This window comes from Jaculus jaculus, chromosome 2 (genome assembly GCF_020740685.1).
Source record: "Jaculus jaculus isolate mJacJac1 chromosome 2, mJacJac1.mat.Y.cur, whole genome shotgun sequence".
Classification (NCBI taxonomy): Eukaryota; Metazoa; Chordata; class Mammalia; order Rodentia; family Dipodidae; genus Jaculus; species Jaculus jaculus.
This window is the reverse complement of record NC_059103.1, coordinates 34,690,084-34,834,262: the sequence shown is the minus strand read 5'-3', so window position 1 is coordinate 34,834,262 and position 144,179 is coordinate 34,690,084. Positions and strand designations below refer to the sequence as shown.

General features: G+C 40.3%; 2 protein-coding genes across 4 annotated transcripts; one reads left to right on the top strand and one right to left on the bottom strand.

Moving 5' to 3' along the window:
- The first annotated feature begins 4,760 nt into the window (after positions 1-4,760).
- Positions 4,761-31,977, top strand: LOC101611716 (vomeronasal type-2 receptor 116-like). Its single transcript, XM_012950916.2, has 5 exons — positions 4,761-5,030; positions 5,373-6,176; positions 7,185-7,412; positions 7,879-8,002; positions 31,073-31,977. Exons 1-5 carry the CDS (start codon positions 4,788-4,790, stop codon positions 31,975-31,977), a joined length of 2,304 nt encoding a protein of 767 aa, XP_012806370.2. The 5' UTR covers positions 4,761-4,787.
- Positions 31,978-54,886: 22,909 nt separating this feature from the next.
- On the bottom strand, positions 54,887-127,058 carry LOC101611428 (zinc finger protein 25-like). Of its 3 annotated transcripts, none has more exons than XM_045142894.1 (10): positions 126,924-127,058; positions 101,246-101,533; positions 95,968-96,094; positions 80,980-81,072; positions 77,334-77,443; positions 73,235-73,297; positions 72,953-73,079; positions 65,440-65,532; positions 59,166-59,275; positions 54,887-58,443 (listed from the first exon to the last, which is right to left on the bottom strand). In XM_045142894.1, the coding sequence occupies exons 2-10, from the start codon at positions 101,264-101,266 to the stop codon at positions 56,944-56,946; spliced, it is 2,244 nt and encodes a 747-aa protein (XP_044998829.1). In that variant the 5' UTR covers positions 101,267-101,533; positions 126,924-127,058; the 3' UTR covers positions 54,887-56,943. The 3 variants fall into 3 exon arrangements, with proteins under 3 accessions (XP_044998829.1, XP_044998830.1, XP_044998831.1); XM_045142895.1 differs by having other exon boundaries at positions 101,246-101,510; XM_045142896.1 differs by lacking the exon at positions 73,235-73,297.
- Between the last annotated feature and the right edge of the window lie 17,121 nt (positions 127,059-144,179).

Below are 144,179 nucleotides of genomic sequence, written 5' to 3'. Positions count from 1 at the left end.
TCCATTTCAAGCAGGTACCATTTTGTCTGAGTTGGGGCAGCTAAGGGGATACCACAAAAGAACATTAGAGAGGTCTGTTGTAGCACCAAAGATTCAATTTCTTGCACCAAGTGTTTCCTCAAAAGAGAAATGTTGGGGACAGCAGTATGAATGGGAGGCACTACCCCATGTGGTTTTCTATAGTCTACAGATATTTTCCATGAGCCAAATCTACTTCCTTGCCCTGTGCGGTGTCCTTAGGGCTGGGTTGTATCTTTCTACCCCCATGTAACAGGTTAATCTTTACCCCCCACCCATGGACTTATCTTTTATGCCTTCTGAGAACTGTATTTCAGGCTTTGAAGTCTTCCAGAAGACACCAAGTGACTTCCAGATCAGCCTGAGCTAGAGTAAGATCATGCTTCAAATATATATATCCCAAGCTACTATTTTAATGGGGTCATAGGAATTTAGACTACCAAAGTTTATAAGGCAGAGGATTTATCAAACCTTACAATACATTCCTAAAATATATGCCTTCATATACATACACAAATGCATTCTAGAACAGCACAGAGGTCTAAAAAGTATATAAATGAACTGGCCATAAATTTTGTTAATCAGTTATTCAGGTATCCCCCATAAACTTAGGTGTTCTAAATACTAGGTCCCCAGCAGATGGAGATTGGGGAATTAACGCCTCCTGGAGGCAGTGTATTGTTGGGGGCAGGCTTATGGGTCTTATACCCCGTTTCCCCTTGCCAGTGTTTGGCACACTTTCTTGTTGCTATTGTCCAACTTATGCTGGCCAGGATTTCCACCCTTTGTTCATGCCATCATTTTCCCCTGCCATCATGGAGCTTCCCCTTTGGTCTATAAGCCAAAATAAAACCTTTTTTTTCCACAAGCTGCTATTGGTCAGGTGATTTCTGCCAGCAATGCAAACGTGACCTCAACAGTAAAGTTAGTATGATGAGTGGCATTGCTGATAGACACCTGACTGAGTGGCCTTGGCTCTTTGGAGCTGATTTTCAAGAGGAATGTGGAAGGATTTCAAATCTTGGCCTAAGAAATGCCCTGCAGTGCTGTAAGTACAGCTTGATAGACTATTCTGGTCAGAGTTGAAAGACCTGAATGCACTAAGAACTATGGACTGTGAGGTTTGGCTTATGAGGATGAAAAAGAGCTTTGCTTGGATGGAGCTAGTTGTAGTTTGTGTGAGATTCTTGCTGTTATGGCCAAGTCCAGAGAATTTGTGCAGGATTGCATTGTGTAGAAATGGTCTGATGTGAGCAGAGGGATGTAGCACAGAAATGAAATCTTTGGGTCAGAAGTGTTGCCCATTCAGCTGCAATTGAGAGATTGCAACCTTTGAGATTGGGCCAGCTGATCTGCACCGGGGTAACAGGAAGAATGTAGACTCTTTTGAAAGGGCCTGAGCGTTAAAGGAGTGTCCTAATCTTCAAAGTCTGCTTTATTCCACCCCCTGGATTAGGAAATTGGCACGCTACCTGGTTTTGTGGAGTATAAGAAATGCAGAAAAGAGAGGATTGTTGAGTTTGTAATATGGTCTGGTGTTTTGGAAACGGCCATTGACAGTGTGAAACAGGTTTGCTGGATGTTATGGAGCCCTGAAGATGAACTGTGAGTTGCAATGGAGAACTAGTGGAGATGCCAAGACCATGAGATGGCTGCCAAGGAGAGCTGCTGGCACTGAATGAAGTTTTCCAGGCATGTGAGTAGCCTAGCTAGAGGGGTGGAATGGGAGCTCCAGAGACTTGTGGCTGGATAGAATTATTGGTCTTAAAGACTTGTCACTAACTAGAGTTGTTGGTCTTAAAAGTACAGAATCTGATGTTTGCCCTGGTTGTTTTATATCTTGTGTTGGTTGAATATTTCCTTGCTTTGCCCAGTGCCATCTTTTGCAGTGTGAATGTTCATTCTGTACCATTATGGGTTTGAGGGGATATTTTTTGGTATTACTGCTGAATTAAATGACCTTGTATTATGGGAATGTTTGAACATCATTGGGATTAATAAAAACTATGGGGTCTTTTATGGTTGGACTGAATGTTTTGCATTTTACATCCTGTATGGTTATCAGTTTATGGGGGCCGGGGCAGAATGTGGTGATTTGAGTTAGGTGTCCCCCATAAACTTTGGTGTTCTGAATGCTAGGCCCCCAGCTGATAGAGATTTGGGGATTAACTCCTCCTGGAGGCAGTGTATTGTTGGGGGGTGGGCTTATGGGTATTGTAGTCAGTTTCCCCTTGCCAGTGTTTGGCACATTTTCCTGTTGCTCTTATTCACCTTATGTTGGCCAGGGAGGTGATGTCCACCCTCTACTTATGCCATTATTTTCTCCTGCCTCCATGGATCCTCCCCTTGGGTCTGTAAGCCACAGTAAACTGTTTTTCCCCAAAAGTGACTCTGGGTTGGGTGATTTCTGACAGCAATGTGAACCTGATTGCAACAAATACCCACTCAAAGAGTAGTAAGTGATGGCTAGGCAGAAGTAATCACACACACTGGTAACTGGCTCTGGTCTGGGAAACTCTTCCAGTGACAGTGGATTGTTTGTGGTACTGTGCATTTGGTTAACATACTAACAATGTCAAAAAGAAATAGAGCTGTCACTAACTGGTCATAAGAGACCCTTTACTCTTCAGGCAAATATGAGTGAGGAAATACAGACTTAGGTTTGCCCCAAATATCATGATCCAATATGGTAATCATTTCATGAAGATCTTATCATCACAGAGCAAAATAGTCATGAAGTTAGACACTTTTCAGATACACTGGTAGAAACATTAGGCAGTTGTATTAGAGTAAAGCAGAAAAAAAAAACCCTCATAGGCCACAGGTGCTTTGTGATGATATTCTTAGCTTTTGGTTGGTGTAACCTGGGAGTATTTGTACAAGGTGATTTTTTTGTTTGTTTTATTTATTTATTTGAGAGTGACAGACAGAGAGAGAAAGAGTCAGACAGAAAGAGAGAGAGAATGGGCGTGCCAGGGCTTCCAGCCACTGCAAACAAACTCCAGACACGTGTGCCCCCTTGTGCATCTGGCTAACGTGGGTCCTGGGGAATTGAGGCTTGAACTAGGGTCCTTAGGCTTCACAGGCAAGTGCTTAACCACTAAGCCATCTCTCCAGCCCCAAGATGATTTTGTAATAGTCATGAAGGTTTTGTCATACATGGATATGGACAATAAATGACTTTTTAAGGGGTAAGGGCACACAAGGTAATTTGGCTTCCACCCTGCCACATTCAAACTCCTTACTATCACTGAAATTCTAATCAGTCAGACATCCTGGTGGAATGTTGAGATAGCTGTGGCTTTCTTTAGGAACTTTGACACTGCAGTTCAATGTGCTCAAATACTAGAAAACCAAATTCAAAACTAAAGGCAGAAATAAAAACTTCAAAATTTCTTCTTTGAAAAATAACCCCTTAAAATTTGGGAATAGTGTTAATTTTAAGGTAATATAAACAGAAGTAAATATGGAAAGCTAAATTTCATTTCTGAAGGCAATAGATTCATTACATAATGGCAATGATCTCACTAACTCTAAATAAAATTTATGTTTTTAAATAATGAAGATCACTTAAGAAACTGTTTTAAAATATACTGAATAAATCAAAAAACTTCATTCAGGTAGGGGCAACTAAAAGTTACAAGTCCAATGAAAATTTTCAGCATTTGACACACCAGGTGACTTCAGAGTATTTGGTCTAAACTACTTGGTTTAGTAGAAGTTCAAAATACTACAACATTTATAGAAAAATGTATTTTAAATATAAAGGAAAATATCAAGGGGTGTTCACCCATAATAGTAACAAATACAATAGAACAAATTATCATTAATTAAGTACAGCAATATTATTAGAAAAACTTAAAAATTAGATATATATTATAAAAATGTACATATAAAATAATACTATATGGAAAACTCATTGTCAAGATATTACCAAAGAAAGAAATACATGTGAGTTACAAATCAACTGACATAATTCTATGTTCCATGTAATGCTATCAAATTGAGTAAACAAAATTTAACATGATTCTATCAATTAAAGACCTAGCTTAGATTGGAATATGACTCAACTCAACATACAGAAATAAAAAATATTGCCTAGAGCTAGAGAGTGAGTTCTAAGTGATACCCTAACTCAGGAAAAAAAAAAAATCTCAAAGAACACAAGAAGTAGAATAGGTAGCAGAATAAATATCTTGTTGGTTTTTTTGTTTGTTTTTGCAAAAGCAATAAATTAAAAGCTCTTATTCATCAAGAATTATATCATGGCTTTAACTAGGAGAGTACAATATCTAAACAAATGTTATAACATATGTGGTTGAAGAAAGCTATTTATGTCTTCCATTCCTAGAGAAAGAAGTTATTCTAAAATTGAGAAATAAACAGGTGGTTTGGATGGTAATGGTATACTATCTTGGCCATGGTTGTCATCCATTCTTTCCACTATGGCCTCATATGACCAGATGAACAAACTGTATAAATACTCCCAAAGGCATGAAGCACATGAGATGCACACTCATGAGCTTTTGAGAAATACCTTTACTGCCTCCAATAAAGCCTCATGTTCTAACCCATTAAGGGATATTATTTCACCATTGGAATATGGGAGCAGAAGAATTTGGGAGAAATCAATCTACTGTTCAATACATAAAACTCAACGCAATTGACTTGAAGGTGATCGTATTTGGAGCCTTAACCCTAACAAGCAATGTATGCTTTTCAGGTTGCCAACTGTAAATTACCAGTTCATTCTGGTAATTGCTTTTGCCATGAGGGAGATCAACAAGAACACTCACCTTTTACCCAATATGTCTCTTACATTTAAACCACAGTACATTTATGAAGATATGGAAAAAGTGAAAACTACCTTTAGTTTACTTCACAGTTCAGATTTGAATGTCCCTAATTACTTCTGCAACAAAATGGAATCACCATTAGCAGTGCTGACAGGACCAAACTGGGAAACTTCTGCCAGATTTGGAATATTTCTTCAGCTTTTCAGTTTTCCACAGGTGAGGTTGAGAGAGAGAGATTTTAATTGGTTGCCCATTCTGAGTTTATCACTATGTTGTTCTAAGTAGCACAAAATATCATGACTCAGAGACTGACTGCTTATTCACATTTCCTTGTTCATAATAGAAAAATGACAGGGAAAGTATGAAGAGAACCTTCGAGAACAACTAGACCACTCAGTAATTGTCTAGACTCTGTCAGAAAGTGGCATAGAACTAACCTGGGAAGAATAAAGTATCTTTCCTACTAATTCCAGCTAGTGATTAATATGGTTTAGGTCACACTTTTTGCTGATGCTGATATTCTACCTCATGACACTTTAATATTCTGTGTTTCCCTAGATTACCTTTGGTCCATTTCATCCTATCCTGAGTGACCAGGAACAGTTTCCTTATCTGTATCAGATGGCTCCCAAAGACACATTTCTGGCCCATGCCATGGTCTCCTTGATGTCTCATTTCAGCTGGACCTGGGTGGGGCTGGTCATCCTAGATGATGACCAAGGTATTCAGTTTCTCTCAGACATGAGAGAAGAGATGCAAAGACAACAAGTCTGTTCATCCTTTGTTAATATACTTCCAGTGAGCATGCATTTATTCCTCACAAGTGCTGAAGTATATGATAAGAGAATTGTGACATCCACGGCAAATGTTGTTATCATTTATGGTGACATGAACTCGACTCTAGGTTTGAGCTTTAAAAGATGGGAATATTTAGTTATGGGAAGAATCTGGGTCACCGTCTCACAATGGGATATTATGGGAAACCGTGATTTCACTCAAGACTTACCCCATCCGACCATCACTTTTTCACATCACCATCGTGACATTTCTGATTTTAAAGAATTTATTTGGACAGTTAACACTTCCAAACACATAGAAGATGTTTTAATGCCCAGATTTGGGTGGATGCATTATAACTGTGCTTCCTCAGCATCCCACTGTAAAACACTGAAGAACTGTTCATCCAATGGCTCTTTGGAATGGTTGCCATGGCATCATTTTGACATGGCTATGAGTAGCTGGAGTTACAACCTATACAATGCAGTGTACGCTGTGGCACAAACCCTCCATGAGATGCTAGTTCAGGAAGTAGAGATGCAGCAAGTTGTGTATTGGAGAGGAGTGACATTTTCCCACTTACAGGTAGTATGTTACCCATAGAATTGTGTGTAATGTCATCAAAGTGATTTTCTTACAGAGTCCTTCAGATGCTCAAACCAAGAATCTAGTAAACATTCTCCCAAATATGAGCATTTCAGTACTTCTCCACTTTCCAGAACATAAAGTGAGATCTCAGTATATAAAATTAATGGAATGACAGAGATTTTAAAAAGTAGGGTTTTGTTACACAGGAGCTCAATAATTTGATCCCATGTATTTTCAATATGAAATATGTAAATGACAAATCAATATTTTTATGATATACTTAGTTTATTATAAGAAGAGTAACTGCACTTTTCTTCTTTATTTGTGAATGTTTATGCATGCATATATGTGGGCACATGTGCCATGGCATACAAGTGGAAGTCAGAAGACAATATTTGGGTGTTTGAACTCTTCCTCCACCATCTTTCTGAAACTGGATCTCAGTGGTTCTTTTGCCATGATATTCACCAGTTTAGCTTGCTCACATGGTCCTGTAACCTCCTGAATTTGCCTTACATTGTCATAGGTGCATTGAGATTCCAGCCATGGACACCGTGTTATGCTAGATTTATGTAGGAGCTCAGGTCATTGCCTTTCAAGTAATTGCCTTCAACTGCTGGGCCAGTGCCTTGGATCCCAGATCTGTACTTCAAGGGACAAAGATGTTCAAGACAGTAAATATTTTCCCTAAATTGTAGCAAGTAATTCTGAAGCCACTTCACTTCAACACATATTTGAGCACTTTATTATTCTTGGTGATGCCTGCTCCCAGTAATGCAAGAAACCATGCGGAGATTTTTATACCACTATTATGTTGACGTATATGTACTTGAGAAGTTTCTCCTGTAAGACTTTAATTATTCTGACTTTATAAACTTTATTTTGGGGTATTTGGAGTAAAGATACATTTTAAAAGATGGAATAAAGAATATATCAGAGCCCCTCTTCAGGGTGTTGGTTACATTGTGTGGCACATTTGATTATAAGACAATGCATATCTTTCAGGTGCTAAAATTTATAAAACACACCCAATTTATTAACTCTGTTGGAGACCCAGTGAATATTAATCAGAAAGAAAAATCAGATGCAGAGTATGATATTTGCAGTACTTGGGAATTTCCACAAGGCATTGGAATTAAAGTAAAAATTGGGCAATTTTCCCCTCATTTTCCACATGGGCAACAATTATATATATATGAAGATATAATAGAGTGGGCTACAGGAAGAAAACAGGCATGTTGAGTCTAATTTCAATTCCTCTAACTAGATGTCAGTAACCAAAAACTTATGGTAGACTTTGCTTCCTCACATCTTAGTGAAACACAATGTATTGTCTTCCTAATCACCACTTGAAGCCTTCCTAGATTTTTTCATTCTTCTAGACACGTTGGAAAGTACCATGTCTTTATTCATTTTTTCACAATATCACACAATGTACAAAATAGAATGTGACATTTTAGTTGTTTGTAATAATACACAAAATACATTTCTTAGTTCCCCAATATTCTAAAATACCTTTGAAAATAACAAGAAAAGATGGTTTAAGATGTGTGTAGTTATATAAACATTTTAATGATATTTTCTGCACTACTGTTAATTCATTTAAATGTTTTATTAAAAGTTTTATTAATACTTTAAAAAAAAAGAAAATAACAAGAAAAACTCTAAACTATTGCTAACTCATATCTGATCCTGTTAGGTTCCCCTCTCTGTGTGCAGTGTTCCCTGCAGACCTGGATTCAGGAAATCCCCTCAGGATGGAAAGGCAGACTGCTGTTTTGACTGCACTCCCTGTGCAGAGAATGAGATTTCCAATGTGACATGTAAGTGTATTTGGGGAATATTTCTGACTTTCACTTCTATAAGCTATAAGACTGTGCTAGGGAGCAGAATGGGAATACAGATATAGATAAAAATTTCTTTCTTAATTTAATCATTTTGTTGATATGATCAATGATGTTGGCCCTTTGAAATGACGTGTTCCCTGTTTTTCAACCAAATTCTATGACTCAGCATTCTAGAAGCATTGCAAATAGTACTTGTCCACAAATGGTTCTTTACTGTCAAAAACGAATGAAATTTGTATATCTTACTGATACGTTGGCATGTACTATTATATTTCTCTACATGTCATCCTTTTTGAAATTACATAAATTCACTAGAAGTAAAAGTAAATACATGAGCTTGCCCATGGTTACCTTTCCAGGGCCAAACAACTTTCCTGAAACATGGCGTATCTAGATACATGCTTTATTATATACACATATACACAAGGCTCTCTCTCTCTCTCTCTCTCTCTCTCTCTCTCTCTCTCTCTCTCTCTCTCTCTGTGTGTGTGTGTGTGTGTGTGTGTGTGTGTGTATGTGTGTGTGTATTCAAATGTCTACAGTAGAGCATACTATCATTAATGGGCTGTACTTAATAATTAACTGTCCTCTAGATCACACTTGGATTAGGAAATAACACATACTCATTCAAGTTCAAGATGGTGATATAAATCACCAATAAATGTAAGCTAAGTTACTGTGTGATTAGATAGATGGTAACATCCACATTTTTTTAATAGCTCATGTATTTTTCAGATTGAAATTTCCTTAGTATATAAGATGGATGAATGATAAAAACAATTATTGGTGTTGCACAACCCTCCTCCCATGTCTCAGTACCTGTGAAGCTTTCTATCCAGGTCAGAAGCCAATGTTTCCCAACCATCTTGGGTCCTTCGTAGATTTCTCTCTGCAGGTTACAGGCCAAACCATCTTCACTCTCCAGACACGATAACCTACTATCTCAGGACCATACAGAGCACACATTTTGCTTCCCAGATCAGGAGCTACTGCCCACAACTCTACTCCCAAGATCTTAGCACCTGGTGAGGGAGAACTTCTAGTGAATTATTGCCCAGGAATGCTTTAATGCCCCCAAAATATTACAGCCCATGCTAAGGTTCTTGGTTGCCCATCAGAAGCAGAGGATAAAACCCTATTACTAAAGACTCCACATTCTCAGGCTGAAGGTCACTGAGAAATCAATCTGAAGCTGAGATGGAAACCTCCTGCCTATTGACTAGTAGTTAGAAAACTGGAAAGAGCTATGCTTCATGCAGATTTTGGGGAGAGAGAAGTTATTAACTGTGTTCAACAGCAATGGAATCTGCAAGCCTTAAGATTGGCAAACCAAGCAAAATGTGCCAACTGGTCCAATGGTGGCATATCTGGCATGTGGAGAATCAACTGTTCTCTAATTGGAATGTAGGCCCATTCCATAGTGGGGAATATATGCCTGGTACTGAAAACCTAAACAAAAGATTATAACAGGGGTGTCATGAATCTTATTAGAATAATGCCCTTTCTTGTCTAGCTAAATGCATATATTATATAAACCAAGCTGCCCTCAAAGCACTTTTTATGTTTACACCAATATATTAATGCTACTCTCACTTTTGGTTAGAGAAACCTCTTTTCAGGTACTGACAGCTGCTGGGGTAACTCAAAATTTACCATGGTATGGAGAAGTTAAGTAAAGCGTTCAGCACTGATATTTCTCTGTCACACACCCCCCCCCCAAGGCTCAGGGCCCATTTCAGCAGAAGTCATGGCAAGAATATAAGAGCCAACTGAAGCACAGGACTACTGACAAAGCCACTCCATGAGTGGCCACCAAAACCAAACTTCAATCATCACTCAGATGATCCAAAACCAGCCACAAACTTGGATTACAGACAGCAGAGACCTAAGCTTCCTCAGGACAAAGGTATATATAACACAAACCAACAAAGCCAAAAACCATGAATGGGCTCCATATGGGTTAGTCTCAACCTCAAAATATATTCAGCATGAAAAAAAAAGACAATATGCCTTGTTCGAATATCACAAATCCCATAGTAATTGTCACACTGAGAATACCTTAGATGAAATTCTAGATAAAGAATTCAAAAGAATAATTATAAATATGCTCAGGGGTTTAAAATGTGACAGGGATAAACTCTTGAGTGATGTCCAAAAGAATACAGAAGGGTGAATTAAATACAGGATACAATTCAGGATATGAAACTAGTGTTCATTAAGAAGATAATAATGCTGAAGAAAACCAAACCAAAATGAAGCTGAAAATGAAAGTCAGCAAGTCAAATAAAAAATTTCAGTGGTAAACTTCACTCGTGCACTCTACCATACAGAGTATGGAATAAAAAGGTTGATGGCAAGGCAGAATCGGATCATTCTCATAAAATGAATGACAAATTTAAAAAGTTGATTGCAGGGGTGGAGAGATTTCTTAGTGGTTAAAGTACTTGCCTACATAAACTAACCACCTGGGTTTGCTGGATTTGATACCCCAGTACCTATGTAAAATCAGATGCACAAAATGGCATATGCATCTGGAGTTTGTTAGCAGTGGCTAGAGGCCGGGGCATGCCTATTCTCTCCCTCTCTTGCCCTCTATGCTTGGAAGTAAGTAGTTTTTTTAACCTTTAAGGAAGAGCTTACACCATTGCTTCTTAAGCTTTTCCAGGAAATAGAAAAAGAAGGAATTCTACCAAACTCCTTCTATGAGGCCAGCATCACCCTGATACCAAAACCAGGCAAAGATAGAACAAAAAAAGAAAATTACAGACCAATCTCCCTCATGAACATAGATGCAAAAATTCTCAACAAAATATTGGCCAACAGAATACAAGAGTATATCAAAAAGATCATTCACCCTGACCAAATAGGCTTTATCCCAGAGATGCAGGGATGGTTCAATATATGCAAATCTATAAATGTAATACAATATATAAATGGGTTGAAGGACAGAAATCACATGATCATCTCACTAGATGCACAGAAAGCGTTTGACAAAATACAACATCCCTTCATGATAAAAGTCCTACAGAGACTTGGAATAGAAGGAACATATCTCAATATAATAACAGCTATTTATGACAAGCCTACAGCCAACATATTACTAAATGGGGAAAAACTGGAAGCTTTTCCACTAAAATCAGGAACAAGACAAGGGTGTCCACTGTCCCCACATTTATTTAATATAGTTTTGGAAGTCTTAGCCATAGCAATAAGGCAAGAGACACACATAAAAGGGATACAAATTGGAAAGGAAGGAATCAAGTTATCATTATTTGCAGATGACATGATTCTACACATAAAGGACCCTAAAAACTCTACTAGCAAACTGTTAGAGCTGATCAAAACGTACAGCAATGTAGCAGGATACAAAATAAATACACAGAAATCAGTAGCCTTCATATATGCTAACAACAAACACACAGAAGATGAAATCAGAGAATCACTCCCATTCACAATTGCATCCAAAAAAATGAAGTACCTTGGAATAAACCTAACCAAGGAAGTAAAGAATCTCTACAATGAGAACTTTAAAACACTCAAGCAAGAAATTGCAGAAGACACTAGAAAGTGGAGAAACATCCCCTGTTCCTGGATTAGAAGAATCAATATTGTGAAAATGACAATCTTACCAAAAGCAATCTACACATTTAAGGCAATCCCTATCAAAATTCCAAAAGCATTCTTCATGGAAATAGAAAAAAACAATTCAAAAATTCATTTGGAATCACAAAAAACCCTCGAATATCTAAAATAATACTGAGCAACAAAAATAAGGCTGGTGGTATCACCATACCTGATTTTAACCTATACTACAGAGCCATAGTAACAAAAACAGCATGGTACTGGCACAAAAACAGATATGTAGATCAGTGGAACAGAATAGAGGACCCAGATGTAAGCCCAAGTAGCTATAGCCACCTGATATTCGATAAAAATGCCAAAAATACTCATTGGAGAAGAGACAGCCTCTTCAGCAAATGGTGTTTTGAAAACTGGATATATATCTGCAGAAGGATGAAAATAGATTCTTCTCTCTCTCCATATACAAGAATTAAGTCCAAATAGATTAAAGACCTTAACATCAGACCTGAAACTCTGAAACTGCTAGAGGAAAAAGTAGGGGAAACCCTCCAACCTATTGGTCTTGGCAAAGACTTTCTGAATACAACCCCAATTGCTCAGGCAATAAAACCACAGATTAATCACTGGGACCTCATGAAATTACAAAGATTTTGCACTGCAAAGGACACAGTGAAAAAAAGCAAAGAGGCAACCTACAGAATGGGAAAAAATCTTTACCAGCTATATATCTGATAGAGGATTAATATCTAGGATATACAAAGAACTCAAAAAGTTAAATAATAATGAATCAAACAAGCCAATCAAAAAATGGGCTATGGAGCTAAATAGAGCATTCTCAAAGGAAGAAATACGAATGGCATATAAGCATCTAAAAAAAATGTTCTACGTCACTAGTCATTAGGGAAATGCAGATTAAAACTACATTGAGATTCCATCTCACTCCTGTCAGATTGGCCACCATCATGAAAACAAATGATCATAAATGTTGGTGGGGATGTGGAAAAAGAGGAACCCTTCTACACTGCTGGTGGGAATGCAATCTTGTCCAGCCATTGTGGAAATCAGTGTGGAGGTTCCTAAAACAGCTAAAGATTGATCTACCATATGACCCAGCTATAGCACTCCTAGGCATATATCCAAAGGACTCATCTCATTTCCTTAGAAGTACATGCTCAACCATGTTTATTGCTGCTCAATTTATAATAGCTGGGAAATGGAACCAGCCTAGATGTTCCTCAACTGATGAGTGGATAATGAAGATGTGGCATATTTATACAATGGAGTTCTACTCAGCATAAAGAAAAATGAAGTTATGAAATTTGCAGAAAAATGGATGGACCTGGAAAGGATTATACTAAGTCAGGTAACCCAGGCCCAGAAAGCCAAGTGCCACATGTTCTCTCTCATATGTGGATCCTAGCTACAGATGACTGGGCTTCTGCATGAGAATGAAAATGCTTAGTAGCAGAGGCCAGTAAGTTAAAAAGGAGACATTAAGGGAAGAGAAAGAAAGGGAGGAGGGAACTTAATAGGTTGATATTGTATATATGTAAGTACAACAATTGTTATGGGGAGGTAATATGATGGAGAATGGAATTTCAAAGGGGAAAGTGTGGGGGGAGAGGGAATTAACATGGGATATTTTTTTATAATCATGGAAAATGCTAATAAAAATTATATATATATATGGACTATGGCACAGCGAAAACAAAAAAAAAGTGCATTACAAAGCATGTAAAATCTACAAGACAACATGAAAAAAACAAATCTTTGAATGAAGGGCATAGAAGAAGGTGAACTTCGTGAAAAGACATAAAAAAATATTTTCAATGAAAATTCCCCAAATCTAGGGAATGAGAGGCCCAGCCAGGTACATGAGGCAAATTGAACAGCAAATATGAGTGGCAAGAAAAGCAGTTCCCTGTATCATACAACTAAAATGCTCAATGTACAGAATGAAGAATATCTATTAGAAGCTGCAAGAAAGAACCAAGTTTCCTATTAAGGAAGGTTCGATCAGAATAATAGCTGATTTTTCAATCAAAACTTCAAAATCCACAGAGATTGGAGCAATGTAATTTACACTGTGAAACACCAAAGAGGAAAATCCAGAATAGTATCCCCCAAAAAACTGTCTGTCAATATTGAAGGGAAAACTTTCCATAATAAAAGCAGGCTAAAGAAAATTTGGCTACTAAGCCAGTGTTACATAGGGTACTGGAAGATATATTGTATTGAAAGAGAAGAACAGGGCTGGAGAGATTGCTTAGTGGTTAAGCATTTGCCTGCGAAGCCCAAGGCCTCTGGTTCAAGGCTCGATTCTCCAGGACCCAGGTTAGCCAGATGCACAAGGGGGTGCATATGTCTGGAGTTCATTTGCAGTGGACAGAGGCCCTGGCATGCCCATTCTCTCTCTCTCCCTCTTTCTCTCTCTGTCTGTTGCTCTCAAATAAATAAATATTAAAAAAAAAGAAAGAGAAAAATAAACATATCCAAAGAGCTACAGAGAAAGTAATCAATTACAAACCAGTTATAATACCAAATATTACAAAGATATTCAACACGACAGGAATAAGCACCCACTTTTCTTTAGTATCTCTGAATATTAATGGTCTAAATTCCTCATTTGAATGACACAGACTAGCAGGTTGCATTAGAAAACAAAATCCATCTTTAAAGTCTCCAAGAACAATGCCTCACAATCAGACAGATACTAAATTACGGGGAAAGGATAGAAAAAAGTATTCCAAGGAAATGAGAACAAGGAAAAATTATGGTTTTCTTTTAATTAATTGTTAACTTTTGTATATGAACATATTACATATTGGTCATAGTACCATTGGGTTATGCTCTTATATTTCCTTTCCTCCATTCCACTGAATGTCCTTCTCAATGTGGTTATTGGTATTCACTATGGTTTCATGAGTACACCAGTCAGTCTTGGTGTGGGTAGACAATGCCTCAGCAATCTTTCTGCCTCCTCCTCAATAATCCCTGAGCTTTGGTTGATGTGATATAAGTCTCCTTTAGTGTTGCGCTCTCTCCATCCTCTGAATTTCAGCTCTGATGAGTTTTGACTCTCATTGTCTACTGCAGTCTCCATAGAGATGTTTCTCAGACCAGCAGCACTCTTGTTCAAATTACCATTCCTCTTAATATCTTGGGGGCCGTGCTAGAAGTGACAGAGATAACTTATCTCCTGATAGACAGTGGGCTTTCTTTTCCTGTCATTTTAACAGATATTGAGTCTCCCTAGTATTCACTGGAATCTGTAAAAGGCAGAGTCTCTAACCAAGAGTGAGATCATCACAGTCATTTATAAGACTTTTTGATGGGAGTAACCTCTCTTCTTAGCCGAAGAACAGTGAGAGCTTCCCTATAGAGTCTATGATCTTCCTATCTATTGGGTTCTGACTGGGATCTTAGTGTGTGGTATAAATTCCCTCCCACTGCGTGGGCCTTGTATCAAATCACAGAGCAGTTTATTACCTTCATAGCATGTGTACTGCTACGGCGCAGGAGTGTGCATCTTTGCCTGGCTGGTTGATTTTGCAGCTCTCAGGATGCCCTTCCTATTCACACTATTGTTGATCCTTGTCCCTTGAATGCTTGCATAACACTTTCTAGCTGTTATGAGGGCTAGCTATCAGGAAGCAGGATTCCTTCTCTATTCTCAATATTCTATGACCTCAGCCTGTGGTGTCATCAGTAATAGGGTCTTGCCATTTAACTGGTAGGAAGTCAAGTGCTTTGGTAATGGCTTGCATTACTTGGGGACCTTGTGGATATCCCTAACCAACGTACCACTGGTACCCAGTTCTGACACTAGGATTCACCAGCAGGAGCCTATGGTTTTAGGGTTAAGCTCTCTCTGCCCCCTACTTGGTACATCTGCCTAGACAATGCACTACCTTTTATTAAGAGATTAGATATCTTTTCTAACTGCATGGATATTTAATTATATCTTTTTAACTTTATTAACAGTTTCAATAAGTATAAAAACTAAAGCATTATTACCACCCTCATTCCCATTCTCTCCCTCTTAAGTCCACCCTCTATTGAATCCCTTCTTCTTTCCAATTAGTCTCTCCTCTACATTTTTGCTTTTTATTTAAAATAATTTATTCAGGGCTGGAGAGATGGTTTAGCAGTTAAGTGCTTGCCTGTGAAGCCTAAAGACCCCAGTTGGAGGCTCACTTCTCCGGGACCCACATTAGCCAGAAGCACAAGGGGGCGCATGCATCTGGAGTTCGTTTGCAGTGGCTGGAGGCCCTAGCGTGCCCATTCTCTCTCTCTCTCTCTCTATCTGCCTCTTTCTCTCACTCTGTTGCTTTCAAATAAATAAGTAAAAATAAAATAATAATAATAATAATAATTTATTCAGTTATGTGTGAGCAGAGAGAGAGAGAGATAGAAAGAAGAGACACAGAGAGAGTAGGCATGCCAAGATGTCCAGCCACTGCAAATGAATTCCAGATACCTGCACTACTTTGTGAACTTGGCTTTACATGGGTACTGGGGAATCCAACTTGACTCGTTAGCTTGCAGGCAAGTGGCTTAACCAGTGAGCAATCTCTCTAGCCCTCTCTTCTATTTTTGTGTCATCATCTTTCCCTCCTACTATGAAGGTCTTGGGTAGGTTGTGACAGGCACTGTGAGATCATGAATATCCAGGCCATTTTGTGTCTGGAAGATTGCCCTGTAAGCAGTCCTATGCTTCATTTGTCTCTTATATTCTTGCCATGACTTCTTCGACAATGGACCCTGAGCCTTGAGGGTGCAATAGACATATATCATCAGTGCTAGACACTTTACTGCAACTTCTTCTCAGTACTACGGTAACTTTTGAGTCAGCCCGGCGGTTGCCACCACTTAAAAATTGAAGTTTCTCTAGCTAAAAGTGAGAGCAGCATTAATATATGGATATAAACATAAAAACTGTTTTGAGGGCAATTTGGTTCACATAATATATGCATTTAGCTAGACAAGAGAAGGCCTTACTCCCCTAGGACTTAGGGAATCCCTGTCATAAGCTTTTGTTTAGGTTTTCAGTAGCAGGTATATATTCCCTGCTGTGGAGTGGGCCTCCATTTCAATCAGATAAAAGTTTGTTTTCCGCATACCAGACATGCCACTATTGCAGCAGTTGGCACTTTTTTTTTTTTTGGTTTTTCGAGGTAGGGTCTCACTCTAGTCCAGGCTGACCTGGGACTATGTAGTCTCAGGGTGGCCTTGAACTCACAGCAATCCTCCTACCTCTGCCTCCTGAGTGCTGGGATTAAAGGCGTGCGCCACCACACCCAGCTCAGTTGACACATTTTGCCTGTTTTGCCAATCTTATGGCTTACAGGTTTCATTGCTGTTGAACACAGATGATAACTTCTCTCTCCCCAAAAGCTGCATGCAGCATAGCTCTTTCCTGCTATTTTTGCTACTAGGACTCTGTAATATATCTTAAAATCAGGTGTGGTCATACTACCGCCCTGTATTTGTTGTGCAATAACGCTTTCACTAGTCAAGGGTTTTTGCACTTCCAAGTAAATTCCAAGCTTTTTTCTATTTCCAATAAGAATCCCACTGGAAATTTGGTGGGATTATATTAAATATGTAGATGCTTTTGGTGAGATTGACCATTTCAAAATATTGATTCTTCCATTCCAAGAACAGGAGATGTCTATCCATTTCCTTAGTGTCTTCTGCAATTTCTTTCATGAATATGTTAAACTTTTTCATTGTAGAGATCCTTCAGTTCCTTAGTTAGGTGTAGTCCAAGCTACTTTATTCATTTAATGTTAGGAGGCAAATATGGGAGTGCTTCCCTGATTTCATCATCAGCATATTTGCTGTTGGTATACAGGAAGGCTACTGATTTCTCTGTGTGAATTTTGTATCTTGCTATTTTACTGAAAATGTTTATCAGCTCTAATAGTTTTCTGGTATCATCTGATAATTTGCCTGTTGTTTTTCTAATTGTATCCCTTTCATTTGTGTCACTTGCCTTATTGCTATAGCTAAGACTTCCGGTACTATATTAAATAGAATGGGGACAGTGGACACCCTTGTTTTATTGCTGATTTTAGTGGATATGCTCTAAATTTTCCCCATTTAGTATAATGATGGCTATCAGTTTGTGATAAATAGCCTTTATTATGTTGAGATATGTTCCTTTTATCCCCTGTTTCTTTAGGATTTTTATCATAAAGGCAGGTTGGTTTATTTCAAATGCCTTTTTCTGAATCAGTGATCTTTACACATATTCTTTTTTGTGTTTGACATTTATTGATTTGTGTATGTTGGACCATCCCTGTGTCTCCAGGATAAAATCTACCTGGTCAAGGTGAAAGACCTTTTTGATATATTATACTTATATTCTGTTTGCCAGTATTTGGGGGGAATTTTTTTAATATTTTATTTTTATTTACTTATTTGAGAGAGGGAAAGAGGGAGAGAGAGAGAGAATGGGCACGCCAAGGCTGCCAGCCACTGCAAATGAACTCCAGATGGGTGCACCCCCCTGTGCATCTGGCCTACATGGGTACTGGAGAATTGAACTGAGGTCCTTTGGCTTTGCAGGCAAGCACCTTAACTGCTAAGCCATCCCTCCAGCCCAGAACTTTTTAATCTATGTTCATGAAGGAGATTGCTCTGTAATTTTTTTGTTGGGTCTCTCCTTAGTTTTGATATCAGGGTAATTCTGTCTCTACAAAAGCAGTTTGGGAGTATTGCTTCCTTTTATGTTTAAGGAAACATTATCGAAACATTGGTGTTAATTCTTTTGGCAAGGCCTGGTAGGATTTATCAGTGAATCTATCTGGACCTGGACATTTTTGGGGGATATTTTATTTTATAACTACTTTGATCTCAGTAAGTGTTATAAGTCTGTTTAAATGCCTTATCTCATCTTGCTTTAATTTTCATAGGTCATATGTATCTAGAAAATTATCCATTTCTTTCACATTTTCAAACTTAGTGGAGCATATGTTCTTAAGGTATATCCTTTTGATTTTCTGAATTTCATTGCTTGTAATGGTGCCTTTTTCATCTCTAATTTTACTAATTTGCATCTCGTTTCTCTTTCTTTTGGTCAGTGTTGCTAAGGGTATATCAATCTTGTTTATCTTTCAAAGAAGCAACTCTTCATATCATTGATTCTTTGACTTTTTTTTCTTGTTTCTATTTTATAAATTTCTATCTTGATCATTCTTGTTTCTTCATATCAACCAATTTTTTAGTTCACCTTGTCTTCTTTTTTCCAAAGCATTAATTTGTTTACTTGTAACTTCTTTAATTTCTTAATATAGGCACATAAAGCTATAAATTTGCCTATTGTTTCTCCTTGCATTTTGTATGTTTTTTCATTATCAATTGATTACTTAAAATGTTTTATTTACTGTGTAATTTCTTTCATGACCCATTCTGTAGTATACGGCTACTTTCCACTATGTTGTCTTTGTCCTATACTTTTTCTTGCTATTGATTTGTAGTTTAATACCAATGTGATCAATAGAATACAAGGAGTTATTTTAATTTTCCTATATTTGTTAAGATTCTCGTTATGCCCTAATATGTGGTCTATTTTAAAGAATGTCTCATGTGCTGCCTAAAATAATGTGTATTCTGCAGCATTCGTATGGAATATTCTGTAGCTATCTGTTATATCCATTTGTTCTATGATGACTTTTAATCCAGATGTTTCTCTGTTTATTTTTTGCCAGGATGACTTGAAAGTTGGTGAGAGTGGGGTCTCCCATTACAACTGTGCTTGGTGTTATCTGTGACCTTAACTCTAGTATTGTTTGATGAAATTTGGGGCAGCCATGCCTGATACATATGTTTAGAATCGCAATGTCCTCTCATAGGATTGTTATTTTCATGAATATAAAGTGACTTCTTTATCTTTCCTAACTAATGTTTTAAAGTATATCCTGTCAGATTTTAGAATAGCAACACCTCCTCATTTCCCATTTGCTTGAAATACCATTTTTTATTCTTTCACACTAAAGTAGTGACTGTCATTTATGGATAGGTGAGTTTTTGAGGCAACAAACAGAATAATCCTGCCTTTTTTGTGGTAAGTTTGAATTATAGCCCAGGCTGTCCTAGAACTCACTCTATAATCCAGGTTAGCCTCAAACTTAACAGCAATCCCCTTACCTCTGCCTCCAAAGTGCTGAAATTAAAGATGTGTGCCACCATGCCCACCTGAAACCTGCCGTTTAATCTAGTTTGCAAGTCTTTGTTTTTTGGTTGGGGCATTGGGGCCATTGATGTTAAGAGTTATTGCTGAAAGATGTGTATTTATTCTTGCCAGTCTTCTTAATTTCGTAATTTTTGCTCTGAAATATATGTATATAGAGAGGAGGGAGGGGGGAGAGAAAGAGAATGGGCACACTAGGGCCTTTAGCAACTGCAAACGAACTCCAAATGCATATACCACCTTGTGTATCTGGCTTATGTGGGCACTGGGGAATGGAACCTGGGTCCCTAGACTTTGTAGGTAAGCACCTTAAACATTAAGCCATCTCTCTAGCCCTTCTTTGATTTCTTTCAACATACTTATAACCATTCTTTTAAATTTCTGTCTGACCTTTCATCAAAATCAGTGTCATCAGTGGCCATTTCTGTTGGATTTATAAGTTTTGGAGGGAATATATTGTCTTGACTTTTTTGTGTTTCTTGTAATGTAGAGATTTTTCCATCTTGGTTTATTTAAGTGCTTGGTTTTCCAGTTATTCGCTGTATTCTTACACATGTATATAAGAAGTTATATCTTCAAGGTAAGAGCTGAAGGTTCCAGTGATATGAAAATACTATAGTATCAATTAACATTTATTATTTCAATAATAGTTGGTGGGTCAAACAACAATAGTGATAGAAATATACTAGGGTTTTGGTTCCTTGGAAGTTGAAACAGTATAAGGTGAATTAGTGTAAGGGTTTGTATTAGCTTTGAAAAGTGTTGGAGGTGGCCCAGATGTCTGGGAGAGGGCACTTCTGGTTTCCACAGATGTGAGAATTATTGAGCCTGTGGAATGTTGAAGTTATGGCGAATAAGGAGGGGAAAAGGAAGAAAGGGTATGGAAAAGAGGTTGGAAAGACACAGAAGGTAAACAATTTGTGAGGTAAGGAAAGGTGTAGAAAGATTCCAATAGTAGGCTGGATGAAGAAATATTCAGAACAATTCTGCAATCCTGCTGAGCAATATACACACACAAACAAAAACAGCATAGAATATGTATGTAGAGTAGGGATTTAAACAAATATGCAAACTAACAAAGCCAAATGCCTTAATCTGGCTAGGAATGTTGGCTCACACCCTTAATCTTGTCAACTGGAATATTGAGATTCCTGAGTAGAAATAGGTTCCAGGTTATCCTATGCCAGAGTGAGACCCTGTCCCAAAAAAAGACATAGTAAAAAGAAAAGGAAAAAAGGATGCTAAAAGAAATAACAAAAGCAACAAAAATCATCCCCAAAGCACAACTTAAGAATGGCAAAATTGACTAAAAGTACATCAACTAAATGTAACACATCAGTATGTTTGTCCTGCTGGGCTAGGTTTTGAATTGCTTTGTACTCTGGTATTATTTAGCAACCTTCTCTGACATGGCAGGTGCAATTTGCACTTCCAGTGAAAGCCTTTATACCTGGTTTGGGGATAGGCATTGCTCCCGGGTAAAACAGCACTTTTACCTTGGGGTGGGGGGCCGGGGGCCGTTCCTGTTTTGTCTATGCTGAGTGTGAGGCTGGTTCCTTATTTCTTGCACCGTGGGCTTGGCTAGGCTGGTTAGGTCAGGAGATTAGCTCTTCATATCAGCTGTGCTGAATATTATGTGGGTAAGAGGTTCTAGAGCTGCTCAGTTGGACCCAATTTTCTTAAACTTCAGGTGTTTTAATTTTTTTCAATGTCAGGGTTATTGAAGAGTCCCTTCACTGTAGTTCTGTTCTTGCCAGCTCAGGAAGGGTTGGAAAAGTAGCTTTTTCTAACATAACGGTGGCTGGAGCTGATTTATAGCAGGTTGTGTGGTTGCTAGAAGCTCTGGATCTAACGTGCTTCTCTGCTGGTGTTACTTACATGCCTTCATTTTTGGTAGAATGGGATATTGCATGTGTTGGGCCTTGAAAGGCCTGGGCATGAGGCCTAGTGGAACTTCCTGAGCCTAGCTAAAGTTTGGTGATCTGTCTCTGGCCAGCTATGACTCAGCAAGATGCCTAATGGCTTCTTGCCTGCTACTTCCATGGAGGAGTTGAAATTATCATTTTAATAGTCACAGATTACTATTGGCCCTTACCTCTCCCCCATCCTAGAATCTCTGCCTTCATTCTCAACGTTATATAGGCAACTGCCTGTAACAATAAAGCAAGTTCCTGCTTTGACAAGACTCCCGACTCAGTGTGGTTTTCCTCCGATGACTAGGAGAGGTTCTGAGTTGTCCAATGTTCACCCTTCTTCCTCAACCCCTTGGGAGGAACCAGCAGGCCTGGTCCCTCCTCAGCACTACCTACCTGCCTGGCATGCATGTTTTTCTTTTTTGCTTTACTTTTTTCTAATTCCAGTCTACTTTGACATGGCTACTACTTCACCATCTTAACCAGGAGCCAATATTTGTATGTTTCAATTAGATAACCAGTAGGAAGGTTTCTATGGTACTGATTCATGCCATCATTAGTTTTATGTGTTTGTATCCTATCTTCCCTTACCCCTATTACCCATGATACTTTCACACCCTCCATTCTTTCCTTCCACGTGTTTGTCAAGCATACTTCCCTGTCCCTACTCTCATCTAGCCCCATTGTATTCCACTGACAGTGCTGCTGGTACTTACTATAACTTACAGATGAATCAAGTTGTTGTATGTTAGGAACCGCATATGAGAGAGAACATGTTGCATTCATCTTTCTGAGCCTGTGCAACCACAATTGGTATAGTTTTTCTTCAAGTACACCCATTTTTCTGCAAATTTCATTATTTCTTATTATTCCTTACTACTGAGTAGAATTCCACTGTGTACATGCATAAAGTCTTCATTATTCATTCATCTGTTGATGGGCTTCTGGACTGATTCCAATTATTAGCTATTGTGAATAAATAAGCAACAAACATAACTAAGCAAGCAACTCTAGTATAGAGTAAAGCCCTCAGGTATGAACTTGCTTTTCTACAATCTGACAAATAGACTTCAAAAAAAATTCCAAATGGACCAAAGTTCTCAATATAAGGCGTAAAATTTTGAAATGTCTATGGAATAAAATAGGTAAAGTAAAAGATGTAGGGAAAGGTTTCCTGTTCTGCAAATGTCTAACTTTACCCCCAAATTCATGAGTTGAAATCTAACCTTGAATACTGTAAGGTGAAGATGTGCAACCTCGGGAATTTAAAATCTCAGGGCATGGCCTCCTCAAAAAAGATGTGTGTGTCCTTATAAAAGAGGCCATGTAGGCTCTCTCACCCTGCACAAATTTGTAAAACCTAAATCCATGAAACAACTAGAGAAAAAGTAGGGAGAACATTCCAAGACATACGAGGAAGGACTTTCTGAATAAGACCCAAGTAACCTAGAAAATAAGAGCACCACTCAACCATTGGGGTATCATGAAACTAAAATGGTCTTGTACAGCTAAAGAAAACATTAACAGAGTCAATAGACAACCTATAGAATGGAATTAAATGTTTGCCAGCTATACAACTTACAGAGGTTTAATATTCAACAACTTACAAAGGTTTGATATTTAAAATGTACAAAGAACTCAAAGAAACTAAGTAATAAAAGTAATCATCAACTTAGTCACAAAGTGGGGTGGAGAACTGAATAGAGCTTTCAAAGGATGAAATACAAATGGTCAATTGACTTCTTGGAAAATGTTCAATATCTGTAGCCATCAGGAAAATGCAAAATAAAAGTACTTTAAGATTCCGTCTCACTCCAGTCAGAAAGGCTATCATCAAAAAAAATCAAATGACCCAGTGATGTGGTGGCACACGCCTTTAAATCCCAGAACTCGGGAGGCAGAGGTAAAATGATTGCTGAGAGTTCCAGGACAACCTAAGACTACGTAGCTTTTGATGTTATCTGTGACCTTAAGTCTAATAGTGTTTGTCTGATGTAACTGAGAGTCCCTATGTTAGGTGCATATATGTTTAGGATTGTAATGTCCTCCTGCTTGAGTGTTCCTTTAATCAGTATAAAATGACCTTCTTTATCTTTCCTCACTAATGTTGGTTTGAAGTCTTTCCTGTCAGATATTAGGATAGCAACCCCTGCTTGTTTCCTTGGCCCATTTGCTTGAAATACCATTTTCCATCCTTTCACCCTAAGGCAGTGTCTATCTTTTATTGAGAGATGAGTTTTCTGGAGGCAACAAATGCAGAATCCTGCCTTTTAATCCAGTCTGCAAGCCTGTGTCTTTTGTTTTGTGCATTGAGGCCATTGATATTAAGAGTTATTATTGAAAGGTATGCATTTGTTTTGTGCATTGAGGCCATTGATATTAAGAGTTATTATTGAAAGGTATGCATCTATTCTCGCCATTCTTCTTATTTTGTAGTGTTTCCTATTTTCCCTTTGCTTGCTTGTTTTAACTGTTGAGTACAGCTTATATTTTCCTATTTCCTTCTATGTGTGTTTTACTTTCTATTCAGTGTGAAGAAGTCCTTAAAGTATTTTCTGTAGAGCTGGTTTCGTTGCCATAAATTTCTTTAGCCTGTTTTTATTGTGGAATGTCCTTATTTCTCCATCAATTTGGATAGATAGCTTTGCAGGATAAAGTAATCTTAGTTGACAGTTGTTATCTTTCATAACTTTCAATGCATCATTCCATGCCCTTCTGGCGTTTGGAGTTGGTGTTGAGTAATCTGCAGTTATTCTCATAAACTGCAGTTATTCTCATGGGCTTGCCTTTGTAGGTGACTTGCTTTTTCTCTCTAACTGTTTTTAATATATTTTCTTTTGTTTTTGTGTTTAGTAGTTTAATTATTACATGGCTAGGAGAGGTCCTTTCAAGGTTTTGCTTGTTTGGTGTTCTAAAAGCTTCTTGTATCTGCATTGGCATTTCTTTCCCAATTTGGGGAAAGTTTTCTTCTATGATTTTGTTGAAAACACCTACTAAGCCTCTGGATTGAAATTCTTTTTTTTTTTTTTTTTTGGTTTTTCATGGTAGACTCTCACTCTGGTCCAGGATGACCTGGAATTAACTCTGTCATCTCAGGGTGGCCTTGAACTCATGGCAATCCTTCTACCTCTGCCTCCCAAGTGCTGGGATTAAAGGCATGCACCACCATGCCCAGCTTTGGAATGAAATTCTCCTCCTTATATTATACCCTAAATTCTTGTTTGATCTTTTTTCATAGTGTCCTGAATATCTTGAAATTTCCATTCATACCTTCCTATTAGCTTGTGTTTCTCTTTGTTGGAGTGTAATAGGTCTTCTCCCACCTGGTCTTCTAGTTTAGGTATTCTGTTCTGTCCTTCATCCATTCTACTGGTGAGATTTTCCACTGAGTTTTTTATTTCACTGTGTTCTTCAGCGCTAGGATTTCAGCCTGTTTTTTTCTTCAGCATTTCTATTTCCTTGCTCATGTCTTGTAATGACCTCCTTGCTTCATTAAGCTAGTTTCCTGTGTTCTTTCAGGAGTTTGTTTTATTCTTTGATTCCTTTCATTTCTTCTTTGATTTCTTTGAGTATAGATATCATCATTTATTTGAAACCTTTGTCAGGCATTTCATCTAAAACAGTCTCATTGGTGATCATTTCTGATAAATTTATAATTTTTGGTGGGACTATATTATCATGATTCTTTGTGTTTCTTGTATTATAATGTAGTAACTTTTGCATCCTGAAATGATTTGATGCTTGGGTTTTCTACTTATCTGCAGTGTTCTTAGATCTGGCAATCCACCTTTATATACTTTCAGGATATGAGTTTAAGGTGCCAGGTGTAACTCTTGTACCCCAATCCAGCCGCAGAAGTAGTCATAGGTGTTGAGTTGCTTGATAAGCAGGTATCCTAGTGGACTGGGTGGAACAACTACTGAAAAATTCCAAACTTCAACTGAGCAATGTACACATTCAATAAAAATCAGCACAAAGTATGCAAAGTATGTGGGGATTAGAAGAAACAGATAGTCTTATAAAGCCAAAATCCCTAAGGGTGTGTGTTGTTCTACACCCTTAATATTGTCAGCTGGGAGGTAGAGATTTCTGTTCTGAATTGGGTTCCAGGTCAGCCTAGATCTGGATCAGACCCTGCCCCAATAATAACAGAAGCAAAAGACGAAGGCCCTATAAATATGAGAGCATCAAAGGCAACAATATTCAACCCCCAAATACAGCTTATTTGAAAATGGTAAAGCCAACCAAGATTATATAACCCATAACCTGCCCTGACATGGAAAGAGCGATTAGCTATTCCAATGCAGGCCTGTGTACCTGTTTTCTTTGTGTTGTTGTTGTTTGGGGTTTTTTTGTTTTGTTTTGTTTTGTTTTTTTGTGAGTCAGCCTTGTTACCTTTTGGGGTGGCTTCCAATCTCACCAATGCTGAGTGCCCACCTGAATCCTTCCATGTTGCACTGTGGAGCTGGAGCTCTGATCAGCTGTGCTGGCTGCACACACGGGGGTGCGGGGGGGGGGGGACTGGATGCCAGACGTCTGTGGTTCTAATGGCTGGGGGATGGGAGAAGGCAGACGCCTGGAGTTGCTTCTGTAGTTCTGCTTGTGTCCCTTTCAATAGCTCCTTAGTTGATCTTCAGATTTCTTAATTTTGCAAGAAGGCTGATGAAGTTGAAAACTCCCCTTGTTTGGTCTCTGCTGCTGATGCCACTTGGCGCACCTGGCGGATAGTGCCGGGCGGGTGTGCGGATCCAGTGGACTGGCAGGCCTCAAGCACCTCAGTGGGATTCTGGCTGTTTTCCTCATTTCTGGCAAATCTTGGTCTCTCTGGCTTCTCCATTGTGTCTAAGAATGATCTATCCTCCTTCACTTTTCAGAAGAAGAGTGTATTTTGCTGTGGTTTTGCTTAAGTCCCTCCCTAGGCTGGTCTGGCATGGCTCCTATGCCGCCATCTTACCTTCAAGTCTAAACACTAGTCTTACTAAGCTATGTATGTTGCTGCTTCTCTATGCACAATAGTTAGGAAATGGACCTAGATGCCCATCAAATGATGAATGGATAACAAAGATGTGGTACATATACACAATGGAGTTTTATTCAGATGTAAAAAAATTAAAATTGTGAAACTCACTGGATGGTAGTGAATACCCAGGAAACCCATGACTCATGATGACAAAAGAAAGGCCAATGTTTAGTACTGGATGAGTCATCTCTAAACATTTCAGAAGAAGTAGTGAAAAGAATGTAAATACTGCTAGCCAGGTGACAGTAGAAACTGAGCTGACTCAAGACTCATCAAAGCAGAAAACAAAAACCTATGAAGAGCTGAACACTAAACAAAGTATCTATCATGCCTTCTGAGGTTCAATGACCATTGCAGAAGAGGGGATGGAAAGAATGTAAGAGCCACCGTGTGAGCAGCAGTACTTTACAGCACTGTCCTTCTGACATGAACCAACAGGTGCTTTTCATGATCCCACAGTGGTTTCAAATACAACCACAAGACCTGTACTCTTCCCCTCTGTTCAAAATGCTCATCAACATGTTGACATGGAGGACAAAGATGGACATAATATGAGACAAAAAACACAAGAATCTAAAACGTGGGTTTTCTGAGTAAAATGGTTGCAAACAGAGGGTAACAAAAATGATAACTGGGGCAGGAGAGATGGCTTAGTGGTTAAGACACTTGCCTGAGAAGCCTAAGGACACCAGGTTTGATTCTCCAAGTGCCATGTAAGCCAGATGCACAAGCTGGCGCATGTGTCTGGAGTTTGTTTGCAGTGGCTGGAGGCTCTGGTGTGCCCATTCTCCCTCTTTTCCTCTTTCTTTCTCTCTCTGTCTCTAATGACTAATCAAAAATCAAAACTAAATGATAACTGGATGGGACTATTATGAAATTACAGTTGACTTCCTTAAAAAGTTCTCAATAAAGAAAATGGTACATGCTTGCAAACCTGCTCACTTGGTTCAGTTGCCTAGCCACCCATATAAAGCCAGACTGGCATTCATTTTCAGTAATAAATGCCCTGGTATGATCATATACAAACACATATGCAAATAAATAAATAAAAATAAAGTAATTTAAAAGATAGTAATTGCTGTAATTCCAGCATTTTTACTGATGTTTTATTTTAGTAAATCTTCTAAAGTTCCTTTACTCAGTCATTTGGAGTGAAACTGATGGATATTACAAACTCTTTTTAAGTATATACAATACGACTATGGATAGTGTACAATACCTGTATTTACAAGAGGTGTTTTTATTTTGTAAATAATAAATTTTCTGGGAGAAAAAAAAAAACATGATACTCATTCTGAAGTTCTCCCCTTTGGTAATTTATGGTAGCAGTTAACATTTTTAATAGCACTTATCAGTCATACTGCTTTGTAAGTGACCAGCACGTACCAGCATGCAGGTTCTCCTGACAATGGTCAGTGGAAATGAAGCAGGCTCGGGTTGGAGGGATCCCAGCAAGGCTGAGACAAGTTTATTTGCAGGGCTTCAGACTTTTATGCTTCTCAGAACAGAAAAGGAACTACTCTACCTTTGCAAGACCAGGAAAACAACTGCAGACAGTCATATCATTCTGTCAGAATCAGCAGAAGGAAAACAGGGAGCAACACAAGGACAGGTGAGGAAGGCTGCAGGGCCCAACGCTCAGCGCAGAACATGTAGCTCTGCCTTCCCAGGTCTCAAGTACACTTCTCGGAAGTTCGGCTTGACCCCAGGCCGCACGCCTTCAAGCCTGCGTGACTGCCACTCCCTGCTGACCCTGCGCTGCTTCATGCACTATCCCAGACTTTTCTATGTTGGTGCACCAAATATGAAAATCATATATTTTGCCACTTAAACTATTAACTCACTTAAATTTTTGCTTACCAGTTTATACATGTTGGGTATAACCCTTTTGGTTATATTTGTGCTGATAAATGTCTTCTTCCATATGGCCTATATGAATTATTAAATGGTGTTTATTAAAAAAAAACTAGTCTGACAACAGAAAAATATCTTATGATAAAAAGTCATTTGTGGCCGGGTGTTGTGGCACATGCCTTTAGTACCATCACTTAGGAGGCAGAGGTAGGAGGATTGTTGTGAGTCTGAGGCAGCCTGGGACTACAGAGTGAATTCAAGGGCTGGAGTGTTATGACCCTACCTCAAAAAAAGCCGTATGGGTGCCTGGGAAGTTTGCTCATTGGTTAAAGGTAATTGTTGCTAAGCCTGGCAGGCAGGTCCAATCCCCAAGCAACCCACAAAAACCAAACACTGAAAGTAGTGCAAGCATTTGATGCTTCTTTGCCACACCAAGAGGACCCAGGTGTGTGTGAGAGAGAGTGTGTGTGCATGCGTGTGTGTGCACAAAGAGAGAGTGAACAGGAAAGAGAGAGTAATGGAGAGAGAGAATTTTTAAAAATTAAATTAGCGGTGGAGAGAAAGCTTTGTGGTTAAGGTATTTGCCTGCAAAGCCAAACGACCCAGGTTTGATCCCCCAGTACCCATGTGAAGCCAGATAGGTGCACAAGAGGGCACATGTGTCTGTAGTTCATTTGCAGTGGCTAGAGGCCCTGACACTTGCATTCTCTTTCTCTATCTGCCTCTGTCTTAAATAAATTAAATAAACAGATAAAATATATTTTAAAACTTTTTAGGACTACAGAGACGGCTTAGCAATTAAAGCCCTTGCCTGCAAAGCCAAAGGACCCAAAGGACCCAAATTTGATTTTCCTGAACCCATGTAAAACCAAGTTCACAAGGTGGTGTATGCATATAGAGTTCATTTGCATTGGCTAGAGGCCCTGATGCGCCCATTCTCTCTCACACACACACAAATAAATAAATAAATTGTAATTTTTTTAACTTTAAAAAATTAAATTAAAAATCCCAATACATAATTGATATGTATCAAGATACTAATAAAATATTCATTACTTTACATACTTTATATAGACATGTTGTCATAGAAAAACCAAGATAAGTAGTTTCATCACTTTCATAAATCTTTATTTTCATCTTTTATACTGGATTTTGGCATTTACTGTCCTTCACACATCTCTAAGCATCCACTTCTTACTTTAAATTGAGTTTATTTGTAGAATTTTGTAGAAATATAATTTGTTTCCTAGTATTTATATGGAATATATTTCATATGTTATCAAACTTTAATGAAAATTACATATGAACTATTACAGAATATTCTGTGAATCAATAGTGTAACAGTCATTCCTGTTTTGCCAAGCTATTTTCCATAGCGTTATGTTGAATTTCATCTTATCTGTGTTATCTGTATTGCCATTCACTGAGTAGTATTTTAGTACATTACCACACCATTATTTTCATGTATTCAAGCATTTATGGATGTTTTGCATTTTATTTACTGTGCATAAAATTCTTTGAATATTCTTTGAATATTCATTTTCAATACTATTTTTGAACAAAATTTTCTACATTAAAAACATGAAATTTTATAATATGGTGAAATGATTTCTATAAGAATAAATTGAAAACCTTTACATTTGACTACAAATTTAGAAAATATTCCTAAAATGTGAGAAGATTAAAGTAACTGGAATTAGAATGTGTGGTGGTTTGAAATTGATGGGCCCCATAAACTCTTAAGTTCTGAGTGACTTTTTCTCAGATGATGGCAGTCTGGAAGGTGGTGTTGTGGGGAAGGCTTAGTGGTGTATTATCAGAGCGCAGCAAATCTCCTGCTGCTGCTGTCTCCTGCTGTGGGGTCATGTCCAACTTCTGCTCATGCTGAGCTCTCCCTGCCAGCATGAAACTTCCCTGTGAGAATAACCCAAAATAAACACCTTTCCTCCCATAAGCTGCTTTTGGCCTAGGCTTTGACCAAGCAATAAGAATGTAACTGCAACAGAAAATTGGTTCCAGGGGAGAGGGGTCATTATTGCTAGAAACTTGACTGTGCAGCATTTGGTCTTCTGGTACTGATTTATGGGAGGAATGTGGAAGGCTGTAAAACCTTGACCTAAAATATGCCTGCTAAAGGCCATTTGATGGACAATTCTGGTCACAGTTGAAAGACCTAAATGCAGAAGTTCTTACTCTAAAGAACATTATTATAGAATCCTAAATGTGCTCAGACAAAAAGTGCTTTTGGCTTTCTTGCAAAAAGAAAATGATCACATGAAAATAGAAGATAACAGAAATAGCTGTTTGTTTACTTCACCATAAAGAGAATAGGCATTGATTAAATGGTATTTTATAATTGTAATCTTCATTAACAAAGAAGGGGAATTTTTACCAAGTGTATCTAGTGGAATAATTTTAGGTGTTATGTGAATAACAGAAATATACGATCTTTATTGATGACACTTTCTCTTTTGTATCAGATACAGATCAGTGTGTGAAGTGTTCCAGTGATGAGTATGCCAACACGGACCAAACTCAATGCATCCAAAAAATTGTGACTTTTCTGGATTATGAAGACCCTTTGGGGATGGCTCTGGCCTGCGCGGCCCTGTGCTTCTCAACACTCACAGCTCTAGTTCTTGGGATCTTTGTGAAACACCAAGACACTCCTATTGTGAGGGCCAATAATCACACTCTCAGCTACATTCTTCTCATCTCCCTGATGTGCTGTTTCCTCTGTTCCCTGCTCTTCATTGGACATCCCAACACAGCCACCTGCATCCTGCAACAGATCACTTTTGGACTGGTTTTCACGGTGGCTGTGTCTGCTGTCTTCACAAAGACAGTTACTGTGGTCCTGGCCTTCAAGGCCACGGCTCCTGGGAGGAGGATGAGGTGTTTGCTGGTATCAGGGGCACCTAACTTCATCATTCCCATCTGCTCCCTGATCCAAATTATTCTCTGTACAGTCTGGCTGAGGATATCTCCTCCATTTATTGATAGAGATGCACATTCTGAACATGGACAAATCACCATTATGTGCAATAAGGGCTCAGCCACTGCCTTCTACTGTGTCTTGGGATACCTGGGATCTCTGGCCATAGCAAGCTTCACTGTGGCTTTCTTGGCCAGAAACCTTCCTGACACATTCAATGAAGCCAAGTTCCTGACCTTCAGCATGCTGGTGTTCTGCAGTGTGTGGGTCACCTTCCTTCCTGTCTACCACAGCACCAAGGGGAAGGCCATGGCAGCTGTGGAGGTCTTCTCCATCTTGGCCTCCAGTGCAGGGCTGCTAGGTTGCATCTTTGCCCCCAAATGCTTCATTATTTTGTTCAGACCAGATAGAAATTCTCTTCAAAAATTTATATACAAAGCACATACATGATTCAACAATACGTCTTCAATTTTAACTAGATATTGAATAGGAAATGAAGGCAACACTACACCATTCTAAGAACCAAATACTAGGTTAGCATATGAAGTGTGTTTGAACAGATGAGTAAATTTCACTTTATTTTGTCAAAGGATGTTATTGTCACCTGAATCTTGGTCAACACATTCATATGTAAACTTTATTTTTAATTTTGTGTATCTTGTTTTTAATCTAAAATATTATATATGTTTTTCAGCACTTACATTTATACAAACCAAATTTAAGTTGATTTCTGAGTTTATTTCCAATTTTCACAGAATTTCCCAATATGTTTTCTAGATCTCCAAGCTTCATTTTCTTAATCGATATTGGACCAATTATTCTAGAGTATTTATTGAGTCTATTCATGTAGCAATTTGAAAATTTACATTTTTGTGGCCTTAATAAATAATTTAATTTAATTATACATATAACAAAAGAAGAAAGCCACTGGAGTGGCAGTGAAACTCACTGAAACTTTACATATATATATATATATATTTATATTTATAATTGACAACTTCTATACTTGTCGTCAATGAATCATGCTATTTCCCTCCCCTCCCTTCCCCTCCTCTCCCACACTTTCTCCTTCATAACTCTGCTCTCTGTCATATACCTCCCTCTCTCCATTAGTTTCTCTTTTAATTTGATGTCATCATCTTCTTCTCCTATTATGAGGGTATTGTGTGGGTATTGCTAGGCACTGCGAGGTCTTGGATATCAAGACCAAATTCTGTCTGGACAGTTGTATGTAAGGAGTGGTGCCCTTCCTTGGCTCTTACATACTTTCCACCACCTCTTCCACAATGGACCCCAAGCCTTGGTGGGTGAGAGATGTTTCAGTGCTGGACACTCCTCCATCCCTTCTTCTCAGCACTGCGCTGTCTTTTGGGTCATCCCCATGGACATCGCCATCTGAAAAGAGAAAGTTCTCTACCCAGAAGTGAGAGTGGCATTAACAGATGGGTGTGAACACTGAGCGTAGTGGAACTGCTGGGAACCTAAGCATATTCCATAAGTTTAGGTCTTGCTCAGGAATAAAGTCACAGACTTGTTAATCAACATAAATTTATTCAGATGTATCTCCTATGTGGAGAGTACTCACATAATGAACAAGATTATATTGTATAAAATCTAATTCAGAGTAATAGTTTTGCAACAAACATCTGAGTTATCATCCTGTCACAGCAACCTTTGTTTATGGGAAATCATAAATTTATACTCTGTTCGACTACAAAAGCTTCACAGTTACAACCAATGAATATCAACATTATGACTAATTTTTCTCCAGAAGCACAAACTCTTCTTTTGTATACTCACCATCTATAATTCATCAGTCCTTGTATATAGGCCTCCAGTCTGACCACACATTTCTGTCAATCTTCTAATCATATTTCTAGTGATTTCTCCAAAATTCTCATCGTTTACCAAAATTGAACGAAAGAACTTATGTTACCACTCTACCGGCTGCTGTGCTGTCAGTGGTCACCTTCCCGCAGTGGGGCTCTTCCCAGCGTCCAGGCGTGCCCTGCTAGCACTGTGGCCACCGGGTCCTGAGCACGTGCCAAAGGCCAGGCAGCAGGTAAGTGAAACTTGACCAACTCCGGGATTTTTGTAAAATTCCACTTTGTGTACTTTTTATTTTTCATTCTGTCTTAAAATAAATCTTTCCTAACTTACCCTTCTTTATGTATACATTTTTTAATTCTTTGTTAGTTATAGATAATGCCAGGAAGAAAGACATGTGGTGTCAAATAAAGACGTTGAGACACAACATCTCTATGAGGCAATGCTACTTCAGAAGGGTAATGAGCTTCTCTATGGCGAGGCAGCAAGCACATGCTTGACAGGTAATCCACACAGCTTTTTATCCCTGTCCTAAGATGAGATCTGACCTTTTACCTTATTGGGTAAGGCTCAGGTTCATAATATAGTTCACAATTGGCTAGGGATAAATGACATGAAGTTGGTTGTAATGAGAAACCTAGAGTGTTCTGTGAGTCAGTTCAAAGAATTTAAGCATTTCTCAGAATTTCCCTATACAATAGGGAAATGGAGGTTACAATCTAAAATACACCACTTTAATTTGATAAAATAGACTTACTTTTATCACAATTTTCCCTCTCATTATAAATTTTCACTCTTTTTTTTTTTCAAACTCAGAAAATAACAACTGGTTCTACTGTTCATGATCATCTAGAAAGAGGATGCTGGCTGAATATAGAGGAGGGGTTTGTTTGGTACAGGCAGTTTCAGTGAGCTTCTGGATTACGCCTCCCATACAAGGACTGATACAACATCCTGTCAATGTTAGGTTCCAAAAACCCTGAGAAGTAATTTAAGCATAGCAGTCATTAGTCCCTTCCATTTATGAAATCATTGTTCCATGAGATTCCTGAATGGATCGTTGATATCTGAGTACACAGTTCATTCAATTGCATGGGTAGCTGGCCCTAGTAATCTTTAGTAATAGTTTCATTAGGGTCTTATTGTTGGGAATGGAAGTATAGCACTGGTTTCCTATTGTTACACAGGCACTTTTCTTTCCTGCCAGAATCATGTCTACTGCTAGTCTACTTTCCCAGGCCATTTTCCTGGTTGGTTGTAGTTCTTTAGCTGGTCTTTTTTTTTTCTTTTTGAGGTAGACTCTAACTTTAGTCCAGGCTGACCTGGAATTCACTATGCAGGCTCAGGGTAGCCTTGAACTCACAAAGATCCTTCTATCTCTGCCTCCTCAGTGCTGGAATTAAACGTGTGTGCCAACACATCTGGCTTAGCGAGTCCTTTAATAGAATACCTAATATAGCCTACAAAGCTCTCTTGGTTGTAGTAAATATAAATAATCAACTCAATGTTTCTGTTAATTGTTGACAATCAAAACAACACAGATTCAAAATCTGCAGTTATTGGGGTTTTAGTCTTGGATTCACTGGGTACTCCTCGAGGAATGCCAATGGAAGCTATGTACATATATATGAACAAAAGAACCAAAGGGTTGGCTTAGGCTTCTTTTCTTCCTAGGTAACTTACCTGTGTGCAGTCATCTACTAGGGCAGTTATCAGGGCAGAACAGTTCAGTTCCCCAGCCCCCACATATAGCCAGATGCATAAAATGGCACATGCACCTGCAAGAGACCTTGGTTGGTCTCTCTCTCTCCTTTCAAATAAGTTCAAATCAGTAAGAGAAAGGCTAAGAAAGATATAAACATAAAGATATACATATTGTAAATGAAGATTTTATATGGTATGACTAACTTTGGTGGAAAGAAAGATCCAAGATAACAAATATCACACTTTTCTACCAAAAGGGAATATGAGTAAGGAATTATTTGCCTCGAGAATCCCCCCACAATAAAGCTAGAGTGAACATGTACGCCCCATAGCCACACTATGAATGAGATCATTTCCAGAAACCCGTAGCTGGGATGCTCAGCTGGGACCTCACGGCCCTGCTTGGGTAGGGCTCCCACCAGCCTGGCCAGGCCTTGCTTGCCTCCATCGACCAAAACAGAGCTATGGGGAAAGGAGTCCCACGCAGAGACAAAAGGATCCAGAAGAAGGGTGCACGTGGCAAGCAACGGAGACTCAGCTCTAACCTCCAAGAGAGTCCCCTGAATGGACTCCCTCCCCCGCCCCACCCCCCACCGTGTGCTAAGAACCCGGTGGGCCACAGGGCTAGCACTGCAGGACTGGATGTTGGAAAGGGAGTCCCACTGCCTACAGCGGGGAAACCCTCTTGGCCTCAGACAGGCAGTACCAGTACTTTAGCCCACGAGGTCCCTGGGATGAACATTCACCAAAGGGCAGGTGGCACGTGGGAAAGGCCGAGTGCTCAAGCCCAGCCCAGCTCCTTTAACTCTCACTTGCACATATAAGGTCCTGAAAGCGCTATGAACGAGTAGCAGCCACACTAGAACTGAGTTCCTGACCCATAGCATGCTATACCCGGTCCAGTGGTGCCAGCACTGGGGCCCAGAGTTCCAGGACTCATCACGCACAAAGGTCAGGCAGAGTGTAACACTGGGCATCTAAGCCCCAAGAAAGCAGTGACCAGCTGCTGTGCTATCAGTAATTACCTTCCCACAGTGGGACTCCCTTTCCAACATGCAAAAGGCCAGGGAGCAGGTAAGTGAAACTTGACCAACTCCAGGTGAACTCCACACTCTCAACAAGTGCCTGGCACAGTAATCACAAGCAGTAAGCCACCATGCTAACAAGGAACCCTCACTCTGCAGCCTGGAATTCCCAGAACTCTTGACCTTCCCAGCAGCTAACACCAGCCCTGTGACACACAGGATTCGGGTGCTGATCTCACTCCAAAATCCCAGGCAGTGAACAGCCTTTCAAAAATGGGCCCCTGCTCTGACACTGAGCAAACCAGCCTCCCAGAGCCACTCTCAGACACACCTGGAAGCTACACACTGAGAAGGGCCTTGCTCAGACTCAAATGCAGCAAGTACATAGCCCATACTCCCACATTCACCTCCAGCCAAGCTGTCCAGGCCACACAATAGGTACCATAAGAGCTACAATTGCTCTTTATGTTAGCAATACAAGAATATCTCGAGATGGAAAAACCCCAGTGCAAAACAAATAATGCAAGACATCAAGAGATCCCCACCAAAAATGACTACTCCCATAAGGGAAACCTCCAGTGAAACCATAGAAGAAACTCCATACATAGATTCCCATAATGAAACAATTATAAGCATATTAAATAAACTTAATGAGGCTATGAAGAAGCTGAATAAATTCAAAAAGAATCTTCAAAAAAGAACATAAAATAGATTTCAAGCATGCCTGAATAAAGTAAACCAACAAAATGAGTTCAAAGCATGGATGAAGGAAATGCAAGCAAATCAGTGAGAAAAATTCAAAAGATGCCTGAGTGAAATGGAAGAGAATCAGTACAATATTTTCAGTAGACACCTCAAAATAATTGAAGAGAGTCAAAAAGAACCTAGCCTAGCAGATGGGTAAATTGACAAATGAGGAGAATTGACAAAAAAATAAACTCATTGGTCAGTGGAACAAGCTCAAAGAGGACATGATTAAATGCAGGTATGAAATCCAAGAGACCACCAGAAAGTCAAACCAGGCAATAAAAATGGAATTCAATAAAGAGAAGTGGATAATGAAGAAAAACATATTGGATAATAAGGAATATATATATATATCTACAGAACATTCCACCTCACCTCCACAGAATACACATTCTTCACAGCAGTACGTGGGATCTCCTTTAAAATTTATCACATAGTAGGGTACAAAGCATGTCTCCACAAATGCAGGGAAAATATCATAACTCCTTACATTATATCTAACCACAATATAATAAAATTAGAAATAAGCAATAAGAGAAACAACAAAAAATAACTTACATCCTGATGACTAAATAACTTACTATTAAGCAATGAACAGGTTATCTGGGAAATATGGAAATTTCTAGAATTCAAAGATAATGAAAACAAAACATACCCAAACTAATGGGACACAATGAAGGTAGTCCTAAAAGGGAAGTTTATAGCACTAAATGCCTATTATAAAGTCAGAGCAAGCTCAAGTGAATGACTAACCATCCACCCTGAAGACAATGAAAAAACAAGAACAATCTAAATCCCAAAAATACCACACAGAAAGAAAGAGTCAAAGTAAGAGCAGAAATCCATGAAGTTGAAATTAAGAAAAAAATTTAAAATATTGATGAGATGGGGCTGGAGTGATGGTTTAGTGGTTAAGATGTTTGCCTGCAGAGCCAAAGGACCCAGGTTTAATTCCCCAGGACCCACGTTGGCCAGTGCACAAGAGGGCGTATGCATCTGGAGTTCATTTGCAGTGGCTAGAGGCCCAGATGCACCCATTCTTTCTCTCTCTCTCTCTCTCTCTCCCCCCAACCTCTTTCTCTGTCAAATAAATAAATAAATAAAAAGCAGGGTGTGGTGGTGCACACCTTTAATCCCAGCATTTGGGAGGCAGAAGTAGGAGGATCACCATGAGTTCGAGTCCACCCTGAGACTACTTAGTGAATTCTAGGTCATCCTGGACCAGGGTGAAACCCTACCTCAAAAAACTAAAATAGATGATAGATGGATGGATGGATGGATGGATGGATAGATAGATAGGCAGGCAGGCAGGCAGGCAGACAGACAGACAGACAGATAGATAGATAGATGAAATGAAGATCTAATTTTTTGAAAAATAAGATTGGTAAATCCCTCGCCAAATTTATCAAAAGAAAAAAACTCAAATCAACATTAGAAATAAAAATAGAGATGTTATAAAAGATACCAATGAAATTGGGAGCATAATCAGAACATATTTCAAAACCAACATTCTAAGCTGGGCGTGGTGGCGCATGGCTTTAATCCCAGCACTTGGGAGGCAGAGGTAGGAGGACTGTTCTGAGTTCAAGGCCATCCTGACACTACAGAGTGATTTCCAGGTCAGCCTGAGCTAGAGTGAGACCCTACCTCAAAAAAGCAGAAAACAAAACAAAACAACATTCCACAAAGCTGTCGGGTGTGGTGGCACTCTCTCTCTCACTCTCCCCCTCCTCTTGCTCTGTCAAACAAATAAATAAATAAAGCCAGCCATGGTGGCACACGCCCTTTATCCCAGCACTTGGGAGGCAGAGGTAGGAGGATCACCATGAGTTCAAGGCCACCCTGAGATTACATAGTGAAATCCAGGTCAGCCTGGTCTAGAGAAAGACCCAATCTTGAAACAAGCCCCCCAAATACAAAAAGGTAGAAGATTTGGAATAAATAGATTGGTCCCCTGACTCTTAGCACCTACCAAAATTAAATCCAGAAAAAGATCAATTATCTGAATAAAGCTATAATATTAAATGAGATTGAAAATGTAATTAAAAGCCTTCAAACCATCCAGGTTCAGATGGTTTTACTGCTGAATTCTACTAAACCTTCATTGCAGAACTGAAAACATTCTTCCTCATTCTTCCACATAACTGAAAAGGAAAGAATGCTCGCTGATTCTAGCATTATACTAATACCTAAACCAGAAAGAAAACCAACAAGAAAAAAATTATAGACTGATATCCCAGATGAATTTAGGAGTGAAAATTGTCAATAAAATTCTTGCAAATTGAATATAAGATAAATCAAAAGTATCGTCCTATATCAAGTAGGTTTTATCCCAGGGACATGGGGGTGGTACAACATATGGAAATCAACAAACACAATATATCATATAAACAGACTTGAAGATAGGACTCATGTGGCCACTTAAATTGATAAAGAAAAGGCTTTCAAGAAAATACAGTATCAGGGCTAGAGAGATGGCTTAGTGGTTAAGCGCTTGCCTGTGAAGCCTAAGGACCCCGGTTCGAGACTCGGTTCCCCAGGTCCCACATTAGCCAGATGCACAAGGGGGCGCACGTGTCTGGAGTTCGTTTGCAGAGGCTGGAAGCCCTGGCGCGCCCATTCTCTCTCTCTCCCTCTATCTGTCTTTCTCTCTGTGTCTGTCGCTCTCAAATAAATAAATAAATAATTTTTAAAAAACTTTAAAAAGAAAATACAGTATCCCTTCAAGATTAATACACTGGAGAGACTAAGGATTGAAGGCCCATATCTCAATATAATAAGGGATATATATGTGTGTGTATATATATATATATATCTCAGATATAAAACCATATCATTCTAAATAGGGAAAGACTCAAAACTTTCTTTTTTTTATAAAATACTGTTCTTTTTTTTAATTTTATTTATTTATGTATTTATTTGAGAGTGACAGACACAGAGAGAAAGACAGATAGAGGGAGAGAGAGAATGGGTGTGCCAGGGCTTCCAGCCTCTGCAAACGAACTCCAGACGCGTGCACCCCCTTGTGCATCTGGCTAACGTGGGTCCTGGGGAACCGAGCCTCCAACTGGGGTCCTTAGGCTTCACAGGCAAGTAGTTAACCACTAAGCCATCTCACCAGCTCAAAACTTTCTTGCTAAGGTTGAGAACAAGACAGGGATGCCCACACTCACCACTGCTTTTCAACATAATACTTGAAGTTTCACCATAAGCAATGAGGCAAGAGAAAGAAATAAAAGAGATACAAACTGGAAAGTAAGAAATCAAATTAGCCTTATTTGCAGATGACATGATTCTTTACTTAAGTGATCTAAAAGACTCCACCAAAAAACTTCTGAAAGGGATAAACATTTTCAGCGAAGTGGCAGGATATAAAATCAATACACAAAAACCAGTAGCCTTTGTATATACCAATAACAAACATAAAGAAAGATATCAGCAAAGCAGTCCCATTTATAAAAGCCACTAAAAATTAAATACCTCGGAATATCCCTAACCAAGGAAGTGAAATATCTATAAAATGAAAACATAAAAACTCTGAAGAAATGGAAGACATGAGAAGATGGAAACACCTCCCATGCTAATGGTTCAGAAAAATTGAGAAAATGGCCATCCTAACAAAAGCAATATACAGCGCTGGACAGATGGCTTAGCAGTTAAGCGCTTGCCTGTGAAGCCTAAGGACCCCGGTTCGTGGCTCGATTCCCCAGGTCCCACGTTAGCCAGATGCACAAGGGGGCGCACATGTCTGGAGTTCGTTTTCAGTGGCTGGGGGCCCTGGTGTGCCCATTCTCTCTCTCTGCCTCTTTCTCTCTCTGTCTGTTGCTCTCAAATAAATAAATAAAAATAAAACAAAAAAATTATAAAAAGAATGTTGTTTATAATGCCTAAAACAGTAATGGTAAGGGTGGGTGGTGTGAAAAGAGTCCTCACAGAACAGAGAGGACAGCTATGCGTCTGTATGCACGTAAGCAACCTTGAGGCCCAGTAGCCTAGGAGGGCAAAAGTGAAAGGTTACAGGGGAAAGCAGCCATACTTTCCCTTCAGACATTATTAGACCACCTAGGCCACTGCTAGGTGTTGGCCACCCTGGAAGAACGACTTCCCTCCTAAATTAATCCTTCCAGAAAATACCACCACAGACTTGCCCAGAGGCATGCTTCTTAGTTGAGCCCATAACCAGTCCAGGTGACAACCAAGATTAACTATCACATCCATGGATCCAAAGGTCATTCCTGGCAAACAAGAACTAATAAAAACCTGGAGAACTGTAGCGACTCATGCTTGCAATCCCAGCACTCAGGAAGCTGGAGAAGGAGGAGCATTGCGAGCTTAAGGCCAGCCTGAGCTACAGAATTCCAAGGTCATCCTTGGTTCCAGTGAGACACTGCCTCAAGAAAACTAACCAACAACAACAACAACAACAACTGGAAGTAGGGTTCCTTGTGAGATAAACTTACTCCAAAATAGAAGAGACAGTGTCTTCCTGGTTACTGAAGGATGTAAAGGTTGTGGATGGCCAGACTAACAGGGATAACAGAATATTCTTGTGAGCCAGTAAATACCTAGAAGAACCCAACTTCCGGTCAGGATGGGAGACTCATAACCACACTAGACCTCTGGGGGTGAAATTAGAAGACAGCAAGAACTGAGGACAAACGAAATATAATCAAGACAAGAAAAGATAGCTGACTCCCAGGTAGGAGATAAACTACCCTTCACACATCAACTAGGGTCCAGGTGAAACTACAGAGGGATTTGTGAGATGTGTGAGTGTTGTTTCCATGGCGATCATGACAACCTGCACCAGGTTGATGGAGGTAGACACTAAACGTACCAAAACAGAAATCCAGAAGCCACTGAGAGCACAACACTAAAGTTGACTTATAACACACCCACCACGGCTCAGAGGATTTGCAGAAGAGGGGGCGGGAGCATTGTAAGAGCCGCGGAGTAGGAAGGAATATTCAGAGGCATTGCCCCCCCACAAAGGCTGACTCCTGCCCACAACTCATAACCCACAACCCCACAGTCAATACCAGCAAATCCACTGAGGCCCCTGAGCAGGATGGGACAGGGAGGAGGGAAACGATGGTGCCAACCTATGATGTGTCCATACAAAGTTCCTACTTCATAAAAAATAAAAACAGAAAAAAATGATCCAAATATAAGTAAAGCAACTTGGCTATTATAGCCATGAGCTACTTTCTGACCTTGGCATTTTCAATCTACTTTTTTTTTTTTTTTTTTGATAAATTGCAGCTACTCAGGGAGTCTACCATTTATGGTTTAACCAACTGGACTAAATTTCAACATACTCTTCAGGTTATTGCTACATGAGTTTGGGGCTATGTTTAACTGGCACCAGCTCAGGATTTTGCCTTAAGTGGTACTTGCTTACAGGGCAGTATGCAAGCCCAGGATATCTGGGATTCTACTGCCCAGCCAATGGCTATTACCCTGAGAAAAGATTTAGAAGTACTTAGATGAGTGTTAGGTCTTTCTTCCTGTCAGTACAGTGATATTCTCCCAGCATTTGTTTGAACATTTCAATGGTGATATGAAATATGCCCATGTCTAAAACAAACATTACAAACAGAATAAAACTAAGAACCATAGTTATAGCACAGTCAGTGCCAGGTAATATGCCTTACAGGAAGTACTAGAACTCCCTCAATATTGGTAGTTTGAGACAGTGTCTCAGCATGATACCTAAGCCTCAAATTTACAATCCTGCTTGGGTTTCCCAAGCACTGGGATTACAAGTAAGTGCTACTATGCTTGGTGTGACTTTATTTTGATGATGGCAACTTCTCCTGTTGCCTATTTCTTGGGGATACATGAACAAACATCTGCACCCCTACACCACACACCAACAGAACCAAAGTTTCATTCCACCAAAGTCCATCTTGGTGAGCCTAAAAGTTTACTTGCAAGTCATGGACAAGGGGTTACTTATATGAATGATGATAATCCCAAAGAGCCACATCAACAAAGTTTCCTCCCAGTATGGATGGAAATCTCTACAGGCTGCATAGATGGAGTCCCTGCCTCCCCAGTGTAGAGACCTCCCAAGGTCTATATACTCTAGCACCTGCAAAGACCACAAGATCTTGTGTAGCTGGGGCAGAATTACTTACTACTGGAAGCAAAGTTTGAGTGTCAAGGCTAAAATCTCCAGTGAGGACCTGAGGGCCCTCCTACACCCTCCTTCCAGAAGGGAATGTCAACAGGCCTGATCCTGAAGATCTCCTGTGAGGGATCCCAGCTTGATGAAAATGGTAATGACTGCTGTCCTCAGGAGACAGCACTTTGTAATATTCACCCCTTCCTCGCACGTTCTTTCTCCCCATTTTTTGCAATGTCCCTGAACACTGCAGGGGAGTTATAGATGTTTGATTCTCTTTTCCATTTGTGGCCAAGTATTGTGGTATCTGCCACAGAAATTTCACTTATTTTATAGTAGGTTGACTGATTATAAGTCTATAGTAACCACCATAGAAACTTCCTTTCCCTGACCAAGGTTTGCAGGAGCAGTAATGTAGGGAGGCAAACATAAATGTTTACAAAGCAATTTGACAGGCATGCCACATTTTAAACAATTGTCACTGTACCCCTACTGAGGCCCATGACCTCCCCAGCCACATTTTTTTTCTGGTCTCGTTTACAGTAGCAGCCATGAATTCCCTTCTGTGAAGCCAGCCTTAAATCCAATCAGAACATCATTAATTATATCCATAAGTCATGACTGCATCTCCAGTATACTTTTTATTTTAAATAGGGGAGAAATGTACACAGCTTACTCTGGGGGATAACTGCCCACTCCTTAGACAAATAGTCTTTTTCCTCTCTGCTATTTTATTATTTACGCCATCTAAGAATTTACTATCAGACTTTAAAGACTTCTAGGGTCTTACAAGAACAGCATTTGGCTATCATTTTCCTCCCATAGGAATCCTAGATCAACACCTATCTTGCCATACTTTTTTTCAAGTGACTCATACCTATTTTTTTTTGTTTTATATTTCTTATTCTCTCTTAATTTCTTTATTGGTAATAAATATACTTTACATGCTGGTCTCAAGTCACTCATATCTGCCTAAGACTCTCCTATCTCATAAAGATCATGTCCCACCAAGAGACTTCATAAAACCACTAAAGCTCTACATAGGTTCCAAAGTCCTTGCTGAATAGTATAAAATTTAATGTTCTGTATATCTATGACTTTAAGTTTGTAGTGCTGTATTTATGAACTTTATATAGAATAGTTTCCAGAATAAAAGCTTGTAAGCATGACACATGCAAAGTGCTGTTTTCAGTATATTTAGATGGAAAAAACAGCTATTATGACAACCTTGCTCAGTCAGTCACTGTTGGGAGGGGGAAATCATCTGGATATTCCCTTCCACCCTGTTGCTTTTATAATTCCCCCCCACCCCACCACAAATTCCCTGAGTAATGCTGGGTAAGTTGTAAGTCTACTTTAGTGTTGTGCCCAGAAGCACAACTTCTAATATAGGACCCTGAACATTACTTTTAAGATGATAGAATATATGTTAGGTTTTAGGGTGAGGAGGTAGATTTGACAAAAGACTGAGCTGGCTTAACCTTCAGGACTAAAGGTTTATTAGAGTCAACAGTATGGTGGGTTTGAAGTAAAGTTTCAGCCCACTGACAAAAAAGATGTCTTTAAATATATATATATATATATATATATATATATATATATATATATATATATATATACTTGTGAGAGACACACAGAGAGAAAATGTGTGTGGTCAAGGCCTCTTAACACTGAAAATGAATTCCAGATGCATGTGCTACTTTGTGCATCTGGCTTTACATGGATTCTAGGCAATTGGATTCTGGCTGGAAGGTTCTATAAGTACGTGTCTTTAACTGGTGAGCCACCACCTAAGCCCAGGATGTCTTAAGTTGAAGCCTGTGGTGATTTGAATATGTCCCCCATAAAGCCATGTAATCTGAATATTTGGTCCTCAGCTGGTGGCAATCTGGGAGGTGGAGCCTTGAAGTGTGTTTGGGGTGGGGGTTAAAGGTGTTATAGAATTGCTAGAATTTGGTTCACTCTATTGCTTCTCACCTGCTATGGCAGAGGTGATGTCCAGCCTCCCATCATGTCATGCTTTCCCCTGCCATGATGAAGCTTTCTTCACTCAAGACTGTAAGCTAAAATAAACTTTTAAAAACAACTTTCCTCCCATCAGCTGCCTGTGGTCAGGAGCTTTATCCCAGGAGTAAGATGGAAACTTCAACAGAAATTGGCACTAGAGAGATGACTTCATCGCAACTAGAGACCTGACAATGTGTCTTCAACCCTTTAGGAACTGATTTGTGGGGGAAAATATGGAAGGGTCTGAAACCTTGGACAGATGTTGTAAGCAGAGTTTGGTGGATCATTCTGGTGACAGCTGAAATAACTAAATGCAAAATGAAGCAGTGGACTGTGCGTGCATGGCACATGAGGGGAAGAAACAACTTTGCCTGGACTGGGCAAGAAGCAGTTTGCGTGACAGGTTAGCTGGGCTTCTCCCATATGCTCAAAAGTTGAGCAACAATGAATTTAGGGGGGAAAAAAATGGACCAGTGTGAAAAGACGGATATAGCAAAGAAAGTTTCAGGCTGGAGACAGCACCCATTTCACCTGCTACAGCTTGAGAGGCCCACACCAGTGAACTGGGCAGCTGGTCTGAAGCACTGGGGCAGCACAAAGAATGCCGACTGGAAAGCAGGGGCCTAAATGCTGGATGAGTGTCCTGCTCTTCAGAGCTGGCTTCATGTACCGGACCTAACAAATTCTGTAGCCCACCTGGTACTATGAGAGCATAACAAATGCAGGAGATGGTCACTGGATTTGCAACATAGTTTTGTGGCTATAGCCATTAGGTAGTATGAGGCAGGATCGTATTCTTTGCAGGGGGGGGCCAATAGAAGCATGGCACAGATGAAATCGTAGGTTGCAGTGAAGACCCCACTACTTTTTGAGATGACAAGACTCAACAGCAGCCAGACAGCTGCTGCCCAGGGGTGTTTTCTCTGGGCTGCGGCAGAGCCCGGCTGTAGGGGTAAATCTGGAGCCCCAGAGACTTGTGTGTCCCATTTAGTAGTTGTCATGCTTGTTTCAGACCTTGCACGGGCTCAACCTGTCCTTGCTATACCCAATGCCATCTTGTGCAGTGTATTTACTCTAAACCCGTTTGTTTTATAGCCTCACACTTAGAGCTTAAACTAGGTAAATTTTGTTGAGGTGTTGGAATGGATAACAAATACGAAGGCCTTTAAAGTTAGACTGGATACACTTTACATCGAGATGTTCATGAGTTTATGGAGACCATGGGTGGAACGTAGTGATTTGAATCAGATGCCCCCTCACGTGTCCTGAAAGCTTGCTCCCCAACTTGTAGCAATTTGTATGTGAAAACTTGCTGGAGGTGTGTGGTTGGTGGCACGTCTAGGAATGTGGTGTCCAGCTCCCCTGCTACGATTCAGCATTTTTGCTGTTGTCCACCTGCTGCCACAGAGGTGATGACCAGTGCTTTTTGTTGCCAATATAAAATTCCCCTTGAGATTGTAAACCAAAATTTAAAAAAATTAAAATAATTTTTTTCCCACCAGAAGCTTTTGGTCAGATGCTTTAGCCCAGCAATAAGTAGCTGCAACAGACACTAAATATGAGGCTTAAAAGTGAACATATAAGCCTATGGGGTACATCTTAACAACCAAACTACCAGAGGTTGAACCAACTAGTAAAACTGAACAAACTCTGACATCTATGAACCAAGTAACACTGAGAAACTTATCTCCTCAAATTCAATTTTCTTCATCTTTCTTGTGAGGAAAAAAAAAAAAAATCCCAAGAAAGTCTTTCCTTGTCTACAGGGAAGAAGTAACAAGATAGAACAAACATCAACAAGCCTCTAGGTAATGCATGTTGTGGTAGAATCATTTTAAGAACTCTAATTCTGGAAACAGTATGGGCTCTGAATGTACTAAGCAGGACTGGCCACAGGAATGTTACTTAATGTGAAATTTCTCTTCATGAAGGCATTCCATGATATCATATAGAGTACAATTTTCCCAAAATTACCATCCAAAGTACAATATCCCTGAAGAACTGTAGCTTTCGTAAATCTAAACAAATCATGCTAGGCAGGCTACAAAGAAAAATATACTAGAGCGTTCTCTTGCTGGAGACATCAAGAAATACCACAATGTAAATGCCATACAGATTCTACCAGAATTATTTTCTTATCATTCTAACCCTCCCATGTGGGTTTTTTCTGAATGTTGTGTGTTAGACACATTTTTTTTTTTTTTTTTTTTTTTTACAGTGGAAGAGATGAATTGGCACTAAGACCACACAGGTCACTGGGTTAATTTGTCTATAAACCCTGGGCCTGCTACATTTGCATTTTAAATTTGGCCGCATAACTTCCAGGAGCCCCTGAAAGTAGCTTGTGCACACCTGGGAGCACACAAGCCAACTTCCAGCAGCACCTGCTGACAAGGCAACTGTTCTGAGCCACCCAAACTTGATTCCACAGCGAGCAGAGTCCCATACGTGGTTGCCCTGCATGATGCTCAGGTCCAGGGCCGGTGCCCTTCCACTTGAGAGCAACCAGACATTCTCGTTCCACTAGTAGTAGGACAATATATAACATGGAAGTATAGGGATTCTTTTTTACATTTGCACCAGACTTCTGCACAGATTCTAACTTGAGAACCAGAAACATTGTTAGGGGAGACAGTGTCATGAATTTGTGATGAGAAAATGGCAAAGTTGTCACCATTGGACATGTACAGAAGAAACTGGAAACATTCATGTCATAGTTTGTGCCAGAGATGCTACTGAAGGGACAATCCCATCTCCCACAAGATAATGTTTGTCATCTGGACCCAAATGAAAAAGTTTTATTTTCACAGCAGAGTCCTGTTGCTAGAAGAAGTTTCAGATACATTAAGAATGGTCTTTATGGGCTGGAGAGATGGCTTAGTGTTTAAGTGCTTGCCTGTGAAGCCTAAGGACCCCGGTTCAAGGCTCAATTCCCCAGGACCCACATTAGCCAGATGCACAAGGGGACACATGTGTCTGGAGTTCATTTTGCAGTGACTGGAGGCCCTGGCATGCCCATTCTCTATCTGACCCTCTCTCTCTCTGTCTGTCGCTCTCAAATAAGTAAATAAAAATGAACAAAAAAAATTTTTTAAAGAATCGCCTTTATCCATGTGAAAGTGATATAGAAGTCTTGTTCACTTGTTTTAGCAAGCTCATGCATTGTGATAATTGCAAATTACCAATGTATATCACTTACTGACATTAATGTGAATTTATTTACTAATAAGTTTTCATACTGGTACAAGAAAAGGATGAATTTCCTTCACAAAGGTGATAGAAATGAAAATAAACTAAATAGTGAATACACAAGGCTTAAAACAAGTTCAACTCTTGAGGAAAGAAAATTGTTTCCCTGAGTTCCTTAAATAGCTTCAAGTTTGGCATATTCAAGTGTACATGAGTGTGATATATTTAGACATTTTCAGCACCAATAATTTGACATGTAACTCATTATTAGAGAAATATTCCAGAAATAACAGAAATATTCCAGTCTTTATGTTGCATCCAGTATTTTGGTTAATTTTTGCCCTCCTAAGAAAGTGGGAAACCACTTAAAATATTGTTTGGTGGTGCACGCCTTCAATCCAAGCACTTGGGAGGCAGAGATAGGAAAATCAATGTGAGTTGGAGGCTAGTTTGGGAATAGAATGAATTTTAAGTCAGCCTGGGCTAGAATGAGACCTTACCTCAAACAAACAAAAATAACGTTTATACAGAACAAGTTGTAGGTTTCAATCCCAGTAATGCATCTGCCTCCCCCCTCCCATGGTGGTCTATGACTTATCTCAATGTCAGTATTATTGCTATATAGTTGCATACATATATTTTGAAGATGCATGGGAATGTTAAGAAAGCATTCCAGTTTACTTTAAACATGTTAGCAAGGAAATAGTGTGATAGCCCTTTCCCAATACATCACCCACTAATTTGTGAGTCTTTGCTGCATTATATTAGGAAGAAAGTGGCCAATATGCAAGTAATGGTCAACAGCAACAGGATACCAAAGGAGGTGTACTCCACAACCACGAAGACTGTTTTTTTTTGTTGTTGTTTTTGTTTGTTTGTTTTTTTTTGCTTCAGCCATTCATTTTACTATCAAATTTGCAGATATTTATGCTTGTGTCTGATTATGGATGGAAGGGTGACTCATTCATCATGAAGGACCTGTGTGAAATTACCCAGATTGAGTTTAGTGACATATTGACTTTCATCATAGGCTGTGTCAACACTGAGAGATGCTATAAATGGTACCTCCCTTTCCAGATACACACTTCCTTTTTTCCATTGTAGTCATCCAATTTCCCCTGAGTATTCTGAGACAATCAACAAATGTATACTACTACCTTTCTTAGTTCATAGATTCCAATTAAATAGAATGTTTGTTGCTGTGTCTCCCAGCCCCTCCCTCAGAACTGAAACTTATAAATACTACATATAGTCGTGGTAACATGAATTTAAATGTTTGCTTATGCATTACTAGCAGAGACAGTGAGGTGTTCAATTCCCATTCCTATCCCTTGATACATGTACCCATAAATCCTGGCTATAAAAAAAAAGCAGTACTATATATTTGGTGATAATCAGAGGATCCAGAATATACTGACAAACACTCCCCCAGACCTTCAGGCTACTGCCACATAGTTTGTGCAGTGAGTGCATCTTCATGAGTGCAATCCACAGTTTATCAAGTTAGATGCTTAACTGGCTGTGAATATGGCAAGATCAGTGAATTCCAAGAGCATGAGCCCATTGCCACACTTTATGGGCTATGAAGTGAGTTCGCTGGTCAGAAGCAATGCTTTTTGGAATAACATGATGGTAGATAAGGCACTCTATAAGGTGATAAGATGGTAGTTTGGGCAGAAGCATTAAATTCAAGAAAGGCATATCTAAATCCACAAAAAGCCTATATTCTGTTAAGGATACACATTTTCCTTTATAGAAGTGGTCTAATGTAGTCAAACTGCTAAGTTATAGGCTGATCACCCCAGGAAGTTCAGTGTAGGATTTGTTTCTGAGAAATATGGCACTGAGCAATAATTAAAGACAGATCAACTTTGGTGTAGTGGTTTGATTCAGGTGTCCCCCATAAACTTAGCTGTTCTGAATGCTAGGTTCCCAAGCTGGAGATATGGGAATTAACACCTCCTGGAGGCAGTGTATTGTTGAGGGCGGGCTTATGGGCACTATAGCCAGTTTCCCCATGCCAGTGTTTGGCACATTCCCCTGTTGCTATTGTCCACCTTATGTTGGCCAGGGGGTGATGTCCACCCTCTGTTCATGCCATCATTTTCCCTGCTGTCATGGAGCTGCCCCCTCAAGCTTGTAAGCCAAAATAAACCCTTTCTTCCCAAAGCTGCTCTTGGTCGGGTGATTTCTACAAGCACTGCAACCCTGGCCACAACACTTGGTAAGTGAAAGTCAATGTTGTTGAGACCATGCATAACTTCCATCTAGGCCATCATGGCCATGTATTTGAGACTATTAAACAATATAGCAAGAATAGCCAGGAAAGTTTGATTGCTATCCCAAACAGGTCATCCCATCAACTTTATTACTGAAATTCCTTCTGCTAAATCCATATTTTGGTTAGCACTAAAATAGGGCAGTTGCATGCAAATCCTTTGTACATTTATAGATAACTGTATCATACACCTTCCTCAAATGTCTTTCTTGCTTATTTTTAAATGAAGCTCCTTCCAACTTCCCAAAAATCTACCCATCATATTGGCAACAGACCATAAATAGGTATATAGTCAAACATCTAGCAATCATCTATCCCAAGCAAAATTAACCACTGTATGCACAGCCTGAATTTCCACCACAACTTCATTTTGCCCACTGCTCATTAGGGTTGTACCAAAAAGTGGTTGTCCACTTCTGGGAGCTGCTTGACTTGAATGAAGAACCTTCTGAGAATGACTTATTCATTCTTCCTCAGCCAACCCATTATAGGGACCATGACATGAAGCCAAAACTGCATGCTTGGAGTCAAAAGGTATTTTACCAAAATAGAAACCAGAAATTTGGGGCATATCTACAAATAACTTACCTGTGCAGTTAGGATCTGAATTGGCCCAATCATGCGTATAAATATTTGATTTGATGATGTGTAATAGCTGCTGTTAACACCCAACTTTATAGCTTGATGAATCAGGAAATGCCCACCTCGTTAAGAGTTATTCAAGAACACAAAAACTTGGTCAATTGTCAAGTGGTTGGTTTCCACAAAGGCCTAACAACTATTCCTGGAAGGAAGAATTGTCTCCAGCAGCTATCAGGGTCATGCTCCAAAATGCCAAGTCTTTAGTTGTGACTGAATAATGTAGACCTGCCAAAAGTACCAAATAAATTGATATTTGCCACTGACATCTCAACTTATTACATGGCTTGATGGATCAATGGGCTCATATGGCAGAGCAGCCTGCACTGCAGCCCCAACATTTGTTGTGGGCCCCACACAAAATGAATAGCTTTCACAGTATGTGGATTACAGGCCAGAGTAAGATATCAAAATGAGGAAGGTGCTGCCTCCAAAATCCAAATATGCCAAGTACATTGATTTTTTTTTAATAGACATTACCAGGTTCAAACACTTGTTCCACCATCTTAGAGAGAATATCTCCACAAGCCCCACCCAATTGAACTTCTAGAAATTTTATTTCACCATTGAATTTTGGTTGCACTTGTTTTCTATTCACTAATGTACAAAAACTTTACCAATAATTCTAGACTGGTTAACTCCTATGTGTTTGGCGCATTAAGCATAATATCACCAAAGCAGCTGATGTGATGCCCTGTGGGAGACACAACCCAAGAAGAACCCTGTAACCTGGAGAATAAATAAGTGTATCAGTAAAAGTGTACTTATGGCCTTGCCAGATGAAAACTCTTTCTGATGGGTCTTAAGAACGAGTATGTAAGGAAAAAGGAATTTGTGATAATCAAAAGGTACAAAATAAGTATGAGATCTGTCAATCTGTTGAAGGGAATAAAAATTGGGACAACATATTAAGTTTAAAGTATTTAATTGTCAATCTCTAACATTAAACTCCTGTAGAGATCAAATAGGAGTGTTAAAAGGAATTTTGGTGAGAAACATCTCTTTGCAACATTCAAGATCTTGATCATGGCAATAATAACCTCAATAACCACAGGCATCAGATACAGTTTGGCTTGCTCTTTGTCCCCGGAAAAGATAGCCCTAGTGGCCTTTATGTTGCCCTTCCAATCCTATCTGCCTTCACTGTTTGGAATCAGAGAGCTAATGTGGTGGTTCTGACAACTCCTAAATTGTGGTGTGTGTGTGTGTGTGTGTGTGTGTGTGTGTGTGCACGTGCGCACGTGCATGTACATGTACATGCACGTGGCGGGGGGGATCTCCCCAATTATGCCGTCTGGGAATGGGTAAATAACTACTTGATTAGAAAATCCACTAAACCCAATGTGCATTGGTGAAAACTTGACTGAACACCTGATCTCCATTAACTCCTACCTTGTAGAGCACAACACTGCTTATGATGTGATCTCCCAGAATCAACATCAAGACCATTATTAACTAGGCCCACGTTGGTCTTATTTTGTTCTCAATGGGCAACTATGCAGGTAAAGGGCTGTTAGGCTCCTTATGGAAGGGTAGAAAGAGTAACAGTAATTTTTTTAAGTAATGCAGCAGGGTCCTTCCTCAAAAGTATTTAGTCACCCTTCCTTGGAAAGGTTCTGGGTCTATAAACTAGCTCACATTGGTAAATGAATGAGAGGTTACGGTTCTCTCAGTGATGCCAAGCAGCCTGTTACTCACTTGCTCTGGAACTCTTCAGTTTAGACACAATGAACAAGTCTTCACGTCTATCTATTTCAATTCTGGATAAGCCATGATTAACTCACAAGTGTCACAGGATGATGTGGTTCAGGAAATTAATTCCATTGCTTTGCCTATGTTCCCCGTTACATTAAGCATAATCACTATGCCTTTGGCAATTCAGTGATGACACTTGGCCCTTGATACTCCAGGGTACATTCAGGTATACTTCATTCAAATCATCCTGCTGATTAACTGTAGTTCTCACTTCAAGACAAAGCACATGAAGCAAGAACAATGACAAAGCTCTGAAAGGAAGATGTTCCACTCACACATCAGTTTCTGATATTATTACTGGTGAACATGTGTTCTGGACCCTCCCATTGTGTATGAATAGGTTTTGCATGGCAAATTTACTCCATTCCAATTTTCCTAAGCCTCTGAATATGTTAATGAACATCCCAACAGATTTCAGGAGTCTTCAGCTCATTCAAAAGATACTTCAGCAAAGCAATCTATTTACCCACTTTTCAAAATCTTGAGCTACAAGAGAAACCTAGAATTACTACTTGATGGAACATTATCAACAAATGTAGCCTCATCCACTTTATGTTCTTCCACCAATTCATGCCCATAAAATCCATTGATACATTCCACAGACCTGTGTTTCAATTAATGAAAAAAAAAAGAAATGCACTAAGAGTTAACATAACTCCTCACTTGCAGAGATATAATAAGTTTAGTGGCAAATATGAGTTGGGGGAGGGTCAAGGGTATCTTGCAGGGAAGGTCTGTAGGTAAGTCAGTACTCCATTAAAAAAAAAAAAAAAAGGTACAGGGGTGGGAAAGACTACTCAGGCAAAATAATACCATAAAAATTTAAGACTTCAATACCCTCAACCATGTCAGCTAGACACATCTAGCTCTGACACATGTTCACTTCTAGTTGAAAGTCTGTACTCTTTTCAAACAAATGCTTCCATTTAAGCACAGGTGACCTTCAATACTGATATAGGTCGCTTGGTTAAAATACAAGTCTAAGGGCTTGTGTTTAATTTTTGGCAACTTCACTCCTATAGTACTTAGACAGAAGATTCTTAGGAAACCAAACTCTTTGGGATATATGTATCTAGAGCTTGGAGGTTGCATCTTGTATCATTCTTTTCTTTTGTCACTTTATCCAGAGATGACAGGAGCCATCAAATGTGATTGGTATATTCCTTAATTTTTAAGAACTGATTTTTATGTACAGTGAACTGAATTACTAGCATCATGTATCTTGTACAGTTCTGTCAGCCATTTACAACATGGACTATCAGTGTCCTGCATAGGACTCTACGTAATTTTAGGTGTAGTCAAATTACAGAGCCAGTTGCATATCCCACCAAATCCATTTAAGGACCAAGTATCATCCTTGTAATTTTGTTTCATTAAAATGACCCCTGATACCACAATCTGTATCAGGCAACAAACAATTTATGAATGCATAGTGGAAGATGATTCACCATGTTAGATTACATGATAAGAGTCTTGGTAGTCCAACAATGTCCACCTGCATTAGGGAAGGCTACAAACACAGTAATTGTTCACTAAACAAATATGGATGCCTTAGATGTCTCAATCTAGTACTAGAGGACTGGAAAATTCATGGAGTGTTGTGGGTCTTCAGGTTTCCATGGAAGTTCAAGTAAGCTGAAAACTGCTATAAGTAGAGAAATGCAGGAGCAGAAGGAGCACTCACCAGTAACAATCAATGTAGTTATGCTAATCCACTGAAGGAAATGTTGTGACACAATGCTACTAAACATGGAACATATGTTTTGTGATGTTACATATATTCTTAAATATTTGTAAATGTGGCTGCCATTATCCAACTACATCCATTATCAACTGCCAATTTCTTTTTTTTTTTCTTTTTTTGAGGTAAGGTCTCACTGTAGCCCAGGCTGACCTGTAATTCACTGTGTAGTCTCAGGGTGGCCTTGAACACATGGCAATCCTCCTACCTCTGCCTCCCAAATGCTGGGATTAAAGGTGTACTGCCACCACGCCTGGCAACTGCCAACTTCTTACTTACCGCTTACTGCAACAAGAAACGCTCTAAGATAATGCTCAATATATAGGAATATTTTAATGCTTTATTGCAATATAATTGAATAATTTAGTCTACAAAGCCATATTTAACAACTCTAATTGGGAAATACAGTAATTTACATAAAACAACATCTTCCCCCACAAATTTAGGATGTATAGAAATTTGAATGTTTCTTGAAAATGTACATACATTAAAGAAACTTATGTCTGGGCATGTTAACACATGAATATAACCAAAATAGTCAGGAAAATGGTGGAGGAGGTTTGTCAATATGAACATAAATGGATACAATGTGACTTCAAACACAGGATAGCCTATAATTAAGACCTTAGATGAAAAGTGAGCAATTATGAAAAATTATTTCACTGAACAAAATGAAATAAATGTATTTGATCGAGTACATATTCTAAATATGCTGTAATTTCTCCATGATAGCTTACATTTACAAAAGAGATTTCTAAGTGTAATTTTAAAAAGAAATATATCAAGTAAGAGATATTAATAAAAAGACTTTACACACACAAACTTAGCATTATACTACAGCTGAGCCCAATTAAGTCTTCACCTTCAACTGCAAGCTCACATTAATAAGTGACTCAATCTCTGCTAATGTGGAAGAGTGGCTAAATGACTATTCTACATTCTTGATAAATGATTTCTACTATGATTATTGAATACAGTCAGCAAAATTATATCAACAATATTTTCTACATTGTACTCCTATGCTTTATCAGATTTTGTTGGATTTTTAATGCCTAGCAAGAATCAAGTTGTACTAAAAGTTTTTGACACACACTGTTTCATGTCTTTTAATATATGTAGGTTGTAAAAAGTTATGGGAGGCCCACATTCAAATTTTTAGAAATACTTTTATTGGCATGTATATGTATGTATTTTTATATATGACTGTGTACTCTTGCCCCTACAAATGAATGCCTGTAACCCAAACTGGAAAGCTTTGCATGCAAGACCTTCAATAGCTGAGCCATCCAACCAGCCCCAGGACCACTTACAATTAAGAAAAAAAAATGCAGTGTCTTGCTATATTGATAAGACAAGTAAGGAACCCAAGTCCCAGTGATCCACAGCACTAGAAACTAAATGGGGTGGTGCTGAAAGCATATGTCACTGGACTAGGGTAATTATTTTCTCTGCATTGCTATTATGTATTATATAGTGCATGAATTTCTATACAGAGGAAAATGTGGCTTCCTTTCTTGTGTGTGTATGTATTGGCATAATTATGTTCCTATCTATGTGAATGCATGTGTGTGGGTAGGTGCATACACACATTTACATGCATATAGAGGCTAGAGGTTAATGTTCAGTGTCTTCCCTCGTTACCCTCACCTTATTAATTGTTTGACAGGGCACATCACCAATCCTCAAGCACACTGACTCAGCTAGGTAGCTGGCTGGAAATTCCTAGTAATCCTCCTATTTCTGATACCCAGGTCTGGGATAAAGGTCATCAACAGTTACACCTGGAGTTTGTGTGAGTAATGGGGCCTGAACTCAGTCTCACGTATTTGTGTGGCAAGCACTTCATCCACAGGGCCTTATCCCTCATCTGAGGTCTGATTATTTCCCAAAGTATTCCTATGTCCTTTCCTAAGGTTGTTCCTCTAAGTACAAATATCAACTGACAATGTATATTGTTAGCAAACTACTGTATTCTATATGTTGAAAGTGTTACATGCATGCATTTCCTGATGCCTACTATTTTATCATACCAAGTATTCCAACATTTATTAAATTCATAGGATGTTTCACATGCATGACTTTATGTGGAGAATTATGGTACAAAGATATCCTACATTATTTACAGTAATGGTATCAAACAACTGTATGATGTCTGATGATAAGAAATGATGTAAGATGGAAAGTTTCTACACATTTCTTACATTATTATTATCCTCATCTACATATGTTGTCTGATGTCTACTGAGGAATAGCTTATTATAGTAAGTTATATTGAATTGTCTATGTTCATGGGGTTTCTCATGAGTCCCCATATGTTTAGCTTTTCTTGATTTCGTATATTCTTAATTAATTCTTACCTTTATGAAATCTGATAGAATTAGTTGTGGCTTCCCAGAGAAATATTTCCAACATTCCATACATCCATAGACACCTTTGTGAGTTCTGTGATATAATAGTTGAGACTTGACAGAGAAATCATTTCTAAATTCTTTACATCAACAAGACTTCCCATTTGTACAAGTTCTCTGACATAGAGTTGTGAATTGTAGGAGAAATCTTTCCCATAGTCATAGGGCTTCACTCCTATATGAGTTCTCTGGTGTCGAGTAAGTAGGGACTTGCGGTGGAAAGCTTTCACACATTCATTACATTCATATGGCTTCTCACCAGTGTGAGTTCTCAGATGAACAGTAAGATCTGACTTGCAGTAGAAAGTTTTCCCACATTCTGTACATATGAAGGGTTTCTCTTTCGTATGAGTTCTCTGATGCCGAGAGAGTTGTGACTTGTAGTAGAAAGACTTTCCACATTCTTCACATTCATTAGGCTTGTCACCTGAATGAATTCTCTGATGTCGAGTGAGATGTGACTTGCAGTAGAAAGCTTTTGTGCATTCTGTACATTCGTACGGCTTCTCGCCTGTGTGAGTTCTTTGATGGATAGTGAGGTCTGACTTCCAATAGAAAGTTTTTGTACAATCTGTACATTCATAGGGTTTCTCACCTGTATGTGTTTTCAGGTGTACATTGAGCTGTGACTTGCGGTAGAAAGCTTTCCTGCATTCTTCACATTCATAAATCTTCTCACTGGTGTGTGTTTTCTGATGTGCAGTGAGATGCGACTTATGATGGAAAGCTTTCTTGCACTCATTACATTCATAGGGCTTCTCGCCTGTATGAGTTGTTTGATGTACAGTAAGGTCTGATTTGCGGTAGAAAGCTTTGTTGCATTCATTACATTCATAGGGTTTCTGACCTGTGTGAGTTCTCTGGTGTCGAGTGAGCAGTGACTTGCAATAGAAAGCTTTCTTACATTCTTTACACTCATACTCCTTTTCACTTGCATGAATTTTCTGATGCACAATGAGTTTTGACTTGTGGTAGAAACCTTTCCTGCATTTGTTGCATTCATAGGGCTTCTCACCTGTATGAGTTATCTGATGTACAGTAAGGTCTGACTTACGGTAGAAAGCTTTCCCACATTCTTTACATAAATAGGGCCTCTCACCTGTATGAGTTCTTTGATGCCGAGTGAGTAATGACTTGCAGTAGAAAGCTTTCCTGCATTCATTACATTCATAGGGCTTCTCACCTGTATGAGTTCTCTGGTGTGTAGTAAGGTGTGATTTCCAATAGAAAGTTTTCAGGCATACTTTACATTCATGTAATTTTTCACCTATGTGAAATCTCTGATTTTTAGTAAGAGTTGAATTAATATAGAAAGCTTTCGTACATTCCTTACATTCATAAGGATTGCTACATGCATGAGATGTGTCACTCCTTCTGTGTAGTGACTTCTGGTAAGCCATTTTCACACTTGCTTTACATTCACAGGATTTTGTCATCTCGTGGATACTCTGCTGGACCATGATTTCTGCCTTGAGACAGAAAAATTTATTATATTTCTTATACCTATGGAGCTCTTCCCACTATGTGTGTACTGGTGTTTCCAGAGGTATGAATTTTCAATAAAATATTTCAATCACTACATTTACAACTCTTTCCTGTGTGTACTCCATCACACTGAGAATGTAAGCCCACATGCATTAAATCATATGGAATGGTTGCATAGTAGTAATGCTACTTAAAATTTTTGTGTGTTCATAAAAGGGAATTTGATAAATATAAAACATGCAGGGAGCTGGAGAGATGGCTCAGCAGTTAAAGCCACTTGCTTGCAAAGCCTGCAGCCTGGCTTTGAATCCCCAGTGCCCCACTTAAATCCAGATGCACAAAGTGGCACATGCATTTGGCATTCATTTGCAGCAGCTAGAGACCCTGCTGCCACTCCTCCCATTTCTCTCTCCTTGAAAATAAATAATTATTTTTTAAAAACAAGCATGTATATGTGTCAATGATATTACTTTTGGGCAAAAGGACCCACTGAAAATAATCCTAAGTATATTGTTCATGGGGCATAAAAAAACTCAATATTTCACAGAAGTTTCACAGTTATACTGAAATTATTATTCTACATTTTATCAGGCTCACTACAGATAACATTCACATAGGGTAAGGTTCTTGACAAAATCTTTGTGACTGTTTTCCCTATTTTTCAATTTTAAATATGATTTGAGCTCACATTAAATGTTTTACCTACTTTAAACATTTCTTCATTTGATGGACTGCTATTGGTGATACCAACTTTCCACAAATGTCTCTCTTCATTTTCCTGGTTGGTCTGAATTAGAGCATTCACTTTATTGATATCTAAAATAATATGGAAAATGTCATTAGCATCAGCTGAAGAGATGGCTCACCAAACAGAGCTTTCTAAGCATGCATGAATGCCTCTGGGAGCCTAAGACTGGCCAAGACTGAATTCCTAGGATGAACATAGGTATCTCAGAATGGCCACACGCACTTTAACCCCAGTCCTGTGTGGGAGCAGAGACCAATCACTAGAGCTCCAGAAAAAAAACATGGTAAGCTTCTGGTATGAGTAAGAGACTCCAGCTTACACTACAGGTGATAGAGCAGTGGACAGGGAAATTCAACTTTACCCTCCAGCAACCTCAGGCAACTATTTGGAGTGCTGCAGGGTACATACATCACACACAAGCAAAATACAAATGCCATTACTGGGATGAGAAGACGACTCCAAATCAGGAACTTACTCCAATCCCTAATACCTATGGGAAAAAGTGGGCATGGCAACACATGTTTGTAATTGATCTGAGTGGGGTAGAGTCGGAAGCATCACTTGGACCCAACAGTGTATCAGGCAGTCTGAGCAGAAAAACAGAAGACTGAGGTTCAGCAGAAAATTATCTCAAAGAACTAAAGTGATTTAGTAATAGGTAAAGATACCTGATGTTTCCACTCAGCTCTGCATATGTATATTAGGGTGTGTGCATCTGCATATAAATATGCATACAAACATACTATAAATGGACACACCGAAATATTATCTATGAATCACACATCAGTGTTTCAATGGTATACAACCATAAATTATAAATATAAAACTTTTAGTCCTGAACTGGAGACATGGCTCATCAGTTAAAAAGAATTGCTTCCAAAATCTGCTAGCTCAGGCTCAATTTCCCAGTACCTACATAAAGCCAGACACAAAAAGAGGCACAAGAATTTGCAGTTTGTTTGCAGGAGCAAGCGGCCCTGACATACTCATACACTTCCTTTCTCTCTCTCAATAATGAATAAATATTTTAGTCCTCAATAAATATAGATTATAACAGATATTGTAGTGGTAAGTTCTATCTTGTTGTTACTTTTCATTACTGTTGAAACGTGTGAAAATAAGTTATTGTCCCTCATCTCAGCAATAGAATTCTGCATAGTAATTTTACCAGCTATTTACTCCATGTTCTACTTCCCCATTATATTAACTGCCCATATGCTATCCTATACAACACACATTTGGCATGTAAAACAGGAAGATTTTCTTGTACTAGCTACTTTTAGGATATAGGAATCATTGAATACTCTATATTATATAAGAATAACAGTTACAGAAATAATTTCTATACATGTGTCTTTCAATTAGTTTTCTTTTCCCTGACAAACTACAATAGATTCTCCATGTTTTTATGCAAAATAGCTTCTACAGACATGCTAAAAGAAGCTTCCTCTAAATTCTCCCATTAATACATCTCATGTTTCAAATACCACTTTCACTCCTGGATATATATTGTCTAAAATTAAAATAACAAGCAGGGTTCTTAAAAAGTATCTAAATTATTATACAATTATAGATACAATGTCTATACATAAGTAACAATATTAAATGGCTTTCATATAATTTCATACTACACATACCACTTTGCATTCAATTCATCCCTTTCCTACAGCTCAATTACTATATTGATAAAATTTTAGTTTCTTAACTTAAGAGTTACGTGTATACTCAACAAGAGAAAAACTTATCGTATTTGTCATTGTGAATTTCACTTGTTTCACTTACCATCATGGTGCTGAAACATGACCTAGTTCTTCAATATTACAGAATAATATTCCCTTTTAATACGCATCATCCATAAATGTCATGTTGAATACATAGGATGACACACTATCTTGACTACTGGTTATAACGCTTTAATAAGCCTAAGTCTACAGATATATCTACTATTCAATTACATTAATTTTATCATGTATATATCAGGTGTAAATAACTGCCTGAAACTCTACTTGAATTTTTAATATCTTAAAAAAACCATCAAGCCAGATGTGGTGACTCATATGCCTTTAATCCCAGCACTTAAGCAGCTGAGATAGGATTCCCTTCAATTCAAGGACAACCTGGAGCAGAGAGTTTCAGGTCCACCAAAGACCTTGTATAAAATGAAAACAAGGGCTGGAGAGATGGCTTACCGGTTAAGCACTTGCCTGTAAAGCCTAAGGACCCCAGTTCGAGGCTCGATTCCCCAGGACCCACGTTAGCCAGATGCACAAGGGGGTGCATGCGTCTGGAGTTCATTTGCAGTGGCTGGAGGCCCTGGCGCGCCCATCCCCTCCCTCCCTCTCTGTCTCTCTCTCTGTCTTTCTCTCTGTGTCTGTTGCTCTCAAATAGATAAATAAAAAAAAGTGAACAAAACAATTTTTAAAAGCTGAAAACAAAAACCAAAATCTCCTATACTTGCTTCCCCAGTGACTGGATAATTCAACATTACCACTAACAAAGTGTCAGCATTCCTTTCCACCTGCATTCTGAGGAGCAAGAAGTAAACTGAACAAGTAGTGCAGTATTTTATCTGTGTCCTCTAATACTACAATGGGATGTGAGTGTGAGGGTTACTGGATTGTAACAGAAATCTAATGAGGTTCCTCTTCTCTCAATTTAGCAATTGGCCTATATGCTGGCTGCAATCACAGAGGTTATGTTTTAATTCACAGGGAAGGCTACATCCAATTGAGAAACTTCCTTTTTTGAATGTAAGAAGCTATTGTCAACTTCAACAGGACTTGAGGTTTGTGGGCCAGACAGAACTCTATTAGCTACAGAGGCCTCAAATTCTGTGAACGGATAAAAGGCTAGGATTCAAACCAAAGAAGATCCCCTGAGTATCAAACTGTGAGAAGGAAAGGAGAGGGAACTTTACACAGAGATCTCAATACTTTCTGAACCAAATCTACAGTAAAGTACACGATGTTAAGGAAATCTGTGAAATGCACAAGTATGATGGAGATGAGCTCAGAACTTTCAGTCCTAATGTTCTATTAACCACACTAGAGACTAAGTAATATAATGACTCTGGGCTCCATATTTCATTATCTACACAGACCCAAGGCAACAGGGGGTCATTCCCACTTCAAAGGGTACCACTAAGAACTCTAAATGCCTCAAGCTCTCTGCTTGTTAACTTTGTCAATTATTCTACATGTGACAAAGTCAGTTTCTGCGGCTGCTTCTTGTGGCCATCTCCCACACAAACACTGTCAATCTGCCCAGAGCAAAAGAGTTTTTGAGTGACTTCTGGGAGATGATGAAGCCTGCTTATGCCATTTCATAATATGTAAATAAATCCAATCCATTTATTCTACAGATTGTCTAGCACGCAAAACAAGACACTACCTGAAAAAATGTTTCAACTGGAATAGCATGCCATGGTGTTGGCAGTAGAGCTCTTTGATTACACTAGACTTCCCTGATAGTTTGGCTCTCTGCAAACATAGTAAATGAGGGGAAAGGTGTGGTTTCTTCTCTACATTGCTTTCACGTGTTTCCTTTTTTTTCCCGCTTCTGTGTGGGGTGCGTATGTGGGTGTGATGTGTTATTTGTGTGTGGTTTACCCACGAGCTTGCATCCGTGCAGCACTCCACACCTCTCCTGTGCCAGAGGTCACTCACCTGCAGTGGCCCAGTGGAAATCATCACTCTTCTGCCTGGTCTTGTTTTTGAGCTGAAGTCTGTTTATTGTATCCTTTTACAGTTTCCAGAGCTTGTAGGGATTTTACTGTGTTCTGGAGCTTGCGGAGCTCTGTAGATTCTTGGGACTCTGCTCCCCTGCAGCACTGGGGTAACAGCTGCGCATGGCTATGCCCAGCTGTGTTACCTGGGATCTGGAGATTTGAACATGGGCAGTCTCAGGCCCGCTAACACCCCCATGCTTGAAAAGGAAGTGCATCTAACTGCTGAACCATCTTTGTAGCCTATGTTTCTAATGTTTTAGTGGCTCTGACACTGTAATCTTTATACTTACCAATTTTTAATAGGATGAAAAAAGTCTAATATGTCATAGCTACAGGAAACTTGTTTAAATGTCTTATTATTCTTGATTAGCATATTATGAGTATTATGACATTTTCATAAATGCATATAATGTATTTTGATTCTATCTACCACCTATTACCCTGTTTTTGCAAATTCTACTACAATTTATTTTTTGGTAAACCACGTTTAATTTATTTTAATTAGTTCAATTAGTTACATGGGTGAGAAATTATTTCTAGGAGCATGGGCAACTTACAAGTGGCTATACCACTGAAGAAAATGTCTGTCCTTTTCTGTATTAGTTATTTTCTATTCTAATTCCAGATAACAAGCACACAACTAGAATCAACTTAAGGAAAGAGGGAGTCACAGTGGCATTCAGGAAGAAGGACCAGGCTACAGAAGGCTCCCCTAGTGACCTATCTCCTCCAGCAAGGCTACACCTCCTGAAGGCTTCACAACCTTTCTGAGCAACACCAGCTTTGGACTAAATGCTCAAACATATGGAGGCAACAGAGGAAGGGCATTTTGCATTCAAAACAAAACACTTCTCCACGAACTACTGACTGCTTTTAGATCCTCAGGAAAACTGTCCCTCCTTCCCCCTGTCAATGATATAGCAATCTATGAATCATGAGGGAGGGCTGGGGTATTATAAGCCTCTCTACTGGGAGGATGTTTATGGGACAATGATGTGCAGGTTTTAGGCAGGTAATCACAGCAGCTGCAAATTCATAAGTAGAAAAGCCATGTCATGCCTGCAGACAGTATTCCATTGTATTCTATCCTCTGGCTCATATATTCCTTCCACCCTCTCCTCTCTTCCATGTTCCCTATGCATGTGGCATGTGATACAGATGTCCTATTTGGGCTGAGCATACAAGATTCACTAATTTGCAACACACTAACTAATATGAGTCTCTGCAGAAACCATCACTCACCCACTCCGGAAAAAGGATTCTCTGACAGAAGCTGAGACCAGCTCTAATTCCTGGGCCAAAAGATACATACTTAGAAGGCAATTTAACAGGCTTGGAAAGCTTCTGAAGCTTTTTCTCATTAAAAAAAAATATATATATATAGCAGGTTACTGTAAAAATAACTATGTTTCTTCAGGATACTGACTAATAAATGGGTATCTCTATTCAACATAATATCACTGTGAAATCCATAATTTATGCCCACCTATATTAACCTACAGAGCCTCACAATTTAAGTAGTCATCTCAAAGTTACAGTAAAATAAATGAGTAACTTATTTTTGCTGTTATTATTTTGATTTTTGGCTTTGATTCTTTTCAAGGCAAGATCTCACTCTACCCCAGGCTAAGCTGGAACTCACTCTTAAGTTTGAGGCCTCTCAGAAATAAACTCATGATAATCCACATGCCTCAACCTCCCAAGTGCTTAGAATTAAAGGCATGTGCCACTATGAACAGATATGAATAACTTAATTGTGACTTTATGTATTTCTTGAAATAAAATATTTTAATCCTATTCTCATGATAAACATTTTATTGCTTCTTATCTCACTATGATAACCCTATCTTGTATCCCTTTTCTCTCACTGAATGAAAACACTTTAAAAATATGTGAATGTTAGTGGTATCAACACAACTGAAAAATATACTTGCCCATCAGAGAGCAAGTATAAAAGGTTTATCAATAAATGTCTATTTTTTTAATTATGGTAACAAAACAGGATAAAAGAAGGACAACTAAGAATTTAGGTAAAAGTACCTAACCAAAAAATTATTTAAGAAGGGCTAGAGGGATGGTTTAGTGGTTAAAGGTACTTGTTTTCAAAGCCCATCAGCCCAGGTTCAACTCCCTAGTATCCACATAAAGCCAGATGCACAAAACAGTGCATACATCTGTGGTTGTAGCTCTGATAGTGTGTGCATGTATGTCTGTCTCTCTTATCCTCAAATAAACAAATGTTACTTTAAAATATCTGAGAAAATCTATACAGTAATGAGATTCTTCTTAATAAATCTATGAAAACATATTTCAACATCAAAAGCAAGGAGATGGTTTTAAATGGAGAATGCTTTATAGAGCCTGCACAAAACGTGTCTGGTCCATGAGGCCTGTTCTCTTTAGATCTGGATCTGGATACAAGTTGATGAGAACAGCCCAACATGACCAATACATGATGAACTTTTCTTCTTGGTGACAACCCTTGCCCAGGAGATATTGACTGACCTGGGAGATTCTGGACTGAGGATTCTGATATACTCCAAGGCCCAAATCCAGGCTCCAACTTGAAGATCAATTCAGGATTGGTCAGCTGGTGCCCTGAGAATGGGAAATGACATACAATTTGTGCCAAAGTCCTAAGTCAGGAAAATCAATGAAAGATGACAGTCCCACTAGAGACACTGTGCTATTATGGGTGAATTAAGTTTTATTAGAGGTTCACTCTCATACTCTACACTGATAGAATAGTACCCTTATGTAACATTAAACTGAGTAACAAATAATAAAAAATAATGATTTTAAGAAACCTGAAGTAAAGAAAAGACAGTAAGCAATAAACACCAACACCAACCCCAACACTTGAGAAACTGAGGTAGGAAGATTGTCATGAGTTTGAGGCCAGCTTAGGACTAAAACAGAGTGAGTTCTAGGTCAGCCTAGGCTAGATAGAGCTCTACCTTGAAAAAAATTAAAAAAAGAAGACTTCCAGTTAAGAAGGCAGCATAGGAACCACTCTAAAGCAGCCTAAGGAAGAAAAAGAAAAAAATGAAAAAAAAAAAAAAAGCAAAATACACTCTTTAAAAAAATGAAGGTGAGCTGGGCGTGGTGGCTCACGCCTTTAATCCCAGCACTCAGGAGGCAGAGGTGGGAGGATTTCCATGAGTTCGAGGCCACCCTGTGACTCCATAGTGAATTCCAGGTCAGCCTGGGCTACAGTGAGACCCTACCTCAAAAAACCAAAAAAAAAAAGAAAAAAGAAAAAGAAAAGTGAATGTGTACAAGAAATTATCAACTACAACAGAGAAGTAGGAGATATCCAGAGCATCTACAGACCACAGAAGCAGGCAGAAACAGCTCCAGCAGCAGTAACACCAGGCTTGTGCAGCCGCAGCCGCCAGGTTCAGCCTGAGCTGCAGGAAAAGCCAGGTGAGGGGATTTTCCACTCATACTGCCCTCTTTGCAAAATCAAGAAAGGTGGAGCGGAGGATGACAGGGACCAGCAGAGTGGCTCCTGAGGAAGAGGATGACAAGGACCAGTGGAAGAACTTCAGCCACCATCCACAGCCTCCCTACCCCACCACCAGAACAAGGGCCAGCAAGCACCAGAGACCAGGGAAAGGGAACTCACCTACACAGCACCCGGCACAGGCAATCAGAGCAGAGCAGCAACCCACCAACTTGGCCAACCTACCTGAGCACACAGCGCAGCAAAGAGGGACCCAAGTGGGCGTGCAGCATAGCTGAGACCAAAGCCATCCCAAAAGGTATCTGAGATTATACCAGGTCAGTACCCACCAAATAAGCCTGGCTTGCGTGGGAAGCGGTAATTGCACCTTCCATGTCAGGGTAAATTATATGTTAAATCTGATGGATGGTCACATTTGCTATTCTTATATAAGCTATATTTTCGGCTTGTCATTTTTTGCATCCTGATTTATAGTGCTTTTGTCTCCTCTTCTGTCATTTGTTGGGGAAGGGTCACACTTGGTCATAAGCTGATCTTGGAACCCTCTACAGACCAGAAATATCAGCCTCCAAATTGACAGGGCTAAGGATGTGAGGCAACACACATCCTTAGGGACTGTGACTTTGTTAGATCTGTTTGTCATAATACCTACTCTTGCATAAATACTTTGTGCTGTTTTTCATTGAATGTGTATATTGTTTAGTTAAATTTTAGAATTTGCCTATATTTTGCTCCACCCAGCCTACTAGGAAACTCTCATAGCAGGCAAACCCAACACCTAGGGTCACTTTTGTGGTTACTATGAGAGTCTTATGAGCCATTACTAGAACCTTAAGCTCCTACCCTGAAAAATAAAAAGTATTATTTGAAGAAAGCAAAAAATGAATGAACAAACTATACTGATGGGGAAAGAGGACCTCAAATGGTGTGCCCATTCTATGTGCCTCATTCTCTCTCCCCTAATAAATAAATAAAAAATATTTTAAAATGCTGATTACAAAACTGAAAAGTTATAAAGAATAAAGAACATTTTTGGTGGGGCATAGTGGTACAAGCCTTTAATCCCAGCACTTGGGAGGCAAAGGTACGACGATCACCTTGAGTTTGAGGCCACCCTGAGACTACATAGTGAATTCCAGGTCAGCCTGGGCAAGAGGGAGACCCTACCTCGAGAAACAAACAACAACAAAAATATTGTATTACATAAGCACTGCTTTTAAGAAAGCAAACACGCCAGGCATGGTGGCGCACACCTTTAATCCCAGCACTCGAGAGGCAGAGGTAGGAGGATCGCTGAGAGTTCAAGGCCACCCTGAGACTACAGAGTTAATTCCAGCCTGGACCAGAGTGAGACCCTACCAAGGAAGGAAGGAAGGAAGGAAGGAAGGACGGACGGACGGAAGGAAGGAAGGAAGGAAGGACGGACGGAAGGAAGGAAGGAAAGAAAGAAAGGAAGAAAGGAAGAAAGAAAGAAAGAAAACACTAGCAATGTAGCAGAATAAAAAAAAAAATAAAGGGCAATAAAGCTACAGTTTCAGTTAATTATTTTACACTGTGACAAAATATACACATCCATTTCTAGGAAGCTCAAAATAACACTGAGACATTTTATTAATAAGTCATTTTATGTAGCACAGTCATCCTAACAAAGTACGAAGATAAAAAGAGAATTCATAAGATTTTAAAAAACAACAGAGGATGGGGCTGGAGAGATGGCTTAGCGGTTAAGCGCTTGCCTGTGAAGCCTAAGGACCCCGGTTCGAGGCTCGGTTCCCCAGGTCCCACGTTAGCCAGATGCACAAGGGGGCGCATGCGTCTGGAGTTCGTTTGCAGAGGCTGGAAGCCCTGGCGCGCCCATTCTCTCTCTCTCCCTCTATCTGTCTTTCTCTCTGTGTCTGTCGCTCTCAAATAAATAAATAAAATTTAAAAAAAAAAAAAAAAAACAGAGGATGGTGGATTGTGGTGGTTTGATTCAGGTGTCCCAAATAAATACAGGTGTTCTGAATGCTAGGTTCCCAGGTGATGGAGATTTACTCTTGCAGTCAGGTTTGCACTGCTGCCAGAAATCACCTGACCAAGAGCAGCTTGTGGGGGGTGGGGGAAGCAGGTTTATTTTGGCTTACAGTCCCGAGGGGAAGCTCCATGATGGAAAGGGAAATGATGACATGAGCAGAGGGTGGACATCACCTCCTCACCAACATCAGGTGGACAATAGCAATAGGAGAATGTGCCAAACACTAGCAAGGGCAAACTGGCTATAACACTCATAAATAAGCCCGCCCCCAACAATACACTGTCTCCAGGAGGTATTAATTCCCAAATCTTCTTCAGCTAGGCACCTAGCATTCAGAACACCTAAATTTATGGGGGACACCTGAATCAAACCACCACATGGAGCAAACCTTTAATACCAGCACTCAGGAAGCTAAGGTAGGGGGATCACCATGAGTTAGATGAAGCAAGACTGTTCTGCAGAGTGAGTTCCATGTCTACCAGGATTAGAGTGAGCCCCTGTCTCTAAAAAGGAAAAAGCAACCACCACCACTTATTAAAAAAAAAAAAAAAAAACGGGCTGGAGAGACAGCTTAGCAGTTAAGCGCTTGCCTGTGAAGCCTAAGGACCCCGGTTCGAGGCTCGGTTCCCCAGGTCCCACATTAGCCAGATGCACAAGGGGGCACACGCGTCTGGAGTTCATTTGCAGTGGCTGGAGGCCCTGGTGCACCCATTCTCTCTCTCTATGTGTGCCTCTTTCTATCTCTCTCTCTCTGTCGCTCTCAAATAAATTTAAAAAAAAATAAAAATAAATAAATTTAAAAAAGAAAAAAACCTACTAGATACCAGTCAAGTTATCACTTGCCACCTCACACATCAAAATTACAGTGATTGTAAAAGTCAATACGGACACAACAACCTACATATGTGATATGAACAGGTTTAAAAATACTCGACATTTAAAATAAAGTGGAGGGCTGGAGAGATGGCTTAGTGGTTAAGCGCTTGCCTGTGAAGCCTAAGGACCCCGGTTTGAGGCTCAGTTCCCCAGGTCCCACGTTAGTCAGATGCACAAGGGGGCGCACGCGTCTGGAGTTCGTTTGCAGTGGCTGGAAGCCCTGGCGCACCCATTCTCTCTCTCTCCCTCTATCTGTCTTTCTCTCTATGTCTGTCGCTCTCAAATAAATAAAATAAAAAATGAACAAAAAAAAAATTTTAAAAAAATAAATAAAATAAAATAAAATAAAGTGGAACAGCAAAAAAAAAATTAACTGTGATAATGTATGATTTATAGGAGGGAAGCAACAATCACCATATTGAAATTCACAATTATACATGAATAAATCCACATAATGCAAAGAAAACCAAAAAATTCAGTGTGTTATTTTGAAACAAAAATGTACTATAAACCCAAGGTTTTGAAACCAGCGACATGGTACATTTAGCAAATAGTACCCAACAGAAGAAAACAAAGTCACTGGGACACGCCAGAGAAGCAGCAGCACTGTGACACAAGTCCACGTCCCTGCACCTCCTTGCTGAAATGAGGTGAACAAGTCTGCTCGCTGCCGTGACGCTCTTCTTGAACAAAGAATCAAAGTGATGTGGTTACGCAATGACTGCTGGAAAACTATGAGCCAAAACACATCTTTCCTCATTTATAAGAAGCATGTGCAGTCACACCTTAAGAACATGTATTAGACTCCTCATTTGTACCATATGCAGAAATCATCTGAGAATAGAAAAAGATTTAAAGGGCTGAAACTCAAACTCCTAAAATATATTTGACAATGATGGGGACTTTTTAAATCTTTGTTTACATGTGTTTGTTTCTTTATAGTGTACCAAGATCTCTTGCCATTGAAAATTCATGTCAGACCTTCATAACAGGAGAAAAAAAATAATGACATCAAAATTGAAAAAGGGAGGGGATTTGAAAGAGGGTGGATTTGAGAGGGCCACAAGGGAGCAGGGGAAAGGATTATGATTATTGCTTATAATCGTAGAAGCTGTCAATAAAAAGTTTATGAGAAAAATTCATGTCAGATGCTTAGATCACTTTTTCCTTAAGACTTCATATGGGTGCTGGGGAATTTACCCAGATTTAAAAGAAAATACCAAGAGAAACAAACAAACAAAATCAACAAATGGAATTACATCAATCTAAGAATCAACTGTACAGAAAAGAATCAATAGGATGAGTATTCAATGTACAGAAAATGATGAAAATTTCTCTATCAGAACATTAATTTCCAGTATGTAAAATGATGTCAAAAACTTAAACAGTAGAAAAGCAAATGCTCTTATTTAATATTGGCATATGGCCTGAATAGACACTTCTCAAACATGACATACAGAGCCCACAAGCATATGAACAAGTGCTTATAACCAGTAAGCACTGAGAAATGCCACTCTAAACCACAATGAATTATCATTGCACTGCAGTTAAAATGGCATTATCAGGCTGGGGAAATGGCTTAGCAGTTAAGGTGTTTGTCTGTGAAGTTTAAGGATCCCAGTTTGATTCCCCAGGACATATGTAAGCCAGATGCACAAGGAGGCACATGCATCTGGAGTTCATTTGTAGTGGCTAGAGGCCCTGGCATGCCCATTCTCTCTTTCTATCTGCCTATTTCTCTCTCTCTCTCTCAAATAAATAAATAAGTAAAATATTTTTTAAATGGCATTATCTAGGACACAATATACAAATTAAGAACAGTCTCATAAACTGATGGTAGAAATATAAATAAATTTAGCTAAAGGGAAATAAATAATAGTTATTCAAAACACTAATGTAGAACTACTACATTATAGCATAATTCTACTGGTAGCTATGAATAGTCACAGAAAATGATCTCAATATTTTTCAAAGAATCTATATTCTATGTTTAATGCAGAAATGTTCATGAAAATCACTACAAGTAATCAACACAGGTATTCACCAAAAAAGGAAAGAGAATGTAATATATAATATATAAAAATTGAATTTTCACTCATAAAAATGAAAGAAGCATCTATAACATACAGTGACTTAGACAGTAATAATACTATGTGAAATTCCTCCAGGCTTAAAATGACCATTGCTATTTTATAGGAGAGCAACTATGGTGATCTACAGGAGACCCTGGCCCTTATCAACTCTACAACAGATATCTTGGTCTATAATAATGGTTATGGGGCTATTAACATTCCCTCATAAGAGTGACATGAATCCCTCCATTGAGATTGCAACTAAGACTCCTTTCTGACCAAAAGCATTTGATATAAAGAGGTAAAAACTCTGTCCTGTAACTCACTCCAATAAATTCATTTACTCACCATAGTGGGATTGATGGAATCTTTCTTTGGCCTATCAACCCCAACTATATTTAAAGTAAACAGATTATTATCTACAGCTCCCCAGGAAAGCCCATGAGACAAAAGTGCACTATGTCTGGCACAAAAAAATAAACAAGCCGGGTGTAGTGGCACACACCTTTAATCCCAGCACTCGGGAGGCAGAGGTAGAAGGACTGCCATGAGTTTGAGGCCACACTGAGAATGCACAGTGAATTTTCCAGGTCAGCCTGAGCTAGAGTAAGACCCTACCTCAAAAAACCAAACAACAACAAAAAAACCACCAACTTATATTTATTCTAATTATACTTTCAAGCTAAGGTTGACATGAAGGAAGCAGAGAATAAACAGTGGCTGGTAGAGTGCTAAAGAGGCATAGGGGAAGAAATAATGAAAAAGATAGTATTTACAGGGTGTAGTTGAAAGGAAAGAATAAGTTCTTATATTTGATTGAGATGATATACATATACAGTACTAAATATAGAGTTAACAATATTTAGTTGAATATTTCAAAACAGCTATCAAGAAGAATGTGAATATTCACAATGCGAGAATTCATATATCCCTGATATGATAAACTTACCTTCATATGATCACTGTATATTATCAAAGTATTACAAATCCACAGTTCTTCAAAGCATGTGCCATTACTGAGCTACAGTTAAAATGCACAGCTACCTGCTTAGAACCCTCCACTGTTTTATGAGAGATTTGTCTTCTTACCCTCTCTTAAGCTCTTAAAAAGATTTTGCACTATGTGGACTTTTAAAGTTGGGCTGAGTGCATGTTGCATTGTAAGATGGTCATAAGTCTATGGAAGCCAAGGGTGGAATGTGGTGGTTTAACTGTAAATGGCTCCCTAGCTAGCTTCGGGTATTTTTTATTAAGCTTCCTACTTAAGTCTCCAACAGACAGAGCCCTGCTGAAGGAAGTACATCTCTGGGGACAGATCTTAAGTCCAGCCCTAAGGTGTGTAGAGAGGCAGTTTGAACTTTGGCTGTTCTTGTTCATTCTCTCCAATGGGCATATGATGAAGTGAACCAGCTTTCTGCACCATGATGAAGCTTCCCATGGAACTGTAAGCCTAAAATAAACTCTTTCCTCCCATAAATTAAATTATAATATATGTTTTCTGTACTTTCTAACTTACAAAAACATTAGCAATGATTTCTATCCTAATCAACCAAAGAGAAAATATGAGAGTTACAGGCAATTTAGACTCACCCAAGAACACCAGGCTGTTGTAGTTCTCCAGCATCACATCCCTATACAGGATTCTCTGAGCAGCATCCAGGTCCTGCCACTCCTGCCAGGTGAAGTCCACAGACACATCCTCAAATGACACCAACCCCTGTAATGACACATTTCTCTTCATGCATGAGAACAAACAAATGGAGTTCATTCTGCTCTCTGGGTGTGTGTCATTCAATTGTCTGAGAAAAAGTGCAGCTCTATTTGTATTATTTATCATGGAAAAATTTTTAAAAATCAATACAAGTAGCATACCTTTCTATTAATGTAGTGATTCAAGAAAATACGATTAACACCACCTTCAATTCCCAGAGAACACTGCAGAAGAGGGGCAGAAAGAATGTTTAAGTGTCAGAGAATAGTGAGAAGTGCTGTGAAATGCTGTCCTCAAGACATGATAATGTAGTTGCACTCATGACTTCACAGTGATTATAATTATCTACATGAAACCTGCAAAATATTGGGCCCATCAACATTCCATCATGGATGACAGTGGAGGAAAAAAGAAGTCATCAAAGTAGAAGAAGGAATATTTGGAAACTGGAGAGGCTGAGGGAGGGAGGATAGAATACAATAATGGAAGGGGATTTTGATCAAAAATACAGTATAGGGCTGGAGAGATGGCTTAGCGGTTAAGCGCTTGCCTGTGAAGCTTAAGGACCCCGGTTCGAGGCTCGGTTCCCCAGGTCCCATGTTATCCAGATGCACAAGGGGGCGCACGCGTCTGGAGTTCGTTTGCAGAGGCTGGAAGCCCTGGCGCGCCCATTCTCTCTCTCTCTCTCTCCCTCTATCTGTCTTTCTCTCTGTGTCTGTCACTCTCAAATAAATAAATAAAATTTTGAAAAAAAAATACAAGTATACAAGTATAAAAACTGTCAATAAGAAAAGTTTAGTGCTAGGGAGGTGACTGATTGGTTAAAGGCCCTTCTTCACAAAATTTGCTGGCCTGGATTTCAATTTACCAGTACCCACATAAAGGCAGATACACAAAGTGGTCTGTGTATCTGGAGTTAATTTACAGTGTGACAAGAGCTCCTGGATTTGCTCATACATCGTCATTCTCTCACATTCATATACATTCTTTTCTCTCTCTTTTTCATAATACAAATGTTTTAGGTTTAGAAAAAGGAAAATATGATTTAAAAGGTTTTCCACAGAATTAAAATAGAAATAATATCCTCAGAAGAATTCATGTATATTTAAGGCTGGCCTTATTCAGAGCATGAGGCATATAAATCCAATCATACAGAAAATAACACTAGGCTGGAGCTCAGCAGTGGAATGTGCTTTCTGTGCAAGCAGGTTGGCATGAGTTTGAATTTTTAGAACCCACATAATCAGCTGGATGTGTTTTCAGGGATGGAAATCTCCAGAATCAGTAAAAGACTCTGTTGTAAGAAAAACCAGAAGGTGAGTAATGGAGGGGCCCACCCCACTTTCTAGTCCAGGCACCTCAGGAGAGGCCAACAGACAACACATCAGCACATACATAGGCACACAACACACACCAGACCACATATACCAGGCACACAATGATAGATACATACAGCATACATACATGCATGCGTATATGCATACTAGATTAGACAGATGATTGATAGATAACAGATAGGTAAGATAGGTAGATAAATGCATTAACTGTAAACAATGAATATAGTGGAGACTGGAGCAATGGCTAAAGGTGCTTGCTTACAATATCTGCCCTTCAGAGTTCCATTCTCCAGTACTCATGTAAAGCCAGATGCACAAGGTGGTACGTGAGGCTAGAGTTCATTTGCAATGGCAAAACCTTGTTGTGCCCATTCATATTAGTGCTCTCTTTCTAATAAATAAAAATACACAATCATTTTTTAGATGAACACAGTGAAAAAGTAGGCTGGTGGCACAGCACTGCGGTACATTGTGTACCCAACCAGGTGAAGAGCCACAAGGTCGATTACTACTGCATGAAATAAAATAGGCCCACAACCACACATAGTGTCACATAAATGACTGTAGAGGTTGCAAAATATTCAACAACACTATAAGTTTCCCCAATATACAATGACCAAAAGTAATCCAAAACCAAACTTGTCAAGATGCAATTTTTTTCTGGCTACACTCCATGTTACTACCATGTTACAAAAGGTGACTCTATGGCCCTTTATTGTCAACACACAGCATGTAGAATTTGCACAGCATGCACCACCATCCTGTGCAACGGCCACAAACACTGCCTGGAACACCTTGGCTCACATGTGTGCTATGAGCTGAAGTGATTATACAACACAGGTTTCTGCTCTTATAGAAACATAAAAGCTTAATTATGGAAAACAAAGACTTAATATTTTTTTCCTACCATCATTCAACAGCAAAGTACAAAATTAGTATATCTTTCAATTATATTAAATAAATTTATCTGCCTTTCATCTTTTAAAAAAATATTTTATTGACAGGCTGGAAAAACGGCTTAGCAGTTAAGGCACTTGCCTATGATGGTTCAACTCCCCAGAACCCAAGTAAGACTGATGCACAAGGTGGCACATGCTTATGGAGTTCATTTACAGGGGTAGAGGCCCTGGCATACTTGTACATGCACCTGCTCTCTCTTTCTCATAAATAAATAAATAAATCATTAAAATATATTTTATTGATTTATTTGCAAACAGATAGAGAGAGAGAGAGAGAGAGCATGGGAATGCCAGTGGCCTCTTGCCACTGCAAATGAACCCAGATTTATGTTCCACTTTTCACATCTAGCATTATGTGGGTATTGGGGAATGGAACCAGGCCATTGGACTTTGCAAGCAAACTGACTTTAACCAATGAGGATCTCTCCAGCCCAAATTTAATTTTTTTTTTAATTTATTTGAGAAACACAGAATGGGCACACTAGGGCCTCCTGCCACTGCAAATGGACTCCAAATGCATGTGCCACTTTGTGCATCTGGCTTTACATGTGTAAGGGGGAATCAAACCTAAGTTAACAGGCTTTGCAGGCAAGTGTCTTTAACCACTGAGCAATCTCTCCAGCCCCATTTTCATCCTTAAGAAATAAATAAATATGTGTAATAACAAATTGTTTTAATTGAATTTCTGTATAATTTCATAAAAGTGTTGGATATTTATATATATTTTACATACTTATGTACACCTAAGGTTTGCATAAAAATTTGTGAGCAAAAAGGGGTCACACATGAAAAATACTTAAGCAGTCTTGGCATAGAAAGCACCTGACACTCCCTCCTCCTGTGAACATAAGCTCAATAAATATCTACACATCTCAAGTCCTTCTCAAAAGCATGAGTTGACAGACATCTATACTGGGCAAATGAAAACAAAACTAAACAAATAAGATACTCAGTCTCACTTGGGCATGAACTCTATCCTGGACGAGGTGCATATAACTAGAACAATGATTCAAAATACCTATGACCTGAGGAGAGGAAGAGAAGGAACATACATGTTGGCACTCTATCATTCCATGTCGACGGATTCACATGAGTCTATTTAGAACACAGAACAAACACATAGTTTCATATTCTAATGCAAATATTTCAAATGTTTCATACCCTGGAATCATGGCAAAGAAAGGCTTTAAATGTAAAGGTCCCACTTCTCCCTAGAAAGGCATTTTACCATAGTTCATTCACTGCTGTTGTTGATAGTTAAGTTTTAATGACTGTGCCCTTCAGAGTTAATAGGGCAAAAATAAGTAGACTTCAGGCATCTTGGCTGGGAGCTCAACACATTGCACACACTGCTAACATCACTAATATTCCAGTTCTACCAGTGTTTCCTAGTAGGAGTTTGTCCATGAATTGACTATAACAGCCTTCAAATAATATATTTGAGAGAATACAAGACAAACTTAGTTCTGGAAACAAAGGGACTGGGATCATGGAAATATTTCTGGATCTCAGAAAAACAGATGGTTTAAAGGTACAAGGGCTGGAGAGACAACATAGCAGTTAAGGTGCTTGCCTGTGATTCCATCTCTCTTCAGATAACCACATAAGCCAGGTGCACCAAGGTGAGGCAAGCACAAGGTCACATGCCCACTAGATGGTGCAAGCCCCTGGAGTTCAATTGCAATGGCTGAGGCCCTGACACACCAATTCTCTCGCTTTCAAAAAATAAAAATAAAAAAGAAGGTACAAAACACTTCCATGGTCAAAAATACCAAAGTATTGCAGAAAGAGATAAAAAAAAAATAATACAGATCCCAGTTATTCTCAGAAAAACACTTGCATACATGTTTTCAATCACTGTTTGACAGCCTGGAGTCTCACAAATTTGCACAAGGATTGAATACACCAAATTGCAGACTTCCAGCATTAAAACTGCTTGGGCTCACATTAAGTATTTTACTTACTTCAACCATCTCTTCATTTGACATATTGTTGTTGGTGATTATGACTTGCCACAAATGCTTCTCTTGATTTTCTTGACCGGTCCTATTCACAGCACTCATTTTATGAACATCTAAAATGACATTTAAAATTTCAATTATCTACAAATCACATGAGTATTCTTATGCAATTCAAACATATAAATATAGCAGTTCTTTCTTATGCTCATATAAGTTTTGAAATAATCTTAACTGGTACATGTACACATGCTAACCCTCAGTGAACTGACATGATACGTTACGCCAATATTACACCGTGTCATGCCACGTCTTTGCTGCTTTGTTTACTCTGTTGAAAGATATCAAAGTACTTCTCCCACTATAAACTTTTGCACAATAATATTTATCTGCCATTTACTCCTTGTTCCGCTTTTCTACTATATTAATTGTGCATTTAATCTCACCCTAAATCAGCCTTTTCAAGTGTGAAATATAAAGATTTTCTTGTACTAAGTAATTTCAAGATGCAGAAGAGTCAAGTATTTCCTCAAACCAGGGAGACAGGCTAGGGAAAGGACTACCTGCTACATTTGTGTTTGTGTGTTTGGAGGGCTGGAGATGTAGCTTACTTTGTAGAGTACTTTCATAGACAGTGCAAGGCACTGGGTTTGATATCTAGTACTGCATAAAACCAGGCACACTCCCCTAATCCCAGCACTCGGAGATGGCAGGTGTATCAAAAGTTCAAGATTATCCTCAGCAATATGCTTTTAAGGTCTGCAAAAAGACCTTATCCCAAAAGACAAACAAACAATAACAACAAAAACTTTAAGTGGCCAGGCATAGTGGTGCACACTTTTAATCTCAGCACTGGGGAGGCAAGGTAGGAGGAGCGCCATGAGTTCAAGGCCACCCTGAGACTATATGGTAAATTACACATCAGCCTGAGCTAAAGCAAGACCCTTCCTTGGGGTGGGGGGCGGGGAATAAGTGTCTTTCAATTACTATCATTTTCTGAAACAAACTAGTAGAATACTATATGAATTTTCTTAAGAAAGTTATCTCCTTCCCAAGCTAGAAGACTGCTCTACACAAAATCTTTTATTTCACATATGTTTTACATATTTTTCATCTCTAGGACCTACATGTTTTCTAAAATAGCAACAGGGGTTAGGTAGATGGCTCAGAGGTCATAGGCACTTGCCTGCAAAGCCTGATGGTCTGGGTTCAATTCATAAGCCAACCACATAAAGGTAGACACAGAAGTGGCACAAGCATCTACCACTCTGCAGTGGCAAAATGTACAAACACACATACTAATAGGTAATAAAATGTTTTCTGCTGGCCCAGGCTCAAACCCTAGTACCCACAGCCAGATGTACATGCATCTGGAGTTCATTTGCAATGGCAAGAGACCCCAGTGTGCCCATACTCTCTTGCAAGTGAATAAATAAAACATTTTAAGTAACAATGATTATTACTAAAAATGAAACAGCTAAGAAAATTGTATTATGTAATTGCATGGGTAGGTATTTTCCTGTGTACATCTGAGAATGTAGATAATTGGACCCATGCTGGTAGGCTTTGCAAGCAAGCAAGAGCTTTTAACTGCTAAGCCATCTCGCCAACAACTAACCTAGTTCTTTATGAGTCCAATAATGGATACACTAGATGATTGATTATTGATTGATTACTGTGATTAATGTACCTCAATAAACATGTATCTGAAAGTATATCTATTGTATGCTTACTTTAATTCCATCATGTGTATAGCCAATGGTAGGATACCTATATCATTTGGTAGTTTTATTTGTACCTCTGAAAAACAAAAACTTTTAGTGATTTTTCATAGTGGCTAAACAACCATACATCACTAATACATAAGGATTTATTTTTCCTTTTCCTGAAGAAACACAGTGAAGGTAAAAATCAATGAACATAAAAAGAATAATAAAAGAGACAGTGACAGCATCCTTCCTTGTTACTGTACATAATGGCATCTTCTGCTTATCTGCCACACACAACTCTTTTCAGTGTCTCCAGCCTCCTGGAATTTTTTTCTTTTTTGGTTTTGGTTTTGTTTTGTTTTGTTTTTTTGTTTTTTTTTTTTTGAGGTAGGTCTCACTCTAGCTCAGGCTGACCTGGAATTCACTATGTAGCCTCAGGATGGCCTCAGACTCATGATGATCCTCCTACCTCTGCCTCCTGAGTGCTGGGATTAAAGGCGTGCGCCACCACACCCGGCTCTCCTGGAATTTTTTACTGCTCCCTGCTTTCAGATACCAAGAAAAGGTAGAACCTGATTAGAGCACCCCAAGATTTGTACATAAGTATAACTCATTTGTTCTCCAAGGCTAATTGCACCATGCACAAAAGACACTACCATGCTCTGGATTTAATACTTCAAGAACAATAGGTATCTAATTAGGCATGACTGTCACATTAGTAGCAGGTTTCTGTACTCTCAGGGCTTCCCCGTGTGGGTGTAGCTAAGGTGTTCAGTTTCCCTCCCACCTGGTTGAGGAGGTTGGGGGTGTGACACTTTTTCTAGCTTTCTCTGCATTGCTTTCTTTTTTTTTTTTTCTATATTTCAGCTGTCTTGATATGTCTTTCTGAACCTTGAGTGCTCTTTCTCTTTCGCTCTTGGGAACATATGTCACTCTAACTCTTCCCTTTAACAGAAACATGCAAAAAACTTCTAATCTGCTATCTTACCCTGAAACCTAGGATGCTCTCTTTTCTCATTTTTGTTTAAACTCCATATGTGACAATAACAATATCAAATACTCTCCTTAGGCTTCTGAACTCCAAAATTTTATTTTTATTCTAATTACAATAATAATCAACTCTTTAACATTTATCCACAAATATATTATATACTAAATTTGGAAAATAAGTCAACTTTAACTTAAACCAAAATAAAAAAATAACAATAGAAGTGTAATTAATGCATTACTTAAATTACTTTTTCCAAAAGAAAACCCCACATACTTTTCTCCTTCTTATAAACCTTTGTGGCCCTGAACCCATCATATTTTGTGTTTGTTTATTCTCTCACTGAATGTAAACTTTAGAGAGCTATAATTGTGTAATTACTGTTGGTAGCACATAATTACAAAGACAGCATCCTACAAGGCAATCAAGAGGCCAGTGTTAAAAGAATATGTCAATAAAGGCATAATTTTTAAAAAGCATCTACGGAATAAAACAAGGATGAAGAAAGACAGTGAGAATTTAGGTAAAGTATCTAATAAACAAAAGCGCCTAAGAGCTCTGGCATGGTGCTCATGCCTCTAGTTATAACATTTGTCAGGGGGAGACAGAAGGATCACAAGTTCAAGGCTAGTCTTTACTACATAACACACTAACGCCAGCTTGAGCTTCATAAGCACCTGCCTCAAAAAAAAAAGAAGAAGAACAAAAATTATACTGTACTGGACTAAAATTTTGACAAATCTGAGAAAACACACTTCAACAAAAAAACCAGGAGACAGGTTGAGATGGAGAATCTTCTCCAGAAACCACATAAAACAAATATCTGATTCATCTGATTCACAAGACAGCTGTTTTCAGAACTGGGTTTTGACAAATACTTGTATTAATGGGATTAATGGGATCAATACCTAAGGAGTTCTCTCTTGCTGACCTTCTTTGCCCAGCATTCACTGACCTGGAAGTATCTGGTTTGAGGCCTCTGCTATGCTCCAATGTTCAAACACATGCTCCAACTTGAAAATCAACTCGGGTTTGGTCATGCAGTGCCCTGTAAGTGGAAAATAGCATATAAATTTTGTGAAAATGCTAAATCAGGTCCGCTGATGGGACAGAACATGTCTACTTTCAGGAACTGTGGTACGAAGTGTGTTAGGAACTTAAATTAGGGACAGTTTATAATCACATAATTTACTAACTGGAATAGTACTTTCAAATGGCATAAAATGGTCAGATAAATCACCCAAACTGATGACTGTAAGAAAATTTAAGTAAATACATGACAGTAAGAGAAAGCACAATGAAATTAGAAAGACAAGTCATTTGATATTTATGCAAACCGAAGGTAAAGAGAGTAATGATTAAAAAAATCCAAAACTTTTTCAGAAAAATTCAATTAATGAAATGGAAAAACAAATGTAAAAAATCAAAACATGCCCTACCTGAATTGATCAGGAAGATTAAAAAAAAAAAGTGAGGGCTGGAGAGATGGCTTAGCGGTTAAGCGCTTGCCTGTGAAGCCTAAGGACCCCGGTTCGAGGCTCGGTTCCCCAGGTCCCACGTTAGCCAGATGCACAAGGGGGCGCACGCGTCTGGAGTTCGTTTGCAGAGGCTGGAAGCCCTGGCGCGCCCATTCTCTCTCTCTCCCTCTATCTGTCTTTCTCTATGTCTGTCGCTCTCAAATAAATAAATAAATAAATAAATAAATAAGTAAATAAATAAATAAAAAGTGAGCATAAAGATTGTTGAGTTTACAGATGGAGAGATGGCTTAAGGGTTAAGGTGCTTGCCTGCAAAACCAAAGGACCCAGGTTCTATTCTCCAGGAACCATGTAGGCTGGATGCACAAGGTGACTCATTTGTCTGGAATTTGTGTGCAGCAGGTGGAGGCCTTGGCATGCCTATTCTCTCTCTCTATCTGCCTCTTGCTCTTTCTCCCTTTCAAAATGAATAAATAAAAATAAAAAATAAATCTTAAGAAAATATTTTTTAAAGATTAGCTTAGTTTAAGATAACCCAGGCAAAATAAAATACTGAAAAGAAAAAAAGGAATGATGGACCGTTAAAAATAATACTTCCGGGCTGGAGAGATGGCTTAGCAGTTAAGCGCTTGCCTGTGAAGCCTAAGGACCCTGGTTCGAGGCTCGGTTCCCCAGGTCCCACGTTAGCCAGATGCACAAGGGGGTGCACGCGTCTGGAGTTCGTTTGCAGTGGCTGGAAGCCCTGGCGCACCCTTTCTCAATCTCTCTCTCTCTGTCTCTTTCTCTCTCTCTGTCACTCTCAAATAAATAAATAAATAAATAAATAAATAAATAAATAAAAATTAAAAAATAATAATAATAATACTTCCATTAGGAAAGCAAACATTTTGCATTACGGGTACTCCAGAGTAAGAGAGAAAGGGCATAAAATATAGTTTCAGTGAAAGAATTTTACATCATAGGCAGATATCTACATTCCGGTTGGGGAAGATCAAAGAAACTCTTACAGATTTGAATATGAGTCATACAGTCAAACTAGAAAAACTCCAACACAAAGAGAATTCTTAAAACATCAAGTGGAAAGCTTAATGTCACATGAAATAAGATACCTTTTAGAGAAAGAGCCATGTTCTCTCCTGTCAACTTACACAACAGCACTGCAATGATTTCAAGTGGAGACATGGACATAACAATAGACACAGAATCCCCAAGGAACACACGTATAAAAGTTCTCAACAAAAGAAAAAAACAGTAGAACAGCTCATGAAATCACAAAATAACACCATGTGTAATTCATACTAACTATACAAAATTCACCATATTCAGAAGTATAAACCACTGTATCCATATACTGACGATAAAAAGTCACATGAATTTCTCAACAGATGTATAAAATATACTTTTCAAAATTCAGGATTCTATCCTCAGAAAAAAAACTTAATAGAAATAGGCCTACACCTCCCACAAATATTATATACAATAAAAACACAGCCTTTAACTTAATGAATGTCTTAAAGCAAAAACTTTATCCTCAGATCTCAAACTAGATGAGGATGTAAACTTTTACCACTCTTCAACAGAGTACTGGAAATCTCAAGCCATAGATAAGGGAAAGGAATAAGGATATCCAAAGCAGAAAAGAGTGTAAAGGTGTCCTTATTTAAAGGCCAAATGATATTACATAGAGAAAAACATAAGAAATCTCTGCATCCCACGCCACTAAAAGAAAGAGAATGGATGAAATAATTCAGGGTACAGAACATGAATGAAACTACCAAAATGCATGCCTTAAATATACATCAATAACAAAACTGCTGGAGGGGTGGAGAAATAGCTCAGTGGTTAAAAGTGCTTGCTTCCAAAGCCTGAGGGCCAGGAATCAACTGCCCAGTACCCACATAAAGGCACATATAAAGTGGCACATGTGTCTGAAGTTTGTTTGCGCTGACAGGAAGCCTTGGTGTGCCCATTCTCATTCTCATGTTCTCTCTCCACTTGTGAATATAAATTTATTTTAGAAATTAACAAAAAATTGCTGAGAAATTCAGGGTACAATTCTATTTACAATTGCTACCTCAAACATTTTTAGGACTTCCGGTTAAGGTGGCGGTGTAGGTCCACGCCAAAGCAGCCTGGGGGGAAAAAAGACCAAAAAAACTCAGCAAAATACACACTTTTACTAAAAAGTGAGGTGTATAGGAAATTGAAGCAGCAGCGGAGAAGTAGGAGAGATCCAGAGCATCCAGAGCCTGCACAGGCCGGCAAAAGCGGCCCCGGCAGCTCCGCCAACCGCCACGGCGACGGCGCACCAGAAAGCCGCCAGACTCGGCTCCAGCCGCAGGAAAAGCCAGGTGCGGGCGCTTCCCCTCACACCGCGCTCTCCGCAACTCAGGACACTTGGAGGGAGAGCGGCAGTGAGCAATGGAGGAGCAGACCGGGAGGTAGAAGAACAAGTGGACAGCTAGAGAACCAGAGCAGCTGCGGCTCCCTCCCCTCCCCCACCGCCTGAGCCCAGCTCCGGCGAACAGAGCAGCGGTCCGGACTGGCCACGCCAACTTGAGCCGACAGCGGGACCCCAAGCAGGAGCAGAGTTTGGCAGCAACATCAGCAGCTCCGGAACCGGTACCAGAGGCCCCAGCAGCAGCAGAGCCAGGAGCGGCAGCAGTGGCAGACCCCGCAACAGCAGACCCAGGAGCGGCAACAACAGAAGACCCAGCAGCAGCAGCTTCAGCAACAGCAGTGGCTCCAGAAGTGGCAGCTACATCAGCAGCAGCAGAGGCAACAGCAGCAGTGGGCCGAGCAGCAGCAGCTTGAGCTGCTGACAGCCCCAGCAGAGACAGCTTTCGCAGCAGCAGTTCCAGCAGCGAGGGTGCTGATCTGCAGGGCCACAGTTGCCAGGCTTGGCTTGCCCCGCAGGAAAAGCCAGTGCCCAGCTCCAGAAATCACAACAGCAGCCCGACAACCCAGGCAGCAACTTGACTGAGACCAAAATCATCCAAGGTAACTGGGTTTGCACCAAGGAAGGGTCTCACTTGGTCACAAGCTGACTGGGATCCCTCAACAGACCAGAAATCTTAACCTCTATGTTGATAGAAGATCTGGTTGTTATAATAACTACTCTGGCATACATACTTGGGGCTGTTTTTGACTAAATGTGCACAGTGTTTGGTTAACTTTTAGAATCTACCTGTGTTTTATTCCACTCAGCCTATATGAATACTCCCATAGCAGGGAAACTCAACCCCTAGGAGCACCTTTGTAGATACTCTCAGAGTCTTAAGAGCCACATCTAAAACCTTAAGCTCCTACCCTGAAAATATATAACATCAAATCAACTGATACAGCTAAGAATACCCAGCTAGCTAGAAAATGCAAGCATTAACTTAATCCAAGATGCAAAAATATATACATTATAACACAAGAAACACAAAAAAGCAAGACAATATACATCCACTGAAAAGTATTAATGCATCAGAAATGACCTCCAGTGAGAACGAGTTAGAGGAAATGCCTGAAATAGATTTCAAAAGAATGATTGTAAATATGTTCAAAGAAGTCAGAGAACAAATCAAAGGAGTCAAAGAGGAACTTAAAGAGGAAATCAAAGGAATCAAAGATGCAGGACACCAATTTCATGAAATAAAAAAGGCAATACAAGACATAAATAAGGAAATAGAAATAATAAAGAAAAACCAGTAAGGATCACTAGCAATGAAGAACACAGTTAATGAAATATAAAACTCTGTAGAAAATCTCACCAGTAGAATGGATGAAGGAGACGACATAATATCTAAGCTAAACCAGGTGGCAGATACAGGCCAACAAAGAAAAAGACAAACTTATAGAAAAGTATGAGTGGGAATTTCAAGATATTCAGGACACTATGAAAAGATCAAATATTAGAATTCAGGGCATAGTAGAAGCAGGAGAATTTCACTCAAAAGCATAGTAGGTGTCTTCAACAAAATCATAGAAGAAAATTTCCCCCAAATTGGGAAAAAGGTGCCAATACAGATACAGGAAGCCTTTAGAACCCCAGCCAGACAAAACCTGGAAAGAACCTCTCCTCGCCATATTATAATAAAACTTCCAAACACACGCACCAAAGAAAAAATACTGAAAGCAGTTAGAGAGAAAAATCAAGTTACCTACAAAAGTAAGCCCAACAGGATTACAGCAGATTATTCAACACAAACTTTTACAGCCAGAAGGGCTTGGGGTGATATATCCCAAGTTCTGAAAGATAACAACAGTCAACCAAGGTTACCTTATCCTGCAAAGTTATCCATTCAAATAGACGGAGAAATAAGGACATTCCATGACAAAAGCAGGTTAAAGGAGTATTTGAAGACAAAACCAGCTCTACAGAAAATACTTGATAGAATCCTCCATGCTGAACAAAAGGAAAAGCACACATATAAGGAACCTAGAAAAAACAAGCAATACTCAAATACTAGTTAACACAAGAAAGCAAAGATAGAAACAGAACCACACACACAAAACAAATGGCAAACATAAATACCCACTTTTCAATAATATCTCTTAATATCAACGGCCTCAATGCCCCAACGAAAAGACACAGAATTGCAGACTGGGTTAAAAAGCAGGATCCTAAAATTTGTTGTCTCCAAGAATCTCACCTTTCTACAAAGGATAGACATTATATTAGGGTGAAAGGTTGGAAGACGGTGTTTCAAACAAATGGGCCTAAAAAGAAAAAAGGGTTTGCTATCCTAATATCGGACAGGGTAGACTTTAGCCCAACGTTAGTCAAGAAAGATAAGGAAGATCACTTTATATTGTTTAAGGGCACACTCCAACAGGAGGACATTACAATCCTAAACAAATATGCACCTAACATGCGGGCTCACAAATTCGTCAAACAAACACTATTAGAACTAAGGTCACAGATAATACCAAACACATTGGTGGTGGGTGACTTCAACACCACACTCTCATCAATTGACAGGTTGTCCCGGGAAAAAGTAAACAGAGAGGCATCCGGACTAAATGAGGTCATAAAGGAATGGACTTAACAGATATATACAGGACATTTCATCCAAAGGCTGCAGAATATGCATTCTTTTCAGCAGCACAGGGAACATTCTCTAAAATAGACCATACATTAGGACACAAAGCAAATCTTAACAAATTCAGGAAAATTGAAATAATTACTTGCATTCTATCTGACCACAATGGAATTAAACTACAAATCAGTAGCAAGAAAGGCTATAGAGCATACACAAAATGCTGGAAACTAAACAATACACTACTAAATGATGAATGGGTCAAGGAAGAAATCAAAAAGGAAATAAAAAAATTTATAGAGTCAAATGATAATGAGAACACAACATACCAAAATCTCTGGGACACAATGAAGGCAGTTCTAAGAGGTAAATTTATAGCCTTAAGTGCCTATATTAAGAAATTAGAAAGGTCGCAAGTAAACGACCTAATGCTTCGCCTTAAAGCCTTGGAAAAAGAAGAACAAGGCAAACCAAAAATCAGTAGAAGGGAAGAAATAATAAAGATTAGGGCAGAAATTAATGAAATAGAAACAAAAAGAACAATCCAAAGAATTAATGAAACAAAGAGTTGGTTCTTTGAAAGGATACACAAGATTGATAAACCCTTACCAAAGCTGACCAAAAGAAAGAGAAAAGAGACACAAATTAATAAAATCAGAGATGAACAAGGTAACATCACAACAGATTCCAGAGAAATTCAAAAAATCATAGGGACATACTAAAAAAGCATATACTCCACAAAGTATGAAAATCTGAAATAATTGGATGATTTCCTTGATCTATATGACCTACCTAAATTAAATCAAAATGAGATTAATCACTTAAATAGACCTATAACAAACATGGAGATCCGAACACTTATCAATAATCTCCCAACTAAAAAAAGCCCAGGCCCAGATGGATTCACTACTGAATGTTACCAGACTTTTAAGGAAGAGCTAACACCATTTCTTTTTAAGCTTTTCGAGGAAATAGAAAAAGAAGGAATTCTACCAAACTCCTTCTATGAGGCCAGCATAACCCTGATACCAAAATCAGGCAAAGATAGAACAAAAAAAAAAATTACAGACCAATCTCCCTCATGAACATAGATGCAAAAATTCTCAACAAAATATTCGCAAACAGAATGCAAGAGTATATCAAAAAGATTATTCCCTCTGACCAAGTAGGCTTTTTCCCAGAGATGCAGGGATGGTTCAAGATACGCAAATCTATAAATGTAATATATTACATAAAAGGGCTGAAGGACAAAAATCACAAGATCATCTCATTAGACGCAGAGAAAGCATTTGACAAAATCCAACATCCCTTCATGATAAAAGTCCTACAGAGACTGGGAATAGAAGGAACATATCTCAATATAATAAAAGCTATTTATGACAAGCCTACAGCCAACATATTACTAAATGGGGAAAAACTGGAAGCTTTCCCACTAAAATCAAGAACAAGACAAGGGTGTCCACTGTCCCCACTTTTATTTAGTTTTGGAAGTCTTAGCCATAGCAATAAGGCAAGAGACACACATAAAAGGGATACAAATTGGAAAGGAAGAGATCAAGTTATCATTATTTGCAGATGACATGATTCTATACATAAAGGACCCTAAAGACTCTACTAGCAAACTGTTAGAGCTGATCAAAACCTACAGCAATGTAACAGGATACAAAATAAATACACAGTAATCAGTAGCCTTCATATATGCTAACAACAAACTCACAGAGGATGAAATCAGAGAATCACTCCCGTTGACAATTGCATCAAAAAAAATAAAGTACCTTGGAATAAACCTAACCAAGGAAGTAAAGAATCTCTACAATGAGAATTTTAAAACACTCAAGCGAGAAATTGCAGAAGACACTAGAAAGTGGAGAAACATCCCTTGTTCCTGGATTGGAAGAATCAATATTGTGAAAATGGCAATCTTACCTAAAGCAACCTACACATTTAAGGCAATAACTATCAAAATTCGAAAGGCTTTCTTCATGGAAATAGAAAAAACAATCCAAAAATTCATTTGGAATCACAAAAAACCTCGAGTATCTAAAATAATACTGAGCAACAAAAAAGAGGCTGCTGGTATCACCATACCTGATTTTAACCTATACTACAGTGCCATAGTAACAAAAACAGCATGGTACTGGCACAAAAACAGACATGTAGATCAGTGGAACAGAATAGAGGACCCAGATGTAAGCACAAGTAGCTATAGCCACCTGATATTCGATAAAAGTGCCAAAAATACTCATTGGAGAAGAGACAGCCTCTTCAGCAAATGGTGTTTTGAAAACTGGATATTTATCTGCAGAAGGATGAAAATAGACTCTTCTCTCTCGCCATGCACAAGAATTAAGTCCAAATGGATTAAAGACCTTAACATCAGACCTGAAACTCTGAAACTGCTAGAGGAAAAAGTAGGGGAAACCCTTCAACATATCGGTCTTGGCAAAGACTTTCTGAATACAACCCCAATTGCTCAGGCAATGAAACCACAGATTAATCACTGGGACCTCATGAAATGAAAAAGATTTTGCTCTGCAAAGGACACAGTGAAAAAAGCAAAGAGGCAACCTACAGAATGGGAAAAAATCTTCGCCAGCTATATATCTGATAGAGGATTAATATCTAGGATATACAAAGAACTCAAAAAGTTAAATAATAAGGAATCAAACAAGCCAATCAAAAAATGGGCTATGGAGCTAAATAGAGAGTTCTCAAAGGAAGAAATACGAATGGCATATAAGCATCTAAAAAAATGTTCTACGTCACTAGTCATCAGGGAAATGCAGATTAAAACTACACTGAGATTCCATCTCACTCTTGTCAGATTGGCCACCATCATGAAAACAAATGATCATAAATGTTGGCGGGGATGTGGAAAAAAAGGAACCTTTCTACACTGCTGGTGGGAATGCAATCTGGTCCAGACATTGTGGAAAACAGTGTGGAGGTTCCTAAAACAGCTAAAGATTGATCTACCATATGACCCAGCTATAGCACTCCTAGGCATATATCCGAAGGACTCATCTCATTTCCTTAGAAGTACGTGCTCAACCATGTTTATTGCTGCTCAATCTAGAATAGCTGGGAAATGGAACCAGCCTAGATGTCCCTCAACTGATGAGTGGATAATGAAGATGTGGCACATTTATACAATGGAGTTCTACTCAGCGGTAAAGAAAAATGAAGTCATGAAATTTGCAGAAAAATGGATGGACCTGGAAAGTATTAAACTAAGTGAGGTTACCCAGGCCCAGAAAGCCAAGCGCCACATGTTCTCTCTCATATGTGGATCCTAGCTACAGATGACTGGGCTTCTGCGTGAGAAGGAAAATACTTAGTAGCAGAGGCCAGTAAGGTAAAAAGGAGACATAAAGTGTAGAGAAAGGAAGGGAAGAGGATACTTAATAGGTTGATATTGTATATATGTAATTACAATGATTGTAATGGGGAGGTAATATGATGGAGAATGGAATTTCAAATGGGAAAGTGTGGGGGTGGGGAGGGAGGGAATTACCATAGTATATATTTTATAATCATGGAAAATGTTAATAAAAATTTTAAAAAAAAATTTTAATATCTGTTTAAGAGTCAATAATTGTATTATTTATATGTTTACTTGTTTTTATGACCCTTCCTGGGGAATTGAACTTAGATGGGTAAAAGGCACTTACTTGCAAGTCTGCAGATCAGGTTTAACTCCACCTAAAATTGGTCCCAGAGAGGTCCAAGTGTCAGTGAGGTCAATGAGCCTATAGGAATTGGAGGTGCAGCCAGGAGAAGCCAGATGCTTGTGGGAAAGCTACACCAGATCACATGAAGTAAAGCATCAAAAGCAAATGACAAGAGAGATTCTGATTCAAGCAGCAAACACCCCAAGGATGTTCTCAGACCACCACACATGTGTGGTGGCATGAACACATCCATATAAACATACAACTTTTTAAATATTCATTTATTTAGAGAGAGAGAGAGAAGCAGACAGAGAGAAAGAGAGAGGGTATGGGCACACCAGGGCCTGTAGCCCTTGCAAAGACTCCAATCACATGCACCACACTTTGTGCATCTGGTTTTATGTGCGTACTAGGGTCCTAACCCGAGCCATCAGCCTTTGCAAGCAAGCACCTTTAACCACTGAACCATTTTTCTAGCCCCATATACATTTTTTTGTTTGTTTGTTTGGTTGGTTGGTTTTTCAAGGCCGGGTCTCACTCTAGCCCAGGCTGACTGAAATTCACTATGTAGTCTCAGGGTGGCCTTGATCTCACAGAAATCCTCCTATCTTTGCCTCCTGAGTGCTGACATTAAAGGCATGTACCACCACATCTGGCCATATACAATTTTTTAAAAACACATATATTTAATGAAAACTGGTATTTAAAATAAAACATGCTACAACTACAAAGATTAACCAAAAAGCAGTATACTGAGACTAGAGAGATGGCTCAGCAGTTCTAGTACTTGCTTGCTTGCAAAGCCTGATGGTGGCCCAGGTTCACTTCTCTAGTACCCACATAAAACCAGATACACAAATGATGCATGCATCTGTAGTCTGTTCTCACATGCCAATACCTTCTCTTTCTCTTCATCACAAATAATAAGTAAATAAATTATATATAAATAAATAACTTTTTGAAAAATCAGTGTACTGGCATAAAAAGAGATACAAACAAGATGGACATGGTGCCTCATACCAATAATCCCAGCAATGAGAAGGCTTAGATAGGGTCACTGTCAGCTCAAGGCCTGGGGTCAGAGTAAGACCCTGAATCAAACAAAAAATAAAAATAAAGACAAAAAAAACAATGGAATACAGTAGACAAACCAAAATAGGTACATATATATATTCAGTATTACACTCTGGATCTAAAAGATACTCCAAAGACCACACGCTAAATTCTGGGTCACTGTGAACATGCGCTAGAAGGGGTGTAGGAATGGATGTCAGTCCCTTGCTCTCTGCTTCCTAGCTGAAATGAGGTCAGCACCCACGTGCTCCCCTACCACGATGTTCTTCCTCACTAAACACCAGGCGTGGGGGCGCACACCTTTAATCCCAGCACTCAGGAGGCAGAGTAGGAGGATCACCATGAGTCCAAAGCCACCCTGAAATTTACATAGTGAATTCCAGGTCAGCCTGAGCTAGAGTGAGACCCTACCTCAAAAACCCAAATAAATACAAACAAACAAAAAAAACGTCTTCACCATAGTATCAATGTGATATGACCAAGTAATTATTAACTGAAACCTCTAAAAACCTTGAGCCAAAGTATCTTTCTTTTTTTAAGATGTCTCCCTCAGATAATTTTGTCAGAATGGTAGAAAGCTGACAATCAGTCAACTAATTTTTTTGTTTGGTTCTTTTGTTTTTTCAAGATAGGGTTTCACTCTAGCTCAGGCTGACCTGGAATTCACTATGTTGTCTCAGGGTGGCCTCAAACTCACAGCGATCCTCCTACCTCTGCCTCCCGAGTGCTGGAATTAAAGGTGTACGCCACCATGCCCGGCTTATCAGTCAACGACTTTTCAAACAGGATCTAACACCTTACATTCAAGGCAGGAATTTTCACCTATAAATGTTGCTCAAAACCATGGGCATCCACATGCTGAAGAAATGAAGTAGATGCATTGATGCTTGCTCTTAGCATGTACATAAATTAATTCATAGTTGATCAAGATTGAAATGTCAGATCTCCAAGTATGAGGCTGCTAAAGGTATGGGAAGCACTTTGAGTTAAATGAACTATGGCATTCTTCCTTCCTCAGCCTGCCAAGTGCAGGGATTAGAGACATGAGCCACCATACCCAACTACACAAAGAACATTTTGATATATGACAAAAATAGACAATATAAGGAAATACAGACAAGTAGTACACAGAGCATCAAACTCAAAGTCACCTGTAAGGAAAAGCAAAGGATCAACAGAATGAAGAACCAACCTACAGAATGAGAAAATACTAGCAAACTATTTAACCAATAGGAGACTATTTTATTAATACTATTTATTTATAAAGGCCTCAAACCCTAAACAGCAGAAAAGCAAATGATTTGATTAAGTCTCTGAAAACAGCTTGAGCAAACATTTCTCAAATATGACATAAAAATATCCAATAAATATATGGCAAAATCCTTATATCTCTAAGCCATCACGGAAATGACAATTAATATGACACAAGGAATCATTGCACTGTAGTCAGAACGGTTATTACCTAAGACTGGTAACTTTCATAAACAGATGGCAAGATATAAATTAGTATAGTGCCTATGAAATATAGTGCAATGCTTTCAAGAAAACTATATATATATATTGGCAGAACATGGTGATCACACGTGTCAACCTAGCACAAAGCAGACATAACCTAGCTGCCCTTGGCTAACCTGAGAAGCTAAGATCTGCCTGAAAAACATGACACTCTGATACAAACAAAACTAGATACACATATAGCACACGAGACCACTCTACTACCATTGGCTATGTATGTTCAAAGGAAATCAAGCCAGTATTTTGAGAGAAATCTGCATTTCCATGTACATTGTTAAGATCCAAGATAGGTAATCTAGGTCAGGGTTCCTCAACAGGGAACAGGCAAAGAATATGCAGTATCAATATACAGGTGAATAGTAGGCGTACATTAAAAATAAATGAAAAGGTTGCCACATTTCACTAGGGACATGGACAGAAGAAAAGAGTGTTATGTGAAACTGTAGTATAGCTCTTTCCTCTGGGCTTGAAATAACCATCACCATCCTAAAGTCCAGCAAGAAACCTTACCCTCAATTACAGCAATGAGATGGGTAAGTGGAATTCTACAGCTGACATCTAGGTCTATGATAAATTTAGTGGTTTTGAACTCCTAAACTGATATTACAAAAAGAAAATTAGGGCTAGGAAGACTGTTCAGTGGTTAAGGGCATTTGTTTGCAAAGTCTGCTGGCCTGGGTTCAGTTCCCATGTAAAGCCAGATACACAAAGTGGTGCATGTATCTGAAGTTCATCTGCAGAAGCAAGAGGCCATGGTGTGCCCACACTTACATAAATAAATATTTTTTAAAAAACGGGCTGGAAAGATGGCTTAGTGGTTAAGGCACTTGCTGCAGATCCCACGTAAGCCACATGCACAAAGCTGTGGCAAACACAAGGTGTCACACTCCCACTAGGTGGCACAAGCGTCTAGAGTTCAATTGCAGTGGCTCAGACCCTGGGGCACCAATTCTCTCTCTCTGGTTCTAAAAAATAAAGGTTTAAAAAAAAAGAAAGAAAGAAAATTATGTGACTGGAGCTTGATTCCTCAGTACCTACATAAAGCCAGATGCACAAAGTGGCACATGCATCTGGAGTCTGTTTATAGTGGCTAGCCTGGCATGCCCATTCTTTATGTCTGTCTCTCTTCTATCTCTCTCTTTGCGTGCAAATATATGGGAAAAAAAAAAGTTGACAGCCAAGTATGGTAGCATAGACCTTTAAAAAAAAAAAAAAAAAAAAGAATGGGGGCTGGAGAGATGGCTCCGTGGTTAAAGGCTCTTGCCTGCAAAGCCTGACCGCCCAGTGTTTGATTCTCCAGCACCCACATAAAGCTAGATGCACAAAGTGGCACATGTATCTGGAGTTTATATGCAGTGGCAAGAGTAGCTGGTGCACTATATTCACTCTCTTTCTATCTGTCACTTTCTGTCAATCTCTAAAATAAATTAATTAATTAAAAAAAGAAAATGACTCTGCCCAACATTGTGTGGCATAATGAGGTTAAAAACTGTGCTTGAGTTTTTCAGAAAGACAACTGTCTCAGAGTCACTTTTACTCTTTAAGTAACCCAAATAAGCTCATCTTGCTTGGAATCATGGTAGTTTTCCTTGGGCTACTGACTCCTTCAATATTTGGAGTTGAATAAATATTTCTTCTTTATCTCCTAAGGAAAGTCAGGTGACCTAAGTGAAATATGTCAGCAACAAAAAGTAAAATATTTGTATGTACTCACTATACTTGCAAGATAAAGTTGCCTCAAACAAAGAGAACAGGGCAGGAGAAATGGCTTAGCAGTGAAGGCACTTGCCTACAAAACCTAAGGACCCAGGTTTGACTTCCCAGGACCCATATAAGCCAGACGCTCAGGTGGCACATGCTTCTGGAGTTCATTTGCAGTGGCTGGAGGCCCTGGTAGACACATTCTCTCTATTTTTCTCTTTCTGCTTCTAACTCTCTCAAATGGGTACATCCACAAGGAAGGAGTAACTTATGTTCAATAGTTTCCTATATGGTTGACAAAAATTAATTGGATATTTCAAAATTGCTATCAGAGAAGCGTTTATTTTTATTTCTTTGTATAGAGAGAAAGAGAGAGGGGAAAGACAGAGATGGCAGAGCCAGGGCCTCAGCCACTGCAATTGAGCACCAGATGCTTACGCCAACTAGTGGGCATGTGTGACCTTGCACTTGCCTCACTCTTGTACATCTGGTTAATGTGGGATCTGGAATATAAAATATAGGCCCTTACTCTTTACAGGCAAGCACCTTAACCACTAAGCCATTTCTCCAGCCCAGAGAAACTTAAATATTCCCTGATTGACAGACTAACCAATTACGTTCCCCTGATCATGACATTTTTTTTAATGTTTATTTATTTATTTCAAAGTGACAGAGAAAGAGGCAGAGAGAGAGAATGGGCATGCCAGGGCCTCCAGCCACTGCAAACGAACTCCAGACGCATGTCCCCCCTTGTGCATCTGGATAACATGGATCCTGGGGAATTGAGCCTCGAACCGGGGTCCTCAGGCTTCACAGGCAAGCGCTTAACCGCTAAGCCATCTCTCCAGTCCTGATCATGACATTTTAAATGCGTACTGCAAAGACACATTGTTCTGCATAAATATGTGGTATTTCCCTGTGTTTTAAGTTAAAGTGTAGCTATCCATTGAGTATTAAAAGTTAGCAATGGGGCTGGAGAGATGGCTTAGCAGTTAAGCGCTTGCCTGTGAAGCCTGAGGATCCTGGTTCGAGGCTCGATACTCCAGGACCCACGTTAGCCAGATGCACAAGGGGACGTACGCATCTGGAGTTCGGTTTGCAGTGGCTGGAGGCCCTGGCATGCCCATTCTCTCTCTATATCTGCCCCTTTCTCTCTCTCTCTCTGTCGCTCTCAAATAAGTAAAAATAAAAAAAAAAAAAATTTAAACAAAGTTAGCAATGGGGATGACTGCTAAGTGGTCAAAGGTGCTGGTTCTGCAAGCCTGCCAACACGAGTCTAGATCCCCAGCACCCATGTAAAGCCAGACACAAAGTGCCAAATAAGATAGATCCAGTCCCAAAACAAGGTGGAAGCAAGTTATGCCCTGACCTCCATGCACTCATAGTATATGCACATGCACCCACACACACTAAGTAAGTTACTGATAATTCTCAGCCTCAGGAACCAAGAAAGAAGTGAGTACTGAGAACAACTCACCCAAGAACACCAGGCTGTTGTAGTTCTCCAGCATCACATCTCTGTACAGGATCTTCTGAGCAATATTTAGCTCATGCCACTCCTGCCAGGTGAAGTCCACAGCTATGTCCTCAAAGGAGACTGACTCCTGTAATGACATATTTCTCTTTAGCACAAGCAAAAGACTTATGAACACAAATGGGAATTCACTTTTCTGTGTGTACGTTGCTTTTACAGTGTCTTTTAGAGAGGACAGTTTAAATGTCATAGAAGGAAAAATCAATACAAATACGTCTGCATTGTTTCATTAATTGAAGAAATATGACTTTTTTTCTGTGAAATTACAACAGAAAAACTCTGTATCTGGAGGCTGGACAGATGGCTTAATAGTTAAGGCACTGGCCTGCAAAGCCTAAGGACCCAGGTTTGATTCCCCAGCACCCACATAAGCCAGACACTCAAGGTAGCACATGTGTCTGAAGCTTTTTTGCAGTGACTAGATATGTGTAAACCCAACCATGTGAAAATAACATTAAATCTATAAAGAATAAATGAAGAAAAGGCATATCTTGGGCCTAGTGGCATAGCAACATGGTATACTGCATACGAAAAATGTGCAAAGTCATGAATTCAACTCCAAGCACCTAGAGCAGAGAATGTCTTATTCTTCAGTTATGGTGCGTTGATGACATATGGTGTCAAGTAAATCAAGGCAGAGGTTACAAAAAGGGGGAAGATACTTAGGACTTTTGCATATGCAACATGCATAAATTAATCCTGAATTAAGTAAGTAATAAATCAAAGGTTTCTCGTCTATTTGTATCAGTTAATTTCACTGCAGCCTTTGTTGTAGACATATATCATGTATACTTTGCACTATGCATGCCATTGTCCATGTAACTCCAATAAACATTACTTGAAACACCTTAGCTCAGATGCATGTAATGAACTGCAGAATTACTGTACATACATACAGTTTCCTGTTCTTACTGGAGCAAAATATTTTAATAACAGAAAAGAAATACTTTTTTATTTTACTGTCATTCATCAGTTTTAAGTTTTTTATTTATCCATTCATTCATGTGAATAGGCATATGAGCAAAACAAGGTCTCCTGCTACTGTACATGACCACTGGGTGCATGCACCACTCTGGGTCTGGCTTTATATGGCTGTTGGGAAACTGAACCCAGGCAAGCTGGCATTGCAAGCAATAACCTTTAACAGCTAAACCACTTTGACCTGCTTCCATTCCTCAACTTTTGAACACCAAGTGAGTTATATATTTCATTGTATTGTGTTAGACTAAGAAGCACATCCATCTATTAGTATGAAAAGTTGCTTTGGGGACTGAAGAGATGAGTTAGTGGTTAAGGTGCTTGCCAGCAAAGCCAAAGGACCCATGCTCAATTCCCCAGTCCCCACATAAAGCCAGATGCACAAGGTGGTGCATGCATCTGGAGTTTGTTTGCAGTGTCTAGAGGCCCTGGTGTGTGTGCACATGAACGTGCCCCCGTCTCTCCCCCCACCGCGGCTCTCTCTCAAATAAATTAATTAAATAAATATTTAAAATTTCAAAGTTGCTTTCATCTTTACTAAGTAGGAAAAGCAAGAGGAATCATTTTATGAGTACTATGTCAACTCCACTTCTTCAAATAATTAAATAGAACTACACAATCACCACTATTGTATGTATGCATAGGAACACAAATTAGAATGTCAAAAAACTACTTTACACTCATGCTTACTATAACGTTACTCAGTCACAGTCCAGATATGGGAGCATTTGAAATGCTTCTTAAGTAAGGGTACAGATCATTCCTCCCAGCTTCAGGTCATGCAGCTGCTCCCCTGAGGGGCTCCACCCCAGTGAGACTGCGGTCAAGGAGTGTACTCAGGAGCAGATATACCCTAGCTTGTAGGACAGTTTTTCCTCCATGCAGAGCGCAATGGCATCTTGGATAAAGAATACTTTGGCTTGGCAGCCATGGCAACTTTAGAGCAGAACAAATACAGTGATAGGCAGGTCTATGGCCATAATAATGAAGCTATTGACACTCCCTAGTGACAAAAGATAAGGGTCACAAGACCCTTACCTGGGGTTCTAGCTATTTTCCCTCTGACCTTCTCACCCTCTACAAGTGGCCTTGGGAAATACTAGGTTACACAGGAAGTAGTAGATTAGCTACAGCGGAGAACTCCAATAATGTGGTTTCCTTGAGGTCACCATCCAGGTGGGACATGTGCTAATTTAGTGTATTGCAGTAACACTAGTAAACTCGCTGGTTTGCCAAAACTGGATTTTGGTGTGGTTGTGCTTTGTTCTGTCATTTGTGCCCCAGCTAATGTGTCTAGACATGTGTTTGTGTCTCCCAAGGGAGAAAGTTTCACACAACACCTCCAAGCGATCAGACATGGCCGCTGTCAGCTCTTGGTATAAGGCAAGTTCTGACATATGAGACCAGGAAGATCAGGGGTAAGGATGAAGACACATCACTCTTTAAACTTTGCAAGGGGGAAGCTCAATCCACAGGCATTTTCTAGGCATAGTCCTGCTGAGACAAGACAGGAGAGATGCAAAGATTGTTTTCATACAGGTCAAATGTATCTTCTCAGATCTTGTGTCATGTGAAATGTTCTCAAAAGAATTTTCAAATTCCTCAAAATTCCTTTGTTCCATTACTCAGAAAAAAAGAAAAGACAAAATTCTGTCTGTTATATACCATGTGGAACAAATGCTGATCATACTATGTAAGGAGGAAATTGATATATAGGAAGGTAGGAAGGGAAGTGGAATTTCTGCAATGTGTTGTTAGACCTAGGAGATGCTAGAACTGCTGCTACTCTGGATTTGAAACCCAGCTTCCCATGTATGGGTAAAGCTCAGGTAACCTATGATAAAGAAGTAAAGAAGCAAAGATAGGGAAAACTACAGGATAAGAGCATCAGAATCTAGAATCAGTCTGGGAGTCAAAACCTCAACAGAACTGAGAAAACTGTCAAGAAATAATTCTTCTTTTCTTAATGACATCAACAAGGTTATTTTTATTTTTAAAGGGGGGGCTGGAGAGATGGCTTAACGGTTAAGGCATTTAACCCACACTAGCTAGATGCACAAAGGGGGCACACACATCTGGAGTTTGTTTACAGTGGCTGGAGGCTGTGGCGCACCTATTCTCTCTCTTTCTCTCTCTCTCTCTCTCTCTCTCTCTCTGCTTCTTTCTCCCTCTCAAATAAATAAAAAAATTAAAATATTGAAGGAACTAAAAAAAAAAGTATGCTTATTTATGGCCAGAATTATCATCTTGAAGTTATACTAAAATTCCTTTCTTTACTAAATATAAACAATGTACTTCCTAAAACCACTTCACAATTCCAGCAGCACAAGGAAATTTTTAAAGGTAAGTGTAAGCAGGGCACGGTGACATATGCCTTTAAGCCTAGTTCTTAGGAGGCTGAAGTAGGAGGATCTCTGAAATTATGAAACCAGACTGAGAGAACGAGCTACTGAGTGAGTTCCAGGTCAGCCTTGGCTAGAAGAGTGTGACCCTGCAGGAGGCAAAAAGCCACATCTGTGTCAAAGATTTTTTTACAAAGTTTGGGCTGGGAAGATGGCTCAGAAGTTTAAAGGAGCCTGCTTGCAAAGTCTGCTGGTCCGGGTTTGATTCACCAGTATCCATGTATAGCCAGACATACAAAGTGGCACATACATTAGGAATTTGTATGCACAGGAAAGAGTCCCTACAATGCCCATTATCTATCTTCATTATTAAAGAGAGCTGTAATGTTGCACATCCCAAAACAAAATTTAAGTACCAGGTAAAATCTTGGGAATGTGTAACTTAGCAGACTACCAGCTTCCACGAACCCAAAGCTAAGGATGCTATCATCTAACAGCTGACAGAGGTGACTCTGCTTTGCTCTATCCCACCTACATGTTATACTCATTCATGTATTTAGTAAATGTCTTGATTCATAACATCTTGGTCTGTGACTATAAAAGATAATGTAGGGCTGGAGAGATGGCTTAGCAGTTAAGGCAAAGCTAAAGGACCCAGGTTCAATTCCCTAGGACCCACATAAGCCAAGACAAGGGGGTGCATGCATCTGGAATTCATGGGCAATGGCTGGAGGCCCTGGCATGTCCTTTCCCTCCTCCCCTCCCTGCCCCCATCTATCTATCTCCTTCCCTCCCTCCCTCCCTCCCTCCTTCCCTCCCTCCCTCTCTCAAATAAATAAAAATCAAATATATTCTTTTAAAAAAGATAATGTGCCAGGCATGGTGGTACATGCCTTTAATCCCAACACTTGGGAGGCAGAGGTAGGAGGCCCTGAGTTCAAGGCCACCCTGAGACTCCATAGTGAATTCCAGGTCAGCCTGGACTAGAGTGAGACCCTACCTCAAAAAATCAAAAACAAAAACAAAAATAAAAAAAAGATAATGTAACCACATCCACTAGGAACACTTTATTTGAGGCAACCTGAATCCCTGTTCCCATACCATCTTCATTCATATTTGATGCAGATTAATCTCATGCCATTTGCAAGCAGGTGCCTTTAACTGCTGAGCCATTGTCCCTGCTCTTATGCATTTTGAAATGAGAGCTGTGTTGTGTACAAACAGGAGAAGTAAGCCAACCAATTCTATTTCTTAGACAATTATCAATTTCTAGAATTTACTCAAATCATTAAACCTTGATGTAATTTACATTCTTAGAGTAAGTAACTAAGAAAATCATACACACTGCCATTGTGGAGACAGACAGCTAAGGTGCACTCCCTCGCTCTCCCGCGTGCTCTCTCGTGCCCTCTCCCTCCCCCTCTCTCTCTCCCCTCCTTCTCTCTCCCAGTTCCTTTCCTCCCCACCCACTCAAGCTGGGGCTTAAGTCTGAAGTCTATATATCTCTACTTAATCAACTCACTGACTTTGCTTCTTTCTGGTTCCTCAAATTCTTTCCTAGGGACCTGGCTTTACCTGAGTGGAAGTTGCTAACAGGAAGTGGGAGGGAAGATACAGGACCACTCACTCCTCAAGCAACAGGTGGCAGTGCTGGGAATCATGTAGCACATCTCTCCTACCCTGATCATTCTCTACTCAATCTGAGGAGGCTGGGCTTCAGGGAATAGCTACCTAGAGAGGGCTGAGGTCCCAGCATTGGAACAGGATGCCCACCCCACCCCATAGCCAGAGGGGATAGGGACACAGTGGCCTTCGGAGTTGAAAGATGGGGAGCCACTGCTGCCAGTTACACCACCTACACACAGCTTCCGTGCCCTGGTGCTGGCTGCCACCACACTCACCATTTCCGGATTCGCAGACATCCCACGTTCTCCCTTGTCTGTCTCAACAGCAGCGTGTGCAGATGACACAGCAGTCTCCTGGGCCTCCTGAGCAAGGGTAGAAGAGTCGGCGGAACACAAGATGATGGGAGGATTGCAGATTCAGAGGCAAAAGCCCAGCAACAGCTTGTAGGCTGACTCTTCCTCTCTGTCTGTGAGACTGATTGGATAGTCCTCACACCAGTGCCTCCGGTGGACAGGGCTTCAGATCCCAGCCTCTCAGACCCTGAGTAATAGAAGGCAGCAACCCTTGGATGAATAAAACAAGAATGACAAGTTCAGGCCTTTAGTTAATTTTAGGGAAAGGCTTCCTGTGGAAGAATATAGCTCCTATTAAACATTTGAACTTTGCATGAAAGGTTGTATCAGTTTATTAATTACATATAAATGTATAACTTATTCACAAATGAAAATAATATAAGACCTTAAAAACTTCTTCTTTCCAACTCTGTTCTTTTGAGAAGAGACAGAGCCTTGAATGGGAAGCATTATCTAAGACAGAAGTGTCCATTACAAATAAAATGTGAGGGGGACTGTAACTTTTTCAAGTTTTTTATTAACATATAAAATAATGGGTTTCATTAAGGTCATTTCACATGTGTATCATAATACTGGCCCTGTTTTTATTGATTTTCTTTGCCCAGTGCCCTCCCTAGTACCCACTGCCCTTTATGGGCTAGTTTCCTTTCTTCCATCAATACTGCCGCCTTAGCTTTCCTATCACATGTATTCCAGGAAGTGTAGGGTTAATATCAAAGGGAATGCAAATAATTGGTATGCATGTAGATTGCACTATAAATGTTTTCAAATTTTTCCGAAGATAATGAAAATATGCCTTAGGTCTCTGAGATTCTTGAATCTACAGTTTCACTTGTTTCTTTTGAATTTTTTTAAAGTGAATGCTAAAAAATATTAACCCTATAGGAACATATATGTACTACAGACACAAAAAGAAGAATGTCCACAAAGTATCTGTGGTAAATACAATCTTTGATAGTGGAATACTGAGAAGCTTTTTTTCCTTAACAATGGAAACAAGACAAATATGCATGATTAGCCCCTATTCCATTCAGTGTTGGACTGGAAGTTCTAGCTGATGTAATAAAGGAACCGTAGTAGACAGAATAGCTCCCAATGATGGCAAAAGCAACTATACGTGCAATTAGGTTACAGACAGTAGTACAGGTGGTAGAGCAACTGAATATGCACACAGTGAGTAGTGAACCTTTTCTCCAACTTCATACCATAAGCCTAATTCAAGCAGGATTGATAAGGGCATAAAATAAGTCAAAATAAATAAAGCAAGACGTTTTTATATACCAGCAAAATTGGATAAAAATTTAAAAGATGCTATTAAAAAACCAGTATCATTTGCATTAGCATGTAAACTATATAAGGTTCCATAAAAACTATAAATTATCTAGAAAATTGAAGAAAACTACATAAGTGGTTAATATTTTAAAAATTGATTACTTTTTAATATCCCTATAACATAAAAAAGAAAATGAAATTTTGGAAATAATTTTTAATTAGTTTTCAATAGTATAAGTTTTCTTTCATCAAGTAGAAACTTTATATAAGAAGTTTTAAATGTCCTCACTTACTTAGAGAAAAACTGAACTCAGTATCAGTAAATGTAGAAACATTTTATTTATATCCATAAAATTAAGAATATTTAAATTTATTTGAGGAGTGGAGAGAAAATGGGTGTGCCAGGACCTCCTGCTGCTACAAGTGAACTCCAGATGCATGTGCCACTTTGCGCATCTGGCTTTACATGGGTCCTGAAGAAATCAAACCTGGGCCATCAGGCTTTTCAAGAAAGTGCCTTTAACTACTAAGCCATCTATCTAGCTCTCTACCTATATAATTAAAAACTCAGAGGCCAGGTGTGGTGGCACACACCTTTAATCCCAGCACTCAGGAGGCAGAGGTAGGAGGATTGCCTTGAGTTTGGAGCCACCCTGAGACTACAGAGTACATTCCAGGTCAGCCTGGACTAGAGTGAGACCATACCTCAAAAAACCAAAACCAAAAACAAACAAACAAAAAAAACCTCAGCATTGTAAAGAGAGCAACTCTCTATGAACTGACTGGTTCATCAAAATCCCAGCAGTGCTTCTCATGTGTGTTCAAAGTTAAAGTTGATCTTTTAAGTTTACATGGAAATGTAAAGGTACAGAGCATGCAAGATAATCTTGAAATGTGAAGCCTGAGGACTTTCTTTCCAGATCTCAAAGACCTGCTAAAAGTTACAGAAATGAAAATAATATGGTGCTAAAGCAGAGCTAGATAAACTAACTGAAGGAACAGAATAGGGAACTGGAGAATAAACCATATATATGGTATCCTGATTAATGATAAATGTGGCACAACAATTCACTGGGAAGATAGAGGATCTTTGTACTAAATACACTAAATTGTGCTAGGGAGAAAATGAATATTCTTTTACCATACACAAAACTCAATCCAAGATGGATTGCAGAATGAACTCCAGCCACGTGCGCCCCCTTGTGTGCATGTGCAACATTGCATGCTTGCATCTAGCTACACTGGACCTGGAGATTTATTTGAATGTGAGTTCTTAGGCTTAGCGAGCGAGTACCTCACCCGCTAAGTCATCTCTCTAGCCCCTTGCACAGCTTTTGATGACACCATGACCTTCTCCGGGCAGTTTGACAATGTGTGGTACTGACAGGAATGCCTTGATTTTCAAGAGATTTTGATTGAACACCTGTGTCACACACCTGTCATTCACTCATTCATTCATTCAATCAGCCTGCATTCAACAAAAACCTCTTGAGCTGCGTGTGGTGGCACATGCCTTTAATCCTAGCACTTAGGAGGCAGAGGTAGGATCGCTGTGAGTTCGAGGCCAGCCTGAGACTACATTGTGTATTCTAGATCAGCATGGCCTAGAGTGAGACCCTACCTCAAAATAAAAATAAGTAAATAAATAAATAAAAAGCCTCTTCAGTGTCTATGACCCTCCAGACATGTACTAGGACAAGAGGAAAAATGTGATGGACTTTCTAACTGTAAAACTCCTGGCAATGATTGCAGCACTGGGAAGGCTGCTATGACAGTCTTATACAATGGCCACACTTCCCACTCTCCTAGGCATGGTGGACATTGTGGCATCAGGCTATGGAGACCAGTAACTATACTAACAGTGAAGTCAGACACTATTCAAAAGACAGGGACAAGGAAACAGAGCACCGAGGTCGGTGCGTGTTCTGCCAGCTCCTCCCTAGCCAACCTGGTTCAGTCCGCTTCTGAGGTTTATATGAATACTCCAGCTTTGTAGATGGAGTGACAAGTCTTGAAAATGTTCGTGGCCATTAAGAAACAAATTCTCTTGGAATGTGGCTTCTCAGCTTGTTTCCTCAGGTGGGTTACTTGAGAGAAGGTAAAAGAAAGGCATATTTAGCACCCCAGAAAAGGTAGACTTAAGGATGGCTCAGTGTCTGTATTGAGAGAAGTCTTGTTCTCAGAAAAATGGGGAGTGAGTGTTCGTGCTCCTGTAATCCACTGCATTCCTAACTACTTATTCTAATGAGAGAAACAATTACTGCACATGACTTAATTAACACAATTTAATACATTTGCTACAATCGCACCTGCTGAATGTTAATCATCTTTAAAGGGAATGACTGATGTAAAACTTTCTTACTTCTGCTACTGAGAAAAACAAAGCTGGGCGTGGTGCCGCACGCTCTTAATCCCAGCACTTGGGAGGCAGAGGTAGGAGGATCCCCAAGAGTTCAAGGCCAGCCTGGGTGAGTGCCAGGTTGGCCTGGGCTAGAGTGAGACTCTACCTCCAAAAAGTCAAAATGAAGAAGAAGACCAAGGCTGAAATCTGAACCTTATTTCAATTTGTTATTTAAATGATGGGCTATGAGTAGAAATGTTTCCACTGGCTCTTTCTCACATAGAATGAGAAATTTCTCTGGAATAGAAGATGTTTACATGTCCACTACTGGTCATCTCTTCTATGTCTTAAATCCTTTACTATCAGAAAGGTGTAATGTTTGAGCTAGTGGGTTTCTGCTGGCTTGCGGGCATACCCTCAAACTACTGTATCCATCTTGTTTTTGATGATGTTTTCTGTGTGTGTGTTTTTTTCCTCTTGGAAATAAATTAATATATTGTTTTCAAAAAACAAAAAAAGATGGATTGCAGATCAATACCTGAAAGGTACAAGAATGCTTTACAAATAAAATATTTGTCACACATACCTGAGTATCCGACTTCATATTTTCCAGAATCTATGTAAATCCCAACACTGTAGCACTGCAAGCATATGTAATACTAGTACACTTACTGTGAGAAGGAAGGAATCTGCCAGAAGCTCAGGAGCCAGTTAGTCTGGCAAAACCAGGCAACTAGAGGCCCTGCCACAAATGAGACAGAATTGTAGGACTGACAGCTGTCTAATTTCCATTTGCACACCACAACTCACGTGCACCCATGCTCACAACCCACCCACATACATACATTAAGCATACAACACAAACACACACACACAAAGCAAGCGTTTAGAAGAACACTTAAAACATCTTTGCAATATACAAAATACAAATACAAAAAAAGGAATAAATGGACATAATTGGACTATATTAATGTTAAATTTTTTGCTGACCAAAAAGATAACATTCAAGGGGCTGGGAAGACGGCTCAGCAAACAAGACATTTGCTTTCAAAGCCTCCCAGCTGGACTTCAATTTCCCATTACCTACATGAAGCACAAGGGGCACACGCATCTGGAGTTCATTTGCAGTAGCAAGAGGCCCTGGTGTGCCCATGCTTTTTCTGTCTCTCTCTTTACCCTAAATAAGTAAATAAAAATATTTTTAAAAATATACCCCTCAGAGGCTATAAAGGCAATCTTTAAAGCATAACACATACATGTGAAAAAGCCTTTTACCAATAATACATAAAGAACTCTTATGAGAGATAGCTCAGCCATTTGCTTGCCTAACCACCCAGGTTCAATTCCCCAGTACCCACATAAAACCAGATGCACAAAATGGCTTATATACCCAAAGTTCATTTGTAGTGGCAAGAAGCCCTGATGTGCCCATTCATTCTCATATATTCTCTCTGTGCCTCTCTCTCTCTCTCTCTCTCTCTCTCCTCTCTTTCTGCTTGCAAATAATATATATATGTGTATGTGTGTTTGTGTGTGTGTATTTTATGTAATCTATAAAGAAGCTAAAAACTGGGCTGGGAAGATTGCTTAGCAGTTAAGGTGCTTGCAAGGTCAAAGGACCCAGGTTTGATTCCCCAGTACCCACATAAAGCCAGATGCACAAGGTGGTGCAGGCGTCTGGAGTTGGTTTGCAATGGCTTAGAGGTCCTGCTGCACCAATTCTCTCTTTATCTGCCTCTCTCTCTCTCTCTCTCTCTCTAATAAATAAGAAACTAAAAACTGATTTAAAAAAAAAAAAAACATGGACAAGATGATAAAAAGTTCCTCCTTTATCAAGGCACTAGCCTGGGCTGACCTAGAACTCACTCTTGTAGCCCCAAGCAGACCTTAAAGTCACAGGGACCACTCACCAAATTCAGGTCAAAATTGAAAGACCTACGGGTCCCTTACAATTAAGGCATTAATAACTACCTCAAAACATTAAAAACCATCCTATGAAGCCAGGCGTGGTGGTGCATGCCTTTAATCCCCACTCAGGAGGTAGAGGTATGAGGATTGCCATGAATTTGAGGCCACCCTGAGACTACATAGTGAATTCCAGGCCAGCCTGAGCTAGAGTGAAACCCTACCTAGAAAAACAAAAATAAAGCCATCCTATGAGAATTTGAGCTAGTGTCCTGTTGTATCCATTCAATTTTTGGGAGGGGTGAGGGGGGGTTCTTTGGTTTTGAGACAGGTTCTCACTATGTAACCCAAGATGCCCTCTAACTTGCCTTTTAACTCCCTATGCCTGGGATTAGAGGTATGCACCACCATTCCCAATTATTTTTACATATTTCAGACAAATGATACCATTCTGTGTGGCATATTGTCAGGTTTCTTTTTTGCATAAAAGTATCCAAGTTATCATAGTTTATTTGCTTGCTGATCAGAACTCATTTTCCAAAGCTGCGATTTTACAGAGAAACTGAGACTATAGTTTCCATGTGTTCATTTATTCTTTTGCTCAAAATTTCTTTTCTTAGTATCTTGTATGTATATAGCATATTTGTTATAAACCATTATATTTAATGATGGTGAAAACCAATTAATATAATTCACCAAGCCATCACTTTACTGTTTTAAAATACTTTTTATTTATTTGCAAGGAGAGGGGAAGAGGAAGAAACAAATGGGCATGTCAGGGCCTCCTGCCACTGCAAATTCCAGATGCATGTGCCACTTTGGCATCTGGCTCTATGTAGGTATGAATTGAACCCTGGCCAGCAGGCTTTGCAACCAAGGGTCCTTAGCTGCTGAGCCACCTCCCCATCCTGGCATCTTTGTATTAGAGTTCACTTCTTGTTTTGTAGGTTTGGTCAAATACATGTATCCACCATCACAGAATAGCTTCAGTGCCCTGAAAATTGCCTGTGTTCTATCTATTCACTAGCCTTCCCTTACCACTCCCCCTGAAATAAACCCTTGACAAACACTGACTTTTTAATCCCTATGCTAGTATACTTTCCAGTCTTACATACTTGAAACCAAGCCTCCACGTCTAATGGCAGAGGCCTTCTAGTCCAGTAACAATAGAAGCAGAACATTTTTCTTCTTTTTTCTTTTTGAGACAAGGCCTTATAGTATATCCTAGGCCAGCATCAAACTCACAGCAATCCTCCTGCCTCAGCCTCTCAGGTGATGGGATCACATGTGCCACAATTCTCTGCTCAGAACACTTTTTACCATATGGTTCAATCTACACAATACAGTGTCCCATTTACCAATGAGGATCCTGATGCCCTGATAATTTACATGGGCTACCTGTAAGCCCTCACTGGAAACCATGTCCTTTGCCATACCCTCCTGGGACACCACAGCCATTCACTGGGGTAATATGCCAGCCTCCACACACGACTGTGGTATCTGCCCTATCTTATCAGCTGAGCCCGGTGCTCACAGTGTCCACTTTCCAGATTGCCAGGTAGCAAGCTTGATACTACTCTGTTGCTGACTCAGCTCCTGTGTGCACAGCCAACAGAAAAAGAAAGGGGAAATGTTAAGTCTTGGCTGAGTTCAAAATGAGCTTATTCTGCTTAATGCCAGAGACCCGGGCAGCTGCCAAGGTTTCAGGTCTGGAAGAGTCAGGCACAGGTCTCAGTATGTAATTGGACTGCATTCATCGCTCAGGGAAGAAGCAGACTCAGATGAACCAAGCAAGCACTTGACTCAGTGTTCATGCCATGAACCCAGACAAGAAGATGCCCGTCCTTGGGCAAGTCCCTCCTCTGTCTAGGCTTCACATCTATTTTGCTGTCTGCATAATCCACTGGCCCATGTGGAGGCTCTTTCTGGCTATGTCTGAAGTTAACTACATTTCTTCCTGTTGCAATGGGAATCTACACCTGAACACCCCCCCATACACACACACCCCTGATCCTGGGGATGGTAAAGCCAAGCTATAGAGTATACGAACTGTGCTATCAGATTCCTGCAGAGCCCCCAAATCCATGACTTTACCCATCCAAACAAACCAGGTGAATAAGGACTGAGAATGATACCTGGAGCCTCTGGCCAACCAAGTCACCTTATGGAAACAGTGACGGCACTAGAGACATTAAGGTATTTTCTTTCTAGTTTCTCACCATGTGAACAAGACAGTAATTCCAGATCAGATTTTTTTGTTAAATTTTCTTCACAAGGGTCTAATAGATTAAACAGGTGAGCTCATGGAAGAATGGGCTCATTTTGTCCCTTCTGTGTAATTAAGGAAATGTCAAAAAGGCCTGGTCTGATACTGAGACTGGGGGATCAGACCAACAGTGTAGGGCAGGAGATGAAGCTGCTAGGTTGGAAGAGTACTTGCCTAGCTTATATAATCCTGGACGTGATCTACAGTACTGTGTAACCCAGGTATGGTGATGCTCACCTGCAATTCCAGAACGGCTGAGAAGGATGGTACAATAGGATCGGAGGTTCTATGTCATCCTTAGCTACATAGAGTTATATGATACATGAGACTCTTGGTGTAAATAAAAAAGAATTTGTGTGGCTGGGCACATTCCTATAATCCCAGTATTTAAGAGGGTGATGCAAAAGAATCCTAAATTTGAGGACAGGCTGGGCTACAGAATAAGATTTTTTTCTCACAAAGTGGGCTGTTGCCAGTGGAAGTGGCACATACCAGTAGGAAATTGCTAAAGAGGTGAAGGCAAGAGGATCAGGAGTTCCAGGCCAGCCTGTACTATACATTTTGGGACTACAGAGATTGCTCAGGAATTAAAAGCATTTGCTTTCAAAACCTGGTGACTCCGCCAGTTTGACTCCCCGGCACCCACATAAAAGGCAAACACAAAGCAGCATATGTATCTGGAGTTCATTTGCAGAAGCAGGAGGTCCTGGCATACCCATTATCTCTCTTTCTCCATCTATTCTCTCTCAAAATAAATAAGTACTTTTTAAAAAGAGGGACTGCAGCCAGGTGTGGTGACACACACCTTTAATCCCAGCACTTGGGAGGCAAAGGTAAGAGCACCATGAGTTCAAGGCCACCCTGAGACTACATAGTATATTCCAGGTTAGCCTGGGCTAGGTTAAAAAAAAAAAAAAAAAAAGAGCTGCAGATACATTTCAGTGATAAAGTCCTGGCCAGAACGCACATGACCCTGGGTTCAATCCCTAGTACTTGGGGGGTGGGAAACACAACCTCCTCCAAAACATAAGCATTCTCCTTATATTTCTCCCAGCAACAGGGTGTTTGTCCAAGGTGACAGAGGCTGCAGCAGTGTCTCAGTTGAATGTTACAAGAGATTACTATGTGTTCCTCAAATGAGTACAGAGCAAAGGCCCCGCCCCTTCCATTGTGTGTGCATGCCGGAATGAACATGCCTCATCTCAGTGTCTCCAACTGGAGAAGGCTACAGATCCCACCTTTTCATACCCTGACTGACAGATGACACTAGTCTATGGGTGAAGGAAGCAAAAATGACAAGCTCTTGCCTACAGGTATTTTAAAGTAGGGCATCCTGTAGCAAAACCTTGACCCCCAGTGGGCACACTTAGCATTGTATCAGCTTATGGACTATATATAAAGTTTATTCACAAATGGAAATAATATGACAAGTTATCTAATTCCTGGAAATGTTCCCAACCCTGCTTTTTAAGCAAAAGCCTGAGCTTTGAAATAGGTAGCAATATCCTAAGATAGGAATGTTCAATACAAATAAAATGTGAATCAGAACTAAAAACATTGCTTTTCTTAAATATTGGTTCATTGTGGGTTTTCACAGTCTGTAATTAGTTATACTTCATTCTCATTCACTCCCCTCCCCTACTGCCGAGGCAGTCTGACTGGATCCCTTTTTCCAACAGTGCCAACCTGTTTCCTGTTACCATATTTAAAAAATTGCACATTTAAACTTTTTACTATTCCTTTTCATAAAACAAATGAAACTGACTGCAGTAACAGCCATATCAAAAATCAATAATATATTTTTCATTTCTCATCACTGAGAAAACTTAAAATATATCTAATATATCCCACATGTGTGCAAACTATTTATATTTCTTTTGGTAAGTAAAGCTTGCACATGATTTTCAATATAGACAAAATTCAAATTACATGCAAAAGCTATGAAAGCAAGTGACACTCCAGCCCAGTCCAATCTGGGCCTCACCCAGGGGGTCACAAGCTCACAGCAATCCTCTAACTCTGCATCCCAAGTGCTAGGATTGAAAGCATGAGCCACCATGCCATGCCCAGCTCTGGGGGAATACACACAGAGTTTTTTTTTAATCTTTCTGTTTGCATCTGTGTGTCTGTGTATGGGTGTGCCACTGCAAATGAACACCAGATGCTTGCACCATTTTGTGGGCCAGCCTTATGTGGGTGGCTTGGAAACTCATTCTCTTGTATTCATTACTTTTCCTGATTGATTCCAGTCTTGAAAGTACCCTACAGTGTGCTGGGAACTGTAAAAAGTGTCCTAGCTCTGTTAAACATTCCTGTGCCATGAGCATTTCAGAAAAAAAGGGGAGGGAGATAGAATGATTGGTAGATCAAAGCATGTTTTCAGGGGATGGCTCAGCAGTTAAAGGTGATTGCAAGCCGGCTAGACAACGTTCAATTCCCCAGCATTCATGTAAAGCCAGACACAAAGTGGCACAAGGCCCTGTGATTGCCACACACCTTCTGCATCACGGGGTGGAGCCAGCAGAATCTGGAAGTTCCTCAGCCAGTAAGACTGAGACAAAAAAACAAGGGAGATACTGTCTTAAAAAAAAAAAAAAAAAAGGAGGGAGCACAAGGACAAACACTCGTAAGAGGTGGTCTTCTGACCTCCAAGCATGCTATGGCATACATGCCTACACACACACACATTAAAACCATGTACTCATCCAATTCAAGCAAAAAGCAACAGACATTGGAGTGTTGGGATAATTATCACTCCTCCAAAGTATTAAAACCTGTAAGAGTTAAGGTGTCAATATTTAATTTACTCATTTTATTTTTCTGAGACAGGGTCTCATTTTCTCATAGCACAGGCCTTCAACTTGCAATGGCCTTTGCTGCTTCTGCTTCTCAGGTGCTGGAATTGCAGGTGTGTGCCATTATGGCCAGCTATTTTCAATATTTTAAACAAATGGACCATTTGTATTGAATATTAAGTCAGCTTTCTTTGTTACACATAGCTATTACTGCATGATAGCCTATTTATTAGACCTTGTGTCCTGCAGCTGTGGCATTTTATGGAGAAACTAATATATAAAATACGTTCCATACACTTCATAGCTCTTATTTTCCTCTCTTCCTAGTATTTTGCAGGCATATGCTGTATTTGTGGAAGTCATGAACTGAAATCTATTTGATGGTGAGAAGTAACACATTCATCATTCTGAAGTCCACTTTAAAGTTCATTCCTTGCTTTGCATTAGTTCTACAGGTTTTGATAAATGCATGTCATGTATCCACCATTAGAGTACTAAGTTTGACACTCTCACTGCCTTAAAGATCATCTGCTCCACCTATTCATCACTTTTCACCTTCCATATGCCCCTCCACAAGACCCTCTTGGCAATCAGTGATTTTTAAAAATTATTTGTGTGTGTTTGTGTGGGTGTGGGCATATCTACGCCACAGAATGCATGTGGAGGTCAGAGGACAACTTTTTGGTGGATCCTTGCCTGTCCACCTCATTGAAGGCAGGTTGAATCACTGTGGATTCTTGCTCCGTTTTCTTTGCTATTCTCACTTCCCAGAAATTCTCTACCTCCCACCTGGATAAGAGCAAGTATGCTGAGAAACAGAAGTTCTCCATGGCTTCTGACTTTTTATGTGGGGTGGGATCGTAATCCAGCTACCGTGGTGAATGTTTTGTCCACTGAGCCATCTTGCCAGCCCGGATCACCAATATTTTTAAACGTATCTTTTTTTTTTTTTTATTTTCCATTATCTTACCTATTTGGAACAACACCTGTATGCTCAGATAGGCAAGGCTTTTTTCCCTTGGGGAGTTCAAATGATGAGGAAAACAGATTTCATGCTTTATTATTTTTGTTTTATCCTTTTTCTGTGAGAGTGTATGTGTTTGTGGTGTATGCAAGTATATACATATATTTACATGTGGGGGTACACATATGATTGGAGGACATAATTTGTTATCAGGTATCCTCCTCGATAACTACCTTATTTACTAAGGCAAGATCTCTCTCACTTGAACCCAGGACTAGTCTAACCAGCCAGTCCTAAAGTTAGATTCCCTTTCTTTGACCATTTTGGTAAAAGAAAAAAAAAAATGTAATGTCAAGGAAAATGAAACACCTGCTGGAGAGACGGCTCAGCAGTTGAGGCGCTTGCCTACAAAGCTTAGCGACCCAGGTTTGGTTCTCCAGTACCCACATAAAGTCAGATACACAAAGTGGCACATGCATCTAGCTGTTTGCAGCAGCTAGAGCTCCTGGCATGTTCTTTCATTCATTCATATTCTCCTCTTAAGTTAAAGAAAAAGAAAATAAAACATGGCACTCACTAAATTCAAGCAAAAACTGACAGATGTGGGGGTCCCTAATAAATGCCTCAAAGTATTAAACCCCTTTCTATGAGGATATCAGGTAAAGTGTCCTACATTTTTCTTCTTCATTCATTCATTCATTTTTATTTTGAGACAGGGTCCCACTATGTAGACCAGGCCTCAAATTCACTGAGCTCTTCCTTCTTCTGCCTGCCAAATGCTGGGACTACAGGTATATGCCACCATTCTATTTCTGTATATTTTACACAAATGATACCACTGGCTTATGGAATACTGTGGCAGGTTTTTCAGAGCTATCATGATATGATAGACTATATGCCTGTGCATTACTCCTAACTTTTAGAAGCTATTCTATAGAGAAATTGAACAGATAGTGTAACTTCCATATTCACATTTACCACAGCTCTTAGTTTCTTACTCTTCTTAGCATCTTGTATCTATGCAGATTCGTAAAAGGTCATGAACTACATTTAATGATGGTGAAAAATTATGAAAAAATTGTTACTCACTAAATCCATACTTTACATAGGGCTCTCTCCTTCTCTGTATACTTCTGAAGGTGCTTTTTGTTTGTTTTTCTTAGTTATTGTTGTTTTTAGGTAGGGTCCCACTCTAGCCCAGGCTAAGCTAGAACTCACTCTCTGTAGTTCCAAACTGGTCTCAAACTCATAGCAATTCTCTTACCTCTGCCTTCTGAGTGCTGGGATTAAAGGCACGTGCCACTTCTTAAGAATTTTACGCTGGGCGTGGTGGCGCACGCCTTTAATCCCAGCATTTGGGAGGCAGAGGTAGGAGGATCGCCGTGAGTTCAAGGCCACCCTGAGACACCATAGTGAATTCCAGGTCAGCCTGGGCTAGAGTGAGACCCTACCTCGAAAAAGCAAAAAAAAAAAAAAGAATTTTACAACCTAGTATCATGTAGCCACCGTCGCTGCACTAAAAAGTATTGTTTTACCTGTTCAAAACCCTTCTCCTTGTCAATCTCCCAACAAATAAACACTGTGGCAAAGACAGATTATTTTTGGTGCTCATTGGGAGCAGAAGGCAGTAGGAACCAAGGAGATAAACCACTCCTTGCACATTAGCCAGGGCCCAGGAGAAACCAAGAAATTGGTGAGATGAGCAAAAGTGCTGCTTCATGGCGAGCCTGACAACCCTTGCCATGCGACGGAGACAGACACCAAGGATAATCAAAACATATGGAAGCAGAAATTCAGAAGCTCCTGAGTGTGCAACACTAAAGTCGACTTAAAACACACCCAAGGGAACTTTGTGAAGGGGCAGAAAGACTGTAGGAGCCACAGAGTGGAGGGGAGGGGGGAATATCCAGAAGCATTGTCCGCCCCTCCCAATAACTGACTGCTGCTCTCAAAACTAATAACCCACAACCCTATGAGGAGGGTCCTCAGTGGAATGGGGACAGGGAGGAGGGGAAATAATGGTACCAATACCACAATGTCCATTGTGATAGTTTGACTAGATGTCTCCAATAAATACAGGAGTTTATTAAAGCTTATAATTTAGAACCCCATCTGCCTGGCTGAAGGAGGTGTCCCTGGACAGATGCTGGGGTCCAGCCCTAAGGTTGGGGGTGGATCTGGAATGTCCAGCTGAGATTCACCAAGAGCTTGAGCTTGGTCTGGATTCCACACGTGCTTGCTTGTGCTGGTTGCTTTGCTCTCTGCTTGGACCTGGGAAAGGAGCCAACTTCTTCCACCATTATGGAACTTCCCCTCTATCTGTAAGCTTCAATAAATCTCTTTCTCCATAACTGTGCCTCGTTTGGAAGTTCATCCCAGCAATGTGTAGCTGTCTGCTCAACACCCTTACAAAGTTTCCACTTAATTAAAAAAAAAAAAAAGCAACAGAAAAGGACAAGAAAAGATATTTTTAATGACTCTATGGTTGTGATAGTTTGATTCAGGTGTCCCCCATAAACTCATGTGTTTAGAATAGAATACTTGGTCCCCAGAGCTGATGGCAATTTGGGAACAGGATCTGTTGTTGGGGATGGGCTTATGATTGTTACAGCCAGCTTCCCCTTATCAGCATTTGACAGTTTCCTGCTGCTGTTGTCCACCAGATTTTGGCCAAGAGGTGATGTCCAGCCTCATGCCGTGTTTGCTCCTGCCATTATAGAGTTTCTTGAGTCTGTAAGCCAAAAAAAAAAAAGCCCTTTCTTCCACAAGCTGTTTCTGGTCAGGTGCTTTGTGTCAGCAATGTGAAGCTGACTACAACAGTGGTACACATCTCACTGTCTGTGATCTTACATACTCAGAACCATGCTTCCATGTCCAATGGCAGAGGACTTTCCTCCACCTTTGTGAAGTTCTACTCCAATGATGAGGAAAGCAAGACATTTATTTCTCTTCCTAAATTTTTCATTTTCTATTCTCTTCTTTTTTTTTGGGGGGGGGGGAGGGTGACATGGTCTCATAGTCTAACAGTCTGAACTTGAATACAAAGCAAAACTTCTTTCTCCTCTCCACTCCCCATCCACCCTTTCCTCAGAGATTCAAATGTAGCATAGGTTGGCCTGGAACTCACAATCCTTCTGCTTCAGCCTCCAATGCTGGGATTACAAGCCTACTATTCTCTGCCCAGAACATTTGGGAAGGTATTGGGTGTTGAGACAAGGTTGTGCCATAGAACAGAGCCTATCGATAATTTCTAGGGAACTCAACCATCCTGTCACTCGGGCAAATCCTGACTCGGCCTCCTGACATGCTAGGGACTTTCCCACTTCTCACTCTACTGTGACTGATTGAATGAGAACCAGGAGCTCCCCTCCCCACCTTCATGGTGGGTGACAGCAGAGGCCTTCTATGGGCACATATCATGGTTCCCAGTCTGAGACTTCCTTAATCAGAACCTCTGGGGGTGGGGGGTCAGACATGCCAACTGAATAGATCCTTGCTCACCCCATCACCCCAGTGGCGCCATGAAAACACCTACCTACTTACTAAGTATCCTGGGTGGAGAAGTGTGTCAGGATCCCTGGGAGGCTTCTATGTCACACCTTCCCATGCCTTACTCAAGAAGGAATCACCCCACTTTCCAGAAAAGTGGGAAGGGTAAGGCAAGGTACTGTAGTCACACTGCCAAATCCCAAGAGAACACAGGACAGGTCCGGCCCCATTTACTTTTGTTTTGTTGTTGTTGTTGTTGGTTTTTATTTTTCTGGGGTCTTTTCTATTTTTTTTGTTTTGTTTTGTTTTATTTTCCTTTATAAGCAGAGAGGGAAGGGAGGGACAGTGGGTGAGAAAGGGTGTGCCAGGCCCTATTGCCACTGCAAACAAACTCCACTTTGTGGGTACTTAGGAATTGAACCCAGGCCATCAGGCTTTCCAATCAAGCACCTGTAACTACTGAGCTCTCTCTCCAGCCCTGCTCTAGAGTTTTATGCATGGGATGAAGATGCTGTTTGAAGACTTTAATCTGCCAGGCAATTGTGCCAAGGATTTATTGCTAAGTCACTAAATCTTCCCATTGATGCATTTTAATTCTGGCGTTGTGATGACTCAGAAGGGAAAAGTGAACAAGAGAAATCAGATACATAGGAGGCACAGCCCAGATTCCAATGCCCAAGTGGCAGTTGTCTCCCCTGGAGATAGACACTTTTGCGACACTTGGGGATAAAAAGATTGATAAGATGCAAAACTCAAGAAAAGGCACAGTTGACCAGGCATGGTGGCTCATACATTTAGACTCAGCACCACTCAAGAAGCTTACTGTGAATTCAAAGCCAGCTTGGAACTACAGAGTGAGTTCCCAGTCAGTCTGGGCTAGAATGAGACTCTGCCTAAAATAAATAAATAAATAAATAAAAGTAGGCACAGTACAGCGCAGGATTGTGTGGGGAAGACCATGGGGGTATAAATGATGAAACTCTTGTCTCCCCCTACATGGCTAAAATGTCTGCACAGACTATGTCTCCAATCGGCAAGCTGAGGGGAACCTTAAGGAGCCACCATCAGAGGCTGTCATCAATCTCCCATCTCTATGTATCACAGGCTGGCCTCGAATTCCTATTCATCTTGCCTTTCCCTCCCAAGTACTGGGATTACAGAGGTGTGGTACCACAGCCAGAACTTAGGAGCCTAAAGATAGGACTGCCATGAGTCTGAAGCCAGCCTGGACTATCGAGTGAATGCTAAGCCAGCCTGAGCTAACAGTAAGAACCTATCTCAAAAAAAAAAAAAAAATGAGGCTACAGAGCTCAGTGGGGTACAGTATATGCCTAGCATGTACAAGGCCCAGAGTTCAATCTGCACCCCCCACCACATAAACACACACACACACACACCTTGATGAGGTGTCATGTGCCTGTGATCCAAGCAGGACTACCATGAATTCAAGACCAGCCTGGTACAGAACTGAAACCTTGTATCAAAAATCCTAAGCCACAGCCAGCATGGCAGTGCACATTTTTGATCCCAGCACTCAGGAGGCAGAGGTAAGGAGGATCCCTGTGAGTTCAAGGCCATTGTAGAATAGAGTGAGACCCTGCCTCAAAAACAAACAAAAAATCCTAAACCATGCCAGGCTTAGGTATTGCATGGCTTTAATCCCACCCCTTAGAAGGCTGAGGTAGGATCACTATGAACTCCAGGTCTGGGGCTTAGAGCGAGTTCCAGGTCAGCCTGGGCTACAGTGAGACTCTGCCTTGAAAAAAAATCCTAAAACGCAGGGGAATTGTGATAAGGCTTCCTCATCCTCCATTCCTGACACTGGAGGGAGGATGTGGAAGCTGGGACCTTACTAAGCAGCAGAGCACTCGGGAAACCAGAAAGCTGCAGGGCAGGCGACTGCTGGCCACCCTTCCCTGCCCTGCACTTTCCGCCTATAGGTGTCTGCTGAAGGGTAGGCACTTCTCCCTTCATAATATGAAAAAGGAACATTACCTGTAATGTTGCCGACATTCACAGCAAATGTTGCCAGTTGTGCTGGAATACCTGACTCCCAGCTGACAAGACTTTAGAGTTCAGAATAAGAGGCTTCCTGCCCTTCCCAAGTCCCTTAATGTTTCCTGTTTTTCTCTCATGTTCCACATTTTTTAAATGACATTTCTTAATATTTTATTTATTTATTTATTTGACAGAGAGAATGAGACAGGGAGAATGGGCACATCAGGGCCTCCAGCCACTACAAACAGACTCCAAAGGAGTGCACCCCCTTGTGCATCTGGCTAACATGGGTCCTGGGTCCTTTGGCTTTGCAGGCAAACTCCTTAACTGCTAAGCCATTCCTTCAGCCTGTGTTCCACAATTTTTATATGTCATGACATTACCCTTCATCTCCACAGACCATTCCTCCTTCAGAGTTGGCTTCTACCTTCCTATCCCCTACAAATCTCCACTTCTCTAAGATCCTTTTCAAGACTCCTCTGCTCAGACCATTACAGAGTTCCTCAGATGTTCCCCTTTCCCATCAGACATTTACCTCACCTCCTTCCTCAGATCCTAGACTCTAAACCTTCAATCCATGACCCCCATCTTAAGACCCGTGATTTTGCTCACATTCTGCCTTCCTCCCACAGTAGGTGGCCTTGGCCTCTACTTATGTGAGCCAAGCTCCACATAAGCATCCCCACGGTATTCAGGGTTGTACAGAGGAGCGCTGACAGCAATAAAGAAGCCTGGTCTTCTCAGGGCAAGTGCTTACTCTTGCCTTGCTGTGGCCCCACCACACTGTTTAATAGGATTGTGGCAAAGGACAGAGGGAAATATTTGCACAGACACAGGGACAGACATACAGAGAACCAGGGAAAGTTTGAGATGCATGCCCCACTACTCTTCCACTGAGTCTCCAAAGCATTTTCCTGTGACACCTGTCACTTAGTCACCAACATTCAAACCTAGCAGTGGTCCTGTTCCCTACGAAAGACCTGTACTCCTAGGCTGTGCCCCAAGACAGAGAGAGTGGAAGACATTGCCTTGGCCCTGCCATCCCAGCTCCTGTGCTTCTGAATCATGCCCCAAACCAGCTGGGCCTGTTCCTCACCTGCCAGACCCTCCCATGTGTAGGAGGGAAAGTGGGGAGCAGGAGGAGTCAACCTTAACACAAACCCTATTACTTGGCCTGGGGCCCTACTATGGTCTCCTACTCTGAGTCTGAGTCCCCCACATCTCTCAGGGTCTCTGCCCCTCTGTCCCCTGTAACCACCTTATGCTCTGGGGGCTCTGGCTAGATGCAGAGAGCCTGCCAAAGAGATTCTGTGCTTCTGTCCATTATCCCAGCCCCAGACATGCTGCTGGGAGGTGCAAGCAGGAGGCCATGAAGTAGCCTGAGCATCACACAGGTAACTAAGTGCCTAGACTCTGGCAGGTACGAGTCCCTTCCCTGGGCTCCTCTCTTCACTGCCACATGAAAGGGACTCAGAGCTAGCCTTGATAATGTCTGTAATCCCAGGTATTTGACAGTGTCTGAGGCAGGAAGATCTCAAGTTCATGGCTAGCTTGTACAACAGCATAAGACTCTATCTCACAAAAAAAAATTATAAATAAAAATGCCTTGGCTGGGCATGGTAGGACACATCTTTAATCCCAGCACTCAACGAGGCTAAGATAGGAGGATTGCCATGAGTTCAAGTCTGGCTTGGGATGTAGAGTGAGTTCCAGGTTGGCTTGGGCTAGGGTGAGACCAAAATAAATAAATAAATAAATAGCCAAATATGGATATGGGCTGGAAAGATGGCTCAGTGGTTAAAGATGCTTGCTTATAAAGCTTAACGGCCTAAGTTCGATTCCCCAGTACCCATGTTAAGCCAGACACACAAAGTGGCATGTGATTCTGGAATTCATTTGCAGTGGCAAGAGGCCCTGGCATGGCATGGCATGTCAATATTCATATTCTTTCTCTCTCTCCCCGTGTGTGTGTGTGTGTGTGTGTGTATGCACGTGCACACACACATACACTTCAAACAAATTTTTTTAAAGGAAATTAAAAAAAAAAAGGGAAAAACTAAAAGGTGTCCTGGCACAGGCACACACCTTCAACCCCAATACTCAGAAGGTTGTAAGTAGGAGGATCACTAGTGAGTTTGAGGCCAGCCTGGAGCTACAGAGTGAGTTCTCAGTCAGTCTGATATGCGTGCTACATAAGGGGGGAAAAGACGCCTAGAAATCTGGCTGATGACAAGTGCCTGCCTAGCAGGTACTAATCCCTAAGTCTGGCTGCTAGTACCAATCCACAGGAAATGCTCAGAGAGGGAAGTGCCTAATCAGTATTACCACAAGGACATAGAAAAAAGTATAACCCATGACCTAGGGTCTACGATGCCACAAGAAAATGCCTCCTAGGGAGGAAGTGGTGAGAGGGGTTTGGGAGATAGCTCAGCAGCAAAAGGTGCTTGACAGCAAAGCCTGCTGGCAGAGGTTCAATTCCTCAGCCACCCATGAAAAGGCAGAAAGGCATTCATTTGAAGGGGCAAGAAAACCACACACACACACACACACACAAATTTAAATTAAAAAATGGTGAGAGACACAAACAGAAAGGGCGAAGATGGGCAAGAGACAACAGAGTCACAGGGGAAGGAGTTGGCACTCACAAGCCTACATCAAGACAGTTGTAGGCGACAATCACAAAGATTCAGAGACGGAGAAATTACACAATCAGACACACAAACCCAGAGGAAGGGACTCCCAGAGCTCTGGTGGGTTTAGACTAGAAACCCTGGCTCAAGCTTTCAGAAAACCAGTGAAGGAAAGGGAGTTAGATCTATGGACTTCATTGCTCCAGCTGACGAAAGTCCCTTCACTTCAGCCAGCAGCAGAAAACCTAGTGAAATCACCTTCCCAAGCCACACAGCACTCAGGCTGCCCCATATCCCAGTGCAAAATGGTGGCTAGGGATGAGGGTCCAGTGGTCCTGGACACCCAACCTAACACTGCAGCACACAGCCCTGCCCAGCACACGGCACAGGAGCCCCTCTGTCACATCTCCCAGATAGTCCCCACCTCCTATTCCTCGACAGCCCCCACCCCACCCCTCCACACTGTACTTCAGGCACTGCTATCCTCCAGGCCTCCCTCCATGGCACCTGTGAAACGCCCCTGCCCACCACTCCCTGGCCAGGTCAGAGCTGCTTCTCTACTGAGATTAGTATCCCCCACCTGGGTTAAGGCCAGCTGGAGCAACCTAAGACCACCAGAGACCGTGCTCATGACACAAACTGACAGAGTTCCTGGTAACAAGTGGAGAGAATGGAGCTTGATGTACTAGGAACAAATCATCTGGAGATCATCTAGACACAAGGTTGCAATGCCCTCGAACCCAGACAGGAGGGATCCAGAAGCCTCCTGAGGTGGGCGCTATGTGACAGAGCTCAGGAGCCAAGTTCCATACACAATGGGGGGCAAGGGAACATTCCCCAGTGGCGCATATATATATATATATATATATATATATATATATATATATATATATATATATACACACACACATACATACACACACACACATATATATGTGTATATATATATATATATATAATACATATACATATATATATTTATATTTATAGATAGCAGCTTTCCTGACCTGGATCAATAATCTGGCCACGTTGTCCATGGTAAGCTGATGGGGCAGAGCTCTCCAGAGAGGCTTGTGCAGGGACAGGGACTTCCTGTCTTCACTCCCAAGTGGTGAAACGACTGGCAGGTACTACCACACTCCAATAAGTTCTATTGGGATGTAACCCAAAGATTTATGAATATGAGGTAAGCGTACTATAAAAACTGAGCTACAACCCAGCACCTGGACTTTATTAAGAAAGAATTTTTAACACTGATTGGGTTAACAGAAAGAGAAATGCTCAAGGAAAAGAGAAAAACCCAAGCCACAGGGCTGGGAAGATGTCTACACTGTTAAAGGCATTTTCTTACAAAGCTTGACATTTGGGTTCAATTCCCAAGGCACCCATATAAACGTGATCCCAAAAGTGGTATAACTGCCTGGCATTCCTTTGCAATGGCAAGAGGTCTTGGTGTACCACTATATACACACAGAAGATAGACATAGACAGACAAACAAGGTGTAGCTTCCAAAGACAAAAGTTGATCTTAAGTGTCTGAACAGTAGCTATATATATGATTTAGGAGGCTTCTGAAATTAGATCTCAAAGAAGGGTTCCCAAAGTGACTGGACAGGACACATACGACATGGAAAGACCCAAGGTCACCCTCTGTATCTGTTCAGGTCTTTGATTCCTCTCCTCAGTCTTCTCCAATCCTTCCTAGGGAGGGGAGAGAAGGGCAAAAACATCACCTTTTCAATATCTCCAGTGGGAAATGAAGTTCACTTAGAAGGTTTGCATGGGAAACTCAGCTATTTCTACTGTAAAACAAAATTTAGTCGTACGAGTCCCAGAAATGTTCAAGTTTAATTCTGCAAGAAATAAAGCCATGCCTAAAGGTCTACACTAAGCACAGTTCACCACTATTTTAACATTCTTATTTGAAATACAGAAGGAATATTGCCTCCATATATGCAACCTTCACAGCTGACAATGTTTATTGTACTGGAATTCTAAATGCTCAGTTAGTGAGACTTCAACTAGATTTGAGTGAGGGGCTCTTTGCTGTATTCCTAAACTGCATGACTTGTTCCATAGGCCATTCCTCAGCCCTCAGACTTTCAGATTTTCCCCTCAACCTCCTATCTCAAAAGTGATCCAAATCATCAAGACTCTACCAAATGGCCTCTTCCTTCACAACTTCTCCCCATTTACTCTTCAGACTAATGGGAGTCTGTCTCCCCTCTCAGACTCTCACCGCTTAACTCAAGACAGCTATCTCTATACACAAGAGACCCCTCCTAGTGTCCTCTTCCATCACACCCTCCTCCTCCACTTTCTCCTTCCTCAGTTCTACTTCTCCACACTATGTGCTCAAACCTCTTCAGACTATTTCCCCTCCATCCAACCTTCAATTCATTCCTCAGACCTTCAACTAATCTCTCAACTCCTTTCTCAGGCCCTCATGTACTCCCTTATGGCCTCACCTCCTCATATTTAGGATCTCACTTCTGTTACACCCTGTCTTCTTCCCTTACACTTCTCAGACATGTCTTTCTTCCACAAATCCTCCTCCCTGAGACCTCTTGGCCCTTGTCTAGCCTCAGAAACTAGGAACTGTCAGCACCTATCTCTTCAAACCCTTTGAGGCCTCTTTGAGCCTGGCAAAGACACAGCCTTCTCCACTGCTATGAGGATCACATCACTGCCCCACCTGACCCAGGGTGCAGGCAGAGAGGGAGTCACCCTTCTAAACCCCATCCCTGGCCCGGCTTCCCTTTCTACATAGCGGCCACAGTTCCTCATCCCACCCCTCTCCTGGGTTTGAGGGTCCCAGAGAGGAGTGTGGGCTTTAAGTTGCCGAGTACTCTTCAAGACAATTCCTTACTACTGCCTTGCCTCATGTCATTGGGAGTTAGGGGGTGCTTTCACCCCATTCTCCAGAACAAAACAAGCCTCAAGGGAGAGGACTGGCTTCTCTGAGGTTCCATAGGGATAAGATTATTGGGAACAGAATTCAGGAATTCAGGGCCCTGCACCTGCAAGACACATGCTCTACCACTAAACTGTTCCTTACCTTTCTGTATTTTGATTTTAAGTTTGCCATGAACCCACTCTGTAGCCCAGGCTTATGCCAAAGTTGTGATCCTTCTTCCTGCCTTAGTCTCCTGACTAGGTAGGATTACTGGCCTAAACCACTATGACTGACTTGTGGAGATTTGAATCCAGGCCTAAACACCCTCCTGTTTCACCCTAATAATGCACTGAGGGGACACCCAGACAAAGAAGGAGTTGAGAAGAGATAAGGCCTCTGCATGCAGCTGCTTCATAAATCCTACATCCTCAGTTAAATATCCATGTGGGTGGGGGCCCAGCTGGGAAAACATGTTATGCAGCTCAGGCCTTCACACCCACTTTAAAAGTTTCAAAGAGATGACACTGAGCATACAGAAACAGATGGAAAGATATAAAGGGATGAGAATGTGCAGGTGGTGGCTCACACCTATAAATCCCTATTCTCAGGAGATTGAGCAGGAAAACTGCCATAAGCCCATACAGTGAAAACCTGTCTAAATAAAAAAGAAAAGGGGCCAGGCATGGTGGTGCACGCATTTAATGCCAGCATTCGGGAGGCAGAGGTAGGAGGATTGCCATGAGTTCAAAGATACCCTGAGACTACCAAGTGAATTCCAGGTCAGCCTGGGCTAGAGTGAGACCATACTTCGAAAAACTTGAAAACAAAGTGTCTCAGGACAAAGCTGTGAGCACCACCCTTGGAAGGATGAATTCCAGCTCTACACTGAGGGAGGAAAGGACCACTGAGGAAGGGTCCTAAGCAAAGCCAGGGCATTAGAAAGCTGACATAGAAGCCAGGTATGATGGCGCACACCTTTAATCCCAGCACTCGGGAGGCAGAGGTAGGAGGATCACCAAGAGTTTGAGGCCACCCTGAGACTACATAGTGAATTCCAGGTTCACCTGCGCTAGAGCAAGACCCTATCTCAAAAAAAGAAAAAGGAAAAGGAAAAAGGAAAAGGGCTGGAGAGATGTCTCAGCAGTTAAGGCACTTACCTGCAAAGCCTAATGACCCAGATGCACAAAGTGGCATATGCGTCTAAAGTTCATTTGCAGGGGCTAGAGGCCCTCTCATGCCCATTCTGTCTGTCTGTCTCTGTCTACATAAATTCTAAATACATATTTAGAAAAAAGAAAAAGAAAAAAGTTGGCAGTGGTAACTTACACCTTTAATCTCAACACTCCGAAGGCTGAGGTAGGAGTGTTGCCAAGAGTTCAACATCATTCTGGGCTACTGCATGAGGTCCAGGTCAGCCAGGGTAACAGTGAGAACTTGCCTCAAAAAAAATAAAAAAAATAAAAATAAAAACAGCAAGCTTGGATGATGGCTAAGCAGTTAAAGATGCTTGCTTGCAAAGCCTGTAGGCACGGATACAATTCCCAAGCCACCCATGTAAGCCAGATGTAGAAAGTGGCCCAAGCATCTGGCATGCCATAAATACACACACACTGAAATGAGAATTTTTAAAAAGCCACCTGGCAGTTGAACACAAATTAAGTTCCTGCACTAGGAACATTAAGGAAAGAGATCACGCGAGTTCAAGGCCAGCTTGGGGCTACAGAGTGTGTTCTGGATCAACCTGGGCTAGTGAGATCCTGCCTCAAAAACAAACAAAGGCTGGAGAGATGAATTTGCAGTTAAGGGCACTCCCTTACAAAGCATGATGGCCTGGGTTCAATTCCCCGGTACCCATGTAAAGCCACACACGTCGTAATGCACAAAGTTCATTTGCAGTGGCAGGAGGCCCTAACAGATTTCTTCTTTCTTTCTTCCTCTTTCTTTCTTTCTCTCTTTGCTTGCAAATAAATAAAAATATTTTTAAAACATTTTTTAACTTTTTTAAAAAGACTGTATGTGGCTCACAGAAGAATGCTTGCCTAACCATACAGCAGTTCCTACGTTCTGTCTGTCCCCAGTCTCTCAGGGTGTCTGTTTCCCTCTCTGTCTACACACACACACACACACACACACACACACACACACACACACACACATATACGGGGGGGGGGGAATGCCTGATCAAGGTCACCCTGGGAAGAAGTGGGAATCAGAACCCCAACCCATGCCTTAGGGACCCCAGGCCCTCAAATAAATGCCTCTTGAAAAAGGTGGCGAGACAGCTACAAACACTGGGGAAATACGGGCCAGTGAGGGCACACAGAAGAGAGATGGCGCTCCCGTGCCTAGAATGGGTCAGAGATAGAGATCCAGGGATAGAGATCATAAAGATTCCAAGACAGCCAGCCAGAGACACAAACCCTTGGAGCATATAGAGCCGCAGTGGTGCGAGGTGAGTGCCAACTCTGGCTCCATCTTTTCATCTTTTCAGACACAGAGCAGGGCGAGACCAGGAGCCACGCGGCTGGGGGAAGGGGCATGCCACGGTCCACCATCCTCGTGCTGACAGGTCAGCCAGCCGCAGGGGGCCCGGCACGACCACCATCCCGACCCGCCCGGTACTTCCAGCGGGCCGTGGACGTGGTCCCGGGCCCGCCCCCGCCCCCCCCCCCCCCGCGGCTCCGCGGAGCGGCCCCGGCCCAGGGCCCCGCGCGGCGGCGGCTGTGCGCCAGCGGGCCGAGGCCCCCCGCGGCCCGGGCGCAGAGGTGGCGCCGGCCGCCGGCGCGGGCTGACAGCTCCCGCCCCTCCCCGGGCTCGGCGGCCGCCTGCTGCGGAGCGGGGCCGCGCGGAGAGCTGCGGGGCCCGGCCTTCCGCGCGGGGACGCCGCGCCGCGCTCCCCCGGAGCCGCCCGCTGCCCGAGGGGACGGCGCCGCGCGGCCCGCACGGAGGCTCGGCCCGGGACTCGGCGCGGAGGACGGGGAGCCGCCGCCACCGCCAGCTCCCGCCGCAGCCTGGCCCCCAGCCCCGGACGCCGCCACACTCACCATGTCCCGCTCCCCCGACCCCAGCTCCGCCCTCGGCTCTGCCCGCACCGCAGTGGCCTAAGCGACACAGGCCAGAACACAATCACCCGGGACTCGGGAGAAGAAAGGGAAGCTGGCGACAGATCCCAAGATGGCGAGGAGGGGGCGGGACCAGGAGAGGGTCCACCCCTTACAGTCTGTGCGCGTGTCTGATTGGGCCGCCCTCACAGCCGTGTGTCCCATTGGACAGCGCTGCAGTCAGACCCCGACTGACAGTAGAAGACACCAACCCTCGGGTGGACGAAGCAAGAATGGCAATTTCTTTGCCTGGCATGCTGACTCAGGCCTGGAATTCCTGCGCTTGGGGGGCTGAATGATGGATGACCGTCAGCATAACACCAGCTTCCACTACATGACAGTGTGGAGGCTAAATCGCACTACACGAGACCCTAGCTGAAAAAACTAAAACAAACAAGCAAACAAAAACGACAGCTTCTTGACTGCCAATATTTTATGTCAGTGTTGTGAAATTTTTGGAGTCCAGAGAGGGATTAGCTATCCATAAAGACACAGGAGACCCCCCAGGTCCATGGATCCCAACTGTGGGTCCTTGCCCAAGTTATCAAAGAATTGAAAACGCGGACACGGAGAAGGGTAAATTATGAATTGTGAGGTTTATTTTAGGGGGAGTTAGGAAGGATCCAGAGGGAAGGCTAGGAGAGAAGCCCAAGCCAAAAGAAATTCTCCCCTTTCACACACAGGAAGCAAAGCAGGACAGCACCCAGACAAAAAGAAATCCTCCCCAATCTCTCAGCCAGAAGGGAGAAAGGAAACCAAAGGAGAGGATAGTCCCCTAACATAGGAAAAGAGCTAAGAGCTTACCAATGGAATGAAGGAGGACCAATGTCCAAGAAACAAGAGGCAAAAGGCTAAGTGGCCAATAGAGTGAGGGATCAACGGCAAGAAAAAGGGACTTACACAGATGTGCCAGGCCCATTTATATGGATCAAACATCCAAGTAGGATGAGCCCCATCATCATCAGGCTCATGTACATAAGAGAGAAACCTGCTTGGTTGATAGGTTCAAGGTTGATGGACTCAGGAAAGAGCAACCCACAGGTGTGCTAAGCTGAGAAGGAAGCACGAAGCACTGAGTTGTTGTTTACAGCCATCTTAGATGAAACTGGATCAGGTGTAGGTTCTAGCTGTACCAAGATAGGCAAGGTGGCATTCATGTTTCTGTGAGCCAGTCCCTAGCTAGCTACCTATCACAGAAAAGGCTGCCTTGCTTCAGCACATCTTGCAGCAGAACTTCTTGTGGGAGATCCTAACTCTAGCTGAATATTTGCACTTTAACTTTGTACATAAGACTATTATTATTAGCTTCTACTTGTATGTAGATAAATATACGTGTGTGTGTGCGTGCGCGCGCGCGTGTGTGTGTGTGTGTGTGTGTGTGTGTGACTCACTAATGGGGAAAGTATGAGGTTTTTTTCTGTAACTTTTTTCCAACTCTGCTCTTGTGAGAAATGGAAAGCAACCCTCCTACATCACAAGGTCAACCACCAATAATATTTGAGGTAGAACAGTAATTTTTTTACTAAGGTTTATGACAATGTGCAAAATATTGTATTTTATTGTGGCACTTTTGTACATATGTGTCATTATGCTATGCTCTATGATGGTTGTAGTAAGCCTTGTTCAATCAACAAACATCTCTCTGTCTATAAAGTCTTATCCACACAAAACACGGTTCTTACCTCAAAGGGGATAAGAGATAGTTCATTCTAAGGGCTGGGTATGGTGGCACATGCCTTTAATCCCAGCACTCAGGAGGCAGAGGCTGCTTTGAGACTACATAGTGAATTCCAGATCAGCCTAGGCTAGAGTAAGACCCTACTTCAAAATAAATAAATAAGAAAGAGTTCATTTTAAAACCAACTGTGAATGACAATGGCTCAGGAGCACAGATTCAGGTTACCCCAAATTCCACATTCCAATGTGTTAACAATTTCATTTTTTTTAAATAGCTATTTATTTGCAAGCAGAGAGAGACAGATACAAAGGGAGAATGGGCATGTCAGGGCCTCCAGCCACTGCAGACGAACTCCAGATGCATGTGCCCCTTTTTTGCAACTGGCTTTACATCTGTACTGGGAAACTGAACTCATGTTTTGCAGGCAAGCGCCTTAACTGCTGAGCCATCTTCCCGGCCCAACAATTTCATTTTACAATAATTATTTATTTATTTATTTGAAAAAAAGAGAGAAGTAGCAAAAATGGGCATGCCAGGGCCTCTTGCCACTACAAAAGAACTCTAGATACATGCTTGAATTTGTGCATCTGGTTTTACATGAGTACTAGGGAATCAAACCCAGATTGGCAGGCTTTGCCAGCAAGCCCCTTTAACTGCTGAACCAGACTTCATTTCATGAAGATTTTGTAGTTACAAAACAAAAGGTCATAAACAAAGAACTTTTCAAATGCATGGATGGAAACATCAGGAAGGCAGATTAGAGAAAACTGGGGAAATCTCTGCTGTAGGCTTCAGATGACATTTGATGACATTCTTAGCTTTTGGGTTGGTCAAAGCAGGTGATCTGTTAGTAGATTTCAAAAATGTTTCACCTGATCACTTAATAGTGGCAAAGATATTAGTTAGGTCAGTCACAGAGGTGAGCAATAAATGGCTTTTAAGGGGCTAAAGATAACCCAAGAAAATTTGAAGTATGTGCAACTGCTTCTTGGGAACTGTAGTTCACAGTTCCTACTATTGGCCAAGCATGATATCTTTGTACAGGTAGAGGCCAAATATTAAATATTATCTTATGTCCCTTGTTGCTAAGAAGTATCATTACTATGATCTGATATAGGTGAGGGTGAGTAGTGGGCAGGAAAACAGTCTTCAGGAAGTAGAATAGCTGGTAAAGAAACTCCTGCCCAGACAAAATAGCTCAGTTGGGAGGGCATTAGACTGAAGTAGGAAGAAACTCCTGGATCATGTCAAATCTATTAGTTATTATGATCCAGAGTTGAATACTTTTCTTTCTTTGTCCTCTGTATCAACATAACATTTACATATAATAGGGCTATTATACTTAAAGTTAAAATAACAAAGATCATTGTCTCGCCTAATAAAGTGATAGCAGCAAATGAAGAAAGCAAGCATTTTAATCAGATAAAAAATATGTCATATGTTTGGGCTGGAGAGATGGCTTAGCGGTTAAGCACTTGCCTGTGAAGCCTAAGGACCCCGGTTCGAGGCTGGGTTCCCCAGGTCCCACATTAGCCAGATGCACAAGGGGGCACACACGTCTGGAGTTCGTTTGCAGAGGCTGGAAGCCCTGGCGCGCCCATTCTCTCTCTCTCTCCTTCTATCTGTCTTTCTCTTTGTGTCTGTCACTCTCAAATAAATAAATAAAAATTTTTTTTAAATGTCTTTTGTTTCATATATTATATATATATATGTATGTATACATATATATGAAATATATATGGGTGTATATATTTGTGTGCATATATATGTATATATATGTATGCATATATATATATATATATATATATATATATATATATATATATATATATATGTATATAGTCTTAAAACTAACTTGGTTGTATGTTTTTCCCTGTATTTACAATTATTTGTACTCTACTAAATACTTTATTTGATGTTTCAAATATTCAAAATAATTATTTTTTAATATTTTTATTAATCATTTGCATGTGTTTGGGTGTGTGTTGGTGTGTAGGGGCCTCTTGCTACTGTAAACACAGTCCAGGTACATACATCACTTTTTAAGTACTGGGTAATCAAACCCAAGACCACCAAGAGAGTTAGACACCTATGCAACAGCAAAGAGCTTTATTTTGGGCTTAAGCTGGGGCTCCAGACTTTACCAGCGCAGTGGGTCCGCCCAAGAGCCCCGAATGGCGTCTGGAGGAGCTTTTATTAAGATTCAAACAAAGAAAACGGGAATTTCCAACTAGCAGTTACATGATTGGCTGATATTTAGCAAGAGCATATATGTTGCAAGCTGATTGGTTACATAGTAGCTGAGGCCCGTTAAGGAGAGTTACCATCTATAGTCTCAAGAGCCACAGGAATGTATAACATCTTCTTGGTCCTTTTTGCTTGGCCTGTTACAGGGATTATTTTGGGTACCATGCAGTAACTGCAAAGTGCTGTGTCATTAATTTGGGCCCTGCAGGGAAACAAAAACAGAGGCCTATTGATATCTTTAAAGTCTATCATGGTTACTTTGGTTTGGGATCTTCACAAGCACAACTCAGCCTTCTACCCAGCCCCAAAACTTCTCTCTCTCTCTCTCATTCTCTCTCTCTCTCTCTCTCTCTCTCTCTCTCTCTCTCTCTCTCTCTCTCCCCCCATGTGGTAGGGTCTCACTCTTGTCCAGGCTGACCTGGAATTCACCATATACATATATATATATATATATATATATATATATATATATATATATATATATATGGTCTCAGGCTGACCTTAAACTCATGGTGGCCCTCCTACCTCCTACCTCCTACCTCTGCCTCTTGGATGCTGGGATTAAAGGTGTGCACCACCATGTCCAGCTCAAATTTTAATTTTAGCTTTATTTTGGCCAGTTTGCTTCCAGTTATAACCTTTTGTGGAGAGGCGAGCTCTAATTCTAGGAAAGGTCAGTCTTTAATATATAAATCATTGTAACCCTTCTTTGTAGATAACTTGGTTTATCCTGTTGTCTTAGTAATGTCCCAGATTGTAGTTTGGGGAAGTAAATGTACAGTGACATTACAAACGAAATAAGATAACAATACAATCTATTTTGAGAAAACTGTATTTTTTGTTGTACCAAGTATTTTTGTAACAGGGTTTTAGGAGTTCAGGAAAGGTCCTTAACCTCCAAACCCTGAGTTTGTGTCTGTTTTTATCAAAAAATTGGGATAAACTGGCTGTGGTGGTGCACGCCTTTACTCAGCACTTGGGAGGTAGAGGTAGGAGGATCACCGTGAGTTCAAGGCCACCCTGAGACTACGCAGTGAATTCCAGGCCAGCCTGGGCTAGAGTGAGACCCTACCTAGAAAAAAAAAAAATTGGGATAAAACAAGACTAGGAAGGATAATTTGTAAACCATTACATTTTTATTAAGAAATATGAAGGATGCAAGGGAGAGAGAGAGTTTGAGAACCAAGGAAAGGAGAATGGGGGAATTGAACATGGGCTTGGGAGAAAAAAAGAAAGAAGACATGAAGGTAGATTTTTTTTTTTCAAGAGGCTTGTGCTCTCAAAGAAATCAAAAGACCATAAAAAATAGTAACAAGAAAAAAAAAAAAAGGCTTCCGGTTAGATTGGCGGCGTAGGTACCACGCCACAGCAGCCTAGGGGGGAAAAAGACCAAAAAAACTCAGCAAAATACACACTTTTACTAAAAAGTGAGGTGTATGGGAAATTGAGGTGGCAGCAGAGAAGTAGAAGAGTTATAGAGCATCCAGAGCCTGCACAGGCGGAAAAGAGTCTCCGGCAGCTCGGCCAACCGCCGCAGCCGCGGCGCAGCAGAAAGCCGCCAGACTCTCGGCTCGAGTGGCAGGAAAAGCCAGGTGCGGGATTTTCCCCTCACACCGCGCTCTCCGCAACTCGGGAAACGTGAGGGGAGAGCGGCAGCGAGCAGCGGAGGAGAAGACCACGAGGTAGAAGAACACGTGGAGCAGCGAGACAACCAGAGCAGCCGCGGCTCCCTCCCCTCCCCCAACGCCTGAACCCAGCTCCAGTGAACACAGCAGCGGCCCGGGACCCGGCCACGCCAACTTGGGCTGACAGTGGGACCCAAGCAGGAGCAGAGTTCGGCAGCAACTTCAGCAGCTCCAGCACCGGTACCAGCGGCCCCAGCAGCAGCGGACACAGGAGCGGCAGCGGCGGCAGATCCCGCAGCAGCGGCTTCAGGGGGAGCAGCGGCAGTGGACACGGCAGCGGCAGCTTCAGCAGCGGTGGTGGCTCCGGTGGTGGCAGCTACGGCAGCAGCAGAGGCAGCAGCAGCGGCTCGGTTTGCCCCATAGGAAAAGCAAGTGCCCAGCTCCAGAAATCAGAACAGCAGCCCGACGACCCAGGCAGCAACTTGACTGAGACCAAAATCACCCAAGGTAACTGGGATTGCACCAGGGAAGGGTCTCACTTGGTCACAAGCTGACTTGGATCCCTCAACAGACCAGAAATCTAATCCTCTTTGTTGATAGAGGATCTGGTCATTATAATAACTACTCTTGCATACATACTCGGGGCTGTTTTTGATTGAATGTGTACAGTGTTTAGTTAAATTTTAGAATCTACCTGTATTTTATTCCACTCAGCCTGCTTGAATACTCCTATACCAGGGAAACTCAACCCCTAAGAACATCTTTGTAGATACTCTGAGAGTCTTAAGAGCCACACCTAATACCTGAAGGTCCTACCCTGAAAATATATTACATCAAATCAATTGATACAGCTAAGAATACCCAGCTAGCTAGAAAATCCAAGCATTAACTTAATCCAAGATGCAAAAATATATACATTATAACACAAGAAACACTAAAAAGCAAGACGATATAAATGCACCTAAAAGTATTAATGCATCAGAAATGTCCTCCAGTGAGAAAGAGTTAGAGGAAATGCCTGAGAAAGAGTTCAAAAGAATAATTATAAATATGTTCAAAGAGGTCAAAGAACACATGAGAACAATCAAAGAAGAAATCAAAGAGGAAATCAAAGAGGAAATCAAAGGAATCAAAGAAGAGGCAGGACACCAATTTAATGAAATAAAGAAGGCAATACAAGACATAAATAGGGAAATAGAAATAATAAAGAAAAACCAGTCAGAATTACTAGCAATGAAGAACACAGTTAATGAAATAAAAAACTCTGTAGAAAATCTCACCAGTAGGATGGATGAGGGAGAGGACAGAATATCTAAGCTAGAAGACCAGGTGGCAGACCTAATGCAGTCCAACAAAGAGAAAGACAAACTTATAGAAAAGTATGAGTGGGATTTCAAGATATTCGGGACACTATGAAAAGATCCAATATAAGAATTCAGGGCATAGTAGAAGGAGAAGAACTCCAATCCAGAGGCATAGTAGGCACCTTCAACAAAATCATAGAGGAAAATTTCCCCCAAATTGGGAAAGAGGTGCCAATACAGATACAGGAAGCCTTTAGAACCCCAGCCAGACAAAACCCAGAAAGAACCTCTCCTCGCCATATTATAATCAAACTTCCAAACACACAAACCAAAGAAAAAATATTGAAAGCAGTTAGAGAGAAAACTCAAGTTACCTACAAAAGCAAGCCCATCAGGATTACAGCAGATTATTCAACACAAACTTTTAAAGCCAGAAGGGCTTGGAGTGATATATTCCAAGTTCTGAAAGATAACAACTATCAACCAAGGTTACTTTATCCTGCAAAGTTATCCATTCAAATAGATGGAGAAATAAAGACATTCCATGACAAAAGCAGGTTAAAGGAGTATTTAAAGACAAAACAAGCTCTAAAGAAAATACTTGATAGAATCCTCCATGCTGAACAAAAGGAAAAGCACACATACAAGGAACCTAGAAAAAACAAGCAATACTCAAATACTAGTTAACAGAAGAGGCACAGGTAGAACCAGTAACACACACACACCAAAAAAAATGGCAAACATAAATACACACCTTTCAATAATATCTCTTAATATCAACGGTCTCAATGCCCCAATGAAAAGACATAGATTTGCAGACTGGGTTAAAAAGCAGGATGCTACAATTTGTTGTCTCCAAGAAACTCACCTTCCTACAAAGGATAGGCATTATCTTAGGGTGAAAGGTTGGAAGACGGTGTTTCAGGCAAATGGGCCTAGAAAACAAGCAGGGGTTGCTATCCTAATATCAGACAGGGTAGACTTTAGTCCGACGTTAGTCAAGAAAGATAAGGAAGGTCACTTTATATTGATTAAGGGCACACTCCAACAGGAGGACATTACAATCCTAAACATATATGCACCTAACATGGGGGCTCCCAAATTCATCAAACAAACACTATTAGAAATAAGGTCACAGATAACACCAAACACAGTGGTGGTGGGTGACTTCAACACCCCACTCTCATCAATTGACATGTCATCCAGGGAAAGAATAAACAGAGAGGCATCTGGACTAAATGAGGTCACAGAAGGAATGGACCTAACAGATATATACAGGACATTTCATCCAAAGGCTGCAGAATATACATTCTTTTCAGCAGCACATGGAACATTCTCTAAAATAGACCATATATTAGGACACAAAGAAAATCTTAACAAATTTAGGAAAATTGAAATAATTCCTTGCATTCTATCTGACCACAATGGAATTAAACTACAAATCAGTAGCAAGAAAGACTATAGAGCATACACAAAATCATGGAAACTAAACAATACACTACTAAATGATGAGTGGGTCAATGAAGAAATCAAAAAGGAAATCAAAAAATTTATAGAGTCAAATGATAATGAGAACACAACATACCAAAATCTCTGGGACACAATGAAGGCAGTTCTAAGAGGTAAATTTATAGCCTTAAGTGCCTATATTAAGAAATTAGAAAGGTCGCAAGTAAACAACCTAATGCTTCCCCTTAAAGCCTTGGAAAAAGAAGAACAAGGCAAACCAAAAATCAGTAGACAGGAAGAAATAATAAAGATTAGGGCAGAAATTAATGAAATAGAAACAAAAAGAACAATCCAAAGAATTAATGAAACAAAGAGTTGGTTCTTTGAAAGGATAAACAAGATTGATAAACCCTTACCAAATCTGACCAAAAGAAAGAGAGAAGAGACACAAATTAATAAAATCAGAGATGAACAAGGTAACATCACAACAGATTCCAGAGAAATTCAAAAAATCATAGGGACATACTATAAAAGCATATACTCCACAAAGTATGAAAATCTGAAAGAAATGGATGATTTCCTTGATCTATATGACCTACCTAAATTAAATCAAAATGAGATTAATCACTTAAATAGACCTATAACAAACATGGAGATCCGAACAGTTATCAATAATCTCCCAACTAAAAAAAGCCCAGGCCCGGATGGATTCACTGCTGAATTTTAACAGACTTTTAAGGAAGAGCTAACACCATTGCTTCTTAAGCTTTTCCAGGAAATAGAAAAAGAAGGAATTCTACCAAACTCCTTCTATGAGGCCAGCATCACCCTGATACCAAAACCAGGCAAAGATAGAACAAAAAAGAAAATTACAGACCAATCTCCCTCATGAACATAGATGCAAAAATTCCCAACAAAATATTGGCAAACAGAATACAAGAGTATATCAAAAAGATCATTCACCCTGACCAAGTAGGCTTTATCCCAGAGATGCAGGGATGGTTCAACATACGCAAATCTATAAATGTAATACATTACATAAATGGGTTGAAGGACAAAAAATCACATGATCATCTCATTAGATGCAGAAAAGCATTTGACAAAATCCAACATCCCTTCATGATAAAAGTCCTACAGAGACTGGGAATAGAAGGAACATATCTCAATATAATAAAGGCTATTTATGACAAGCCTACAGCCAACATATTACTAAATGGGGAAAAACTGGAAGCTTTTCCACTAAAATCAGGAACAAGACAAGGGTGTCCACTGTCCCCACTTCTATTTAATATAGTTTTGGAAGTCTTGGCCATAGCAATAAGGCAAGAGACACACATAAAAGGGATACAAATTGGAAAGGAAGAAATCAAGTTATCATTATTTGCAGATGACATGATTCTATACATAAAGGACCCTAAAGAGTCTACTAGCAAGCTGTTAGAGCTGATCAAAACCTACAGCAATGTAGCAGGATACAAAATAAATACACAGTAATCAGTAGCCTTCATATATGCTAACAACAAACACACAGAGGATGAAATCAGAGAATCACTCCCATTCACAATTGCATCAAAAAAAATAAAATACCTTGGAATAAACCTAACCAAGGAAGTAAAGAATCTATACAATGAGAACTTTAATACACTAAAGCGAGAAATTGCAGAAGACACTAGAAAGTGGAGAAACATCCCTTGTTCCTGGATTGGAAGAATCAATATTGTGAAAATGACAATCTTACCTAAAGCAATCTACACATTTAATGCAATCCCTATCAAAATTCCAAAGGCTTTCTTCATGGAAATAGAAAAAACAATCCAAAAATTCATTTGGAATCACAAAAAACCTCGAGTATCTAAAATAATACTGAGCAACAAAAAAGAGGCTGGTGGTATCACCATACCTGATTTTACCCTATACTACAGAGCCATAGTAACAAAAACAGCATGGTACTGGCACAAAAACAGACATGTAGATCAGTGGAACAGAATAGAGGACCCAGATGTAAACCCAAGTAGCTATAGCCACCTGATATTCGATAAAAATGCCAAAAATACTCATTGGAGAAGAGACAGCCTCTTCAGCAAATGGTGTTTTGAAAACTGGATAAATATCTGCAGAAGGATGAAAATAGATTCTTCTCTCTCGCCATGCACAAGAATTAAGTCCAAATGGATTAAAGACCTTAACATCAGACCGGAAACTTTGAAACTGCTAGAGGAAAAAGTAGGGGAAACCCTTCAACATATTGGTCTTGGCAAAGACTTTCTGAATACAACCCCAATTGCTCAGGCAATAAAACCACAGATTAACCACTGGGACCTAATGAAATTACAAAGATTTTGCACCACAAAGGACACAGTGAAAAAAGCAAAGAGGCAACCTACAGAATGGGAAAAAATCTTCGCCAGCTATATATCTGATAGAGGATTAATATCTAGGATATACAAAGAACTCAAAAAGTTAAATAATGAGGAATCAAACAAGCCAATCAAAAAATGGGCTATGGAGCTAAATAGAGAGTTCTCAAAGGAAGAAATACGAATGGCATATAAGCATCTTAAAAAATGTTCTACGTCACTAGTCATCAGGGAAATGCAGATTAAAACTACATTGAGATTCCATCTCACTCCTGTCAGATTGGCCACCATCATGAAAACAAATTATCATAAATGTTGGCAGGGTTGTGGAAAAAGAGGAACTCTTCTACACTGCTGGTGGGAATGCAATCTGGTCCAGCCATTGTGGAAATCAGTGTGGAGGTTCCTAAAACAGCTAGAGATTGATCTACCATATGACCCAGCTATAGCACTCCTAGGCATATATCTGAAGGAATCATCTCGTTTTCTTAGAAGTACGTGCTCAACCATGTTTATTGCTGCTCTATTCACAATAGCTGGGAAATAGAACCAGCCTAGATGTCCCTCAACAGATGAGTGGATAATGAAGATGTGGTACATTTATACAATGGAGTTCTACTCAGCGTTAAAGAAAAATGAAGTTATGAAATTTGCAGAAAAATGGATGGACCTGGAAAGTATTATACTAAGTCAGGTAACCCAGGCCCAGAAAGCCAAGCGCCACATGTTCTCTCTCATATGTGGATCCTAGCTACAGATGACTGGGCTTCTGTGTGAGAATGAAAATACTTAGTAGCAGAGGCCAGTAAGTTGAAAAGGAGACATAAAGGGTGGAGAAAGGAAGGGAGGAGGATACTTAATAGGTTGATATTGTATATATGTAATTACAATGATTGTAATGGGGAGGTAATATGATGGAGAATGGAATTTCAAACGGGAAAGTGTGGGGGTGGAGAGGGAGGGAATTACCATGGGATATATTTTATAATCATGGAAAATGTTAATAAAAATTAAAAAAAAATAGTAACAAGGAAATATCCCTAAGGACATAGTCTCACCTGCACTGGGACTCAGAGATGGTAGAGATGTGAACACCCAAAGAGCCAGAAGGGAACCCCTCCTCATGTTTATTGGGTCCCCGGTGCATATTGGGGTGTACAGGCTGTCTCCAGAAGAGGTTGGCACACCTGTGTAAAGTGTGAGAGACAAATGGCCTGGGCTCAGAGAAGGGATCCACCCACACAGTTGGGCTGGGTGCGGGCTTGAGAGAGAACTACCTGGGTGAGATGAACCCAAGTTGAATTTTAGTTCTGCTGCGACGGCTGGCAGCGTGACTGTGTGGCATCGGAAGCACTGCCTTCCTGTGAGCCGTTTTCTCTAGCTGCCGGTTTACCAAAGCCATCTGACTAGACCCTCTCCCTTTTAGTGACAGCAATAGAAGCAGAAGGTCAGACATGAGAGAAATTACATGGATTTATATGTCCTATGTGGTGGCTTGAATACATGGCCCTATAGACTCAGTGGTTTTGATTAAGATTAGGACTGAGCTTGCAACTTGAGTCTGCAGTGAGCAGGACCCTGCTGGGGCAGAGGTGTGTCACTGTGGCGGATCTTGTAGTCCAGCCCTTCTGGGTGTGCAAAGAGCACTTTAGGCTCTGGCTGTTTGTGTTTGCTGGCTGTTTGGTAGTGTGTGTCTTCTGTAAATCTGTGGAAGTGAGCCAGCTTCTTCTGCCCTGATGAAACTTCCCCTGGATTCTGTAACCCTGAAATAAACTTCTTCTGGTTAGGTGATTGTCTCATCAACAAAAAGTAACCGCACCATCCTGTAAGCATAACCTGCACTGGGACTTACGTTATAGTCAGCAAAGAAAATGGGATCTTAGGAATCACAGTAAAATTGTATATCATTTTTATAGTCCTTCCCCCCGCCGCCCCCCCCCTGCCCATGTAGGGTCTTGCTCTAGTCCAGGCTGACCTGGAATTCACTATGTAATTTCAGGGTGGCCTCGAACTCATGGTGATCCAACCACCTTTGCCTCCCAAGTGCTGGGATTAAAGGTATGTGCCACCATGCCCAGATTATTTCCTTTTTAATAAACAGAATATGATTATTTTTTAATCTTTTAAATCCCAGCTAACTGCACTATAGGACACCATAAATACTCGTTTAAGATTTATCAGCTCTTGGAAGGAATCAACATGTGGGGCCTGTCCTTTCCTGGCTGAAAGTATCAAGACCTGAGGAGATAAACCACCCCTTGAAATTCACCCAAGGCCCAGATAAAACCACAGAGGAACTAGGGAGACAAGCAAGAGTGCTACTTCCATAGCAAGTCTGACAATCTGCACCAGGGTGAAGGAGACAATTGCTGACCCTGAGCCTTAGAGGATGTGATAGAGATGTTTCAGTGCTGAACACTCCTCTGTCACTTCTTCTCAGCACTATATTGCCTTTTGGGTCATCCCAGTGGTCACTGCCATCTGAAAAGAGAAGCTTCACTAACCAAAAGTGAGAATAGCATCAATATATGAATATGAGCATTAAGTGTAGTGCTTAGTGGGCAGTTTGGTGAGAGTAATATATGCATTTAACCACACAAGAGCAGGCTTTATACCCCTAAGGCTCATGACCTCCCCAACAATAGGCTTTTTAAATACCATATCTATATATATATCATTTTTTTATTGACAACTTCTATACTTACAGACAACAAACCATGGTATTTCCCTCCCCTCCCCTCTGCTCCACCACTTTCTCCTTCATAACTCTGCTCTCTGTTATATCCCCTCCCTCTCTCCATTAGTCTCTCATTTAATTTGATGTCATCATCTTTTTCTCCTATTATGAGGGTCTTGTGTTGGTATTGCTAGGCACTGTGAATTCTTGGATATCAAGGCCAGACAGTTGTATGTAAGGAGTGGTACCCTTCCTTTGGCTTTTACATTCTTCCCGCCACCTCTTCTGCAAAGGACCCTCAGCCTTGGTGGGTGTGAGATGTTTCAGTGCTGGACACTCCTCTGTCCCTTCTTCTCAGCACTATGTTGCCTTTGGGTCATACCAGTGGTCTTTGCCATCTGAAAAGAGAAGCTTCGCTAACCAGAAGTGAGAGTAGCATTAATATATGAGCATGAACATTAAGTGTAGTGCTTTCAGGGCAACTTGGTGAGAGTAATATATGCATTTATCCAGTCAAGAGCAGGTTTTCTACCCCTTAGGCTCATGACCTCCCCTGCCATAGGCTTTTGATTAGGTTTTCAGTACCAGGCACGTATTCCCTCCCATAGAGTGGGCCTTCGGTCAAATCAGAGAGCAGTTGATTTCCCCCAGAGCAGACATTGCACTCGTTCAGTCATTTGGCCTGTCTGGCCAAACTTGAAGTTTCCAGTGTCCACTGTTTTCATCGTTGATGACTTCTGTCTTCCATAAGACTGCACATAGTGCAGCTTTATCTAGCTTTTGTTTGGCTGGGCAACAGGGAGGTTTTCTGCTCAGCACCAACTTGATTTTTCAGTGACTTTGCCTCTCAGGCATGTGAAGTTTTCAGCAATAGGGTCTTACCATCTCTTTCTCATGGGGAACCAAGGGCCTTGGCAATAGCCTGTAATGCTTAGGAGGCAACAGGGACCTCCCTGGCCAACGACTCACTGGAAGGTATCCCATCCCTGGCACTGAAAGATTTCTAGTAACAATCTATGGCTTCTGGATGTGCCATTATTTAAGAAAGTAAATTTTCATATGTCTTATTCAGAATATCTTGAATTTTGACTGCCCCCCCTTCTTTTATACAATCTCTTCCCCTGACCTCACTTAGGCCTTTCCCCTCCCTGTAATCTCTTGTTCTACTTATATATGTACAATACCACCCTCTTAAGATCTTCCCTATCCTCCCTCTCTTATAGCCCTTTTCTAGCTTATGGGCCTCTGCTACTGATTTTTGTTTCCAGATCACACAAAAATCTATACATTTGTAGCTAGGATCCACATATAAGAGAACATGCAACTTTGGCTTTCTGGGCCTGGGTTACCTCACTTAGTATAATTTTTTCCAGATCCATCCATTTCCCTACACATTTCATAATTTCATTTTTCTTTATTGCTGAATAGGACTCCATCGTGTAGATGTACCACATCTTTATTATCCATTCATCTGTGGATGGACATCTAGGCTGGTTCCATTTCCTAGTCATTGTGAATAGAGCAGCAATAAACATGGTTGTGCAAGCATCTCTAAGGTAGTGAGAAGAGTCATTAGGAAATATGCCTAGGAGTGCTATAGCTGGATCAAATGGCAAATCTATTTTTAGCTCTCTCAAGAACTTCCACATTTCCACAATGGCTGTACCAGATTACATTCCCAACAACAGTGCATAAGGGTTCCCCTTTTACCACATCCTCACCAACATTTATTGTCATTTCTGTTTTTGATAGTAGCCTTTCTTACAGGAGAAAGATGGAATATCAAGGTAGTTTTAATTTGCATTTCCCTGATGGCTAAGGATGCAGAACACGTTTTTAGATGTTTATATGCCATCTGTATTTTTTCCAGTGACAACTCTTTAGTTCCATAGCCCATTTTTTTATTGGGTTGTTTGATTTCTTATTGTTCTGTTTTTTGAGTTCTTTGCATATTCTGGATATTAATCCTCTGTCAGATGTATAACTGGCAAAGATTTTCTCACATTCTGTAGGTTGTCTCTTTGCTCTATTCACAGTGTCTTGTAATTTCATGAGATACCAGTGTTTGATTAGGGGTTTTATTTGCCAAGCAATTGGGGTTATATTCAGAAAGTCATTACCTATGCCAATATGTTGAAGGGTTTCCCCCACCTGTTCCTCTAGCAATTTCAGAGTTTTTGGTCTGATATTAAGGTCCCTGATCCACTTGAATTTGATTCTTGTGCATGGAGAAGGACAAGGATCTATTTTCATCTTTCTACATAAAGATATCCAGTTTTCCCAGCACCACTTGTTGAAGAGGCTATCTTTTCTCCAAAGAATATTTTTGGCATTTTTGTCAAAAATCAGATGGCTGTAGCAGCCTGGATTAACATCTGGGTCCTCTGTTCTGTTCCATTGATTTACATGTCTGTCTTTATGCCAATACCATGCTGTTTTTGTTACTATGACTTTGTAATATAGCTTAAAATCTGATATGGTGATACCACCAGACTTATTTTTATTGTTCAAAATCATTTTGGTTATTCGAGGATTTTTTCTGCTTCTAAATGAATTTTAAGATTGTGTTTTCTATTTATGTGAAGAATGCCATTGGGATTTTAATGGGGATTGCATTAAATGTGTAGATTGCTTATCGTAAGATTGACATTTTCACAATATTGATTCATCCAATCCAAGAACATGGAATATCTTTCTATTTCCTGGTGTCTTCTGTAATTTCTCACTTGAGTGTTTTATTAAAGTTCATATTGTAGGGCTGGAGAGAGAGCTTAGTGGTTAAGCGTTTGCCTGTGAGCCTAAGGACACCAGTTCAAGGCTTGATTCCCCAGGACCCACGTTAGCCAGATGCACAAGGGGACACACACATCTGGAGTTCGTTTGCAGTGGCTGGAGGCCCTGGCATGCTCATTCTCTCTCTCTCTCTATCGGCCTCATTCCATCTCTCTGTCCCTCTCAAATAAATAAATAAAACAGAAAAAAAATTTTTTTTAAAGTTCACATTGTAGAGATCCTTCACTTTCTTAGTTAAGTTTATTTCAAGGTGCTTTTTTTTTTTTTTTTTTTTTTTTGAGGCAATAGTGAATGGGAGAGATTCCCTGATTTCATTCTTCACATGTTTGTTGTTAGTATATAGGAAAGCTACTGATTTCTGTGTATTTATTTTGTATCCCGCTATGTTGCTAAAAATGTTTATCAGTGCTAATAGTTTGCTGGTAGAATTTTTAGGGTCTTTTATGTATAGAATCATATCATCTGCAAATAGTGATAATTTGATCTCTTCCTTTCCAATCTGTATCCCTTTTATGAGTGTCTCTTGCCTTATTGCTATAGCTAGGACTTTCAGTACTATATTAAATAAAAGTGGGGACAGTGGACACCCTTGGTTTGTTCCTGATTTTAGTGGAAAAGCTTCAAGTTTTTCACCATTTAGTATTATGTCGTCTGTAGGTTTGTGATAAATAGCTTTCATTATGTTGAGATAAGTTCCTTCTATTCCCAGTTTCTGTAAACTTTTACCATGAAAGGATGTTGGATTTTGTTGAATGCCTTTTTGGCATCTACTGAGAAGATCATGTGATTTTTGTCCTTCAGACCATTTATATGATGTACTCTATTTATTGATTTGCATATGTTGAACCATTCCTGCATCTCTGGGATAAAGCCAACTTGGTCAGGGTGAATAATCTTTTTGATATATTCTTGTATTCTGTTTTCCAATATTTTGTTCAGAATTGTTGCATCTATGTTCATGAGGAAAATTAGTCTGTAATTTTCTTTTTTTTTTATGTCTTTGTCTGGTTTTGGTATGAGGGTGATGCTGGTTTCATAGAAGGAGTTTGGTTGAATTCCTTCATTTTCT

Bases quoted from the DNA above. Each gene is read 5' to 3' on its own strand.
- LOC101611716 (XM_012950916.2), top strand. From the start codon at position 4,788: ATGAGGGAGATCAACAAGAACACTCACCTTTTACCCAATATGTCTCTT. The intron at 5,031-5,372 runs GTGAGGTTGAGA...GTGTTTCCCTAG, and splicing joins AGCTTTTCAGTTTTCCACAG to ATTACCTTTGGTCCATTTCA. The intron at 8,003-31,072 runs GTAAGTGTATTT...CTTTTGTATCAG, and splicing joins TGAGATTTCCAATGTGACAT to ATACAGATCAGTGTGTGAAG.
- LOC101611428 (XM_045142894.1), bottom strand. From the start codon at position 101,266: ATGTCTGCGAATCCGGAAATG. The intron at 96,095-101,245 runs GTGAGTGTGGTG...ATGTCATTACAG, and splicing joins TGTCTGCGAATCCGGAAATG to GAGTCAGTCTCCTTTGAGGA. The intron at 73,298-77,333 runs GTAAGTAAAATA...CCTCTTCTGCAG, and splicing joins CAAATGAAGAGATGGTTGAA to TGTTCTCTGGGAATTGAAGG.